Here is a 124619-nt window from a genome sequence, read left to right as displayed (position 1 = left end):
CAGCCCCGCTGCAGCTACTGAAGCCTGTGAGCCTGGAGCCTGTGCTCCACAACAAGGGAGCCACCGCAGTGAGAAGCCCAGGCACCACAACAAAGAGCAGCTCCTCACCACAACTGGATTAAGCCCATGCAAAGCAGCGAAGACCCAGGACAGCTAGAAATAAATAAAAAATGTAAAAATAACATTTCCTCACACAGTATACAGAAATAAACTAAAACTGGATTAAAGACCTAAATGTGAGACCCAAAACCATAAAACTCCCAGAAGAAAACAGGCAGAACTCTCTTTGACATAAATGATAACAATATTCTTTTGGATCTGTCTCCTAAGACAAAAAAAAAAAAAAAAAAGCAAAAATAAACAAATGGGACCTAATTAAACTTAAAAGCTTTTGTGCATCAATGGAAACCATCAACAAAATGAAAAGACAACCTACTGAATGGGAGAAAATATTTGCAAATGATATGACCAACAAGGGGTTAATATCCAAAATATTAATATGTAAACAGTTCATACAACTGTTTATACAATTTAAAAAAAGCCCATCAAAAAATGGTCAAAATTTGAACAGACATAGTCCAAAGAAGACATATAGAGGCTAACAGACATGTGGAAAGATATTCAACATCACCAACTGTTGCTGCTGCTGCTGCTGCTAAGTCGCTTCAGTCGTGTCCGACTCTGTTCAACCCATAGACGGCAGCCCACCAGGCTTCCCGTCCCTGGGAGAAATACAAATTAAAACAACAATGAGACATTAGTTCACACCTGTAAGAATGGCTATCATCAAAAAGTTTACAAATAACAAATGTTAGCTAGGATGTGGAGAAAAGGGACCCCTTGTACACTGTTGGTAGGAATGTAAATTAGTGCAGCCACTATGGAAAATAGGATGGATGTTCCTCGAAAAACTAAAAGTAGGGACTTCTCTGGTGGCCCACCTTACAATACAGGGAAAGCAGGTTTGATCCCTGGGTGGGGGACTAAGATCCCACATGACACAGGGCAATTAAGCCCACGTATTACAACTACTGACTCTGCATACCACAGGTAGAGAGAAGCCCATGTGCCACAACCAAAGATCCTGCATGCCACCACTAACACTTGATGCAGCCAAATAAATAAATATTAAGAGAAAAAAAGACAAAACTAAAGTAGAACTACCATATGATCCAACAACTCCACTCCTGAGTGTATATCTGGAAAAAAAAAATGAAAACACTAATTTGAAAAGATGGAACACTTCAGTGTTCATTGCAGCAATAGCCAAGGTATGGAATCAACCCAAGTGTCCATCAGAATGGATAAAGAAGGTGTGTTACACATATATAATGGAGTAGTACTCAGCCATAAAAAAGAATGAAATTCTGCCATTTGTAGCAATGTGGATGAACCTACAGAACATTATGCTTAGTGAAATAAGTCAGACAGAGAAAGTGATATCACTTAACATGTAGAATCTAAAAAATAAAAATAATACAAACAAATGTATTTGACAAAACAGAAACAGGCTCACAGATATAGAAAACAAACTAGTGGTTACCAGTGGGGAGACGGAAGGGAGGAGAAGCACATTAGGGGTATGGGATTAAGAGAAACAAACTACTATGAATAAAATAGATAAACCACAAAGATATATTGTACAACACAAGGAATTATAGCCATTACTGTGTAATGACCTTTGATAGAATATAATCTATAAAAATACTGAATCATTATGCTGTATACCAGAAACTAATATCATATTGTAAATAACTATACATCAATAAAAAAGATAATAAATATTTTAAAATAATAATTTTGTCTTTCCTTTTGGTCTGATAAGTATTTTACATAGGTTCATGCATATTTTGATTTTTATTCTACAGCAGGTCTGTTATTAAGATTTTCTGAGAAAGAAATCCAAAGAGCTGAAAAAGGAAGAATATTTTGTATTCTATAATACAATAAATAGGCTTTAATGGGGTTAGTTGACTCTTAAAATGGATCTATTAAGTCAAGAAAATTGCAGATTTCAGAAATGCCATAGTTAACCATTTTAGGGAAAGTGGGGGAAGGGTACCAGAGTGATCAGAGGCTTTAGCAGTAGCTGGAAAGGGAGGGAGACAGGCTGCCCAAGAAAAGAGGAAAAGCAGATGGAGTCCCTGTTGCTTCCTATAGGGGTCATTACCTTCAAACCTGTCAAGATGTCAAAGCATCAACAAGATTAAGGGGGAAAAAACCAACCATAAGGTAAAAGAGTTTTCCTCTAAAACATAGAGGTAATTTTTGATGTAGGATATGTAAAATTTCCCATGAGGTGATGCTTTTCTTACTAATGAACACTTCAACCCCCCCACCTTCGTGCCCGACCAGTGTCAGGAAATGCACAGTATCCTGCTCAAGTTTGCACCCCTAGGCCACTGCCTGACTAGTTCTATGTGCCTAAATTACAGAGGTAGGGAAACCCAGGTTGGGCAAAGTCAGAATACATAGAATTTCATTTTTGTATTTATTCAAGACACTTATTCACTGACAAGGTAACTCAAATGGAAAGGCTTCGGGCATATGCAAAAATGGAAAGTGATCTCCGCTCAGGGCAAGGAGCCTCCTGGAGAGAATTGTGCCTTATCAGTGTTGCAGACCTCCATTTGAAAAGCCAGCAGATTTCAGTCAGGGACATAAGCCCAGGACAGCAAAGCCCTGTGCAAAATGCAATGGAACATAAGTAATGCAGCCACAAGGATCAGATCAGTAAAGCTCCAGACAAGTGTGGAGACTGATTTCAAATAAGATCTTTCTTTTCAAATTATTTTTAGCACTTTAGACTTGTCCTCCAGAAAGACTGTACATGTTCCTTAAGGGAAATTACTGTAATGTGGAAAACCGGGACAGCTTGAATGTCTGTCCAAAGGAAATAAGGAAATGGCAAAATCAATCTTGACATATCCACTCTCTGGAACTTAGGCATCTACTTAAAAGAATGCGTTTGATGTCAAAATCCTGAAAGGGAAAATGGCTATTTTTTTTTTAACAAAACAAGTATCAGAACAATGTGTATATGATTCTAATTTTGCAAATTTTTTGTTTTGGGAACATTTCCATTTTGTAAAGCAAGTGTATTAGATGCAATCTTTGTGCACCTTCTCAGATTTCCTTTACTGTCTCTTTTCTTTGAAGATAAACTCAACACCTCTATTGCACCTTGACCACGACCATTGCCTTCACTGAACTCCCTGAGATGGCTGGGGTTCAATGAAACCTTGGGTCTGCATAGCTCTTGCTTCCCAGAGACTGAATCCTATTGATATCAAGTCATCACTTGAAATGCCAGACTGTTACACAGAGGAATTTTCTTCTTGAGTGGTTGCCAAGGGCTGAAAATACGGAGAGTTACCCCTAGTATGGGGGCTTCCCAGGTGGCGCTAGTGGTAAAGAGCCTGCCTACCAATGCAGGAGAACACAAGAGACACGGGTTTGATTCCTGGGTCGGGAAGATCCCCCAGAGGAGGGCATGGCAACCCACTCCATTATTCTTGCCTGGAGAATCCCACGGACAGAGGAGCCTGGTGGGCCACAGTCCATAGGGTTGCACAGAGTCAGACACAACTAAAGAAGATTAGCATGCATACATGCACAGTCCCACTGTGAGGTGAAATTCGGCCAATGGAAAGTGAGAGCCAGGAGGCATGTGAACAGAACAATGCCCTCCCCTTGCTCCTTGTAGTGGACCACTCTGAAGTGTGATTGCTTCTTGCAGCCTTCCAGACATGTCTGCTGCTCACCTGCTGTGTCTCTGCCAGGCCTGTTGTGAAATGTGGCCAGAGCATGACACATCACATCACATTGCTTTGCATCTTTCTTACCCCACTTCCGTTGTTTCCTCACCTTCACCCACTTCAGTGTGCGTTTCCAAGTAAAGTGGACACAGGTTAACCCTTGCTTCTGCCTCTCCAGGCTAGAAGGCCCAGGCCAAAACCACAAGCAAACTAGATATTAAGGCTCTATGTAAATTTGTAGTGAAGGTATCAGACTTTTAGAGAAATAACGCTTTGCTTGTAAATTCATAAGACATGTGAGAAGGAGACACTTCAGATTAAGCAGTGGTTAGCTGTTGCTGCTTACATTTTTAACATGTATTACTTTTCTATATTTATCTAAACAATAAGTTAATACCATAAAGTCATGCCATGTTAACAAGCCTAGCACATGATTCCCCCCTTTACTCCTTTGCAGGCAATATATTATTGTATTTCTCAGGCAAAATCAGTTTACAATATTCTTAAATTTTTTAACTGTGTGACAGTTGTTCACTTGTCACCTTGGGAACACAAAAGACAAGCCAAAGAAGTCCAGAAAAGAGGACCAATGCTATGATATCATGAAGGCTGTGTATGAAGCAACACTGAAGACTCCTACCCCCAAAATTCTTGGTTTGTGAGATAATAAATGTGCTCACTGTTTAAGAAACTTTAAATTGGGTATTCTGTTGGTTGCCTTAAAACCATTCTGGGGGATTGTTTATGTATGTATGCATTTGTGTGTGTATCTGACTTTACACATATAATATATATATATTACCATGAAATACATGGTGTCATAAGAGTTAATATTTGTTTTATTTACCTTCATGTCCTCAGCTCTTAACATGGTACCTACACAGTGTAGGAGGTCAACAAACATTTCTTGAATTGAACTAACAAGTCCCATTCATCTTAATCTGTTATTTGCATTTTACACATCCAGTGGGAGGCTATAAAATAAAGGGAAGGTAAGGTGCACAAAATAAAATCTGAATCACTTCTCATCCAAAAAGCTTAAGCCTATCAGTAAAGTTAACAATAACAAAAACTGCATTATTTAAATCATATCATATAGCACTGTCTAAACGATAGCAGCAAAATTTAAAATGGGTAAACAAGAACTGCTGTATAGCACTCTGTTCAGTGGAACTCCGCTCAGTGTCATGCGGCAGCCTGGATGGGAAGGGAGCTTGGGGGAGAATGGATACATGTATAGGTATGGCTGAGTCCTTTTGCTGTCCACCAGAAACCATCTCAACATTGCTAATTGGTTACATTCCAATATAAGAAAAAAGTTTAAAAATAACAATAAAGGATAGCAGCAAACCTCAGTGAGAATTAAAAGATCACACTCCTGTTTCCATGTTATTTCTAGATATAACCAATTAAAAACAGCTCGTTAAAGAATTCTGTTTTGGGGTAGGATAATCATAGTATTTGAAGAGTACAAATAGGATAAGACAACAGAATGTAACCAGGCAGCAACAAAGAGTTAAGATGGGTGGTGGAAGCAGCTGTTACCCCAGTGAGAGCTATCATTTCAGGATCCAGATCAAGGCCCTCACCTAAACCCAGTCTGTCAACCCTTGCCTCTAGTAGCTTCCGAACTGCAATAACAAAACTTAGCCAACTTTAAATTACAGACATGGGTGGGAAAAACAGTTGACACAGACAAATGATATTCATTTATGCAATTTTTATTATCCTAGTACAATGTGCCAGGAAATGTTCTAAGTGCTTGAGATTCAGTAATGAGGCAAAGAGACAAAAATCCCCACCCACATGGAGTGTATGTTCTAGAATTGGAGGGGATGGGTTGGGAGGGACAGTAACCAAAAATTTCAGAAATTCATTTTAGTCCTTAATGTCCTAGCAAGGCTAGCTCTGAAAAAACTTGTCAAAGCAGCGAGGTTCTGTTGTTTTCTTCCCCACTGTCTGGCCTGTTTTGCACCATGCTTCGTGGCTTCCACACTGCAGCCTCCTTAACTACCTACTCAGGGTGATGAGTCTGGTCAACTGAATCTCAGGAGGTCTTGAGATAGAGCCTGCTAATCTATTGCTGTTTCATTTTGTTTCTAAAATACTCTCCAGATGGTTCCGATGATCAGCCAGCCTGCTTCAGTTCTCTCTCTCCTCCTTCTAACCACCCAGCAAAATTTACCAAATTGTGTCTTTTCCCACAAATATGCTCACTGCATTCCACAGCGGTGCTATTAGCTCAAACTCACGTGTTACCTTATTTTAATAACTTCATAATACTAAGGGTCTCTGATATTTGCAGAGTGCTTTTGTATTAACAGAGCATTTTCATGTATGGTCACCCTTTGGTTCACACTGTTACCCCCAGAGATAGGCAGGGCAGGTTTTATTTCCCCCTTCTACCCTGGAGAGACTCAGAATGACTGAATTGTTTGCCCAGGGACGTTCAGCTGGGAAGAGCAGAGTTGCTCGGGAATCTCCTACCCCTTACCCCTACTGCTTTCACAGTCCTCCGTGCTGTTCTCTCCAGATGAAAATTTGAATTATTTTGATAACATTTCATCACAGCTCTAATGGTGGAAATGCTAGGCACCAGTGTGAGGTGATGGGAAAAAATTCTAAGGCACATATCTTTGCTATCTTAAATCAACTAGACAGATTTTCTGTTCTGCCTTCAGGTAGAAGTAATGCTGTCAGAATCAGTATCAAGTAACAGATATATGACTAGTTAGACTAAGTAATACAGCCCGTGTTTATTGGCAACTGCGCTTCTTTCTGTCCTTTTGAGTACTGCTTCTGGCTCCAGGAACCATCTGCCCCTCCCCCCATACCCCTCCACTCCAAGCGTCAGCATCCAGACATTGCCCTTCTTCCCTACCTCCTCCCCACATCCAATATTGCTGGAGTGACCATATACCTTATTGTATGGACCAGAGCAATTTGGAGAGAAAAAAAGGACACAACAGATTAATAATTATGTCAGGACCACTTGTGTAAAACAGGACCCTACTCATCACCTCCCAATAAAAGGAGAAAACTTAAAAAAAAAAAAAAAAAAAGACTGAATTAAAGTTTGTTCTTCTTTCTTGGTCTGCTTCTGATAAAGGTACCAGTACCTACAAATGTATCTTATGTCACACAAAAAAGAAAATATTCCTGAGAAGTTGCATGTTGTATGATGCATAGGAAAGCTAGCAAGTTAAGTGTGTGAGCATGCTCAGTCGTGTCCGACTCTTTGCAACCCCATGGCTTATAGCTTCTCTGTCCATGGGATTTCCATGGTAAGGAAACTTGTGAATTCTTTGGCAATGTAAAAACACTCCTTTCACGATGCACCTTCTCATTTCTTACATAAGATTGTAAAATTTAAATTTTCTATAATAGCTTCCTGCTAGGTAGTAATCAGTACTGTCCAGTTCATTGTAGCAGAATATTTAAATCCCACACAGATGCTGTGGAGCAGCATCATATGGATCATATCTACCAGGAGTCTGCCTTGTCAAAGCCTAGTCCTGGATCAGATCCACCCTAGCAACAAAATCCTTACTCATACAGTGTTTGTTTTGTGTTTTAATATTGTAAAGTAACATACATTCATTGTGAAAAAATTGTAATATAGACAAGTTCAAAGCAGGAAAACAAATCACCTACAGTCACCACCTCTCAAGTAATTATTATTACATTCTGGAATATTTAATTCCAAATATTTATATCTATACAACTTTTTTACTTAGTTATAATCACAGTACATATAAAATGTACCCTGCCTTTCACTCATTATTCCTTGTATTTCTGATGTCATTATAAATTACTTATAAGCATGTGTGTGTGAGTCACTCAGTCATATCTGACTCTTTTCAACCCTGTGGACTGTAGCCCACCAGATTCCTCTGTCCATGGGATTCTCCAGGCAAGAATACTGGAGTGGGTAGCCATTCCCTTCTCCAGGAGATCTTCCCGACCAAGGGAACAAACCCAGGTCTCCTGCATTGCAGGCAGATTCCTTAAGTCTGAGCCACCAGAGAAGCCCATATAATCATAACTTTACGTAAGTAGTCTGTTATGTGGAGAACATCTTGTTTCTTCCTATTCCCAGATTGTCTGGCATTTAGGTTGTTTACAACTACTTCTTCTTTCAACTAGTTTTCAACTACTTCTCCATTCAGTAAACAAAGACCATGGCATCCGGTCCCATCACTTCATGGCAAGTAGATGGGGAAACAATGGAAACAGTGACTTTATTTTCTTGGGCTCCAAACTCACTGCAGATGGTGACTGCAGCCATGAAATTAAAAGACGCTTGCTTCTTGGAAGAAAAGCAATGACCAACCTCGACAGCATATTAAAAAGCAAAGACATTACTTTGCCAACAAAGGTCCATCTAGTCAAAGCTATGGTTTTTCCAGTAGTCATGTATGGATGTGAGAGTGGGACTATAAAGAAAGCTGAGCACCGAAGAATTGATGTTTTTGAACTGTTGTGTTGGAGAAGACTCTTGAGAGTCCCTTGGACTGCAAGGAAATCAAAACCAGTCAATCCTGAAGGAAATCAACCCTGACTATTCATCGGAAGAATAGATGATGAAGCTGAAGTGCCACCTGATGCAAAGAACTGACTCATTTGAAAAGACCCTGATGCTGGGAAAGATTGAAGCCAGGAGGAGAAGGGGAAGACAGATGATCAGATAGTTGGCATCACAGACTCAATGAACATGAGTTAGAGCAAGCTCCAGGAATTGGTGATGGACAGGGAAGCCTGGCGTGCTACAGTCCATGGGGTTACAAAGAGTTGGACATGACTGAGTGATTGAACTTCATCTTATAAATAATGCCATAATGAACACTTTATACTAAAAGTTTTCTCTGTACTTCATGTAATTTCTTGAAGCTAGATTCTAGAAACTGAAATTATCTTAAAACATATGAACATATTTAAGATTTTTGTTACATATTACAAAAGCTGTCCCACAGGCTTTTATCCAGTTTACAAATTTTTATCCATATTCAACAATGATTAGGACCTTTAGCAGCACAGAATAATTTTATATGTAAAACATGATCTGTTTTTTGTTTTGTATTTTTTTTTTAATTTCTAGAGAGGCTTAGCTCTCTCTCATATCCTGGCTAACTAACTGTATATTCTATCCTATGAATTGTTCAGTTGTGTCATTTGCTCACCAGAATTTTTACTAAAATCGCAAACTAGAAATATGTATAGCATACCTTAAAAAGTTCTTTATGTTCAGACAATAAAAGTAACAAAGATCCACTAAGAATTATTATATGTATAACTGATTCACTTTGCTATATCCCTGAAACTAACCTAACATTGTAACAAAAGTATACTTCAATAAAAATTTTTTTAAAAAAAGAATTGTTACATGGATTATGGAATGAGAATAATATACAATTTTCTACAGAGAAGAATTTAAACATAAGTATTTAAGCAACAAAATTGTGAAATTCAGTGAGATGTTGATATTAATTTCCATCCTCATCAAGAATTGACACATCTCTGAGCCAAGGAGGTGGTGAAGGCACTGTTCTTAACCCTGCTCAGTGTATTGTATTCTGTATTCATAGCCTTATTAGTTTCCTGACCTCCTCTGTGCTTGAATGTTTAATCCATTAGGTCTCCTGTAGTAGAAGCTGAAGCAGGTGTTATTGTCATCTTTACAGATATGAAAACAGGGGTTCAGACAAACATGTAACTAGCTCAAGATCACACAGCTGGTAAGGAGTCAAACCCTTTCTGATTCAAAAATCTCATGTTCTTTCCATTAAAGTGCCTTTAACCTAAAGTCAGATGTTTAAAAGCATTCAGGAGAATGAGGACGCAAAGGACCCGAAAATTTTACTACAATAGCAGTTATGATGTATTAGAGATTCCTTAGCCAGGCTACAGTGAGCATCAGTAACAAAAGTACTCATTTGCTCTACATCATGGTTTTCAATTTTTATAAAAATTCCTGCCTGCTTCAGCTTCATTCTCTTAGGCACTGTTTTACATGAAAAGTAGTACAGCGCAGTGAGTCAGAGTGCAGGCTAGGAAATCCACGTCTGTGTTTTAATCCCAGCTTTGCCACTTGCCACCTTGCAGCCTGGGAACATTACTCAGATGCTCAGTGCTCTCCATTTCCTCATATGTTGAAAAACAAAAATGAAAAATAGGGAGGTGATGATAACAGTAATTGCCACACAGAGTTTTGTATACAGCACTTTAAGTCCGCCTGGCACATGGCAAATATTTGCGTAATGATAGTTGTTGCTGTCGTTACATGTATTAACTCATTTAAACTCATTATAACCCCGTGACCCATGACAACTCTACTGTGATCCCCTTTTTACTGATAAGAAAACAGAGACTTTATACAAATTATGAAAGCAAAATGTAAGGCGCTATTCAAATCTTAAAAGGATCCCTGACTGTAGGGATGAACCAGATTTGGAAACAAACAACACAATGTGTTTCCACATCAGCAAAATACAAACAGTTAAGGGAAGTAAGTTATATTTTGCATCAGAAACAAAATTAAGTAACATTAGACACTAGCATATAAAGCTTTTTTTGTCAGAATTGAGTGGGCAAGGAATATTGTAGAGTTTTAAATAGTTCTCTTTTTACCCTGAAGTTGTGGAAGAAAAAGACCATCACTAACCTTAGAGGTGGAGAAGGCACCCCACTCCAGCACTTTTGCCTGGAAAATCCCATGGATGGAGGAGCCTGGTGGGCCGCAGTCCATCGGGTCACTAAGAGTTGGACATGACTGAGCAACTTCACTTTCACTTTTCACTTTCATGCATTGGAGAAGGAAATGGCAACCCACTCCAGTGTTCTTGCCTGGAGAATCCCAGGGACAGGGAAGCCTCGTGGGCTGCCGTCTATGGGGTTGCACAGAGTCGGACATGACTGAAGCAACTTAGCAGCAGCAGCAACCTTAGAGGACTGACAGGGATGTTGACAGATGCTGACAGTCTCCTCCTTTGTGCTGTTTAAATACCACTTATCTCTGTTCTCAATAGGCTTAAATGCTTCGTTTCTGATGCCTATGACTCATACTTGTAAATAATAAATGTATGAGACGCATATTTTGTGCATCATCATACACTTTCATTTTGAATTAAAACACTTTTTTTTTTTAACAAATCAATCTTTATCCTGAGAACAATCATACACCAAAACCCTAGGGAAAGTCAATATAACGTCAATATTTTTATGAGCACTGTCCTTAAGAAATACAACATTAAGGAAAACAGTTACTCTTATCTTCTTTCTCCTACTTCCCAAATGTAGGGGAAGACCTTACCAAGGGATGGTCTCCCATTGGGTCCTAGGAACTCCAGCCTGACTCAAAGGGACAAGTAGGCAGGGACTGGAGATGGCTGCAAATATGGAGACCCTGAAGGATTTGCCAGTGAGCGGCAATCCACGTGTGAGATGCCTAGAGAAAGAGGAAATGGTAGTCAACGAGGATAAAGGGAAAATACAGACATGGGGGAAAACAAGGGGAATGGACACAGATAGACGACTAAAATGGTATGAAAGCCAGCAGACAGGTAAACTTCACCTATCTCAAAAGAAAATCAGGCTGTTGAAGAGATCCCTGGGCTGTGGATAAGATAAACGAAATAGTTTATTTCTAAGAGTACTGAACTGTAAAGTCTGAGCTGAGAGGTATAATGTATGGAGAAAATTACAAAAATAAGCCTCTTAGGTAGCCTGTTGCTTTGTGTTTACAATGTACACACTCTACTGGACTGCAAGCAATTAACTTATCTATACGTATAAACTTGACCTGGGGTTTCTCCCACTTTTCATCTGTGGAGTGGTTTAATCATTAGGACATCTATGTTTGCAGATTTGGAGAAGTGGATGTTATCATCGAAGCCTGGATGTGACTGAGTATTTCTTGTATAGTTTAGCTTCCTAGCTTCATTTCAGCCATCCTGGAGCTCCCTGAGTTTCAGATTAGTATTGAGCCTCCCTGAAAAGGGAAATAAATATTGGGTAGAAAGAAGGGAAAAAGATTCAGAGGGGTGGGGATGGAGAATGGGCCATGGAAAGGGATCAGGTTTGCTAATACACCTCAGAAAGGATGAATCTTTTCTCTGACAAGACCCTCTGAACACTGACCCCCAAAATTCCCTGGGTCTGTGCTATCTCACATTTTTGTATATATAGAATGGGCCTTCCCCAGTGGCTCAGTGGTAAAGAATCTGCCTGCAATGCAGGAGATGCAGGTTTGATCCTTGGGTCAGGGAGATCCCCTGGAGAAGGAAATGGCTACCCACTCCAGTATTCTTGCCTGGGAAATCCCATGGACAGAGGAGCCTGGTGGGCTACAGTGATGGAGTTGCAAAGAGTATGACACGACTGAGCATGTACGTATATACAGAATGTAATCACTCCTTGCCTGACGATGGCTTGTCTATATGTCTGTCTCCCCATCTAGACAGTGCATTTCTTGAAGGCAGAGATGGAGTCTTTTTTTTTTTTTTTTTCCTTCAGGAGCATGTTTATTGTGTTTGAGATGATACATCAGGTGCTCTCTGAGCTACAAAGGGTAAAAGGAAATCCTCTCGTTACAAACTGACAAAGGTAAAAGGTAAAACATTTTTCACAACAGCATGAACCACATACTCAGAAATAGATCTGGGTTTAATACAAATGACATAATTCCTAATCATCTACGGCTACTTTTATAACTTCATACAGATAATGAATTAGGCTAAAATGCACTATAATATTTGGTAGACTTCAGGACCAGTATCCTTAGTACATCACAAAATACATTTTGATATCCCAAAGAAGCAAGACCTGCAAGTAGAGATGGAGTCTTATTCACGTTTGTACTCCTAGCTCCTAGCACCAGGCTTGATGCATGACTGCTACTCAATATCTATTTGTTAAATAAAGGAATCATTTTCCCCTTTGAAACATTATTATTTATGAAACTTTTTAAAGCCTACAAAATAAGGTGGAATGCATTGTTTTGTGCTCAAAATCCCTTCAGTCTATATGGAAGTCAATGGAAATTTATGTGATCTGATTATTTATAATATCACCAAACCTCCAGAATTGGACACAGACTGGAGAGTAAACCCAGTTAAAAGAGACAGAGGGACATACAAGTACTTTGCACAGTACTTTACACAATTGTGTATTTTTAATAGCTTTTAAATTTATTTATATTAATGTATCACACACTGCAAAGTGCTTGTATGTCCCTCTGTCTCTTTTAACTGGGTTTACTCTCCAGTCTGTGTCCAATTCTGGAGGTTTGGTGACATTATAAATAATCAGATCACATAAAATTAACCCTTAAGTAGATATTCTTAGGAGAAGGCAATGGCACCCCACTCCAGTACTCTTGCCTGGAAAATCCCATGGACGGAGGAGCCTGGTAGGCTGCAGTCCATGGGGTCGCTAAGAGTTGGACACGACTGAGCGATTTCACTTTCACTTTTCAGTTTTATGCATTGGAGAAGGAAATGGCAACTCACTCCAGTATTCTTGCCTGGAGAATCCCAGGGACAGGGGAGCCTGGTGGGCTGCCGTCTATGAGGTCGCACAGAGTTGGACACGACTGAAGCAACTTAGCAGCAACAGCAGCAGCAGCAGGTATTCTTAATTTGGGGTCCATGGAGCCTTTGCAAGGCCAGGCATGGACTTTAGAGGACATGTCTATGTACCACACACACAAAATCAAAGTCAAAATTAGGTATATGAATGTGCATTTTGCAAGGGAGATGATGCATAGCTCCATTCGATTCTCAAAGGGGTCTACAATCCAAAATACACAGACTATTAATGCAAAGAGCAACTTGTAGAAATATGAAAAGAAATATGCCTAAGGATGTTCATCACAGCATTGTTTGAAAGTGAAAACTGGAAGCTATATCTAAATAGACTTCAATAACGGGGGTCAAGCACCTACATAAAACATATGTGATATGCAGCATGTATGTTACAGCCCAGTGTTCAGTAAGAGAGTTGATTACCACACAGCACATATCATGTGGTCTTGCTTATGAAAAATAATACTCATGCGTGGGGAATTCCTTGGTGGTCCAGACTTTAGGACTTGGTGCTTTCATTAAACTAAGGAACTAAGATCTCACAAGCCAAAAGTGCAGCCAAAAAATAAAAAAATGCATGTGTATCGAGACATAGAATGATTCTGGAAAACCAAACGTTAATAGATATTGTTGATTAGTAGAACTTAGGATGTTCTTGTCCTTCCTTTTTATACACTCTGAATTATTTGAATTTTTATATTGAGCACATTATCAACTTAACAATAGTAGTGTTTTCTGGAATTGGAGGGTTTATTTAGAGAAATGTAAGAGAGACAGAATCACAATAAGCAACTAATAGAAAGTCGGAAATTGTTAACCTTAACAATGGCATCAAAAAGATCACTGATCCGTGCCAAGTAGACAGCAGAGTAAGATAAATTGTAAGGTTGACACTGCGTGGCAATTACTATGTCCAAGTTTGCATGCTCTACGTTTGCGTGCTCCAATTCTATGTGACCCCATGGACTGTAATCCACCAGGCGCCTCTGTCCATGGGATTCTCCAAGCAAGACTACTGGAGTGGATTGCCATGCCCTTCTCCAGGGAATCTGTCCAAATGTAGGCAGGGTTTAAAGGAAATGACATGGTCTTAGAGGATCCTATCTTCATCTAGCTCACCATGAACTCGTTTTTCTGTGAAGACACAAGAGCTCCGTACAGGAATAAGACGTGTGCAAGATGACGTGTGCAAGAGGCAGAGGTAATTGCATATTATTATGCAATTGCTATTATCACATGTGGCTGAGCCAGTCAGTCCAGTATGTGGCACAACCAGTTCCTGGAAGATCTCAAGTTTCTCATCATCTGAGTCAGACTAGAATCTTCTTTCCTCTTTAGTGGACAAAGATATACTTTCAGCCTTATGTTTCAAATGTGAAACATTCATTTACGAGATTCAAACCCTTCTTGGAAAGACCATGTGCAGTAAGGGCTTACATTTGCCAAAAGTGAGGGCTGCCCCTTCAGTGTGTCTTCATTGAAACTCTCTGGTTTGCTGTCATAGGAATCTGCCTCAAAAGCTATGTATTTTCAAAACTTTCCTACATTTGGTGACCCCAGATTTTCACATCCTGGAGTAATGCACCATAGTAATATTTGAGATGGGTGAGAAGACTTTTCTTCTGTCAAGTAAGAAGTTATGAAAGGGGAAGCAGATAATTTTAGGAGAGAATATACATCAGGAAACTGAGTCTGGAGAATGATTCACTTAAAACTATCCATGACCCTTTACCTCCTGGAAACTCTCATATGTGCTCAGGGGTATGTGTAGCCCAGCTTGAAGGCCATTGCTTTAGTCCACCTCATGTATTCATAGGTATGGAAACTGCAGTTCAGTGCAGTGGCCAAGTCAAAACTAGAACCTAGGTCTTCCAGAACGCTGACTAAAGGGATTTGGGCTCTATGACACTGCCTTTATTGTGACCTTGGATAAATCTTTTCCCTCATCGAGGCTTATTTTTCTCATCTCTAAAATGAGAGGGATAGACTAGCTGATCTTGAGTTAGATACTTTTCCTTTTTTCCTCCCATTCTCCAAACTTCTCCACTCTGCTCTTGGTCCCAGAGCTGGATATGTTCAAACCTCATCACTGGGCTCCCTTGACTTCTAGCTTCTGGGTTGGGTGCAGCCAATGGGAGGCCCTGGCATGAGCTTGGAAGGCAGAAAGGGAGTAAGAATGGACCATTTGTTCACCCGGATTTCCTGCTTGGATACCATGGGCTGTTCGTATCCTGCCCCTGAAGGCCATAATCTTATCAGGAGTTCCTTCAAACTGTTTCCTGTATCATATTTACATATCTAATAATTTTTTAGTACTTCCTGGCCTTTGGACACCATAAGATGCTCCAGGCTAAACTTATATTTTCCTTGGAATCAATCATTTCTGCAAGAAGCCCATTAATTATTTGTCCGGTCCTAGTATACACATAGCCTCAGAATTCCTGACCCATTGTATGTGTTAGTCGTTCAGTCCTGTCTGACTCTTTGTGACTCCATGGACTGTAGCCTGCCAGGCTCCTCTGTCCATAGAATTCTCCCGACAAGAATACTGGAGTGGGTTGCCATGCCCTCCTCCCAGGGATATTCCCAACCCACAGATTGAACCTGAGCCTCTTGCATTGCAGGCAGATTCTTTACAATCTGGGCTACCGGGGAAGCCCCCTGACCCATACCACTGAGGGAAAATTTTTTACTAATTAGAGTCTAATATTTGTGCACAGTTGTGTCTTTAATCTGACATCGTATGGTTCAAAATACTGTTTTTCAAATTTAGTTAATTTTTCCCCAACTTCTTTCATATGGTCATGATATTCATTCATAATACAGTTGCATCTATTTGTTACTCTTTGTATTCTAATTTGGGCTCCCCCCCACATTCTGGTTGATTTTAATTATTTATTTGGGGAGTATTTTGGTTCTAAGCGTGAGAGCCATTCATAAAAAGAATAGCAGGTAAATGTCCCTCCCCCACCCCTGTTATCCCAGTCCCACTTCCTCACTCTTTCCACTGCACTCCTATCTCATGCCTCAGTAACCAGTCTCATTAGGTTTAATTCTTCTTATGTTTCTTTTGCACAAATGAACAAATACATGTATATTTTGTTACCTCTTCTTGTGTTTTCCATGAAAGGAGGCACACTATAGCAAATCTTTTTTTGTTGTTGTTATTTAGGTACAATTCACATAATATGAAGGGCTTCCCTGGTGGCTCAGACGGTAAAGAGTCTGCCTACAGTGCTGTAGACCTGGGTTCGATCTCTGGGTCGGGAAGATCCTCTGGAGAAGGAAGTGGTGAAATAAATCATTTCAAAGTGTGAAATTCACTGGTGTTTAGTATATTCACATGTCATAAAACCACCATCTCTCTTTTATTCCACAACATTTCCACCACCCTGAAAGGAATCCCCATACCATTGAAAAGTTACTCCTCATTTTCCCCTCCCTCTAGCCCCTGCAATGACTAATCTGTTTTCCATCACTATGGATTTACCTATTCTGAATATTTACTATAAATGGAATCACAATATGTGTGAACTTTGGTATCTGGCTTCTTTCACACAGCATAACATTCTGATGCCTGTCCACATTGTAGCATATATCAGTATTTCATCTCTTTTTATGGCTGAATAATATTCCATTGTTTAGACAAACCACATTTTCTTTATCTGTCCATCAGTTGAGGACATTTGGGCTGTTATCATCTTTTGGTTATGGTGAATAGTGATGCTGTGAATATTTATGTACAAATATTTTAATATCTATTTACTATGTCAGAATATAGGTCTAGGAGTAGAATTTCTGGATCATATGGCATTTTTAACTTTTTGAGGAAATACTAAAATATTTTCCACAGTAGCTGCATCACTTTACCTCCCCCCAGCAGCATATGAGGGTTCTAAGTTCTCCACATGCTCACCAGCATTTGTTATTGTGTGTGTTTGTTTTTAAATTATACCCACCCTAGTGGGTATAATGTGGTATCTCACTGTGGCTTTGATTTGCATTTTCCTAATGACTAATGATGTTAAGCATCTTTTCAGGTGCTTAATTTGCTATAGATATGTTGTGTTTTTTTCACCCAGTACATGCTGGAAATCACTCCATATCAATTCACAAAGATTGTTCATATTCCTTTTGCACCTGCATAGTAGATGAATTTTGTGAATTACCATAGTTTATTCAACCAGTTGCCTAAACATGGGCATTTAGGTTTTTTCTAACATTTTTCATATAAAAATAATTCTGCATTGCATAACTTGGTACATACGTATTTTCATATTACTAGAGGCATTCTTTAGAGTAGATTCTTCATACTTCATGTGGAAATGGGATTGCTGGCTCAAAAGGTAAGTTTGAATGTATTTTTGTTAGACATGAATGAAGTTAGCAAGGAACAATACTGTGTCTCTTAAATAGTTTAATGATAAATACAAGGATTGAAGCTCAAGAGGAAGAAAAAACTCAGCTAGCTGTTTATCATGAGAGAAAGGAAACTTGTATAAAAGTTACTTTTTAAAGATAATCTTGTGTGCATGCTCATTTGCTCAGTCATGTCCAACTCTGCAACCCTATGGACTGCAGCCTGCCAGGCTCCTCTGTCCATGTGATTTTCCAGTCAATCTTATCTTATAATAAGATGATTCTATGTTAACGGAAAATAGTCTTTTTAGCACACAAACATACCTCATTTTCCTAAGGTTAGGATTTACATTTTTATAGAATTCCATGAGGTCTAGTAGAAGCTGAGTCCTGAGTATGCTTTTATGCAACTCATTTTTGTGTTTTTAATTTAATTTGATTTTCACTCTGTGTGAAAAACAGGATTAGAAGAATCATGAATCATTCCAAAATTATCAGGGTATGTGGGAGTGGTAAGGAGTTAAAAGAGAAGATACACTCAATTCTCAGTTTACTTCAATTTTCAAGTCACAGAAATATTGAAATATATCGGAATGAGTTCTGAGATACCACTTTAACAGTGGATCTGAATAGCCACATCTCTCATATACTATTACTCTGCCATTGGGATTTAGTCATTAAAATTCTACTGAGGGACTTCTACAGTTTAATCTTTACCAAGAATCATACCTCCCAGTCCAGAAAGGCCTTCAAGATCAAGAACCTCAAGAGCCACAAGAATGATATCACCACCACCTAGATTATCATCAGAGAACATTTACTGTAGTCATCCTTTCATTTTAGAGTTATTAGAAGGCAATGGCACCCCACTCCAGTACTCCTGCCTGGAAAATCCCAGGGACGGAGGAGCCTGGTGGGCTGCAGTCCATGGGGTCGCTAAGAGTCGGACACAACTGAGCGACTTCACTTTCACTTTTCAGTTTTATGCATCGGAGAAGGAAATGGCAACCCACTCCAGTGTTCTTGCCTGGAGAATCCCAGGGACGGGGGAGCTTGGTGGGCTGCTGTCTCTGGGGTCGCACAGAGTCAGACACGACTGAAGTGACTTAGCAGCAGCAGCAGCAGCAGCAAGGGGTGTTCAGTGTATTTGTCACTAGCCAAGTGAGCATTCAGTCCATGCCTGGACCAAATGATGCTATGAAGTAGTCAAAAGAAGTAAAGGAATCAATTTATTGCTACCTCTACCCTTATATCTCTTTAATGTGTAGTGGTATCTTCAACTGAATCTCCTTGAGATCAGTTTAAAACAAAGAAGCTGAGAGGCACTGTTACAGATGGGTTGCCTGGAAGACACCATTGACACCCCTATTCTGTGATTAGTTGGCTAAGGATACAGAAACTCAGGAGACAGGAATGCAGAGAGGTAGCATTCCACAGTACAGAGAGAATGCAAAGTCAGTTCTCAGGGGTCTTGAATGATACCTGACTTTAGCTTTCTGGAGTACTGTAAAACCTATACCTCTGCAGGAAAAACTGTCTTTTTAAAAAATTCTATAAAAACCATGTATACGAAAAATATGGTCTAAATATTTGAATAAAAAATATATGTTCACTTATTTACTCCACAAATATTTATTGAGTGCCTACTAGATGCCAGACACTTTTCTGGGTACTGGATCTAAAGCAGTTAACAAAGAATCATGGCAACCTATGGACTGGGAGAAAATATTTGTGAACAATGCAACCTACAAGGGCTTAATTTCCAAAATATACAAACAGCTAGAACAACTGAATAACAACAAGAAAAAAAATGGGCAGAAGAACTGAACAGATATTTCTACAAAGAAGACATACAGATGGCCAACAGGAAAATGAAAAGATGCTCAACATTGCTAATTATTAAAGAAATGGACATTGAACTACAATGAGGTATCACCTCAAACCAGGCAGAACATGCGTGTGTGCTTGGTCACTCAGTCGTGTCTGACTCTGTGACCCCGTGGACTGTAGCCCGCCAGGCTCCTCTGTTCATGGGATTATCCAGGTGAGAGTACTGGAGTGGGTTGCCATTTTCTCCTCCAAGGGATCTTCCCAATGCAGGGATTGAACCTGCGTCTCTTGTGGTTCCTGCATTGGCAGGCAGATTCTTTACCACTGAGCCATGAGGGAAGGCACACTGGGCAAAATGGTCATCATTTAAAAATCAACAAATAGTAAATGCTGGAGAGGGTGTGAACAAAAAGGAACCCTCTTACGCTTCTGTGGGAATGTAAATTGGCATAGCCACTAATGAAAAACAGCATGGAGTTTCTTTAAAAAACTAAAAAATACATGCGCCCCAATGTTCAAAGCAGTGTTATTTAGAGTAGGCAAGACATGGAAGCAACCTGAATGTCCATCGACAGATGGATGGATAAAGAAGATGTGGTGTATATATATATTCAATGGAATATTACTCATCCATTAAAAAGAATGAAATAATACCATTTGAAACAACATGGATGGACCTAGAGATTATCATATTAAGTGAAGTCAGTCAGAAATAATAGGACAAATACCACATGATATCACTTAGATATGGAGTCTTTAGTATGATACAAATGAACTTATTTACAAAACAGAAACAGGCTCATAGATATAGAAAACAAACTTATAGTTACCAAAAGGGAAAAGGAGTGGGAGAAGGATAAATTAGGAGCTTGGGATTAGCAGGTAAAAACAGGTTGTATATAAAATAGACAACCATACTGTATACCACAGGGAACTATATTCAATATCCTATAATAAAACATAGTGGGAAATAAAACTGAGCCACTTGATTATACATCAGAAACTAACACAACACTGTAAATTAATTATACTTCAATTAAAACATTTTAAAAAATAGTCATGGAAACTGATCTCATGATATTTACAATTGTGAGAAAAAGTGGAATCCTGTCTAGCCTCTTTTAAAATGTATTCATTCAAAAAATATTAAAAGAAATAAGACTACTGGTGGCACTTTGTCTTCTTCAGTAAACAAAACCGAGACATTTGTGCCCTCATGAAATCTCCAGTTTAGTAGGGGTAGATAAACAATAAACACAATAAATGTATGAATTATATGGTAGAGTCAAGGGAGATAAGTGGTGTGGATAAAAGGCAAAAATCGAGCAGGGTAAGAAGGGGGATCAGGTGTGCCAAGGGGAGGGAGGTGTGCAGAGTCAGCAGGCAACTTTAAGTAGGGCAGTCAGCTCACTGAGAAGATATTTGAGCAAAGACTTGAAAGATGAGGGTGACAGTCCCTCAGATACCTGGAGAAAGACGAGCCATCCCTAAGGCTTTAAGATGGGACCTGATGTGTCCAAGGAAGGAGAGGAGGCAAGTGTGGCTGGAGAGGGTCCACAGGAGAGGTGACAGTAAGAGGAAATGAGATCAGGAGAAATGGGAGCAAACTGTGACAGACCTAGGACTATTTAAGGACAGGGTTCAAGAGGATACATGCATTGCGATGTTCACTGAAACACTGTTTATAGTAGGCAAGACATGGAAGCAACCTAAGTGTTCATTACGGGACTTCCCTGGTGGTGCAAGGGCTAAGACTCAGTGCTCCCAATGCTGGGGGCTTGAGTTCGACCCCCTCGTCGGGGAACTAGATTCCACATGCCCCCACTAAGAATTCTCATGCCTCAACTAAAAATCTGACATGCTACAATGAAGATGGAAGATCCTGCGAGCTAAAACTACAAATAAACAAATAAATATAAATAAATAAACAAATGTCCACTGACAGATGAACGGATAAAGAAGATGAGGTACGTATATACAGTGGAATGTTGTTTGTTGTTGCTGTTTTGTTGCTGGCGTATCTGAAGGTGGAATATTACTCAGTCATTAAAAAGAATGAAATGCCATTTGCAACAACATGGGTGGACCTAGAGGTTATCATACTAAGTGAAGTAAGTCTGATGGAGAAAGACACATATCATATGATATGACTTATATGTGGGAATCTAATGATGCAAATGACCTCATTTACAAAGTAGAAATAGACTCACAGACTTAGAAAATGAACTTATGGTTATGGGGGGAAGTGTTGGGGGAACAGGATAGATTGGGCATTTGGGATTGACATGTATACACTGCTATATTTAAAACAGACAACCAACAAGGAACTACTGTATACAAATAAATAATAAATTAAAAATTAAAAAAAAAAAAAAGAACTTGGGCTTTAACTCTAAGAGATGAAAGAAGCCAGGGAGGGGTTTTAGCAGAATGGCATGAGACACCTGACTTGCCTTCCACACCACCTTCTTGTCAGAGGAGACTGGAGGGAGCAGTAGAGAAGCGGGGAGACCTCCTGTTAGAATAAGCTGGGAGAAAGATGAGGGGGCTCTGATGAGGTGGGAGGAGCTGAGACAGCGATGTGAGATGAGACAGTGAGGTGACAGATTCTGAGTAGATTTGAAGGTGGAGCCAACAGGATTTGCTCATAGATTGGACTGTGATATGAGAGAAAGAGAAGAGCTGAGAACAACTCTAAGTAAGGCTTTTGACCTTTTGGAAGAAAGGAATTTTCACCAACTGAGATGAAAGGTGGCAGGAGGAGCATGTTTTAGGGGAAAGACCAGGAGTTCAGTTTGGAGCATGTTGGGCTTAAGATATTTAGGAAATTATCAAGCCTAGCTCTGGAGTTGGGTGAAAATCTGGGCTGGAGGTATAAACTTGGAAGAAGCATCATGTAAGATGTTTACTGCATATGATTAAATATGAAAATATGAAAGTGGTTCTAAAAATACAAAATTTTATGAAGCAAAAATTTGAGTTTCTCCTTCACTGTATTACTCCAAACCCATGACCCTTTTCAGTAGTAACATTATCAGGGAGCTAGTATGTAAGTGTTAAGAAACTAAAAATGTCTTCAGAATATGCAATCTGCCATTTCAGAGACCCAGAAACAATCCTTGTTCTAGGATCTACGCGCAGATTTTTTTTTCCCATTTATCTGTATCTTCCCTTTGTGCGTATGTGCTCAGTCGCCTCTGACTCTTTGCAATCCCATGAACTACAGCCCGTCAGGCTCCTCTGTCCATGGGAATTTTCAGACAAGAATACTGGAGTTGCCATTGCCTACTCCAAGGGATCATCCCAACTCAGGGATCAAACTCGCACCTCTTGCTTTAAGAGAAGCATCATTGCCAAGCGGATTCTTTACCACTGCACCACCTAGGAAGCCCTATATCTTCCCCTTGTCTACACAGTAATATAATTTCCAGAATGGCCATCTTCCAGCATTAAGGTACTGAAGTAACAGAATTTCGCAGCTGTTTGGAATAAACATTATACTTGGCTTTGCATACCTTTTCTTATGAAATTAAACTGATTTTTAATTGGCCCTATGTTGCAATTTTTTCTTTAGCCATCTGGAATGTGCCTGAGCTAAGCAGTACCATTGATTTGAGAAATATCATTGATTATAGAGTACAGGATACACTTTAAGCACTATAGTAATAATTCTCTAGACTCTAGGCTTTCATCCCTAAAATAGAACAAAGTTTCCGTACCTTCCATTAGAAAAAGGTGACCTTCAGAATGTGAACTAATGCATTTCTGTTCTGTTGAGTTGGCAATTACTCGTGTAAGGAAAGTAATGATGACTCCTCAAATAGCCAGTCTTATGAGTTTAGACCTTCATCTATAATAAAACTCAATAGTCTTTCACTGTTTCTTCCCTGGAATAAAGAGAAAAAAAGTAATTGAAAAAGAAAAACAAATCAAATCCACTTTAGTTTGATTTTTGACAGAGTTCACTCCAAGACTGTGTATCAGAAACCTCTGTACATCTGGATTGACACACGGTTTATCCCAGTCAGCTATTGGTTACACAACTATTGCATCCATCATGGTAGTCAATGAATAGGGAGAAAAAAAAAAACAAGAAAGAGTAAGGCATAAGTTCTCAAGAAACTTACAGTTCCATTAAGCCAATAAAAATTTACCTTTAGGGAAAAAATATCACTGTGAATGATTCTCAGACCAACTGAACCAGGTATTCTGCTGACAAAAACAGTAATGTCTGACTGTTCTCAATTGAAAGTTTACTCTATGAATTTTTCTTGCAACTTTAGTGCTAACTGCTATCTTTTTCTAGGGAGATCCAGCACATAACAAAGTGAATAAGTGCCAGAAGCAGTAACAGAAACTGAAGCTCAGCCAATTATATTTAATTCAATAACTTGATTTTTACAAACACATTAATTCCTACTTGTGATTTTACTTTGCAACCATTTTTTTCTGATAAAATGTTTCTATTTGCAAGATCAAATAAAACATGTCAAAATTACATGGCACCCTGCAAAGAACTGTGTCACCTGAACAAATTTGTTCTTCTTGTGCTGCTGCTACTGCTAAGTCTCTTCAGTCGTGTCTGACTCTGCGTGACCCCATAGATGGCAGCCCACCAGGCTCCCCCGGCCCTGGGATTCTCCAGGCAAGAACACTGGAGTGGGTTGCCATTTCCTTCTCCAATGCATAAAAGTGAAAAGTGAAAGTGAAGTCGCTCAGTTGTGCCGACTCTTAGCGACCCCATGGACGGCAGCCTACCAGGCTCCTCCATCCGTGGGATTTTCCAGGCAAGAGTACTGGAGTGGGGTGCCATCGCCTTCTCTTCATGTGCAAACAGGCTCAAAGGATGAAGCAAGGGTTATATCAGACTTCTCCTTCCTCCTTCTCCTCTCCCTCCCCCGAGCTCCCTCCTTTCTTTCTCCTCCAGGGGCAGTTTGCTCTGGGCTCTCTCTCACCATCCTTCCTCTGCATTCCACTCACTCACCACCCCAGGTAATGCTAGAACAACCATAATAACTTTCAGACTGATTCCCTTCCTTAGTCCCTGCCCACTCAAATCCAGCACATTCTCATCTCATAGACTCATCTTTTTGCAACATAGATTTTTGTCAAGCTCTTTTCCTGTTCAGAAATGTTTACTAATTCCTTATTCCCCATTTAATAATGTTCAAAAATCTTAGAGTCAGAATAAAAAATTACAAAATACAACCATTTCTAGCCTTTGGTTGATATCTGAATGCAAAGTTTCACATACATAAGACTATGTTCAACCCAGTGCTCAAAAGAAATTTGATAGAAGATTTTTCACATCAGTGAAAATGAATAGCTGGTTCCCTTTTAGGAAGTGGCATGGTCTATCTAAACTTGCTGGGTTTTGTTCCCTTAAGGAATAAAGGATGATTTATCTTGACATCTATGGATGAATATCAGTATTTCCATCACTTAGAAATGATCAGTTATTCTTTTTTTATGAATTGTCCTGTCACTGGAGGTTTACTGGAATTAAAGACAAATGTATTTATCAGGACTGCTGAAAACCAGAGTGGTCAGGATGGCAAAACTTGATGCTTGCTGTCAATAGAAAATATGGCTGGTATGGTTATTTCATAGAGCCCTGACATCGCCTAAGTGTCTACCACATTGTTTGCTATTTATTAGAGAATTTAAAGTGTCTTCTGCAGAAGTCTAAAAAGATTAACTTTATAACTAAATGATTACCACCCCGCTAGGGAAGCATGATAGAGTACCACTCTATTCTTATATGTTGTTTTACATTTTATTTTTAATACACACGTTAACTTTAGAATCCAGAGGGAAAAAATAGTATGCCTGTTTAAACAAGAAACTTTAAAGTTTCTTGAAAAATTCATATAGGGATTTCCCTGGCAGTCCAGTAGCTAAGACTTCACCTTCCAATGCAGGGGGTGAGAGTTCAATTCCTTGCTAGGAAGCTAAGATCCCACATGCCTCATGGCCCAAAAACCAAAGCAATGTTGTAAAAAATTCAACAAAGACTTTAAAAATGGTCCACATCAAAAAAAATTTTTTTAAGTCATATGGATAAGTTAGCTTTGCAATTTGATGTTTGCCAGATGTTTGACATTTGCTGTAGGAGTTGGTCCCGTCTAATGAATTAATTTCTGAATGGCATCTCGGTACCTGTTAGAAACAGCCACCAGACTCAGAGCTCAACAATGGCAGTTTGTTCATTCAATCCAGTCATTACTGACTAATTTGCATTTAGAATGCAAACTCAACCATTACTTGGTCATTCCTGAAAACAGCCCGATTAGAAAGATAATTTCCCCTGCTTAAAAATGAGACCAGCCAACAGTGGTCCATAGAGGAGGCCAGTTCCCCTGTTATTCAGTCATGACTGCCGGGAATTAAGTCACATTTCAGGGCCACCACATATCCAGTAAGACACCCCAGAGGGTGATTCAAAAAAAAAAATAGCTCCAATGTTTCTATTTCATAAGCACTTGAATTTAGATTTGCTCAAATTCTACGATGATCAGCCTTGAAACAACATCGGGTCTATCCAACCACTTTTCACAGCAATCCAAATATAAAATATGCGGCAGTGTAGCTGTGCTTTTAAAATGTTCACAAACTCCCCCAAATGTACTAACAGTAGTATCAGAGTGACAAGGTGATAATCAGACGACAGATACATATTCAAAATCCAGTATGCACTGGACTCCATGCTGGAGCTATGTAAAGGGATGGGGGCAAGAAATCAGACATTCACAACTCTATTTTTGCTCTAAGATACTTATAGTTTGCTAAAGAAACCAGTCGAGTGCAAATGAAACTTTAGAACACTGTAGGAAATTTTTCAATTGTATTTACTTAAAATTTTAAAATAAGCATCTTTTTTTCTACATCTTTCTCCACAAAAACACATGTTTTGTTTTGGTTTTTTACAGTCATCTTATTTAAGCTTAAGGCACGGTGTTTAGTGCACATGTTACTTTAGAAGGTTGGAAAACTCCCAAGAATTGACCCTGAAATTATTTATTTCATGATTTAAAGAATGCTGATGAATACTCTCTTTTCAAAAGGGAAGCATAGAAGCATAATCAACCTGAGAGAAGGCATTTTGAATATTTAAAACATGTTTCTAGCGGACCACAGACAGATGAAGTGAAAGGAAGTGTCGGTCACTCAGTTGTGTCCGATTCTTTGCAACCCCATGGACTGTAGCCCTTCAGGCTCCTCTGTCCATGGGATTCTCCAGGCAAGAATACAGAGTGGATAGCCATTCCCTTATTCCAAGGGATCTTCCCGACCCAGGGATCGAGCCTGAGTCTTCCGCATTGCAGGCAGTCTTCACCGTCTGGGCTACCAGGGAAGCCCTCATGGAAGGATAACACATGTAGTGAATCAGTGTGTTATCAGTTTCCATTACTGAATGCCATCATGTGTAATAATTGTCTATGCTGTTCTAAAATATACAAACACATCACTCTCAAACATACATGTGTTTTGTTTTTAATAGAAGAGTGTCCTCAATATTCCTCAAATGAGTGAAAATCCTGTTTATGTTCTTGTCTGCCCCAGTTTATGGCTTCACGAGAATTTATTCTCCTTTTAAGCACACACAGACTGTACTAATTCCCGTTTTTGGTTGGTGGAGCCTCTTCAGAGCATGTTAGGGGCAAAGGACTTTCTTCCTTGATCCCAGGATAAGGTCAGAATGAAAATAACAGTCTTAAATGACCCCAGCTCCTTCACGCCACCTCCAACTCATTCAAAGGAGTGCTTTGGGTGGCAGGTGGAGTTATAATTAGAGATTAGAAAAAAAAAAAAAAGCCACATCAGCAGCTGTTGCTCCTGTTTGTTCCTGGCTATGGCTGTCACCAGTGGGCAAATTGGCATAAATAGGCCTTCGCAAGTGGAAAGTCATTTAACCCCTGTCCTTGTCACACTCCAAGTCCTCTCAGTGGCCAGAGAACAGAAAGAAAATCTGACTGTGCATGCGTGGAGGGTGAGCTGAGACTACAGCCCCAACCCGAAGGCACCTCTGCAGGGGGAGCCTGGAGACTGTCCTTCCTGTCGGAGACGCCGGACACTCCAACCCAAACAAATAGGTTAGTGCGCAGAGTAAACCTATGCATTTTAGCTCTGACCTCTTGTCGATGTGATCTGGGTTTTTCTGACAGAGCTGTAATGGAAGGGTGACTGTTAATTGAGAGTTATTTGAGGACTCATTTAAAACTCCGGTGCCCATGATAACAAATTATGAAATTGGGCTTAATTTATTATGTTCCTCTCCCAACTTTGCTGTACTCATATTAAACAAATAGAAGAGATGAAGAAGGAACAATGGAACTGCTTTTGTAACCTGAGTCCCACAAAAAAAGTAATGGCACTTAACTTTTGCCAAAAAGTCCTGTTTTCTTTGTTAAAAATCAGTCATGTTGAAGGCTTAGGTTGGTGATTACAAAAACTACAGCTTCAGAATATAGTTTCAAATTTTCAAGTTTTTTTTGTTTTTTTTTTTAGGGAAATTAGGTAAATGGGAATTAGATTGTTTCTTTACATCTGAATAAAGACAGAAGATGTCCTTGTTGATGGTAAAATGTGTGCCATAAGGTACTATGTATGTAAGAAATCTGCTATAGGATTTATCAGTTATGTCTAGTACAGTTCTACCTAAAAATTTCATAATTTCAGTCTAAATAGCTCTGTAGAATCCTCCACATAGATCCTTTCCAAAGCAAAAGGTTTCAAAGAAATTTCATTTTCTGTGTGCTACATGTCAGAAAGCTGTAGAGCAGGATTTCCAAATAAAGACCAGCTTCAGGGCATCTTCTCAAAGCCTGAATATTTAGTGTCTTGGTGAAAAGCAATGGAATTCCAGAGAACTCACTGAAAGCTAGGATTTGGGGCCCAGTTCTCATCCTACCTACATCCATGGAACAGATCCAGGTGGAAAGAGTCCTAAATAATGGCCTCATTTTTTTCAGTTCCAAAGAGAAAGTGACCTAAGCATTTTACATGAGACTTTTCCGTGGGAAAATGCACCTTTCTTAGAATCACTGGGGCCTGATGTTTTTTCTACCTTTTGAAGTACACAGAGTGCACTCGGAGCTCCACTAAAGAGACAAATTAAAACCACCAAAAGTAACCCATCAATTAAATTCCCAAAAGGGGCTTGCTTCTCCTGATTTCTAAGAGAGCCGTAACTTCCTTCAAGGAAATTTAAAGGCGAAATAAATGCCTATTTACATACTTTAGCAAATAAAGACCCAAACTGATTTGGGTTTGACTACTGATTTTGAAAATATCAATGACAAACTGAGAGAGTAGTTTCGAAACATATGCATTACCATATGTAGAATTGGATAGCCAGTGGCAATTTACTGTATGGTGCGGGGAGTGCTCAAGTCCAGTGCTTTGTGACAACCTAGAGGGGTGGGGTGGGGTGGAGATGGGAGGGAGGTTCAAGATGGAGGGGACATATGTATACCTGTGGCTGATTCATGCTGATACAACACAAATGTTGTAAAGCAATTATCCTCTAATTTAAAATAATTAAACTTTAAAAAACAGCAAAAAAAGAAAATATCAGTAAATGTAACAGATATCAATACCTTAAATCTTCCCATGGATGCAGAAAATATATGATAGATGATATTACAATGTATTTCATATATCTTATTTAGTCATTCAAATATTTATTGAGTGATAGTCATATAATCTCTAAATAGTATTTAGACATGAAGGCAACTTAAGATGTCTAATATTACTTTTTCCAGAACTACTCTCCTCCCCTTTTCTACTAAAAGATTTATCACTGAGGTCGTGGTTGTCTCCAAATTCCAAATTGTTCAAGCTAAGAAAGGCAAATTAGTAAAGAAGACTAACTCGTTGCTGACTAGGATTTCTTTGAGATATAGATTTATGCTCTGTCTTAAACATCGCTTTTTACTTGTGTTTTGTCTTCTTGCTCTTCTAGAAAAACAAACAAACAAACAAACTATCCAAGATGACTGTCACTTACTCCAGTAAAGTAGCAAATGCAACTTTTTTTGGATTTCATAGGTTACTCCTCAAGTGGAGAGGCAGCATCTACAAACTATTGTACAGGGAATTTATTGTTTTTGCTGTACTGTACACAGCAATAAGTTTGATGTACAGGTACTTTCCTTTGCATGTGTTCTTAAATGGCCATCAAATAGCATATATGAATACAGTCTCAAAAATCCAAGTCCTTTGGTTGCCTCTGACTTTTGCATTATGTAATCTCCTCCTTTGCATGATTCTCTGTTGCCCTCTTCTCCCTGGGACTGAGTATCTTAATCCACACCTAACCATTTTTGAGATGTTAAATGGACTCTAACCCATCATGTTTAGGTGGTTCCCATTCCAGCCCCACTTGAACTGGTCGTGATGAAGTATTATTTGTGCTTCAGGAATTTTGCTCCAGGCAAAAAATGAAAGATTTATACCTAGATCCTCACTAAGTGATGATTTTTACCATTCAAAATCATTATTTTTGCCTCTCTGAATGGTATCATTCATAGTTTGAGTTTATGATTTGACTGCTTGCAGCGACTACTTACATAATTAACACTTTCATAAATAGTGTATATCAGGCAACTTTCCTTCCTTTTTCCTGGAATGACAAAATCTTATCTAAGATGGTGCCCCCAAACTTACCAATATCTCAATTAAAGAAAAAGGCTAAAAACGAATTTATTTTTGTCATGTCTTCAAAGTTGAAGGCACGTTATATTCACAAAAGATATTTATTCTTTATAACATCACAAACTTTGCCTGTCAAGATTGACAGGTAATTTGAGCAACATTACTTCCATGGAATACATTTATGACTAACAATTATAGTCTTAATAAAATTTTAGCAGTATTATAAATGGGAAGCTCCATGAGTTCTTTTAATTAACATTGATTGCACAATTTCTTCTCAGGGAGAACTTAAAACTTAAAATAGAAAAGTTAAAGGTTTTTGAGGCTGTATTTCCGCCTTTTCTGTGCTCATCAGTTTGTTCTTTCCCTTCTGCATACCATGAACAAATTTGCATGTCATTGCTCCCACCTGTATTCCTCCTTGCAGTGACAGGACCCCATGTGAAGAAGAGGGAAGTTAATTTGACTGGTTGATAATGACCAAAAGTGAACAGTTATTTTGCTATATATCAAAACTACTGTTCCCCCAAAATGTATATATTGGTATACATTTTGGCAAAATATCTTTAAAAGGGAGGTTTTATTAAAAACCTCTAATGATTTTTTTTAATAAATCCTCTAAATACAGTATTATTTTTACAATTTATTTATATGTCATCCAATCCTTCACAATATCAAATGGTGGAAGACACATGACGTTTCAGGATAATTGTCTCATTTGTTTATTTTTACTAATGTGTATTTATTGCTGCTACTGCTGCTTAGAATAGAATAGCTCTTAGAGCAGTTGCAACGTAGCCAGAGATGCTCCACTGGGCCTTAATTTTGGCTCCAATGTCTTATTTATTTCCCACAAAACTGTATGCACATATTTTTTCTAAAGACCAAAAAGTGCTTGTGTTTTTAACGATCATCATTATTTCAAGCCATTTTTCATTCCTTAAATTTTGAACGTGAAATCTTATTAAAATAGATCCTTTTACCTTGATCAAAGCTCTACCAAGAACTACAGGCTGAATCTGTTGAGAAAGTCAGACATACCTCTAGACAAATATAGACAAATAAAAAAAATGAGTTTCATTCTCATATCCACTAACAATGCTAAAGTTTTTTAATCCCATTATAAGCAAATAGTTATGCTTGTCAAAAAATCATAAGATAGAACCCGAATTCACTAGTTTGATTATCTCTCTTTGTATTTTGGGATACATTTGACAAAATACTTGCTGTAGTACCTTCTAGCTAGTAAAATTTCTATGTGTCTATTAGCTTAGTATTTTTTCCTTTGGCCAATTATTAATAGTAACAACCACTTTATTATTGACTGACATTATATACTAAGTGGTTTTATATATCATGTATTCTTTAATCCTCCTAACATCCCTGATACACAGGTATTATTATTATTATCCTCATTTACAAATGAGAAAACTGAGACTCAGAGAGAGTTAAAAATATGCTCAAAATCCAAATCTGTGAGTGGCAGATCTGGGACTCAAACATGGCTCTGTAAGGCTCTATGGTCTGTGCTCTCCACATTTAATTCTCTCTGACCAATTCAATTTGAGTCCCAGAAACCAATCTGGCTGTAACTTGTCATCAGCCTCACCTTGAGAGGCCTGTCCACCAGGTGATGCCTTGCCTGTCATCTTTTCTTGACTGTAGAATTTCTGACACCCCCTCCAAAGCTAAGGCTGCATCCTCAGGTTTGGGCACTCCAAGCCCACCCTGAATCCCACGCACATTCTTAGCACCAGCTCCCAGGTCTTCACCAGCAGTCTGATTTTGGCTCACTGTCACCTCATTATCCCTTCGCTTCCTTCCTCAAAGCTCTACTGACCCAAATAGGCCTCTGACATATGCCATAGTGGGTGTCTCCAAGGGAGTCCTGATTCATTTGGAACAGTTGCATTCACTCATTTATTCAAATTCATCTGCCTTCTTTCCGGATTTCGATCATTATTATTAACCTGCCTTGAGATATCTCTTCTGATTCTGAATCTCCCCCTTGAAATATAAATATCAATAATAGCTCTATTAAATGGATTCATGTTTAACAATACCAGAAAGCGGGTTTCTGTCAGATCTATAATATAAATTTTTATATTTTTATACTATAGAAATAAAAGCTCACCACATATAATAATAGAAATTTCACTTCTAACTGTTGAATCTGTGTTGTTGTTTTATATTTTAAATAACTCTAGGCTTTAAAATAAACAGTTATAACATCCCTTGAGGTATAACACACATAACTAAGAATGTACTGAGTAGAATATTCATGAGAAAGTAAGATCAAGATGTCAAATCCAGGGTTATTATTCAATAATTACTTAATAAGCATATTCCAATAATAAACATAATTAAGACATTCTTTTTTAAGTACATATGTTTAATAATTGGATAATGTACTCCTTTATGAAGTATTTTGCTCCAAATCCCATGCATTAATCATATAAAAATTTAAAAATATAAAACATTCAAAATAAAATGGATTACTATGTCCTACTGTCTAATGACCAATAACATTTTTGTACTAAAAAAATTAGTACTTAAAATGTTCAGCAGTTAAAAAGCTTTTGAGATACATCAGCTTAGGTATAAAAGGAAAAGCTACTGCTCCTTTAAAAAAAACTGAGATTATTTTTGCTTAATTGTTTGCAGTGAATGTCACTTGCAAAGCAGGTGCAGAAGTATAATATCATAAAGGGCTGTGCATTTTATTTTTGCTCCAGATTGTTACTTACAGGAGCCCAAAAACGTTTCTTTGAAAAATTATCAATTTACTGTGACAGATATGCTGAACAAATTCCAGTAACCTTTGTGCTTGGTAAGTATAGGTCACACGCAGCATGCAGCCACACAGCTGTCTCCGCGATGGTGATACCAGTGACTCTGCATGGGAGTGTTTCCAAGCTGAGAGGCATGCCTGAAAAGCCACTGCTTGCAATAGAACCAGAATCATCCATAAGGTTTACCTTCAAGACTGCTTTTGCTAAATTAACACCCAACAAGTTTGAGGTAATGATCTGCTCTTGGACAATTAAGCTTTCTCTTCACTAACTCTCCATTTTTTGCCATCAATATGTGAGTTCTAATATCCACTTAGTGTTATGCCATTGCCAGGCACAAATTACTTTTTTTTTTCTGGAGGGAAAAATCATAAGATATGGATAACTAAATGTTTTTACACCCTGATCTCTAAAAAAGGCTAAAATTCTGCTAAAAGCATCAGTGTCAACAACATGTCTTCGGTAAGAAATTACTTTACAGTTTCCTGTTATTCTGCAGGCTTTTATGTTACTCTAGTAGTGAATCGATGGTGGAACCAGTTTGTGAATCTGCCCTGGCCAGACAGGCTGATGTTTCTCATCTCCAGCAGTGTTCATGGAAGTGACGAGCATGGGCGCCTGCTCAGGAGGACACTGATGCGCTATGTCAATCTCACCTCCCTGCTCATTTTCCGCTCAGTGAGCACAGCTGTGTACAAAAGGTTTCCGACGATGGACCACGTGGTTGAAGCAGGTATTGTGAATTACTCTTCCTTCCATGGGGCTCCTCTCAACCTTCAAATTTCCTCTGAAAATATCTTTTATTCATTCTTTCATTCATTCAAGAAACATTTACGAAATACCTATCCTGTGCCAGAAACAGTCCTAAGAGGCAAAAAATGAATAAGCCATCGTTCTTGCCCTCAAGAAGTTTACTTAGGGGGCAGAGCAAAGGAAACAGCAAACAGTCAACCTCATATTAAGTTGCCAACAGTCATAATATAGTAATATTATCTTACAATCTATAATATGATAATTATCCTATTACATTTTCATATTTCATCATATATCATTTTTAAAGAAATATAAACCATCGTAATATTATCTTACATTGTCTAGTACTCTACAGCTTATGCACTTTCACAAACATTGTTTCATTTGGACCTCAGTAAAACCATGAGAGGTTCAGAGAGGATATGACCTGCCCTGGACCACATTGCTCATTAATGGGAGAGTCAAATTTTCAATTAAGACTCAGAACTCCTAACTTAATACTTTTCCCCAAACATAGCAGACTCTGATAGGAAATAGCAATGTGGGTTTTCATCTACGCAGACTCTGATAAGTGGCAGTAAAAGGCTGCTTCAGTGGAGGTCTGTTGTCTCTTCTGTTCCTCAGAGCAGACATAGTTTTGCACCTGGGCTCCTGGACACAGGATGGTGAGAACAAATCATATTGAAGGATGGTTCTCTTTGCAGTTAATATTTAGCAAAAGTGAAAGTGATAAGCTGTTAAATCAGCCTTCAAGGGCATAAGGATTAAATGAGATCATTGTTGGCAAGTACAGAATAAAAATGGGTTGTTGTGCTGAGTTGTCTTTGATCGATCTGAGAGTATGTTGGAATGTATAAATGAATATATAGTAAACATAGGAACCATGAGATGATTTTGCCTTTATGTTGAGTACAGTCTCAAATTAGCTTTCATTATCCAGTCTCTTTTTCTGAAATGTCCTTGAAAATACATAGAGATATGTATATATATTTTAAGAGTAGCATTTTTGCTTGTTTTTGGAGGTTTGGGAAATTTTTGTTTGGTTTTGTCTTCTCAGATGACAATATAGATAGTGACCAAGAACACAGAGTAAGAGTTCAACTCCTCTACCCTTTACCAGCTTCGTGACCTTGTCTAAGTTACTTTACCTTTCTAATGCTTCAGTTTCCTCATCTATAAAATGAGGTTATAGTGATTTTGTAAAACCTTCTGATCTCATATACCTCCTAGCTTGTTGTGAGGATTAAATAAGATAATATTTGAAGTCTCTAGAAGCTTACTTGGCACATGGTATGACACGCATTCTTGCTTTTAATAATGAAATCATCTAGTGCAAAGGCATAACACAGGCCTTTGATCATTTTAGAAGGAAGAATCATTTAATGTGACATCCCAGGTCTTCCTTATCTATGACCAGGAGGCTGTGAAAGTCAAGATGGAAATAAGGAAGGAACGTAGAGGCTGTTGTGAGGGGTACAGAGCAAGTTGTGAGAAAGTAATGAGTCACAGGGAGAAGGCAATGGCACCCCACTCCAGTACTCTTGCCTGGAAAATCCCATGGATGGAGGAGCCTGGTGGGCTGCAGTCCATGGGGTCGCGAAGAGTCGGACATGACTGAACAACTTCACTTTCACTTTTCACTTTCATGCATTGGAGAAGGAAATGGCAACCCATTCCAGTGTTCTTGCCTGGAGAATCCCAGGGACAGGGGAGCCTGGTGGGCTGGCGTCTATGGGGTCACACAGAGTCGGACACGACTGAAGCAACTTAGCAGCAGCAGCAATGAGTCACAAGGAGTCAATTACAGAGTCAGATGAAGGGTATAAATGGCCTGGCAAACATACAGGTGTATTACGATGTAAAACCAGTCAGAATTCAAAGAAAAATTAACTGCCACCCGTCCTCCAAATTTAAAAGTGGAACACTGCTTCAGAATGACCAGGTTGAAAATGCCACTTGATAGGTTAATTTTCTTACTCTAATATCTAAAGGATAGAATGAGATAAGAATTTCAACCTCTGGAAAAAGTTCTAAAACAAATGAGAAAGATTTGGCTCATTCCAAAAGGACGAGTGAGAGCTAAAGTTTACTCGGATGGATAAAGGTGTCTCTAGTCCTGACGCATCCTTGGAAAGAAGAGGGCACATTCTGCCAGGAATCGGGACTCCAGGCCCAATTCTCAGAGCAGATCTCCTCCTCTCAATGTCACCTTCATATTAACAGCAAGTGAGGAGGTGGCAGGGCAGCTGGCAATGGAGCCCCTTTTGGGACCCCAAGTCAGACATGAGCTCAACAAGGCCTGAGTTGTTCTCAGGTCTAAGGGGCAAGTAGAAATTGTGAGATGAGTGGGAGAATGATGTTTAACGATGTGAATTCATTTCTTTTAGGTGCACTGTTCATAACACCAATGCTCTCTCATTATCAAACTTATACAAATGCCTGTTTTGAATACTTGCATCCACCCTCTTCCCCTTTCCAAGACATTCAGAATACTCCAATACTTCTTTCTCTCCAACCGCCAGGACCCCAACCATTCCAAGGACATATGAAATCATTTGCTCCTTGATGTGCATTTAAACAAGTATGTCTCAAGGTATGATCTGCAGACCCATGGGCCCTTTACACCTTGAATAACTTGAGTTGTTTATTTAAAACGCAAACTCCTGGCCCCTGCCTCAGACCTAGTGAATCAGAACCATGGAAGGCCTGGGAAATCTGCATTTAAACATGCTCTGGTGCTGCTTTGTTTATACACTGGAGTTTGAGAAGTTCTGAATCTTTTCTGAGATGCTTATGTTTTAATCCTTTTTCTCACCCCTGGGGTAAAAAGCTTTGGCATTCACCAACTAATTCATTACTCAAAACAAAGCTGTAACAGTTAATAAAAGGGTGAATTCAAGGTTTCGACCATGCTAGAGGCTCCAGGATTGTAGGGTGGCTTTGGGCAGCAGTTTGCTCAGAGGCCATCATCTAGGGCAGCAGTCCCCAACCTTTTTGGCACCAGGGACTGGTTTCATGGAAGACAATTTTTCCATGGACTGATGGGGTGGGGGGGTGCTTCGAGGTGATTCAAGCTCATTACGTTTATTGTTCACTTTATTTCTATGATTATTACATTGTGATATATAATGAAATAATTATACAGCTCACCATTTTGCAGAAACTGACAGGAGGCAGAGCTTAGGCAGTAACACGAGCGATGGGGGCGCTATACAGATGAAGCTTCACTCACTCCCTTGCCGCTCAGCTCCTGCTGTGCAGTCCGGTTCCTAACAGGCCACAGGCCAGTACCAGTCCATCACTCGGAGGTTGGGGACCCCTGATCTAGGGGATCTGAAATTGACATGCCTGGACACAACAAGCATCATTCTCACTTTGGGTTTGTGGTTAGTTTGTGTGAAGAGTCTAAAGGAGGAAGAGAAGTGAGGGAGATAGGAGCGGGGCTAAAGCCTTTGCAAGTGCACTCTGGGCTCATAACTAATGCTCTCAGTGTAAAGGTCTCTCTTTTTCACTCACAAGTGTTTTCTCAAAAGGCAGGAAAAGGGGTGGTGGATCAGCACATGCCCACAGGAACACCAGGTTTACATATTATGTGGTCGGGCAAAGGTTCGAGCCACTGCCTTCCAAGCTGGGGCAGATGCTTCGGAGATAGGGTCCCTCCTGGCTGCCCCACTGCCACCCACGTGGGGGGCAGCCTCTCTGTCAGTTGGTGGAACAGACTTACCGGACCTCCTGCTCCTTTCCCTAACAGAGAGGGCTGACTCAGTCTGCACGTGGAGTTGGCTTCCAGGCTCTCCCAACTGGGCACATGTCTCCTCTTCTCTGTCTGTCCTTGGCCTGTGCCAACATTTCTGGGAAGAACAGGAAGTTCAAGCATGGCAGAAAATGCTTGGCAGACGCCCTGAGCACAGAGCCAGGGCACCTGCTCTGCCTGAGGGCAGAGAGGGCTGGTAGTAGAAACAGGGGCCCCCTAAGGAGAGGGGACAAAGCGGAGGGGGCACAAAAGCCTCAGTGGACTTCCCCACATAAAGCCACCTGTCAGGGAAGTAAATGTTCTCAAACTTAAATCAGTATTGCTAAAACTGCAGGTCCTAAGAGAACACCCCTAGCAATTCAGTAGGTCTAGGGTAGGGTCTAGGAATGAGCATATTTAACAAGCTTCTGGAGACTTCGAGGCAAGGGGTGGTCTCTGGATCACATTCTGAGAAACAGTGGACTTTAGGGCAATGGCAGTTTCCTTCCATCCCCTTTGTAGTGCTTCAGGGAGGGTCCCTGTCACAAAGATTCAGGACTAGCAGGAGAAAAAGAGGGAGAGGGTGGAGAGAATGAAGATCAGCATTTTCTTCTGAAGCATCTGGCTTCACTAGAGCTGATTGTTGAAGCAGTCTGAGCACAGGTTGGAAAAGAATTTCCAGACAGAGTATTTTAGAAGACAGAATTTATTGAGAACAAAGGACTGAGGTAGTAAGGGGCGCTGCAAAGACAGCAGGCTGCCTTCCTGACAGACCAGGAAGAGCTGACACAGGGAGAGCAGAGTGAGAAATGCTGTTAGGACAGCGCACCAGCTTGAGGGAGAGCAGACCTCTTACATGGGCTTGTGGCCAGTTTTTATGGCCTCGGGACAAAGAAAATTCCTATGGAAAGGGGTGGTCATTGGTTGAGGGTCTTTTGGGTCTCCACCTTGCCTCATATGGAGCTGGGAGCTGGCCAGTTAGGGACAGGATGGCCCATGCCAGTGGTTGCCGTGGAGCTTGGCCAATTCTGGAAATATTGCCCTAAGACCCCAGCCAGGGGCTCCACACCTGTGGACTAGGTCATTCACCTGCTGGTCCCTGAACATTCCTTGCTGTTAAGTTGGACACTCAAGTTACATTATTCCAGGAAATTAGAAGAATCATTATTCTGGGAAGTACATAAACTTTGATGTTACATTTCCCAAATCATAAATTAAAAGTTCTTTATGCTCCCATGAAAATAGAAACATAGCAATCGAATCAAAAAAACTGCTTATTATGCCAAAAGTTCCCTGCACTGGTCCATTTTCAAACATTTATTTGCCAGAGGAGCTGCAACCCAGGAGCCTCTGTTATTTTCCCTCTTGGCTACAAACCTACCCTGGAAAATTCCAGTCATTTCAATCACCTGCCCTGGAAGATGTCACTCATTCTGAGTCAAGTCAGTGGCTCAATTCCAGATCTTTGCCATTTTAAGTGATGGCCTTAATTGGGTTTATGTTATGGTGAGACTGAATCAAAACATTTTATCTGGAGTTTCGCAGTAATCAGGAGAAGAAAACATTTCCCTTCATAATTCCTTACCAGAAGCACAAAAATAGGTAAAGGGAAATGGTATACATTCCTCTAAAAGAAACAGTACTAAATCCGTTTGCTAAATCTGTCATGCGTTTGTTCATTTAACAAAGATTTATTGCGTGGATACAGTACACTGAGGCTTCCCAGGTGGCACTATTGGTAAAGAAGCCGCCTGCCAATGCAAGTAGGAGATGCAGATTCAATCCTGGGTCGGGAAGATCCCCTGGCGAAGGGCATGGAAACCCACTCCAGCATTCTTGCCTGGAGAATTCCATGGACTGAGCAGCCTGGCAGGCTACTGTCCACAGGGTCACAAAGAGTCAGCCACAACTGAAGCTTCTTAGCACGCACGCACAGACAGCGTGCCAGGCATTGTGCTGCGCACTGAAGCACAGCTGAAAGCAAGTGTGGGTATGGCCCCTGTCCTCGACTGTCAGTAAAGATTGCTACAAGTCTTTTCTTCTATGAATCATTTTCAGAAAGAAGCACAAATACATTTACAGTTAAAATTCACATCACTGTATTGCATTTAGGTTTCTCTGAAAAAGTTTCCTTCTGTGCATGGTAGCCTGTAAGAGTGGTTAAAAGACAGTAAAATTTAGGGAAAGGACACTTCTGTTTTCTCAAAGGCCTGGAATCTTAACGTGAAGTTCCTTGAGCTTCTGCTCTTATGAGAGAGAGCCTGTGGACATCCCATCAAAATTTTTAGTGACATGTATGGTTAACAGGCATAAATACAATCAAGTAAGCTCTCAATTATCAAATGACTGTTGAGATAAAAGTTCTAACTCTAGATGCACTGACTGGAAGTCCAGCCCCACACTTAGATCATTTAATCTGTGATCTTCTCCCACTAAGTAAAATAGAATAGATTTTGTGTAGTATTGACTTTCTGCCCTGTGGTCTGCTGTTCGCATTTATCTGGATGCATTCTGTGGTGCTGGGGCTCCCTGGTCTCTCTGAAATTTCCCACTGTTCTGTGCTACAGGAGACATGATCAAGGGACAGTGGTATTCACGGCTGTGCCAGTTTTTACTCTGTTGGCTGAACCTTAACAGTCTGAGTCAGTTACGCCTATAGTCTCACATGATGAGCCCAGAACAGACTGAATGTCATCTTGTGAGTGAAACTTGACTCACCTATGCACACTGGATCTACATGGGACAGAAAGAGCACACGTCCTTGAATTAACACCATGGATGGGCAGTCTTGGCTCAGTGTTTGAAGGCTCCCACAGCTCTATTTGGGCTTCCTTTGTGGCTCAGCTGGTAAAGAATTGGCCTGCAATGTGGGAGACCTGGGTGGGAAGATCCCCTGGAGAAGGGAAAGGCTACCCACTCCAGTTTTCTGGCCTGAAGAGTTCCATGGACTGTATAGTCCATGGGGTTGCAAAGAGTCAGACATGACTGAGCGACTTTCACTTTTCACAGCTCTGTTTTAGGAGTTAAATCAAGGCTCATCAATCATGTACCTCTCAAAGGATGACCATAGATCATGACATTCAGTGAATTATCAAGGGTGCTTATTTAAATTACAGCTTCTCAGACAGCCTATGAATCTGACTCTCTGGGGTTTGGGAGCCAGAAATCCACTTCTAAACAGGCTGCCCAGAAGCACTGTGTTTGACCCAGACCAAGGAAGCCAAAATGTCCAGCTTGCTGTGTGATTCTGCACTAGGTGGAGTTGTTCTCAAACTTTGTTATAAGATAGAATCACTAGGGATCTTTTACAAATACTGATGCCTGGCTCACATCCCCAGATTTTAACATTCAATAGGTATATGGTGTAACCTGGGCATTGGGAGTTTTTAAAGCTCCCTAGACCATTCTACTGTGCAGCAAAGTCTTGCACCAGAGCACATCTATTAATTCCTCCAACTTTATCTGCAAATTGTCTCAGATCAATTTACCCAGCGCAAATGGAATTCTGGGCCACCTGGACAGGCCAGGAGTTAAGAGCACTGATTTTGTGAATGGTATTTCCAGTGAGTCATGTGTAGAAGGCTACCAAATAGGATACTAATTTAGAGATAGGAATATGGCAGACTAGAGATGTTTTGCTCACATTAGGAAAATAGAGGAGTTTCTGTCTGTGTTCAGCATTGCTACCCCAGAAACTGACTTTACTCAACCATATCCTATCTCAAGCTTTTCAAATTGTGGGTTGTAACTTATTCTTGGGTTCTTAAATCATTTTAATGGCTTGGAACCAGCATTTTTATGGAATGGAATGGAACAGAGCAGAAAAATCAAGGGGCACCTCATCCAGAAAAGCCAATAATTGTTTTGGGATATCTTTCTTTCTGTGGTTCATAGAGAAAAAAAATATGTCTGAATACTGCCTTCCACAATGCCTTCACACTGTGATTGCATCTCTCTCTCAGTTGCATTTTGCCTTCTTTTGGTTTTCCCAGTTGACAGGGATTTCTGAACTTCTACCATTGAATTTAAAGAACAGCTGCAGCTGAATCTGGTGGCTTCATTCCATTCATTTGGAAAGTACAGAGAGGAAAATGAATCAGGCTCATTGCAATGCTTCCGAAGAAGTCACCTCTCTGAGAACAGCTGAGATGCTGAATGCACAAGTTACTCTTTCAGAAAGAATTGGCAAGAAACCCTGATAAAAGTTTTGAGAAGCAGAGCTCTTAGCTATTCTCTTAATAGAGCCTGATGGGCATGCTCTGCTTTAAAGGCAAAAGACATCTGCTTCAGCTGCGACCAAATCTGCAATTGCTGGAATACTGTTGATTAATGGACTTAAGTGGTCCTTTGGTTTGAAAGCAATAAAATTTTGCCTTAAAGTAGCAGATCCTCAGAAAAGGTGATGGCACTCCACTCCAGTACTCTTGCCTGGAAAATCCCATGGATGGAGGAGCCTGGTAGGCTGTAGTCCATGGGGTCACGAATAGTCGGACACGACCAAGCGACTTCACTTTCACTTTTCACTTTCATGCATTGGAGAAGGAAATGGCAATCCACTCCAGTGTTCTTGCCTGGAGAATCCCAGGGAGGGGGGAGCCTGGTGAGCTGCTGTCTATGGGGTTGCACAAGAGTTGGACACGACTGAAACAACTTAGCAGCAGCAGCAGATCCTTCTCCATCGAGCCACAATTCAAGTCACAAGAAAATACAAATGTGTGTGTGTGTGTGTGCATGCGTGCTAAGTCACTTCAGTTGTGTCCTATGGACTATAGCCTGCCAGGCTCCTCTTTTCAAGGGATTCTTCAAGCAAAAATACTGGAGTGGATTGCCATGCCCTCCTCCAGGGGATCTTCCCCACCCAGAGATGAAACCCATGTCTCTTATGTCTACCTGCATTGGCAGACGGGTTCTTTACCACTAGTGCCACCTGGGAAGCCACTGTGCGTGTGCATAATTGTATATCTATATCTATATATTTTTTAAACTCTGATTTGAAATGTTAAAAAGTGTTCTTTGGGATAAGCAATATGAAAATTGCTGAGCAGAGCTGAACTAGCCAGAAAACCAGAAGGAAAAGAGATAGCAAGAGAAATTCAAGCCAGATGCAATAGCAAGATAAAATAGCAATGTTAGGAGTGTGGATAGGGTCTGAGGAGATGTGGCAAGAAGATAGATATGTGAAGGAGACAGGGTAACGTGAGGATAAGCCAACTGATGGTATTGCCAAACTGCAGCAAATCGATACCTGTGGTAAACATAACCTTAGAGATGAGGATAATGACCACATTCTGAAAATATCATTGATCTCTGGTTAAAATGGTCTGAAGCACTGATGATGATAGCATTCCATTTAATAACAGATGCTCTCTAAATTGATTTCACTAACAATCTAGACTTTTCTTTCAAGGGACCAGTAACTCAATTTCCAAAGATAGGGTTACTTTGTATAAGACATATAACCCTGCAGGAAATAATAAAAATTATTCTGCCTGTATACTCTTGGAGGACACATTAGTGTCTGGTTCGTTTTTCACAGTACCTAGCAAAATGCTCAGTACATTTGGACTGAACATTTAAACCCCCTGCTTTCCTAACTCTACATGTCGCTTTTCAACCAATTGGTTTGCTACACGACAGGGATGGGGGGAGGGGGGTACCTAACTCTTGCTTTAGTGTTTGCATTAAATAATTCCTCACTCTGCATATTTTCTTTCTGCTAAGAAGCCAGAAAGGACTTGCCAGCACAATTTGATCCATATTCCTGAATAAAAAATAACCAGAGGTCAAATGACAGAGATTTCAGCCAAGTATACACATGCGGTCATTTTTGAAAACTGCACTATGAATCCCAAGACTGTAACTGTTAGACAATTGATATGAAATATCTGAGAATAGACTTCCAGGGAAAGGGTGAAAGGTTGCAGTAGGTCTTTAAACACAGAGCCAAGACAGGTCATCTACTGACTTATCATTAGATTTCATCATATTCTGTAAGTCTTTTAAAACAAAAACCCAAATGGATTATCTAGATCATGCAACAACTTTGAAATGCACTGAGAAACAAGACAAGAATTCTCGGGCTCATTCTTATTTTTGACCACCAGAGAGAGTTCAGTTCCCCTGGCATGGGCAGACTTTTCAAAGCTAATGTAAATAACCTGAGTATTATCTAAAACTAGTCTCTTGTTGGTAAATACTCGCCTTGTAATTGTTACTCTGTTTATTTCAAACTGAGTTAACAGAATCTTCATTCAGTGAGAAAGTGATTTTTCAAGCATCGCTATAGTTCAGAATTTCCTGCAGAGATTTGTAAACATGCAACTGCCTGGACCCAAATCATTAGATCACTCAGGAAGATTTAAAAGCATGCTTACCCCGGGACCTTACTCTAGACCAATTGAATCAACACCTCTGGGGATAAGGCAAAGGCAGTGGTATTTTCTAAAAGGCATTTGGGCTAAGACACAGGCACATGAGACTGTAAGGTGCAACACTGGGTCGGGAATCTTGCCCTAAAGGTCTCATGGACACAGGAAGGAAGGAGAGGGCGGGATGAATTGAAATGGCAGCAATGACATATGTATACTCCACGTGTATAATAGCTAGCGAGCGGAAAGCTGCTCTGCAGCACAGGGAGCTCAGCTCAGTGCGTTGTGACAACAACTTGAAACTCTGTTCAGAAGAAGACTAGTTGTGTAAGATATTGTACAAAACTAACTAGAATGCAGCCATTAAAAAGAATGATTCTGCTCACCACATCTTAACAAAAAAAATCTCCAAGATATAACTTGAAAAAAAGAAGCAAATGCAGACATGTATGGAGTATAAAGTCATTTGTGTTTTTAAAAATTTGGCCTGTGTGAAATCTGTGACACTTCTCCGGAAATATACAAAATAACCTGGTTGTAGTGATTTCCTTCAGGGAGGGAAACTGGTTGGTTGGGAAAATGAGACTTACTTTCCCCATTAATATTTCTTTAGCCTGTTAGGATTTTTGTGCCCACTGAACTACTCATTCGAATTAAAAAAAAAAAAGGTCAAGTGTAAACAGTAAGCTTTTGAAGCACATATTTATATGAACAAATCTTTACATAGTAGACATTCCATAAATGTTTGTTAATAAATAAACCTGCTACCTTATTATTCCTCTCCTATTATTCAAGTCTCTTCTTTAGGTGTGCAGGAGGTGGAGGATAAGTAAAGTTTCACATAATATGTGAAACATAATAACACTTCCTGAGTGTTATTTATGTGCAAAGTGCTATGTTAACCTCTTGGCATATGTTCCCCATCTCAGGTACTTCTACAACATCCTTGTGAAGTAGACATTATTATCTCTTTTACACATGAGGAAACTGAGGCTCAGAGAAGTCACTGAAAGCTGAAGCAAATTGTGTTATGCACACACACACGTACATACACGCATACACACACGGAGACACACAAAATCAAAGAAACACTTTTAAAGTATATGCAAAATGCTGTGGGGACTGTGAAGATAATATGCCTTTTGCCCTCCCAAAGGGTCTTAGCAGGGGAAACATTTGTGTCTAACACGACCATAACATGAGGCAAGAGAGAGCCCTGTGGTGATTTGAAGGGGAGAGACAGAAGGAATCAAGGAAGGCTTCTCAGAAGAGAACCTGGTTAATTAGGTGTTTGAAAAGAAGCATCAGGAGGAAAAGTCATGTGATTCACCTGTTGGGCAAAACACTAAGTGCTTTGTATACATTATCAACTTTTATTCTTTAAATCTGAACAATTCTAAGTATTCCTGTTCTCAATTTTACCAAACCCTAAAGAAGAGACATTCCCTTGATGTCCTAGTCCACATTTAATGTCACCTTGCTTCCTATTGGCCCTGCGATCACACATGCATGCACACACAAACGGTTATATATCGGTATATAAGGCAATGTATGTAAGCAGTCCTCACAGAGGTAAATAGTCCTTTTCTCTAATACAAGTAAAAACTACTTGAGACAGGTACCGCATTATTTTTTATTTCTTGAATATCCCCCAGTCTATGCTCACATAGTAGACGCTGAAATATTTAGGGTAAGATATTAATGCTAACGGAGAAGGCAATGGCGCCCCACTCTAGTACTCTTGCCTGGAAAATCCCATGGGCGGAGGAGCCTGGTAGGCTGCAGTCCATGGGGTCGCTAAGAGTCAGACACGACTGAGCGACTTCACTTTCACTTTTCACTTTCATGCGTTGGAGAAGGAAATAACAACCCACTCCAGTGTTCTTACCTGGAGAATCCCAGGGACAGCGGAGCCTGGTGGGCTGCCGTCTATGGGGTCGCACAGAGTTGGACATGACTGAAGCGACTTAGCAGCAGCAGCATTAATGCTAAGGGGCTTCCCTGGTGGCTTAGACAGTAAAGAACCCACCTGCGATGCAGGACACATAAGAGATGCCAGTTCAATCCCTGGGTCAGGAAGATCCCCTGGAGAAGAAAACAGCAACCCACTCCAGTATTCTTGCCTGGAGAATCCCATGGACAGAGGAGCCTGGCAGGCTACAATCTATGGGGTCACAAAGAGTAGGACACGACTGAGCAACTAAGACAAACATTACTGTTAAATCAAGTCTGTATAACCTCTCTCTTTTTACTTTGTGTAAAGGTTTTATGACAGCAGATGAAAGAAAATTATTCGACCACCTCAAATCTCCTCATCTGAAATACTGGGTTCCATTCATCTGGTTTGGAAATCTCGCAGCTAAAGCCCGGAAGGAAGGTAGAATCAGAGACAGTGTTGATCTTCAATCACTGATGACTGTAAGTATATTGCAAACGTCAGTTAAAAGATACGACTCAGACACCAACAGGGACTTGGATGTAAAAGGTTAGACCTGGACGAGTCTGCTTTGTTCAATCCTGCTTCCAAAGGAACCAGAAAGACTGGGCTAGGATTAGAACCCTCAAATGCAGGAGGAGAATATAACACAGTTTTAACTGAAGTTGATTGGAGGTGGTTGCTTAGAGGCTGTTTTAAGCAGAAGTAGGCTTTGTAATGAATGTTGAGTTTTAAGCCAACTTTTTCATCATTCATTATAAAGCCTACTTTGAACTATGGTTTTGGAGAAGACTCTTGAGAGTCCCTTGGACTGCAAGGAGATCCAATCAGTCCATCCTAAAGGAAATCAGTCCTGAATATGCATTGGAAGGACTGATGCTGAAGCTGAAACTCCAGTACTTTGGGCACCTGATGCAAAGAACTGACTCATTTGAAAAGACCCTGATGCTGGGAAAGATTGAAGGTGGGCAGAGAAGGGGACAACAGAGGATGAGATGGTTGGATGGCATCACTGAGTCAATGGACTTGAGTTTGAATAAATTCTGGGAGTTGGTGATGGACAGGGAGGCCTGGCATGCTGCAGTCCATGGGGTCGCAAAAAGTCGGACTCGACTGAGCAACTGAACTGAACTGAATTGAAGGCTTTATAACAGGCTTCCCTGGTGGCTCAGACTGTAAAGAATCTGCCTGCAATGCAGGAGATTCAGGTTCAATCCCTGGGTCAGGATGATCCCCTGGAGTAAGAAAGTGGAAACCACTCCAGTATTCTTACCTGAAGAATTCCATGGATGGAGGAGCCTAGTGGGCTTCAGTCCATGGGGTCAAAAAGAACTGGACGGAACTGAGCCACTAACACACACAGGCTTTGTAATAGGCTCTACAAGAAAATGTTCCTTGATTGATCAGCAATGTCTGCAAAGGGCTCAGAAGATTCTGGCACCCAAGAGCCATATTTGCCATCCCTAACTCCAGGATCCTGGACCCAAATCCCCAGTCAGTTCCCCCAAATTGGAATATCCCAAAGTTAATCCTCTGGAGGAGGAAATGGCAACCCACTCCAATATTTTTGCCTGGAGAATCCCATGGACAGAGGACCCTGGCGGGCTACAGTCCACCAGTTCACTAAGAGTCGGACATGACTGAAGTGACTTAGCAAAGTTAACCAGCTTTCCAGATGACCCAGGAAACAAAGCTGTGTTTTCATTAAATGAAATAATCCTGAATGCATTTGAGAAACAAATTTATAGATGGGCTAGACAGATTTGTGCCATGACAGTCTCCTGCCTTCATTAGGCTAAAAGGAGTGAATGATTTTAAAATAGCTCCTAAATTAGCATTTACTCTTTCTCAGTCTTAAATAATAACTTGTGTTCAGTAGAGAAAAAAGAAATCAATGGATTCAGTCCTTTCTGCTTTAACAGAGATAGATTTTCTATCAATAGAAGTATTCTAAAGTGTTCATTTGTTGGGGGGAAAGGCATAGATGTATTTAGGCTTTTTTCTAAGATCTTCAGTATGCATGTTTTCAAAAAAGACGAAACAAAAAATAATCTGCTCTCCACATAATTTAGAAATGATTTCTTTGAAATATTAACTACTGTATTTCCACCACCCCTTTGGGCCTATAAATATATAGTGGGAAATTATGAATTCAATAGAATAGGGGATATTTCTATACCATCCTGATTTATCTTTATATTTTTTTAAACTGTACAACTGTACTTATCACTTTTGTACATCATTGAATGATGTCAATAGCTTGTCATTTTCAAAATTTTCCTTTTGGAGTGGCCTTCAGAACCAATTTCTAGTCTTTCAAAGTCGTGATCATTATTTTATAGGTGTATTTCTAAAAGCCACAGCCATATTCTGAATCCTAGTAAATGTTATTTACCACACCTATCATCTTAGTAAATCGTGTTTTATCTATTTCTGGCTTAGGAAATGAACCGATTTCGCTCCTGGTGCAGCCTCTTATTTGGTTATGACTGGGTTGGGATTCCGCTGGTTTACACCCAGGTATCAAATCCTTGGCATGTGATTTTTTTCTTTCCATTGCCCACTTTGGCATGCTGGCTGTCTCGGGGCAGCCAGGGCTGTGCTCTCAGTAGGGTTTCTCTCTGTTTCAGGTGGTCACGCTGGCTGTCTACACCTTCTTCTTTGCCTGCCTGATTGGACGCCAGTTTTTGGATCCCACCAAAGGCTATGCGGGGCATGACTTAGATCTTTACATTCCAATCTTCACTCTCCTACAATTCTTCTTCTACGCAGGATGGCTCAAGGTAGCCAACAGTCTCCACGCCTGAGACCCTCCTACAGTCTAGGTCCTGTTCCAAACTCTGCACACTGATCCCTTACTGAATCACTCATTCATGAGTGACTCCAAGGTAGATTTAACATTTAATAGCTGAGATGTTACTATTTTTCAACTGGGAGTTCAAGTGGCAGGGATGTGGTGAGTATTGTACTGCAGAGCTCATTTATGCAAAGATGTTACTCTTTTATGGCATTGATTGTGTTAAGTCTTTGTGTGCGCTCACTAGGATTATGATAATGTAATTAAAGTATTAAGCATACCTGCATTGATATTTTATACCACAACAAGTGACTAGGCAGAGTAAAAGAAAGTAAATAAGAAGTCTTGTATCTCAGACTTAAGCATGATTATTATATTTTTATCTTGGTTCTGGGCTTCCCAGGTGGCCCAGTGATAAAGAATCAACTTGCAATGCAGGAGATGTAGGTTCAATCTCTGGGTCAGGAAGATCCCCTGGAGAAGGGAATTGTCACCCCACTCCAGTATTCTTGCCTGGAAAATCCCATGGACAGAGGAGCCTCACGGGCTACAGTCCATGGCTTGAAAAGAATCAGACATGATTGAGCGACTAAACAATCTTGGCTGTGCTCAACTCTAAATAGTTAGTTTCTATTCCCTGAAATCCCACTAGCTGCCCCACGATATTAAATGCATTCCATTTTCAAAACCAGAACTGAGACTCAAAGGAATTCATCGGAATCAAAACCAGAAACACCAAGATTAATGACAACAGGAAATTAAAAGCAGGTCAGAGCAATGAAAAGAACTAGTCCAATCATCAGCATTAAATTTTATTTGTTCCCACCACCATCTCCCTTCCACCCCAATGTATGTAACAATATCAGAAACCTGGTTCTTCCCTCTCTTTAGTATCTGACAGAAAAAGGTCAAAGATTATGCCTTTTTTAAGGTAACTGAAATCTAAGGACAGTTTGAAGATAACTTTAATAAAGTAGAATTTCAAATGTCTGACCTTCCAACAACCACGTGTCGACATGCACATCCAGGCCTTCCATGTTGTTGCAGCCTTTTCCCTGCAGACGCCTTTACTTTCATTGGTTTGAATGTTAACCAGGAAAAAAATAAATATGTTGGCATTTCAAGTTACCCTCCGAAGAGTAAAGGCATTTCCTTTACAAATGGCAAAAACATTTTTAAGCAGATGACAGTGAATGGATTATTTTTACCCGTTTAAGACGAAGAGCAAGAGAGACTAACAGCTTTCATTTCTCATTAGAGAAAAAGTACACTCTATCTTTATAAACAGAAAATCGCCACAATTGGCCCAACACTTGATCCTCAATCATTCTGGTCTTTTATTGTCCTTTTGCCTGAGTTGTGCTGAGCTTTTTATTCTTCACTTTGTGCCCATGTGAAGTGTTCAGCCAGGCTGGAAGGAACAGTCAGCAGTTCCTGCCTTCTGAAGTGCTCTCTAATATATTAACCTTCTTGGGACTTCCCTGGTGGTTCAGTGGTTAAGACTCCTGCCTACACTGCAAGGGACATGGGTTCAATCCCTGGCCAGGGAACTAAGATCCTGCATGCTGTGCAGAGTGGCCCCCCCAAAAATAAAATATTAACATTCTTTTCCTTTATAAAATATTTTTGAAGGCAAAATATGTAAAGAAAATCTTAGCTCTATTGAGAGGCGACTCTAAGAGAAGGGAGTTTTCCCATCCAGTGGATTGTATCTCAATTTCTAAACAGCTGTTTTGTCTTGACCATTCTAATATTTATTAATACTGAAGTATAGAAAATTCAACTTAACCTTATGAATAGTCTGTTACTCAGTTATTTGTTAGAAACGGAGCCTCAAAGTGAGTAAAGGCTATCATTGTGACAGGCTATCAAAATCATGGATATCATTTTGGTAGTTAAATGTAGACTGTAATATTGTATGTAGGACTGATGTCAAAAAAAGTGAAATTCTGGATGTAACAAAAGTATTTTCAGGATCCATCCAGTGGCCCATTTTATTTAAAGAAAACCCCAGGCAAAAATAGGCTTCCCAGGTTGGAATCCCTGGGTTGGGAAGATTCCCCTGGAGAAGGGCATGGCAACCTACTCCAGTATTCGTGCCTAGAGAATCCCATGGGCAGAGGAACCTGGAGGGCTAAAGTCCATAGGGTCACAAAGTATCAGACATAACTGAAGCGACTTAGCACGCATGCTCGCACCAGCCAAGAAAGGGTAGACAACCCTTTGGAACTTGCATTGACAGACTCTTTCATGGATATTGCTGTGCAGCTGACTGATCCAGGCACCAGCCCTGCCAGGCTGTCCCTTAGAACAGGGGGATATCCTTCCCTATCCAGGGTTCTCAACAATGGCCACACAATAAAATCTTTTGGGAGCTCTGCTCACTACTGATGCCTGGCTCAGCTTCACACCCATTAAATCAGAATCTCTGAGGGAAGGACCTAGCCATCAATTTTCTTTAAAAGCTTTTCAGATAATTTTGATGTTCACTCAATGTAGAGAACAGCTCTAAGTGATTAGACCTAAATCCTAAAAATATATATAGATAGATCTTTTTTACCAAGAAGTCTCAGAATCTAGGAATTCAACTAATCAATGGTGCTTTTATTTTATACACTTGTAAGTTTTTCACATTTAAGCCCAATGTAAAACCACACATATGCACACACACACAGATCCAAATAATAAAAAAATCAAAGGGTATGAATCAAAAAGAAGAACAGGTGAGTCTCATTTGGCATATAAATCTCTCATCAAGAAGGCTATTCAGGGGCTTCCCTGGCAGTCCAGTGGTTAAGACTCTGCCTTTCCACTGCAGAGCATGGAATGGGATTGATCCCTGGGTGGGAACTAGGATCCCACAGCATGCAATGTGGTCACAAAAAAAAGTTGTTTTTAAAAGAAGGCTGTTCAATTCAGGAGCATGGTAAGAACATCTAATACTGACTGACTATTAGAAGATATATGATAAAAACCTATGTAACTTCTAAGTAACTTGCAGTAAATCCTTTAAGTTAAAACTAAGTAAGAAAAAGTCCAGCTTTATGACTTACTAGCTCTCTGACTCATTCACTTAGTAGTTATGTCCAGTTACTGTGAAATTTCCTTGTAATATTTCCTTTAATTGTGATTTAAGTCTTTCTTTGCTCTTTAACCTTGCCCACAGTTACATTTTCTCTCATCACCTGGGCTTTTGTAAATTCTTTCAGAGCACAGGCTCTGCACCCCTTGAAGAGCCTAGCATATTGTCAGAATTCCTTTGATATTTGCTGGCTGATTTGTACTTGAGAATAAGTCTTTTGGCTCCTAAACATCCCATGGCTTCTCCTGGATGGGACCTGCATTGTCACCAGCTGAATAGACAGAGCCTTTGAAGAGCAGACCCATGCAGGTGCACGAGTGATGGTCTGAGAGTTCAGTCTTGCTGACTGATAAATACCTGTGTATTTATCAACCCACTCCCACTCCACTCTAGGCTTCCTACTGTGAAAGATGACAAGATCAAGAGAGTGAAACAGGAATCCTCTCCAACCTCCACTCTTAGTCTTCACAAGCATCGTGGCGGACTCATTCTATGTTCTCAATTGCAGGTAGCTGAGCAGCTTATCAACCCTTTTGGAGAAGATGATGATGATTTTGAAACTAACTGGTGCATTGACAGAAATCTGCAGGTTAGAGAAGCTTTTCTTTCCTTTACAAACATTAGTCATCTAAACAGACTCTGAACGCAGGCCTCTGAAGTTAAGAGCTTTAGCCACAAATGAAAGAGGTTTGGCTGTTCAGTATGTTGCTTCCAGGTTCTTTTGGAACCTTACAAACCTCACTGGATCTCAATTCCAGTGAAATTCCATCCTTTTTCAATAGAACTTTAAGCCAGTTTTCTTTGTAGGTTTCTTTATTAGCTTTACATAGCCTCTTCCATCTCAGTGGGCTTCCCTAGTGGCGCAGAGGGTAAAGTATCTGCCTGTAATGCAGGAGACCCAGGTTCAATCCCTGGGTAAGGAAGATCCCTTGGAGACGGAAATGGCAACCCACTCCAGTACTCTTGCCTGGAAAATCCCATGGACAGAGAAGCCTGGTAGATTATAGTCCATGGGATCACAAAGAGACAGACACGATTGAGCGACTTCACTTTCACTTTTCCATCTCAGTACAGACCAATATTTTAATACATTTTTAATCTGTTTCCAATTGCCACCTAAAAAGATTAACAGTGACATAATGTGGCAGCCATAATACAATGTGAGTTCCAAAATGCATATCATTAGATCCTACAGTCAGATGTCCAGCAGCTGGACACTGAGAATGTGGGGCCAGGCCAGCCTGTGTCTCAAAATCTCCCTTACTGGCACCAGATGGATCCCGGGGCTTTTACGCTGAAGCATTATTCCAGAGAAGTTATTCATGAAGAGGTAGCATGAGAGAACTTTTATTTTAGGCAAGATTCTCCTCCAACCATTCTCTTTCCTGAAAACCTAACTAAGAAAAGACCTTCAGCTTGTCCATTTGTTTAAAGTCCTTACTCGGCTCTTAAACAGTATCAAATATTTTACTGTTGATTCACAAGCTAGCCCCCGTACACAGAGGGAAAGGGGAGACCAAAGAAAAGGCAGACCAAGTTAGGTTGGTATGTGACAGTTTTAACAGCTAGGGAACTTACTCAAGAGGCTTGTCTTGGGTAGATACAAGGTGAATAGACCTCCATATCTACCTGCCAGAATCCTAAAATTTGATATAGAAGCCTTACTGGGGTTCAGTCATGTAGTCAGTCCAGATGGCCTCAACAACACATTGATCTCTCAAGACTGTATCCTTGAAACATCTCCCACTACGGGGACAATGGGCAGAATGTATATTCCAAGGACATGGGAGAGAAGCCCATATCCCATGACCCTGGTGCAGCTCACAGATCATGACCTCTGTATGACCCCCAACAATCACATTGTCAGCCTGTTAAGGAGGAATTGTAACGCCTACACCACTCACTGTAAAAATTGGATTCCCAGAAGTTTAATAATTTATTCAAGCATCAATTTGTTAAAGACAAGAGAAGACCATTGTGACTGCAAGCAGTATAGACTTGTTGATATATTTTTCTAAACAAACAAACAAACAAAAAGTCATGGCAAATAAGAAGTGATATCAAGTATAAATGTACTTATGGAATCAATGAAATGGTATATTGAAATCTTCAGCTTCCTATAATATCTGGGATTATGTGGTTGCTGTCAGGATACCCACTAGACAATTAGATAATTTTGAGCAAAGAATAAAAAGGTGTCTCTCCTGCCTCCAGATAAGATGTGCTCCACTGGGGTACGTGGCTTGAGGAATCTGGTCTGGGTAGCTTTATGGCCCCACTTACCCCCTCTGCCAAGTGCTCTCATGAACGACATGTACAACTCTCTGTAGCAGCTCTAGTTGTAGTAAATATAAACTGTGGACCTTTATATATTCACTCATTCACACTGTGTTCTATCCCATTCCAAACTTCATTCACCCACTGAAACTTATTCTTTCTTAATGCAATTCACATCAGAATTATTCTAACACTATACTGATGATTTTAGGTCTCTCTTTTGGCTGTGGATGAAATGCACATGAGCTTACCCAAGATGAAGAAGGATATTTACTGGGATGATTCTGCTGCTCGTCCACCATACACACTGGCAGCTGCTGACTACTGCATACCCTCATTTCTGGGGTCAACCGTCCAAATGGGGTAAGTGCATTTCTAAAACTCACCAACATTTAGAAAATAAGTAAGTCACTGTTCTGATCTTTTTATACTGTGGTCCTGAAGTTACTTTCATAAGAACTCTCAATTATTAATATCCCATAATGGTAGCCTTTTCAAATTTTCAGACATAATTAATATGTCCAAGAGTGTGAGAAATTAAAATGACTGTAGTTTCTGGTTTAAATATGGAGTGTGTGTGTGTGTATTTGAGGGTAATTTGCATTTCACCTTGCTTTTATACCACAGCAAATTTTTCTAATAGTTGTGAAACTATCTTTTTTTTCTTTTCCTTCCAACTTGAAGTAGTTATTTAATTATATTGTTATTTATTATTTAATTATGACCATCATAATGAAATGCATTTTAAAAAGTATTTATTGAGCATATACCATGTGTAGGCACTGTGCTAGACTATTTTGAGACAAATAAGCCTTAAGGTAAATTTTATCAAAAAAGTTTCCTCCAAGATTATGCTTTGATCAAACTGACTTGTTTAGTGTACAAGCCAGTCTCTGTTCAGTGGTTTGAACATAACAATCTGTCCATACGTACTGTGAGCTTTAAATAAACGGGCTGAGGCCTTCAGTAAATCATGCGCAGTTCCTGAATAATTTTATTAAATCTGATCATGTATTTGATTTTGCAGAAATGTGTGAATGTGGAGGAAGTTTAAGTATATTTGCTGAAGGCAGATGCCATGGTTTCCAAGTAACTTAAAAAGAGGAGTGTGGACAAATTTAGACAAGTAAAAAGAACCCCTCCAAAAAATTATAGAAAAAGGAAAAACTTTTACAGAATTTTTCTTATAATTTTTGGCAAAACTGTAGTTCATTTTTCCCTGAGGCCCACTCTAGGCAGATTTATGAAGTGAGATCATGTCTAAAGTTGCCACCTGTGATCCTCTTTCTCTCCCTCTCACGCAGTTCAGCCCTTCTCTTTTGCTACTGTTAAAAAGCAAAATTCAACTGGATGAATTTTTTTGAAATTCCCTCCTTAAGCTTTTTTTAAATGTATTTATTTTTAATTGGAGGAAAGTTGCTTTACAATATTGTGCTGGTTTCTGCCACACACCAACATGAATCAGCCATAGGTATCATATGTCCACTCTCTCTTTCACCTCCCTCTCCTCCCCACCCCATCCACCCCTCTGGGTTGCCACAGAGTACTACACTGAGCTCCTTGCGTTTTACAGCAATTTCCCATTAGTGATCTGTCTTACATATGATAATGCATATGTTTCCATGCTACTATCTCAGTTCATCCCATCCTCTGTGCCCACAAGTCTGTTTTCTATGTTTGCATTCAACTGAGTAAATTTTAAATGTCTTATTGCTTCATTCACCGATTCTTGAATTGGGCAGCATCCAATCTCTCAAAGACAAAGGAGCTCCACAGAACTATAAAAATGAAAGCCTTTCATAGGCAGAAGGGAGCAGGAATAAGGAAGTTACACATGGCAAAAAACTGGGCTGTTTATTGCAAGGTCACTTTCCTATAGGAGACGGCAGGGGTCTAACAGGCAGAATACCTAACCAGTGCTGATCAGGCAATTCCTGATTGACTGGCTTAAGATTCCATTTCTGGGAAAACCGAAACTGTAATTAAGTCTTGGTTTTGTGACATGGTGCTTAGCAAAGTGACTCCATTTGGGGCCTGTTATCTTGTGTTTAATGCTAATATGAGAATATTTAGCTTCAATCCAGTCCATATAATGCTTTACTCTTAGCTGAATGTTTCCTGCCTGCTGCCTGCTGCTGCTGCTAATTCGCTTCAGTCATGTCCAACTTTTTGCAACCCCATGGACTGTAAGCTGCCAGGCTCCTCTGTCCATGGGATTCTCCAGGCAAGAATACTGTTGTGGGTTGCCATGCCCTCCTCCAGGGGATCTTCCTAACCCAGGGATCAAACCCATGTCTCTTGCATCTCCAGCATTGCAAGTGGATTCTTTATCACTGAGCCACCAGGGAAGCCCTGAATGTCTCCTAGGGCTCCTAGAACCTCTGAGGCTGAAATCCCTTGAAGACTCAAAGAAAAACATGACTGAAAGTAAAATTTCAGGCGTTGTGGCAAATAACGAGACAATGAAGGAGTCAGAAAACTCGTCTTGCTGCTCTCCAAGCACAGCTTGGTAAAGGTGGCTACTCCAGGCTGGCCTTGTTTCTGCTTCTAGATGCCTGCTAAGCCTGGGCCCTCCTGTCCAGGGCCTCCTCCTGACCAAGGTACTCATCCCTACTCCAGCAGATTGCTCAGTCTCTATAAATAGTAATTCCCTGCTGTCTGCACTTCTCAGTCTTTTGTAATGTATTCTGCAGTGGTAGTTTCACAGATATCTGGCAACCTTCTCAGTTTTGAAAATTAATAGATGTTTTTCTGTCAGTTTGTTTTTAGATCACTCTATAAGCTTTAACCTTCCCCTCCTCTCCCGTCGTTGATTAATGCAAAGTATTTGAAGATCTGACTTGTAAAAGAAAGGAGACCAGCACCACTGATAGGGCTGGGGAGTCACGAGGACTCTGTTTGGACGCAAGTGCCACTTGCGTCCATTCCGGGGTGGCTCAGTGGTAAAGAATCTGCCTACCAGTGCAGGAGACACAGGTGATGTGGGTTCAATCCTGGGTCGATCCCTGGGTCAGGAAGATCCCCTGGAGAAGGAAATGGCAACCCACTCCAATATTCTTGCCTGGAGAATCCCATGGACAGAGGAGCCTAGTGGGCTACAGTCCATGGGGTCAGAAAGGGTCAGACACAATTGAGTATGATTCCATGAAATGAAGATTTTTTTTTTTTCTCAAGATTTAATCTTGATCTACATATTCATCCTAATCATCATAATTTCACATTCCTATGCAAGTGTCCATATTCTTTAGAAAGTATTAAACTATGTATTTTGGGAATGCCCTGGTGATCCAGTGGTTAGGACTCCACGATTTCACTGTCATGGGCCCAGGTTCACGCCATGGCCAGGGAACTAAGATCGCACAAGCTGTGTGGCGCAGCCAAAAAAAATTAATAATAAAACAAAAATATGTGTTCCTCGTATTTCTAAATATAGAAACATAGTATTAGGAATTTATAAGGCCTTGGAGAAAATACATAATCCAAATGATTATTGGGATGATTAAACAAGATGGTAAGCATAAAAACACTCTATAAATAACTGAAGAGCATTATAATTGTCAACTAGTACAGATCTCTTTTGTGGATGTCAAATTTTGGCACAGAAAGATTGAACAAGTCTAAACTATTTTTCATATTTAACTAAGCCTGGAAATCTGTCACAGAAAATAAAATGCTTGAAAGCAAACCAGGAGGTAAGAATGAAGCAAACAGTTACCAGTTGTAAGAGAGATCCTGTGGTTAAGTTGGCATATTCACTACTAGATAAGATGACCTACTTACCTCAGATATGCAGATGACACCACCCTTATGGCAGAAAGTGAAGAGGAACTAAAAAAGCCTCTTGATAAAAGTGAAAGAGGAAAGTGAAAAAGTTGGCTTAAAGCTCAACATTCAGAAAATGAAGATCATGGCACTGGGTCCCATGACTTTATGGCAAGTAGGTGGGGAAACAGTGGAAACAGTGGCTGACTTTATTTTGGGGGGCTCCAAAATCACTGCAGATGGTGACTGCGGCCATGAAATTAAAAGACGCTTACTCCTTGGAAGGAAAGTTATGACCAAACTAGATAGCATATTCAAAAGCAGAGACATTACTTTGCCAACAAAGGTCCATCTAGTCAAGGCTATGGTTTTTCCAGTGGTCATGTATGGATGTGAGAATTGGACTGTGAAGAAGGCTGAGCGCCGAACAATTGATGCTTTTGAACTGTGGTGTTGGAGAAGACTCTTGAGAGTCCCTTGCACTGCAAGGAGATCCAACCAGCCCATTCTGAAGGAGATCAGCCCCGGGATTTCTTTGGAAGGACTGATGCTAAAGCTGAAACTCCAGTACTTTGGCCACCTCATGCGAAGAGTTGACTCATTGGAAAAGACTCTGATGCTGGGAGGGATTGGGGGCAGGAGGAGAAGGGGACGACAGAGGATGAGATGGCTGGATGGCATCACCGACTCGATGGACGTAAGTCTGAGTGAACTCCAGGAGTTGGTGATGGACAGGGAGGCCTGGTGCTGTGATTCATGGGGTCGAAAAGAGTCAGACACGACTGAGTGACTGAACTGAACTGAACTGAACTACTAGTTACGATGGCCTATTTCAGTTCACTTAAGTTCAGTCGCTCAGTCGTGTCTGACTTTTTGCAACCCCATGAACTTTAGCATGCCAGATCTCCCTGTCCATAACCAACTCCTGGAGACCACCCAAACCCATGTCCATTGAGTCGGTGATGCCATCCAACCATCTTATCCTCTGTCGTCCCCTTCTCCTCCTGCCCTCAATCTTTCCCACCATCAGGGTCTTTTCAAATGAGTCAGCTCTTCGCATCAGGTGGCCAAAGTTTTGGAGTTTCAGCTTCAACATCAGTCCTTCCAATGAACAGCCAGGACTGATCTCCTTTAGGATGACTGATTGGATCTCCTTGCAGTCCAAGGGACTCTCAAGAGTCTTCTCCAACACCACAGTTCAAAAGCATCAATTCTTCGGCGCTCAGCTTTCTTTATAGTCCAGCTCTCACATCCATACATGACCACTGGAAAAACTATAGCCTTGACCAGATGGACCTTTGTTGGCAAAGTAATGTCTCTGCTTTTGAATATGCTATCTAGGTTGGTCATAACTTTCCTTCCAAGGAGTAAGTGTCTTTTAATTTCATGGCTGCAGTCACCATCTGCAGTGATTTTGGAGCCCCCCCAAAATAAAGTCAGCCACTGTTTCCACTGTTTCCCCACCTACTTGCCATAAAGTCATGGGACCCAGTGCCATGATCTTCATTTTCTGAATGTTGAGCTTTAAGCCAACTTTTTCACTTTCCTCTTTCACTTTCATCAAGAGGCTCTTTAGTTCTTCTTCACTTTCTGCCATAAGGTTGGTGTCATCCGCATATCTGAGGTTATTGATATTTCTCCCGGCAATCTTGATTCCAGCTTGTGCTTCCTCCAGCCCAGCATTTCTCATGATGTACTCTGCATATAAGTTAAATAAGCAGGGTGACCATATATAGCCTTGACGTACTCCTTTTCCTATTTGGAAGCAGTCTGTTGTTCCATGTCCAGTTCTAAGTGTTGCTTCCTGATCTGCATGCAGATTTCTCAAGAGGCAGGTCAGGTGGTCTTGTATTCCCATCTTTGTCAGAATTTTCCACAGTTCACTGTGATCCACACAATCAAAGGCTTTGGCATAGTCAATAAAGCAGAAATAGATATTTTTCTGGAACTCTCTTGCTTTTTCAATGATCCAGCAGATGTTGGCAATTTGATCTCTGGTTCCTCTGCCTTTTCTAAAATCAGCTTGAACATCTGGAAGTTCACGGTTCACGTATTGTTGAAGCCTTGCTTGGAGAATTTTGAGCATTACTTTACTAGCGTGTGAGATGAGTGCAATTGTGCAGTAGTTTGAACATTCTTTGGCATTGCCTTTCTTTGGGGTTGGAATGAAAACTGACCTTTTCCAGTCCTGTGGCCACTGCTGAGTTTTCCAAATTTGCTGGCATATTGAGTACAGCACTTTCACAGCATTATCTTTCAGGATTTGAAATAGCTCAACTGGGATTCCATCACCTCCACTAGCTTTGTTCCTAGTGATCCTTCTAAGGCCCACTTGACTTCACATTCCAGGATGTCTGGCTCTAGGTCAGTGATCACACCATCATGATTATCTGGGTCATGAAGATCTTTTTTGTACAGTTCTTCTGTGTATTCTTGCCACCTCTTCTTAATATCTTCTGCTTCTCTTAGGTCCATACCATTTCTGTCCTTTATCGAGCCCATCTTTGCATGAAATGTCCCCTTAGTATCTCTAATTTTCTTAATGAGATCTCTAGTCTTTCCCATTCTATTGTTTTCCTCTATTTGCCTTGATCGCTGAGGAATGCTTTCTTACCTCTCCTTGCTATTCTTTGGAACTCTGAATTCAAATGGGTATATCTGTCCTTTTCTCTTTTGCTTTTTGCGTCTCTTCTTTTCACAGCTATTTGTAAGGCCTCCTCAGGACAGCCATTTTGCTTTTTTGCATTTCTTTTTCTTGGGGATGGTCTTGATCCCTGTCTCCTATACAATGCCACAAACCTCTGTCCATAGTTCATCAGGCACTTTATCTATCAGATCTAATCTGTTTACTATTAGTTATAATGGCCTATTTACTACTAGTTACTATCGCCTATTTACTCACAGGCACAGGCAAAGCTAGGGTCTTTTAGGGGAGGTTTTTGTGAGAAGTTTAACTGGACTCCACTAGAACTAACTGTTCAAGAAAAAACTAGGCAAAAGTTACTTGGTCTTGACTTTCTTCATGAATGAGGACTCTAAAGTGGGCCTCACAATCCAGGAAAGGTCACTGCAGGAATTCAGGCTTTTGGAAGTCAGCAAGAATATTCTCTTCAATCCATTAGCGTCACTTTTTCCCATGAGTATGTTATTAGACAAGATGTTTCTGGTTGCCAATGACAGAGAACCAACTCAAGATAGCATAAGCAAAAAGGGATTTCTTGGGTCACATCCAGAAAGTGGCCTAGCTTTGGATGTGGCTGGGTGCAGAGGCTCACGTGTGTCACCAAGACCTGCATTGCCCTCTCTGTCTCTCAGTTCTACTTTTCTCTCCACTGGCTCAGGTTCCGGCCTAGCTCTCCCTTCCTGATGGCAGACAGATAAGATGGTAGCCAGCAGCTCCAGGTGTACAACCTGTCTTCTTAATAAATGCTGTGGGAAAACTACATCTCTTTTCCAGCTCTGAAAACTAGAGTACTGGATTCATTACGATTGGCTAGGTTTGGCAAACATATCTGTTTCTGAACCAATAACTGTCAACAAGAAAACACGATATTTTGATTAGCTAATGCTGTTTCATGCATCCATCTTTGACCAAAGGGTATGGTCAGCTCCAACCAACGATATGCAGCAGGTGATGCTGGCAAGAAAGATGAAGGTGCTATTACAGGAGAAGGGTGAATGGTCTGCTGGGCTGGCGAAGACAATAGGTGTCCTCTAAAATCTTAAAAGATAATTTGCTAAGCATTGAATTATTCACTCACCAAATACAACAATACCAAGTAAATCATCTGAGTGAGGTTCAGGGAAAAGGCAGTAAAAGTAAGGATTATTGTAGCACAGGCGGTTGATAATGACTGAGCCAATAAGTTTTTCTCTCGTTTGGATGAAGACTAGGTGTCGGCATGGTATGGATGCAAATATATCAATGGGCATTTAAAATCCTTTCCTGAATATTTTTTTAAATTTTCTTATTCTTTTTTTTTAAATTTTATTTTATTTTTAAACTTTACATAATTGTATTAGTTTTGCCAAATATCAAAATGAATCCGCCACAGGTATACATGTGTTCCCCATCCTGAACCCTCCTCCCTCCTCCCTCCCCATACCATCCCTCTGGGTTGTCCAAGCATCCAGTATCGTGCATCGAACCTGGACTGGCAACTCGTTTCATACATAATATTTTACATGTTTCAATGCCATTCTCCCAAATCTTCCCACCCTCTCCCTCTCCCACAGAGTCCATAAGACTGTTCTATACATCAGTGTCTCTTTTGCTGTCTCGTACACAGGGTTATTAAGATATATGTTCCCAGCATATTTAATTCAGAAATCAGATTTCCCTCATCTTTTCCTATCAATGTTTCAGGTTTGTAATCACAATTCCCACGATTCAGAAATTCCAAAATGGAGGCAATGTCTTTCAGTAACTGAATAACAATATTACTATCCAAGGGCAACCTGAGAAATTACTCCGCCTCATACATTTTTTCATATTTAGCACACTACACATTTCCACATAAAAAGGAAACTCCTTGGAGACAATTTCTTTGTTCTCTATATTCAGGAACATGTTCAAAATATTGCTCTATTTTCTACACATTTTTCAAATATACATTACTGAAATAAAGTAATTCCTCTTCTCATTTTTATCTCAAGTGCAAATTTAAATTATCATTTTCCTTGTATACATGTTCATTTATCCAAGCAAAACTTTATTTTAGGGTCTAGTATATGGTAGGTTCTATGCCAGATGTTAGGAATAGGCAAAAACAAAGACAAATTAAAAAAAAAAAAAACATGTCTTTTAAGCCCTCAAACATAATGAGACTAGTTATAAAACTATGTGGTAAATGCAGTGATAGAGAAATGTTGAGAGTTTTATGGGAACACAGTGAAGGTACTCTTCATGGGGTCTGATAAAGCAAGCCCCTTTCAGTTGGGGAATGTAGTATGCATCTCATTTTTTAAATTTTTATTGTTTAGACTGCAAGATGTGGCATGTGGGATCTTAATTCTCCATCCAGGAATCACACATGCATCCCCTATATTGGGACACAGAGCTAATCACTGAATACCAGAGAAGTCCCTAATATGCATCTTTAAGAATGAATTTTGACACTACTATATGGGCTTCCTTGGTAGCTCAGATGGTAGAGAATCTGTCTGCAAAACAAGAGACCCAACTTCAGTCCCTGGGTGGGGAAGATCCCCTGGAGAAGGGAAATGGTTACCCACTCCAGTATTCTTGCCTGGAGTATTCCATGGACAGAGAAGCCTGGCAGGCTACATGTAGTCCATGGGGCTGCAAAGAGTCAGACATGACTGAGTGACTAACGCTTTCACTATATATAAAATAGAAAACTATTAAGGACCTACTGCATAGCACAGGTAACTCTACTCAGTGCTCCGTAATGGCCTATATGGGAAAAGAATCTTAAAAAAAGAGTGGAGATATATAGATAGGTAGATATAGCTGATTCACTTTGCTGCATACCTGAAACTAACACAACACTGCAAATCAACTACAGTCTAATTTTAAAAATTAAAATAAGATTTTAAAAAAAGAATGAATTCAGAAGGATTTCCACAGTGGTCCAATGGTTAGGACTTGGTGCTTTCACTGCCAGGGCCCAGGTTTGATCCTGGTTGGGAAACTAAGATCTTGCAAGCCACAAAGCACAGTCAAAAAAAAAAAAAAGAAAGAAAATCAGCCAAAAAAAAAGAATGAAGCATATAGCATATAGACAGAAGGGGGGGATGCAGCAGAGAGTACATTCTAGATATAGGCAAAGACAGAAAGGAATGATAGTGTATTCAAAGCAAAATTTTTTTAACATTTCAGCTTTATTGCAATGGAGTTGACATATAAAATTATAATAAAGTGTACATTGTGGTGATTTGATATATGTATACATTGTGAAAGGATTCCCCCATCTCATTAATTAACAAATCCTTCACCTCACATATTTATCTCTTTTTTTTTTTTTGTAAGAATGTTTTAAGTTCTACTGTCTTCAGTTCAGTTCAGTCGCTCAGTCATGTCCGACTCTTTGCAACCCCATGAATTGCAGCACGCCAGGCCTCCCTGTCCATCACCAACACCTGGAGTTCACTCAGACTCACGTCCATCGAGTCAGTGATGCCATCCAGCCATCTCATCCTCTGTCATCCCCTTCTCCTCCTGCCCCCAATCCCTCCCAGCATCAGAGTCTTTTCCAATGAGTCAACTCTTCGCATGAGGTGGCCAAAGTACTGGAGTTTCAGCTTTAGCATCATTCCTTCCAAAGAAATCCCAGGGCTGATCTCCTTCAGAATGGACTGGTTGGATCTCCTTGCAGTCCAAGGGACTCTCAAGAGTCTTCTCCAACACCACAGTTCAAAAGCATCAACTCTTCAGCGCTCAGCCTTCTTCACAGTCCAACTCTCACATCCATACATGACCACAGGAAAAACCATAGCCTTGACTAGACGAACTTTTGTTGGCAAAGTAATGTCTCTGCTTTTGAATATGCTATCTAGGTTGGTCATAACTTTCCTTCCAAGGAGTAAGCGTCTTTTAATTTCATGGCTGCCGTCCCCATCTGCAGTGATTTTGGAGCCCAGAAAAATAAAGTCTGACACTGTTTCCACTGTTTCCCCATCTATTTCCCATGAAGTAATGGGACCGGATGCCATGATCTTCATTTTCTGAACGTTGAGCTTTAAGCCAACTTTTTCACTTTCCACTTTCACTTTCATCAAGAGGTTTTTTAGTTCCTCTTCACTTTCTGCCATAAGGGTGGTGTCATCTGCATATCTGAGGTTATTGATATTTCTCCCGGCAATCTTGATTCCACCTTGTGCTTCTTCCAGTCCAGCATTTCTCATGATGTACTCTGCATATAAATTAAATAAGCAGGGGGACAATATACAGCCTTGATGTACTCCTTTTCCTATTTGGAATCAGTCTGTTGTTCCATGTCCAGTTCTAACTGTTGCTTCCTGACCTGCCTACAAATTTCTCAAGAGGCAGATCAGGTGGTCTTGTATTCCCATCTCTTTCAGAATTTTCCACAGTTTATTGTGATCCACATAGTCAAAGGCTTTGGCATAGTCAATAAAGCAGAAATAGATGTTTTTCTGGAACTCTCTTGCTTTGTCCATGATCCAGCGGATGTTGGCAATTTGACCTCTGGTTCCTCTGCCTTTTCTAAAACCAGCTTGAACATCAGGAAGTTCACAGTTCACGTATTGCTGAAGCCTGGCTTGGAGAATTTTGAGCATTACTTTGCTAGCATGTGAGATGAGTGCAATTGTGCGGTAGTTTGAGCATTCCTTGGCATTGCCTTTCTTTGGGATTGGAATGAAAACTGACCTTTTCCAGTCCTGTGGCCACTGCTGAGTTTTCCAAATTTGCTGGCATATTGAGTACAGCACTTTCACAGCATCATCTTTCAGGATTTGGAATAGCTCAACTGGAATTCCATCACCTCCACTAGCTTTGTTCGGAGTGATGCTTTCTAAGGCCCACTTGACTTCACGTTCCAGGATGTCTGGCTCTAGGTCAGTGATCACACCATTGTGATTATCTGGGTCATGAAGATCTTTTTTGTACAGTTCTTCTGTGTATTCTTGCCATCTCTTCTTAGTATCTTCTGCTTCTGTTAGGTCCATACCATTTCTGTCCTTTATCGAGCCCATCTTTGCATGAAATGTTCCCTTGGTATCTCTAATTTTCTTGAAGAGATCTCTAGTCTTTCCCATTCTGTTGTTTTCCTCTATTTCTTTGCATTGTTTGCTGAAGAAGGCTTTCTTATCTCTTCTTGCTATTCTTTGGAACTCTGCATTCAGATGCTTATATCTTTCCTTTTCTCCTTTGCTTTTCACTTCTCTTCTTTTCACATCTATTTGTAAGGCCTCCCCAGCAGCCATTTTGCTTTTTTGCATTACTTTTCCATGGGGATGGTCTTGATCCCTGTCTCCTATACAATGTCAAGAACTTCATTTCATAGTTCATCATGCACTCTATCTATCAGATCTAGGCCCTTAAATCTATTTCTCACTTCCACTGTATAATCATAAGGGATTTGATTTAGGTCATACCTGAATGGTCTAGTGGTTTTCCCTACTTTCTTCAATTTAAGTCTGAATTTGGCAATAAGGAGTTCATGATCTGAGCCACAGTCAGCTCCTGCTCTTGTTTTTGCTGACTGTATAGAGCTTCTCCATCTTTGGCTGCAAAGAATATAATCAATCTAATTTCAGTGTTGACCATCTGGTGATGTCCATGTATAGAGTCTTCTCTTGTGTTGTTGGAAGAGGGTGTTTGCTATGACCAGTGCATTTTCTTGGCAAAACTCTATTAGTCTTTGCCCTGCTTCATTCTGTATTCCGAGGCCAAATTTGCCTGTTACTCCAGGTGTTTCTTGACTTCCTACTTTTGCATTCCAGTCCCCTATAATGAAAAGGACATCTTTTTTGGGTGTTAGTTCTAAAAGGTCTTGGAGGTCTTCATAGAACCATTCAACTTCAGCTTCTTCAGCGTTACTGGTTGGGGCATAGACTTGGATTACTGTGATATTGAATGGTTTGCCTTGGCAAATTGCAATTACACGACACAGTGCTATCAACTATATTCACCATGTTTTAATTAGATTCTCAGACCTTATTCATCTTACAGCTGAAACTTTGTACCTTTTTACCTATTTTATCCCTATTTCCCCCAACCTCCTAGCCCCTGGCAGTGATTTTTCTACTCTGTGTCTCTATTGTTGTTGTTGTTTAGTCTTAAGTTGTGTCTGACTCTTTGTGACCCCATGGACTGTAGCCCACCAGGCTTCTCTGTCCATGGGATTTTCCAGGCAAGAATACTGGAGTGGGTTCTCATTTCCTTCTCCAGAGTATCTTCCCAACCCAGGGATCAAATCTGAGTCTTCTGCATTGGCAGAGATTCTTTACTTCTGAGCCACAAGTGAAACATGTTTCTATTAGAATAACAATTTGATATGCAAAGCAGAAGAGCCAAGAAATGAATCTGGAGGGAGAGGTAAGGAAGGATCACAGAGGGTTTTAGAGTCTGAATAAAGAGTTTCAGCCCTTTTCCAAAGCTATTAAATGACATGGTCACATTCGTGTTTTAAACAAGTTGTCCTTGCAACTGGCTGAAAGATGGATGCCTAGGGATAAGACTAGAGCCAGAGAGACCAGTGAGCAGGCCATTGGTGTAGTTTAGACAGGAAAGCATAAGGGCCAAAGTAGCACAGTGCTTCACGGTATGTTGACAGTGGAGATGGCAAAAGGGACAGATTTGAGAGAGGAGTTTAAAATGATGGAGTGACTGGTAATGAACTAAGGATGATAGAGAGTAGTGAGAAAGAGCTGCTGAAAGGGAAAAATATGAGCCAGCTTCCTTTCACATGGGTTGCATTTAAGGCATCTGTGGGCAATTCACATGGAGATGTCCAAGAGGCCGGGAGCACAGAGACAAAACTAAGCAGAGGGATGCTTTTAACTGTTATCACTACATGGGTGTGTTAGAACCGAAAGAGTGGGGGAGAGCACCCAGGAACCGTGTCAAGTGAGTAGGACAGAATACAAAGGGTAGAACACTGTCACTTAAAGGGTGATCAGAATAAAGGGGTCCTTGAAAGAGAGTAGGAATCCTCACTACAGATACAGGAGAAGATCCCCGAGAACGCCCTGTCCTAGAGACCAAGGGTGGAAGTTTCAACATGAAGCCTGAAAAACACCATAGGAGTTTGCATTTTAAAGCGACTGGAGACTTAAGTGAGAGTGTGAGGCAGAAGCTAAATTACATCAGGTTGAGGGGTGATTGGGAGGCAAGGAGATCAAGATTGCCAATGTAACCCATTTTCCCAATAATTTTATAATAGAAAAACTCAAACATATACAGAAGTAGAAAACAAACTATAATAAATCTCAGGTAGCCATCACCCACCTTCAGTTATCAAGTCATGGCCAAGCTGGTTTCATACATCTTCCCACTCATCTTTACCCACTGTGAAGCAAATATAACCACAATACCACTTTCATGCCTTAAAAACAAAAGACCCAAAACTCAAAATAATTCCTTAACTCGTTAACCATACACGAACTCTTTTTTTGAGAAGTCTGGATTGTGGAGAGGAGATACACTAGAGAGTATCCAATAAGATGTAAGGTCAAGGACAGTGTCATATTTTTAAACTGTTTCATAAGATTTTAGGATGGGAACACCTTAAGCATGTTTAGAGGAAAGGGGGAATCTGCCCTCCCTATGCTACCAGCCATCCTTGGAATTACTTTCACTGTGTCTACGGAGTTGCACTTTGCTGTTACGCCCTGGTCCTGTCTGGACAGATCCAGTAATACTGCCTACGGTGCTCACTGGAGTACTGCCCGGTGTGTGTCCACTGTATGATTCAGCATCCCTTTCATCAGAGGACCCATGGAGAAGATTTATCTCAGCCGTCCATGGGGAGAAAAAAAAAAGCTTTGCCTCTTAAGGGTAACTCTTACACTATTTCTCTTACAGACTATGATCTTATCATTGGTGATGGTCTTTTCATTTTGGCTACTGAAAACCAAATCCACAGTCTACCTTTAGTCCGTCTGTGACACTTTTTGGCATGGATCTCTAGGCAGCCTGTTGGTCTCATCTTGTTAGTGTTCCTTATTCTTTGTTGTGGTTCAGTCACTAAGTCGTGTTTGACTCTTCTGTGATTCCATGGACTGCAGTCCTCCAGGCTCCTCTGTCCATGGGGTTTGCCTGGCAAGAATACTGGAGTGGGTTGCCATTTCCTTTCCCAGAGGATCTTCCCAACCAAGGGATTAAACTGCATCTTCTGCATTGGCAGGTAGACTTTTTACTACTGAGTAACCTGGGAAGACTTTTCCTTATTCTAACCCTGTCTTTAGACATTATTGCATTGTTATTATCTTTAGAAGCCACCTTAAAGCCTTTATAAGATGAAGTAAGATATAATAAAGAAACAAATCAATGTCTCTTCTAGCTCTGAAAAAGGACTGAAAAAGGACAGGTAGAGTGAAGGGAGAGGGGAGGGAAGACATGGGAGCCAGGGGAATTGACAGAGAAGGGCCAAGAGAAAACCTGGGGGGCAACAGGGGCTGGGGCTGCTCACAAGAAGGGAGGCCTCAGAGCCTGAGTTGGAGGGAAGGGCTGAGAATGGATGTTGCAAAGGGCAAGGGGAAGTGGTACCTGTGCAGCCAGTGAAGCAGGAATGTGTTCCCACCACATCCAACCATCATCATGTCTTTTTTTAATGTTTATTTTTATTTATTTATTTGGTCACCCCAGTCTTGGTTGTGGCATGGGAACTCTTAGCTGTGGCATTTGGGATCTAGTTACCTAACCAGGGATCAAACTAGGCCCCCTGCATTGGTATGGCAGAGTCTTAGCCTTGGGACCACCAGGGAAGTCCCTTATCATAACTTAATTCAAAGAAAGATGTAACTGACAAAGCTCTTCCTTCTTTGCTGAATCTGATTTGAACATTTTAAAAGATGTGTTAAAGGCTTCTGTTTTAAAACAGCATTTTAAAATTTCTAACACCAAAGCAATGCTGAAGTTCCATCTCCCAATCCTTGTGCATAGCATCCAGAATAGAAATGCTTTCATAGATATATTTGTCTTGAGCTTTTAATAAACCATATTATTTATTGCACAGCCTCTAATCTCCACTTTGTAAACCATTCTATGAAATAACTGAACAATGAAAAAGAATCTTTCCTATTTGAACTCCATTCCCATTACCATATCTAAGATGATTTCAACTGAAGCTCTTTGCTTTTTGTCATAATATAGAATGCTTTCTGATCTGCTATTTCGATTGAGGCATCGTTTCATTAACTTAACCATGGAAACACTAGTAACCAAGATTAATAAAGCACCCACAAGCAGCCAAAAGAAGAGTTTTCCATAAGATGCACATCAAGAAAACATACCCAAACCCTTAAATGAAAACATTATTAGATCTTCTTCAGGCAGTAGCAGACACTTAATGCTTGATAAACCTCACCTAACCAAATCAAAAAAGCTCCATCTAGTCAAGGCTATAGTTTTTCCAGTAGTCATGTTTGGATGTGAGAGTTGGACTATAAAGAAAGCTGAGCACCAAAGAATTGATGCTTTTGAACTGTGGTTGGAGAAGACTATTGAGAGTCTCTTGGACTGCCAGGAGATCCAACCAGTCCATCCTAAAGGAGATCAGTCCTGGGTGTTAATTGGAAGGACTGATGTAGAAGCTGAAACTCCAATACTTTGGCCACCTGATGCGAAGAGCTGACTCATTTGAAAAGACCCTGATGCTGGGAAAGATTGAGGGCGGGAGGAGAAGGGGACAACAGAGGATGAGATGATTGGATGGCATCACTGAGTCAATGGACATGAGTTCAGGTAAACTCCAGGAGTTGGTGACGGACAGGGAGGCCTGGTATGCTGCGGTTCATGGGGTCACAAAGAGTTGGACATAGTTGAGTGACTGAAATGAACCAAATGAAACCTAGAATATTCAAACTCAAGTCAACTTTGCTGAAAATAAATTTCTCTTTTAAGCAAATGAAAAATAAGATTCAGGCCCAGGCCACCACAGCTAGCTTGAGGAAGAATGCTTGTCTGCACATTTTACCATCACGAGTTCACTCCAAAATTCTTATTATTTTTTAGATACTTGGATTTATCTGTTAGCACATACTTTTAAGGCTCTGAGGAATGGAATACATGGAAATTAAAGACCTGAAGTCTCATAACTCCCTTTAATCCTGTGTTGGAAATCAAAGCAGCCAAGAGTAAAGCAGCAAAGACCCCTTAAAAGCACTGGAAAAAACCCTAACAAAATAATCATCCATAACAGCTAAAGGACCTGAAATTCTGGAGAAGAGAGGTTGCGCTGCTTAAGAAGTGAATCACTCAAGTGTGTTGTGAGGGGCGTCCACGTGGGGCTGTGCTCACAGTGTGCTGCTAACCTAAGAGCAGCTCTCAGCCTGGCAACCTTAAACCTGCTGACTGAAGTCCTTGTCAAAAATCACTGCTGTATTGGGCTTTCTGCCATGATTCAAATATGTCAAAACTTCCTCACATTGGTAGTGTTCTCAAGGAATAGGTCTGTGAAGTCAATTAAGTATCCATTTAACAAAGAGGTTGTTGTTCAGTCTCTAAGTCATGTCCAACTCTTTGCGACCCTATGGATTGCAGCACGCCAGGCTTCCCTGTCCTTCACTATCTCCCGGAGCTTGCTCAGCCTCATGTCCACTGAGTCGGTGATGCCATCCAACCATCTCATTCTCTGTCATCCCCTCAATTATCCTGCCCTCAGTCTTTCCCAGCATCAGGGTCTTTTCCAATGAGTCGTCTCTTCGCATCAGGTGGCCAAAGTATTGGAACTTCAGCTTCAGCATCAGTCTTTCTAATGAATAGTCTGAGGTGATTTCCTCTAGAATTGACTGGTTTGATATCCTTGGTGTCCAAGGGTCTCTCAAGAGTCTTCTCCAGCACCACAGTTCGAAAGCATCAGTTCTTTGGCACTCAGCCTTCTTTATGGTCCAAATCTCACATCCAGTAGACAACTACTGGAAAAACCACAGCCTTGACTATATGGACCTTTGTCAGCAAAGTGATGTCTCTGCTTTTTAATACATTGTCTAACTCCAGTCTGTTATGTCCCCTGCATTGGCAGGTGGGTTCTTTACCCCTAGCATCACCTGGGAAGCCCTAAGGAAGAGGGCTTCTTTCCACCTGGGAAGAGGAGAGGTATTCAAATTTCCATTAGAGTTCCTTCTGGGTAGGAACTGAGGACTTTAAGATTTATTCAGTTCTGTCAAATTACAACCATTTACCCAGAATTCATTCCAAAAGTTCTAAAAATGTTAGAAATAATACCATTACTTTTTTGCAATTATACATATATGTATTTAATGTGCACAAAGCATTTAGGATACTACAGTACATTTGGAAGTATTCTCAGTAATATTAGTTCAAATTTTCAAAATATGTATTCAGGCAAGCAGACTGTGTCAAAATGTGGTTAAATATACTTCTAGATGATGTTTTATTCAGTAATCCCTTCTTAGCCAACTATATTCAAATATTTTAACTTAACAAGAAAATACATAGTCTGATATATATATATATAATATATATATACACATATATACTATTACATGCGTGTGCCATAAACAACCAAAAGTATCTCAAAATCTGAATTACTAACTTCAACAAAAATGTATTCTTGGAACATTGATTTTCACTTACTGTACAAAAAAAGAAGGAGAGATGGAAATTCCCAAGGACGTGAATGTGCATTAAGTTTGTAACTGTAGAACTTGCTCAGGGATTTTTTTCATATACCGACACAGGGTCACCGCTGATGCTTAGTTTTCACTGTCTAAGTGGTATGAGAGGTACAGACAGCTCCATGTCCTTTTCTAACAAAACTCACATCGGATACAACAGTATTGAAAAGTGAGGACTGTAACTTTGGGCCACAATTTCTTTTTGCGACAGCCAGTGTAGACTGGGTCAGGAGAACCAAAGTGATAACATGAGGCTGGATATGCCTGTTATTTAACCAGAATTGCCATAATCCTTGGTCCAAACTAGCAGAGAGGCAACAGAAAGGCCTCCGGAGGATGGCCAGCTCTCTGGGCTCAGCAACCTCCCATGATGCTTCACTGCTTAAATCTCTCTCTCATCAGGGAAGGAGCAGGCAGGCAGGTTGCTTGGTGACTACAACCTCTGTCAGCCTGCCTCTGTCAACTTAGCATGAGGGTTTTTACTCATTTGATAAATCCCTGGTTAGCTTTGACAGTGATTCTGCAGTGCAGAAGGTTAAAAAGAACAGTGTGCACCTCTAATGGGTTTGAAGAGTACATTTGCTTTGCCTATGAATAAACACTCCTGCACTCGTGTCTCTACCCTGATAGATTTTCAGGCAAATTCGGCTCCCTCCAAGGCAGCTGCTTGACTTTGAGGACACTCACAATTTGAAAACAATAAATCTGACATGAGACATAGAGCCCATTGTATTAAATATCATTTTCCTAAATTTCTCATTTCAGCTCTGTTCAAATGACCTCTTACTATTTTGATTTAAATTGTCAAAATACCACTTCAAAAGTGGCCACAAAGAAAGAAAGAGAAACATCATCTTGTTTTATTGTTTGAAGTTCTATATTTACCTGATCACACTAAAGAGAAGGGGTTTGTTTTGCAAAAGGCTTGCTTTGAAAAACTACATTAAATCTTTCAAGTCATTGGGGTGGTTTTGGTCTTTCCATGTTAGACACACCCCAAGAAGTCTGGATGTCAGCTGCCATCTTCTGCAATCCTGTGCCCAGCCTTTTATTTTTTGTAGCAACAGGAAGTGACAAGTGTTCTCCTGTACCCCTGAGCAACCCAAGAACCTTTTCAAGAGGCCTTAATTATATCAGAGCCCTCAGATATTAGTTATTGGCCAGGGAAACTGTGGAGTTGGTGGTTTTGTAGGTATCCAAAAGATATTCTTTAAACCTTTATCACTTTATTTTTAATTTAATTTAATTTTTTTTTTTTTTTTTTTTTTTGGCTGCACAAGGTCTTCGTTGACACGCAGGCTTTCTCTAGTTGCAGCAAGTGGAGGCTACTCTTCATTGCAGTGTGCAAGCTTCTCATTGCGGTGGCTTCTCTTGTTGTGGAGCACAGGCTCTAGAGCGTGGGCTTCAGTACTTGTGGAGCACTTTAGTAGTTGTGGGCTTTAGTTGTTCTGCAGCATGTGGATCTTCCTGGAGCAGAGATTGAACCCATCTCCCCTGCTTTGGCAGGCAGATTCTTAACCATTGGACCACCAGGGAAGTCCTCAATAGGTATTTTCAAAACTGTTTCTTTTTAGCCCTTGAGATTAAATTAAGAATACATCCCAATTCTGACATGTAGATGTGACTTGTAGAAATAACACGTGCTCTCCCTCCTTCCAGAACCAACTAGCCTGCTGAGCTTAATACAACCTCTTCTCTCTCCCCCATGTATACTCCTCCTCCCTTTCATAAATAGCCCAATACTTGCCACAACCTGTCTCATTCTCTCTTTTTCTACACTGATAATTTATATTGTGCCATAAATGGTTTGTTTTTGTTTTTTTTTTTTGTTTTTTTTTGCGGGATTTGACAATGTCTGCAAATGGCACCCAAAACAATATTGGGAGGCAAGTGAGGGCAGTCCTGCCATCTGATTGGTTTTATCAACTTTCTCTCAAAAAACCCAGTTCCCCCTATCCTTTCATTTGCCCTGCATCTACTCAACATCCTCATCTCATCATTAAATGACTACAGTAGTCATCCCTTCCAACATGTTAATTGTTAGGTGGCAGCTTGGAGGTGTAGTAACATTTTAAAGGACGCTCTTAAAGGAGAGAAGGGAGTGACCTTCAGACAGACTCTATTATTTCTTCCAACCATATGTAGTCAGTGGTGCTTTAGAAATCATCTCTGAAAGTTTGCCAGTCATTGACAGAGTCCTTTTTATATCATCTACTCTTCAAAGCTTTTCCACATATATTATTCCTTTTGAACTTCCAAACACCCTTGTAAAACAAGTTGAGTATTGTTGTCACGCTTAGTTTCTCATACATCATGCTTAGTTTCTCAAGTATGATGCTAAGCCACAGGGAGGTTAACTGACTCTCCAAAGTTCACACAGCTAATTAGCATTAGCCTGGGCAGCAGTCATCCTGGTTCTGCAAGCTCCTGAAATAAATTATCCGCCTTACCACAGAGGTAATTCTCAAATTCCATCCTCTGGACACTAATGGCTGCATGGCACTTTTCATGAATGTCCTCCGGTCTCTAATTACCTGCCTATCTCAGTCCGAGTGAATTCCAGAACATAAGACTTAGATTTTCAGCTGACCTTCTCTAATATATAGCAATATAATAAGGGTGCTTACATTCTATGACATAATGTTTCTGCTATAATGGTTCTGGGGCATTTTAAGTGGTGTTATATTTGGGCCTCAGGACTGTACTTATCCTGTACTAAAGGTACATTTTGGAGAAGGCAATGGCACCCCACTCCAGTACTCTTGCCTGGAAAATCCTATGGACAGAGGAGCCTGGTGGGCTGCAGTCCATGGGGTCACGAAGAGTCCGACACGACTGCATGACTTCACTTTCACTTTTCACTTTCATGCATTGGAGAAGGAAATGGCAACCCACTCCAGTGTTTTTGCCTGGAGAATCCCAGGGATGGGGGAGCCTGGTGGGCTGGCGTCTATGGGGTCGCACAGAGTCGGACACGACTGAAGCGACTTAGCAGCAGCAGCAGCAAAGGTACATTTAAAAAATCAAATAAGGAGGAGAATAAAGTCTAAAAGGACTTAAAACGTGCTTGGGAATAAAGAATCTTTAATATATTCTATTTTGCATTTGTTTTTATGTCATTGGCTGCCCTGGGTTTTAGTTACAGCATGCAGACTCTTAGTTGTGGGATCTAGTTCCCTGACCAGGGATTGAAGCCAGGCCCCCTGTGCTGGAAGCACAGAGTTTGCCACAGGCAAGTCCCTATTCTGCATATTTTAATCATTAAACCATTTTGTTCTCAAACCACAGTTTCTGTTGTCATATTGGGAACCATGACTGTCAGAGAAAGGAGATGGGCCTTGGGGGTTGGCAATGAAATCTTCCATCACAAAAACATTTGGAAGAAAGGTCATTAAGCCCATTGTGCAGGGGAGTTTCACTTTGGCTCTTTGATAACATGGAGAGCAGGAGGGCTTCCTTCGTCACTCCAGCATGCAGTTCGTAAAACTGCCCCCAGATCACAGACCACCAAGTGTTCTTCCAAAGACCCACTAAGAGGTCTTTCTGACTAATGGTATGGGAAATTCCCACCTCAGGTTTCTTATCCAAAGCATTTTTGGGTGAGAACACTCAACAGTGCTGCTCTCCATGTAGCTTTTCCCACTGGGACATGACCACCAAATGACACGACTCTAGATAGGCCCTCCACTCGCAGAGACGACCCACAGCTGCCCACTGCCCCTGGGGTAAAGTCCTAATCTTTCTACTTGGTATATATGACTCTTTATAATACAGTCCAGGGCTACCAGTTTTATGCCTGACACTATTCTGTGTTTGACACAAATCCAAGTATTTCCTATTCACAAACACCTAAAGTTCCCTGCTGTCGCATTTGCTCAAGTCACTTTTTCCACCTGGAATATTCTTTCCTTTCTCTGTTTATCTGATTCCAGTGCAGTGTCAAAGACCAACTCAACAACTTACTCTAGGAACTTCCTTGGCAGTACAGTGGTTTAAAATCTGCCTTGCAATGCAGGGGATGCAGGTTCGATCCCTGGTCAGGGAACTAAAATCCCACATACACTGGGGAAACTAAGCCTGTGTGCCACTACTGAGCCTGTGTACCGCAGCAAAGAAGCCAAGTGATGCAACTAAGACCCAACACAACCAAATAAATATTTTTTTAATGTGATTTGTCCCCAATTTAGCTATTTATAAACATGTCTTCTTCCTCCTTTTAGATTATGTTATATAGAGTTTAAGGCAACAAATGTGTTTGTGGTAGATGCTCAATGCATTCAGTTAGGGATGTGGATAAATCTCATGTGTCCATACCACAGTCTCAGAGGCAGGAAGGTGCAATAGGACCTCATGGGTAATCCTGCCCAATGTCAGCGGGATAATCAGTAGAACAGCAGCAAGAACACTGACCTGTCTGGCATTTACTCTTTGCAACTGATTTGGTTTTCTCCAGTGTATGACCCAAGGCCTTAATTCTTTACCTCAGTTGAGTATATACATCCACTACATCAGTGCATAGTTAGAAAGGTTTTTCTATAAGGTTCATGAAGTTTTGAAGTAATAATCATACTAACATTTTTTCCTAGAAGATTTTGTCATTCTTACAAGGTTGTGTGGCTTGGAAATAGTTAAGGGGAAAAAAAGAAGTAGTTAAAGAAGATAGGCTTCCCTGGTGGCTCAGATGGTAAAGAATCTGCCAGCAATGCAGGAGGCCTGAGTTCAATCCTTTGCTCAGGAAGGTCCCCTGGAGAAGGGAATGGAAACCCACTCCAGAATTCTTGCCTGGGAAATCCCACGGACAGTGGAGCCTGGGGGGCTACAGTCCATGGGGTGGTAAACAGTCAGCTATGACTGTGTGACTAACATTTTCACTTTAAGGAAAACAAATCCCAAATAAAAAAGTCAAGCTCCCACATGGAGGACAGAGGCCTGTCTTATAAAGAGGCGTTGTCAGGCACACCTCGGTTCCCAGGGCATGTCCAGCATGGCAATCTTAGGGATCCACTGCTCCCATGTCCTCTGTAACTAAATGGGTTCCTGGGGTATGACTGGAGATCTGACCTAATGAAATGCACCAAGTAGTGTCACCAAGGCTGCTGAAGCATGAACCTGGCATTTCTCAAGTCAATGTAACAGAATCTGAGCTGTGCAGGCTGGAGGCTGGGCCAGAAGGCTATCTGGTAGCCAAGGGCACTGCCACGGCTTTAGAATAACAGTACAAGGTGGTAATCGGATGCCATCCCACCACATTTAGCCAGTTAATCATCTCAATCGTCCATCTTTTATTCATTAACACGGAGGAAAGACGTTGTCTTTGGCCACTCGCTTTGCCCTTTCAGGTTACACCAATATTATGCTGTTCCAATTTTTTCCTCTATGTCTCATAAAATGCACCCAGTTTTAGCATCTTGTCACTGCAGACGTCAGTGCAACACTGGAATGGGATGGCCAGGTCACTGTTGCTCCTAGCGTCAGCAGGAGCATCTGTATAAGGGCAAGTCTTTAAGCAGTTCTTCTTGGAGCTTCCTTAAGACTGCACATTCACAGAGATGTGAGACAAATAACCAGATGATCCAAGGCAGGAGCCTACCTTACTAAACAGTATCCCTTACTGTTATCTCAATCATCCATTTATTTCAGCCTTGAAGGAGAAGGTTAAAAATGGTAGGATTATTTGTGCATACATGTGTGTGTGATCAGTCGTTTACGTGCTCAGTCATGTCTGACACTTTGCAAGCCCATGGACTGTAGCCCTCCAGCCTCCTCTATCCATGGAATTCTCCAGGCCAGAATACTGGAGTGGGATGCCATTTCTTCTTCCAGGGGATCTTACAGACCCTGGGATTTGAACCTGCATCTCTTGTGCCTCCTGCATTCTGCATTGGCAGGCTGATTCTTGATCACTAGCGCCTCCAGGGAAGCCCAGGATTATTTATTTTATGTCTCAAGGTTAAAATTCAACAGAGTATTCTTCAAAATGCCTTATGATCCAGTAATCCCACTGCTGGGCATACACACTGAGGAAACCAGAAGGGAAAGAGACACGTGTACCCCAATGTTCATCGCAGCACTGTTATAATAGCCAGGACATGGAAGCAACCTAGATGCTCATCAGCAGATGAATGGATAAGAAAGCTGTGGTACATATACACAATGGAGTATTACTCAGCCATTAAAAAGAATACATTTGAATCAGTTCTAATGAGGTGGATGAAACTGGAGCCTATTATACAGAGTGAAGTAAGCCAGAAAGAAAAACACCAATACAGTATACTAACGCATATATATGGAATTTAGAAAGATGGTAACAATAACCCTGTGTACGAGACAGCAAAAGAGACACTGATGTATAGAACAGTCTTACAGACTCTGTGGGACAGGGAGAGGGTGGGAAGATTTGGGAGAATGGTATTGAAACATGTATAATATCATGTATGAAACGAGTTGCCAGTCCAGGTTCGATGCACGGTACTGGATACTTGGGGCTGGTGCACTGGGACGACCCAGAGGGAGGATATGGGGAGGGAGGAGGGAGGAGGGTTCAGGATGGGGAACACATGTATACCTGTGGCGGATTCATTTCGATATTTGGCAAAACTAATACAATATTGTAAAGTTTAAAAATAAAATAAAATTAAAAAGTAAAAATAAAAACAACCAAATCAATCAGACTTAATCACCAGTGGAGCCCAACCACGTTGCAAGTCCATACCACCTCCAGGGATGTACTCCTTCCACAAATACAGAAACACAAAGAATGGGCAAGGAATGATATCAAAGACCTCTGTACAAAGAATATATTGTACATATTATTTTATCCCTGGGCTCTACCTCAACATTTGACACCTACGTAGCAGACTTCATATAAAAGGGATTAAGAACAAAGGCTTTGGCGCTTACAGTATTTACAATTTTTTTAAGGGGACACATGTTTGAGAAAGAGGACCATTTTAACAATTATTTGTTGCTGTCATGTTGCAAATGTCTTTTTCCTTAAGTTTATTTCAAATTCCATAGTTGAAGTTTTTGATGGAAAACAAGACGCAAGGGGTTCTGTTTGTGGAAATAGAAAGGAGTGCACGTGAGGGGCAGAGTGTGTTTTCTTTGGCAGTTCCTGTGCTACCATTTTGTCTTTGTTTTTAGTGCTGGAGGGCAGCACGTTGGCAAGTAAGGCTCTAGTTAGCTTCATACTGTATTTACAGCCAGTCCAGTTCAGTTCAGTTCAGTCACTCAGTCGTGTCCGACTCTCTGCGACCCCATGAATTGCAGCACACCAGGCCTCCCTGTCCATCACCAACTCCTGGAGTTCACCCAAACTCACGTCCTTCGAGTCAGTGATGCCATCCAGCCATCAACTATGGGTTAAAATGTCTGTGATGCATACAGAATTAGCACTCAACTTCTGTTAAGAATGAAAGCTTAATGTCTAATTTCAAACATTCCCTGAATATACTTCCTCTGTCTAATCATACATTAACTGCCAGCAACTTTTATAAAGTATACACAAATGGATTATTAGGAGAAAAAACAAAGGTTTTGGAATCAGATATTCTGGGTTCAGCCCTCACTAACTGTATATAGCCTTAATGAATCTCTAGGGCCTCAGTTTCCTTACCTGCAGAACGTGAATAATAACGGCACAAGCATACTGTGATAATTGCTTGAATTAGTACATGGGATGGAGAAGGTGATGGCACCCCACTCCAGTACTCTTGCCTGGAAAATCCCATGGATGGAGGAGCCTGGTAGGCTGCAGTCCATGGGGTCGCTAAGAGTTGGACACGACTGAGCGACTTCCCTTTCACTTTTCACTTTCATGCATTGGAGAAGGAAATGGCAACCCACTCCAGTGTTCTTGCCTGGAGAATCCCAGGGGTGGGGGAGCCTGGTGGGCTGCCGTCTCTGGGGTCACACAGAGTCGGACACAACTGAAGTGACTTAGCAGCAGTACATGGGAGGTGCATGGTCAGTAAATGTTAGCTGTTGTTTGGATTGTCTTGAATTTAGCTAGGATCCATTGTTTTGGGGGTTTATATATACCCTGGGAAAACATGGCTTTCGTTCACCTGTAACAAAAGAGAAAGAACACATATTATATCTATTTTTTTAAATGTCCAAGTCTCTAGATCCGTGATTCTCCAAGTCTGGGCAGGGACCTCTGGAAAATCCCCAAGAATCAAGACCCCGAAATCCAAGGCCTTAAGGTCAAAACTATTTTCATAATAACAGTAAACTGTTATGTGCCCTTTTCACTCTTGTTTTTTTGTGAGTATACAATGGAATTTCCCAGAGGCTACATGCTATGCGATGATGTCATCACTGAGTTCATGAAATGTGCGCTTGGACATTCTTGTGCTTTTTTATAGTCCTCAGTCATCGTTTCCAACACTGAAAATAGCAGTAGCCATAACCACATAAACCAATCTCCAGGGTACTCAGTAACTTTTAAAAATGTAGAAGACCCAAAAGTTTGAGAACCTCTGCTAGATTATCTCACCTTAAAGTACCCACTCCCTCCTCCATTTCAAAATCTATAATGTGAAAATATCACACTTGGTCCTTAATTTTGAGACTCTGCTTGGCCTTTGACTCCCAAGGTCAACCCCCTGAAGCTGCCCTGCCTGCATTTTGTCCTCATGTGTTTCAGGTTGTCTGGGTCCGATCTGCCGGGTGACGAGTGGCTGTGGGATTTTGAGAAGCACGGTCATCGCCATTCGGTGATTAGAAGAGTCAAGAGGTTCCTGAGCGCTCACGAACATGCCTCAAGCCCCAGGAGGAGAAGCTACGGGAGGCAGGCCAGCGACAGCTCCATGTTCTTCCCCCCGAGCGACCTCAGCCCAACCAGGGATCTGCTGGATGTGCCTCCAAGAAGCCCTCACCGTGCCTCGGCCGCTCGGAAGCACCCCCAGTCTCCAAAGGGGAGCCCCAAGCTGCGCTCCAGCCTGGGAGAGCTGTCCACCATCCGAGAGACCAGCCTGAGTCCACAGTCCAGTGTGAGGGGCTCCCCCACCAAAATGCCGCAGGTCCCCGAGGCGTTGCTCACAGCCACGGAAGCACTAGCACCTGCGGCAGAGCACGGCCACCGTGACTCCACGGCCTCCATCCAGAGCTCCGACTTTACAGGGCTTCAGCCCAGCAGGCCTGGGCAGCAGGAGGACCCTGTGGGGTCAGTCCCGTTCTCCTTCGAGAAAGATGTGCCTCCTAGGGACCCTCGTTCCCAGACTGTTCCAGCCAAAGCTGAGAAAGACAGCCTCAAGTCTGCCTCTGAGGAGGACCCTCATCAGAAGGACAAGTCCCCCCAAAAGTGGAGGCTCCCGGACTCCAGCCGCACCTCCCTGGCAGGCCTAAGTCTGGATCCCATGAACCCTGAGCCACTTCCTTTACTGGACCCAGAAACATCCTCAGAGACCAGTGGAATCACGTTTGCGGCGGGTTCTCGAGTCTCTCCTGATGTGCTGTATTTAATAGAAAACCTGGACACCAAAGAAACAGATATTGTAGAGTTCAACAATGAGCAGACGGAGGAGTCTCCCAAGGGAAGGCCAGAACGTTCTAGGACCTGGTTCTAGCCTAGAATTTTACTTCCCCAAAAGTTCAAGCAGTAGTTCCAGAACATACCCGGGGGCTGGTCAATTTTTTTTGAAATGATCATACTGTGTAAGCTACTTAAAACTTTGAAGGGCATTACGATACTGACATTATGGGAAGATCAAACACATTCATGCTATCTACCACAAAGTGACTTTCATGGAAGTTACACAGACCACAGTGATGTACCTTAAACAAATAAGGAATCATATAAATTCATAGATTGTTGTAGATTATAAATTCATAGATTGTTATAAATTATAAATTCATAGATTGTTAAACTGTGAAAAAGGCTTTATAGATCACAGTCCGATCCCCTAGTTTTGCCAAAAGGGAGACAAATGATTCTCGCTTCCCTTTTTTCCCCCCTTTCTTCTTTTCTTCAGTTATAAAGACTGGGCGATGGATCATATGATGCCTCAAAAGCCCCTTCCTAAGGCTGATTTCTCTGTGTAAGGCTTTCTAACAATCTCACTCTGCTTTCTATAACTATCTTAATTTCCTAATTCTTAAGTTTCATCAGCATCAGAAAGCTCCATCTCCCTTCAATTTTCTTTTCAATTTTCAGGACTTTGTTTTCCTCTCATCTGCCTTGATTTCCTCATCCTTTTATCCTCTCGTCCCCCTAGTCTTTCTCCCTCTCCAGTGACTCTATTCCCTCCCCCGCTTTCAGGTTGTAACCTTTTCTCAGCCGACTCTGTTGCTTACTTCCTGCCATGATTTTCAAGGAGGTTTTGGCAAAGTTTCCGACGGAGCAATTAATAAGTGTCAGTAAATCCAGCCTGACTTCACCCAGCTTCGCAGGAAGGGGCGTGGGAACTTGCTGTGTCTCTGCCGTGGCCATCTCCTTCCACAAGCACTCTTAGGTCCTGAACACTGGAGGAGCAATGAGGCCATGAAAGCTGCATAACCAAATGCTTCAGAAGCAAATAACAAGGTTTGAAACTGTTCCACTCAGACTCTTTAAGTAAAAATCCCCATTATGTCACAACACGGGACCAGCTACTGTGTCTGGCAGGTTGTCTGGGATGAAGTAGGGTATTGGAGCTGGGAGGTTAAGGGAGTCCACGATCACAAGGGGAGGGGACGCTGACTAACTTCCTCCAAGGAGTTCTTGGTCTTATCTATTGGGGGCTCCCAACTTTGCCCAGAAGGCCATGTCTAAAGAATGCTGCTCTATTTCTGTCATATGATGAAGCTTGACTGCAAGCTTAAGAAACAAAATAATCCTAATTGCTACCACTTATTGAGTGTTCACAACAGCATGTAAAGTTCACAGATAATCCTACTAATCCTCACAGGAATCCCACAAATTGATATACTATTATCTCTATTTTTTTTTTTTTACCTTGGCTATGGCAGTTGCCATTTATTTTTTAGTTTTTTTAACTTATTTATTTTTCAATTGAATGATAATTGCTTTACAAAATTTTTGTTTTCTGTCAAACATCAACATGAATCAGCCATAGGTTCTATTTTTTTACCTATTTTAATCTACTTTTTAAAGGAGTCTTTCATTTCTTAATGTTAGTTGTTATTGTTATTCTCTTATTGAAATAATATACCTTAGACCAATGCTTATTTGCTTTCTGTTTTTTTTTTTTTTTTTTTTTTTGGACTGCATGTCATGTGGGATCTTAGTTCCTGGATCAGGGATTGACCCCCCACCCCCTGCAGTTAAAACCATGGAGTCTTAACCACTGGAACACCAGGGAAGTCCCTATCTCCATTTTAAAGATGAAAAAAACAGAGGCTTTAGAGAAATAATTGACTAAAATTACCAAACCAGGAAATGGCAGGGCTCAGATTCAAGCCCAGGTTTCTCTGACTCAGAGCCCACGTTCTGGTCCAGCATGCTTCATCCCTGTGCTACGTTGTCTGCAGGGCCCTGAATCTGCCAGGACTTTGCCCAGAATTCTGGAGAATGCCCCACGGGAGCCAGGCATAAGACTCTCCAGCCTCAGAGGCCTGTCCCCGTCCTCCCCATTGAAGTCTACCTTGACTTTTTATGTATGCACACAGGAAGGCAGTGTTCCAGCATGAAGCCTAGCCATGGTCCTCTTCATTTCTGAGGACAGAAGAAAATTAGCAGAACCCTCACCTCCCTTCCCCAGCTTCTCCCAACAAGCAATGTTATATATAGCACGTTTTGACAAGACATGGCCACCCAATGGGCCACCCCAGCTGCATGACAGCAATGACATTTACTTGAACTAACTTTTTGCGAAGGGCTAAAAGATCATAAGAAGACTCTTGAGAGTCCCTTGGACTGCAAGGAGATCCAACCAGTCCATTCTGAAGGAGATCAGCCCTGGGATTTCTTTGGAAGGAATGATGCTAAAGCTGAAACTCCAGTACTTCGGCCACCTCATACGAAGTGTTGACTCATTGGAAAAGACTCTGATGCTGGGAGGGATTGGGGGCAGGAGGAGAAGGGGACGACAGAGGATGAGATGGCTGGATGGCATCACCGACTCAATGGACGTGAGTCTGAGTGAACTCCGGCAGTTGGTGATGGACAGGGAGGCCTGGCGTGCTGTGATTCATGGGGTCACAAAGAGTCGGACATGACTGAGTGACTGAACTGAACTGAAAAGGTCATAATATTGGAACAAATGGTATCCACTGATGGTTCTCTATATTGGTCAACAGTATTACACCTAAGAAAAGTACCCGCATTCCTGAAGCATTATCTACAGACTATGAAGTCAGACCCCAATGCAACACGGGTATAACACGGGAACCCTAACCTTTCCCACACTCTTTTCTTTAAAATACTTACTTATTTGGCTGTGTCCAGTCTTAGGTGCAGCATACGGGCTTCTCTAGTTGCAGAGCATAGGCTTCTCTCTAGTTGTGGCACGTGGGCTTAGATGCCCCATGGTACGTGCAATTTTAGTTCTCCAACCACGGATGGAACCCAAGTACCTTGCTTTGAAAGACAGGTTCTTGCCACTGGACCACAAGGGATGTCCCTCTACCAATCTCTAAATGCTATTTTCTTGGATGTTTCTATTTAAATCTTCTATTCTCTTCTCTTTGGCTTTATCTATTGCTCAAATTCAAATAAGCTTCTACTTAGCTGCTTTTGAAATATAATCAATTTCTGTCCCTAAATCCAAGGTGATAAATTATATACAACTAGAATCATACATTTTGTGGAGGACTAGGAGGGTTCATTTATCTCTGCCTCCCTCCAACTTTTATACACCTTTATCCAAAGAATTATTTAACTTCCTCAGTATTTCATCAAAATTTGAGGTGGCTTCTATTTCCTCCTTGCACTGAAAACTGAATAATGGCTCGTTCAATGAGTCCATGTGGTTGAATTCAGCTATAAATTCCAGCCAACTGTTGCCTAGATCAGATGAAGAAATTCTCTATAAACTATAAGGTGAGTTTATAGAGACAGACCGAAGTGGCAAAAACAAAATAATTTCTTCTCCTGTGCCTGATTTTATTGTCCGCCTAGCCCATTTTCACCTAAATTCTGGAAACTTCCACTTGCTGGATGAATGCTCACAACAACCAGCAGCTTAGTCGTTTGGGCTTATCATTTCCAAGAACAGGCTCAGCTCTGTTCTGCATTAAATGTAATCCGCAAGCCAGTGGTGCAATGAGGCCAAGCCCTACTTATTGCATTCTCCTTCTGTTCTCCAGAAATGACAACTCTGCCCTGGTCCTGGGGTCCACAGGTCAGTAAAGATAAAGGCTCAGGAGCTTTTTCTCTGTCATCTAAGAATTTAGGGGTAACTGCCCACTCTAAAACAAAGAAGGCTGTTCTCTCCTCTCTGTAATGGTCCTATTTCTTGAGTCACGCCTCCACTACTCCAGGCATCCACTGCAGTCCAGTTCAGCTAAACTCTGGAAAATATATTTTAAATAGAATGGAGAAATATGTAATTTACCATTAGTCTAAAGAAAAAATTCACTTAACCTTCATACACCGGTCTTTTTTAGTGTTTCCCCCTCTACCTTCCTGCTTCTCCGGAGAAACTGATTCAGTCCTCAGTCATCATTCTGAGACCTTCCTATCACAAACTCTGCTCTCTGAGCATCTGCTGAGGCCAGGCAGCCATGTGGTGTGAGTGACTGAGAACCAGACACCCAGTGTGTGACTCCCCTCCCAGGGGCTTTGTGAACTCAGTGAGCCCCCTCCTTCTGTCTCTCATATTCCCATCTGTGGAATGGGTTCTTCTCTGCCCCACCTCACTGGCCATCGTGAGGAATTGAGGGAGTTTATGTGAAAGGCAGGGAGCCCCAGGCAGCACTGTGTGGGTGAGGGGCCTGACTGGGAATTGATGTCTCCATGGATCCGGCACCAACTACAGAATAAAAGACCTCAGTCATTTGCTCATCAGGATCCCCTGTTCTCCAGGATTCTAATCTCTTTCATCCAGAAAGCTTGTGGTTTCTCTTTGGGCTTCATTTTTTCCCCCCAAATGCTCCTTGATGTCTCATGCATCCTCCTTTTCTCCAGTTTTTCTCATTTCTTCAATCCCCACAATAGACCAGCCTCATCACCATGGTGACAAACTCTGCCCCTATCCCATTTTATGTATCAATTCTCTCAATCAAAATGTGGAACTAGAAAATTTCCTGGCTGTCCAGTGGTTAAGACTCTGAGTTTCCACTGCAGGTGCTGTGGGTTTGATCCCTGGTTAGGGAACTAAGATCCTACAAGCCATATAGTGCAGCCAGGAAAAACAAAGAATTAGAACATGAAGATGTTCTAATCTTAAAAAACAAACAAACAAACAAACATGGAACTAGAGAATGATCAATTGCCTTTGTCCTTTTCACTATAATTCTAGAGGATTTAACACTCTTTTTTGTTTTGCTTTCTTTGATTTTTTTATTCTCTAGTTTTGGGAGTGGCAGTTTCTTTCTAGTTGCTTCTCATTGCAGTGGTTTCTACTGTTGCAGAGAACCGGCTCGAGAGCACACAGCTCAGTAGTTGTGGCACGCAAGCTTAGTTGCCCCTTTGCATATAGAATCTTCCTGAACCAGGGATCAGACCCATCCCTGCATTGGCAGACAGATTCTTAACCACTGGACCACCAGGGAGGTCCGAGGATTTAACATCTCTGGTTTGCAGTTAGAGGACCCTCTTAGGGCATCAATCTTCCTAAACCTGGCCCTGTATCAGTTAAGAGTGAATAATAACTACAACTGTAAAAGAAATTTCTAAACGAGAGCAAAATTAAAATCTAATTCCCTTCCCTCTTCATAATCATCATCTACACGATCAACCTCAGTCATTTTCTGATGTGCTGTGCTGTGGTATCAATAGGAATACCTACAGATTTTCCTCATTTTGTCTTTCAAACAATCTCAGGTAGATCATCAATCCTTTCACATGCTTTCCATTTTTCTTGGTTCTATGAACCCTAATTTTTAGGACAGTATTTTCATGGCAATGATTATTGAGTCAAAAGAAGCCATTCAAGAATACCAAGATTGTTCTTGTGTTGCAAATCTTAGAAAACCCCAGCTGTGGCAAAAAGAAAACTGAAGCAATTACTCTGGAAAACAGGGGCACAAAAAACACATTGGCCTTAATTACTCTATTAGTTCTGTGTGGAGATTTAGTTTTTGTGTTTTGTTTTGTTTTGTTTCTGAATTAGTTCAGAAAATGGGCCCCAGTTCTCCTTTCACCATGAGTAGATTTGGCCAGATGATTACCTAGAACCATCTTTTCTGTTTGTTTCACTTTGTTTTTGGCTGTGTGGCATGCAGGATCTTAGTTCCCCAACTAGGGATCAAACCTGTGCCCCAGCACTGGAACCATGGAGCCTTAACCACTGACCACCAGGAAAGTCTCTGGAACCATTTTTTTGAACATCTAGTGGTCCCTGGTGGCTCAATGATAAAGAATATGCCTGCAATACAGCAGACATTGGTTCAGTCCCCGGATTGGGAATATTCCCTGAAGAAGGAAATGGCAACCCACTCCAATATTTTTGCCTGGGAAATCCTATGGACAGAGGAGCCTGGTGGGTTCCTGGGTTCCTGTGAACCCAGTTCACAGGGTTACAAAAGTCAGACACGACTTACTGACTGACACACAAGTTCAAGATATTTACCTAACAGAAGCAGCAAAAGGCATGTTGTATCTTGAATCCTAAAGATGGATAAGAACATTTCTAAAATAGCTTTTGAACAGAAACACTGATGTGTCCCAAGTTCTTTGCCTAGCTAATGGTTATTGACCTGAGGTGATTTTGTGCCCAGGAAATATTTGGCAATGTTTGGAGACATGTTGTGTTGTCACACTGGGGCGTGTTACTGGCATCTAGTGGGTAGAGGCCAGGGATATTGCTAAACATCCTGCAACGTACAAGACAGATGGTCACAACAACCATGGAGCCCAAAACACTCAGGTTAGGAAAGTTAGTTTAGGCCAATAGAAAGATGGGCTCCCCTAGTGGCTCAGTGATAAAGAACCCGCCTACCAGTAGGAGACACAGGTTTGTTCTAGGAATTGGAAAGATCCCCTGGAGAAGGAAATGGCAACCCACTCCAGGATTCTTGCCTGGGAAATCCCATAGACAGAGGAGTCTGGCAGACGACAGTCCATGGGGTTGCAAAAGAGTCGGACCCAACTTAGTGACTAAACAACAACAGAGAGATAAAAATGAGACAGCCACCAAGCAGATGCATGAAGAGAGATGTGCTAAAGGAAGAAATAGAACCACAAGAGAACAGATGAGCCCAGCAACTGGCTAAATTATTTTTCTGTGTATAAACTATGAATGAATGACCATTTCTCCCAGGATGCTAAACAATATGATATGTCAAATCCAGAAAAACTGGATGGAAACCCTGAGGTTCACCCTTAGAGGATTCCATGGATGGCTCTTACCAGTAAGAGTTATTTAACACCACAGCTAGCATGACTATAATTTTCTCAGAATGTATATTATATAAAGGGCGACAACAGTATATTATGCCAAATATTATTCAGGAGTTTGTGCCAATAAACTGCTAGACCATGGATTGACACCTGATCCAGCTTTGGTCTTTATATATGTTTTACTTAGGATCAAACAAATAAACCATACAGATAATCTGGCACTTTATTTTTCAGTAGAGAATAGTTACAATGGGTAGGATCAGTCTACCTCCTGCCCATGGGCCAAGCAAACTCACAGGTCTCTCTACCTTATACGTTCTCCAGCACTTCCAGGAGAATAACATCAGAGGATTAGTGAAGTTCTGAATAATGGCACCAGCTGGATGTTTATTCAAATCATTCATGAAACATTAGTGACTGCAGACTGTCAAGCATTTAGCTAAAGCTGGGAGGTGGGAGACTGGCCTCTCCATCCTCTCCCACCCATCTGTCACTCTCTTCTGCAAGTCTAGGTAAAAATCAAAATGGTCTCTGAAGTGCAGCCAGCTTAATTCTTTGTATGTCTCTTGGTTTGCTTCCTTTCCCCCAATCTTGATCCCCTTCCCAACCATTTTAATTTATTTATGTAAAGCCCTTTGTTTGCATTTGTTTTTGTTTAGTCACTAAGTCATGCCTGACTCTTTTGCGACCCTATGGACTGTAGCCCACCAGACTCCTCTGTCCTTGGGATTTCCCAGGCAGAATACTGGAGTGGATTGCCATGTCCTTCTCCAGGGGATCTTCCCAAAGCCAGGAATAGAACCCGCATCTCCTACATTACCGCTGAGTCCCCTGGGAGATTCGTTACCACTGAGCCATCTGGGAAGCCCTTTACATTCTTACAAAAGATGTGTTACTGTTTTGTGTGCAAGATTTCTTAACCTCTGTACGTACTTATACTATAGGCCTCATCCATCTCCTTGTTGATTTTGTTTGTTTTTTAACTTTCTCTTTTGTATTGGAGTTCAGCTAATTAACAATGCTGTGATGGTTTCAGGTGAATGGCAAAGGGACTCAGCCGTACCTATACATGTATCCATTCTTCCCCCAAACTCCCCTTCCATTCAGGCTACAAAAGAGTATTGACCAGAGTTTCCTGTGCTATACAGTTGGTCCTTGTTGCTTATCCATTTTAAATACAGCAGTGTGTACATGTCGATCTCAAACTTCCTAACTATCCCTTTACTTACTAAACATTTATTCCATACAATGTTTTAAGATCCTCCCAGGTTCCCTGTATAGGCTTCCCAGGTGGAACAGTGGTAAAGATTCCACCTGCCAAGGCAGGAGACGCAAGAGATGCAGGTTCAACCCCTAGACCAGGAAGATCCCCTGGAGCAGGAAATGGCAACCCACTCGGTATTCTTGCCTGGAAAATTCCATGGACATCTGGCTGGCTACAGTACATGGGGTTTCAAAGAGTCAGATGCCACACACACACACACACATTCCCTGTAACATCTAATCCATTGTTTCTAACTCCCATATGGTCTAAGATGTCTTGGAACCTACTTATCTACTCCCCAGGTTGCCTCCACTCCTCTCCACAGTAAGGACCTCAGATGTGTTCCCTTATGGCCCCGTAGGAGAGTTTCTTTGAGGTGCAAGCCCATGAACAGAGTCTATGGGTCACAGGGCCGGGATACATTTAACCTGACTACTCTCGCCAAATAGTGCTCCAGAATAGCAGCACCAGTTGACATTCCCCCTGCCCCCAAGCTGCACATTGTGTCTCCACTACCCCCTCCCTGCCACACGCTTGGCATCACCTACATTTCTAATTTTTCCAGTCTAACAAGTGTAACATGGCACGTACTTGCTGTTTAACCAGGGTTTACCCGCCAATTAAACATTATTGGTTACTACATGACATTTTTCTGATTTATTAATGACATCAAGTATCTCATCATATGCTTGTTAATTCTTTGGGGAACTCCTCTTGTGAAAAATTGCCTTTTCAAATGCTTTACCCTTTCATCTAATGGGGATTCCATATTTTTCTTGTTGGCTCTGGAGAGTCCCTTTTGTATTCTAGAATAGCAGACCCTTGATAGTTTGGGACATTAAAATAATCTCTTCCAGTTTCTTGTGTGTCCAGTAAAAGTGACCATGGTGTTGTTTGTTGAATAGATATCCTTAACTTTGATATAATCAAGTTCATTCATTTTTTTGTTTGTTTTATATTTTTGAAAGTTTTTCTACATCTGTGTCACGATACTCTCCCACCATTTTCTTCTGTCATCTTTATAATATTAGGTAGCGACCTGGTTTTATTTTTCTTCACAGGATGAGCCAATTTTTCCCCCAACACCCTCTACTAAATAACCACATATTACAAGCTCCATGTATTTCTTATAAATCAGATACACTAGTATGGAACAAAATAGCATCTGAGAGAACCGAACGATAGGGTGTTATAAATAGAAAAAAAGAAGGGTGAGCCTTAACGTCATAGAACTCAGGCTCCTCCCCACTAAATACAAGCTTTCTTCAAAATGCATTCTCCTCCTGTTATCTTTCAACTGGTGATCTTCCCTTTTTTGTGTGTGGAGTGTTTAAACTCTTCCTATTATACCCAGCTCTGCACAAAAACTCACTAAAATCGGCCATCTCTTTGATCAGACTGAGACTAAGCTGCACAGGTATAGCTTGATACATAGGGAGCCTTTGGTAAAGAAGCAGCAACGATGGTGTCACAGGGAGAGTCTGGGTCCTTCAACACTCAAAAGGAGTCAGGACGAAGCCAGAGGGGTGGAGTCCACGATCAAGCTATATTTAGGGCCCAGGATTAGCAGAGGAGGAGGCGCTGTGCCAGGAGACCAGTGTCACTTGCTCACTGCCTGAGATCTGCGCCGAGCGTTCAGGCTTCCGCACAGTCTCTCTCCCACGAGTCTCGACTCTCTGTAACAGGCTGTGCTCAGAGACTGCAGGTGTCAGTGCTCGCTGCCACCCGGCCCTGGCCTTAGGAATCAGCTGCCGTGCTTGAGACAGTTGCAGATGACTTCAGAAGAGAACTGATCCCACCTTCTCATCATTTCTCATGAAACAATGGGCAGCATCCTTGATACTAATGATAGGCTTGCTATTCATACACATGGTCAGGGACCCTACAAACTCCAAAGCGGAAAGCACTTTTCAAGGTTAGAAAACACCTTCAAACCAAAGATTAGTCACATTCTTCCCAGTAAAACTGGAGCTTGATTACTTTCACCACAAAAGATTGTGAGGATGCAGGCAAGTTCCTGAATGACACATTCACCTCTTTTCAACCTAAGTTTGCTCCTCCTGATTCCCATTCAGAGGCTATGTGCCCCTTGCTACTCTACCAAGGAAGAATGTTCAGGTTTAGCTGTGAGAAGTTAGTCTCACAGGTACAGTGGAAATGGGGAGAATGCTGACCAGTCCTCGGAGGCAGCCATGCCTTTTCCACTGGGCTGTAACCTCCATTCGCTCTCTTATTCAATCAGTGTACCCCCGTGCTTAGAGCAATGTCTGCAACAATTCGAAAAAAGTTAGATGAATGAATGATTGAAATAAAGAAAAAACTGAAGAATGAATAAACCAAGTTAGTTCTAGAGCCAAAGTTAGGAAACTTGAAAATCTCAATCAAAGGTGACCACGACCTTAGCTGTGTGAAGTCAGTCAAGTTACTGGAACCTCAGAACTTCACCTTGCTCAGCTCTGAAATAAGTGCTTAGAGTAAATGATTTAAGGTCTCTCTCAAAGGCTTGTTTCAATTGCAGTTCTGGAGATTCTATACACGGGGACGAAGGAAGAGACAGTGATGATGAATATCGAGAAAACTGACCCAAATGGCAGAAAGAAAACAAAAAGAGAAGGGGGGCAGTGGCGGGGGTGGGGGGATTAACATCTACTGGGTGCTTGGGGTGTGCCTGGTGTTTCACATACGTCATTTAAATCAACTTTCCCCAGGTACTATCACCTGTTATGTTGGGAGAAGTAGAAAAGTTAAATAACTTGTCAGTGGTTTCACAACAGTTAAAATTTCAATCTAGGGTTTCAACCCAGGGCTCTTAGGCTCGTTGCTGATTCTGCTACGCTATGTATGTGCTGTATGTGCTTAGTTGCTCAGTAGTGTCCCACTCTTTTGCGACCCCATGGGTTGTAGCCCACCAGCCTCCTCCTTGCTCTGGGGATTCTCCAGGCAAGAATGTTGAAGTGGGTTGCCATGCCCTCCTACAGGGAATCCTCCCAACCCGGGAATCGAACCCTGGTCTCCTGCATTGCAGGCAGATTCTTTACCATCTGAGCCACCACCCTATACTGCATCCAAAAAAGAAAAAAAAAAACAAAAAAAAAACAATGAAATAGGTTAGGATAGAAATGTCTGTATGCAGATGAGCAATCAATTGCCATAACCACTGGAGCAGCTCCACGATAGCTCCAGAATTTGGTGGGGAACCTTGGGAGCCACCTTTTTAGAACACCTATTATGCATCAAATGCTATGGCTGAAATGCTGTTACACATATTATCATGCGTAGTTCTTTTAATGAACTGTGAGGTATCACTATATTCATTTTACAGATAAGGAAACGGAGGGAAGTGAAATAGTATACTCATGTCATAGAGCTAATAACGGGCAGAGGAGGGACGCAAAATCAGTTTTGCACACAATCTATGAGGAAATGCATTGTCTCCGTGAAGAAGAGCCCAACCCCAGAGCCTATGTCTTTGTAAACATCTTCCCTGCAGTTAAACCTGTTCTACTCATGATCCCTGTCTTCACTAAAACAAACTTCAACTCCTGGCTGTAACCTAGGATGGTACTTTGCCACTAGTCAAAGCTTGAAACAAGTGTATGGATTCAGCACAAGACCACTCATTCCTTCTCTGCACACATGTGAGGTGTGTAGGTGTATCCTTCCAAATGCTGGAATCACATTGAATGTATTCACCTAAGTGAGCTCGGCAAAGGAAAGAGAAGCCCTGTGCACTTAGAGAACGATCTTGTGGTTTCTGGGAAGGACAGGTTGGGGGAAGGCTCAGTTAGGGGTTTGGGGATGGATATGTGAACACTGCTATATTTAAAATGGAACTCTGCTCAATGTTATGTGGCAGCCTGGATGGGAGGGGAGTTGGAGGGAGAAGGGATACATGTACATGTATGGCTGAGTCCCTTTGCTGTTTACCGGAAACTATCACAACACTGTTAATCAGCTAAATTCCGATAGAAAACAAAAAACGTTATTTTTTAAAAAGAGAGAGAAGCATTGCCTATGTGCATAAAGGTCCCCTCCCCGTCACTTCCACCCTCCCTACAGGGAACACAGACCTCAAAGTGACTGGGAGATGCCAGATGCAAAGCCCACTCAATTAGTCCCAATTCCAATGTGCTGAGAGTGATTCTGGTGCTTAAGGACACAGCACTAGAATTTCCCAAACAACTTGGCTCCTAAATCCTAGCCAACCATTTCATCTGCTGTTCAAATGAAAGACTTCCAACAATTTTTAACATCTAGACCATATGGACTTCCTGAAAAAGGTAATTAATCATATGCCTGACAGGGAACCTCCCTAAGAGATTTGCAGTAGCAGCTTTCACTCTACCAGTGTTCTCGCTCTGTGCTGATTTTAGGGCCTAAACTCGGTATAAGGTCATTGTGACTTGTTCATCACCCAAAGGTTTATACTGGAGCATCCCAGAACCATTTCCATGAAGAGAAAGTGCAACAGTAGAAGCACTTAAAAACAATTTTATTGAATCTGATTTTGTCCCTTTTTTTACATTAAGTGGAACGTGTGTGTGTGCATGTGCATTCATCCCTCAGTCGTGTCCACTCTTTGTGCCCGCATGGACTGTAGCCTGACAGGTTCCTCTGTCCATAGGATTCACCAGGCAAGAATCATGAAGTGAGTAGCCATTCCCTTCTCCCTAAAGAGAGGCTCTTCCCAGCTCAGGGATCGAACCCTGGTCTCCTGCATTACACCAGATTCTTCACCATCTGAGCCACCAGGGAAGCCCCTTAATTGAAAAATATTAACTAATAAGTTCCTTTACTTAGCAGTCTAAGACAAAGTTAGACACACAACTTTAGTCTGCAGTGGGAAAGTGGTGGTTGGTGGTCTGAATCTGATTTTCTCATATCTTGCTTAGGCAGGATTCTTCAGTTTTACAGTCCTACTATGCCCTCTGCTAGACCTGCTTCAATCAGGTGTTGCCTGTTTGGCCCCGGTGGATATCAGGAGTTCAGATTCTTTTACTTAAGCATCACCAGCTCCATGGAGACCTCAACCACTATGAGTTCCCAAATTGTGCAAAGAGGGAAAGAATAAGAAGATGCAAAGCTAATGATCTCAGAGCACGTTTCTACTTGCTGCTGGAGACTCCAGCAGCCCTATGTTGCCAATTCGTTTCTTTTCTGACCTGCATCTCTGGTTGAACTGTACAGTCTCCGTTTTCTCCTGGGCTCAACAACAGTGCAGATCATTCGAGACACGGAGACTCGTGACATTAACCTTGACAGGTCCCGCTGGCAGCAGGCCATGCAGGGCTGTCACATCCCAGATGACCCAAGAACAGCATGTCATTTCTGTGTCATTCCCACCAGAGAAACCCGAGCTTCTCCACTCGGGTTCACGTCACCACAGCTGCTGGTCACAGTCCCTGGCAGGCTGCCTGCCTGCCTATGGAGGGAGGCAGCCCAGAGCCCTCCATTTCCAGCCATCGGCCTCCAGACCCATTGGTCACTGAGGTCAGTGCTCCTTGTCACCTTGCACTGGAGCACTGAATAACAGGGGCAGCTCCACACTGAGGGAAGATAAGGGAGGTGTAAATTTTAAAAGCCGATTTCACTCTCCTAAGGGAAAGGGCAAGTCAGTAAGTGGGGGAAGAAGAAACAGCTAAGCCATAGTTGGTAAATCCTATTGGAGTGGCAGCAAGTGATGGCTGGGAAGAAGATCAAACCCACTCATTACCTAGGAAATAAAACCCCTAAAAGCCTGGAGGGACAAGAAACTGGTGAAAGACCGGAAGTCAGGAGAAGCACCGAACACAAGAGAGCCGAACACTCCTATGTGTAGTGCTTTCCCAGAAGGGTACTTTCCTCAGAAAATCCTCTCAGGGGTACTCAGAGAGCCTGTGAGAAGGGCCCTGAGAGTTTGAGAACAAAGAGTAGGAAGCCCAACATCAGATTAGAAGTTGACTTCTAGGGGCTTCCCTGGTGGCTCAGTGATAAAGAATCCACCTGCCAATGCAGGAGACATGGATTCGATGCCTGGCCTGGGACGATTCCACATGCCACAGAGCAACGAAGCCCGTGCACTACAACGGCTGAGCCTGTGCTCTAGAGCCAGGGAGCAGCGGCTACCGAGCGCGTGTGCCCAGGAGCCCGTGTGCCGCAAAAAAGCCACCACAGGGAGAAGCCCGTGCACCACTCCTAGAGAGTAACTCCCACTCCCCACAGCTAGAGAAAAGCCCGCACAGCAGCGAAGACCAGGCACAGCCCAAATAAAGAAATACAATGTTAAAAACAGAAATGAACTCTCCCACTGTCCCATCACTTCCAGGAGGCCTCTCCCCAGAACCACCAGGACTACCCCATCCATTACCCAAGGCCACCACCCACGCACAGCTTTTGCAAACTCCACCCTGTCGTTACCCCATTAGATGTGTAGTATAGTTCTAGCACAAACACAGCTCCTGAGATCCAGAGCTGTCCAGAGTTGGTAGTGACATCTAGAACCTGAAAGCTGCTGACACACACGATCCCATGCCGCAGGGCCTCTGGAATCAAAAAGATCTGACATGGATCATGTGGGCATCACGGCCACTGTGCATCCACGGCCCGGCACTGGCTGAATACCAGGCTCACACTTCTCTGATGTAGTTTTCAGCAGACAGGGTACACATCTGTTGGTCAGTGGTAAAATGTTATGTAAGGCAAATCCATAGTCTTTTGTGGTCCACATGATACCAAGAGCACAGAAAACAGAGCAAGCACTTGCTTTTACTTTACGTTCTACCCATGAAACCAAATTTCAAATGTGGTCTAATCAACCTGCATTAAGAAGAGAATATTCAGGGCAAGAAGGTTAGCTTTTGGACTCAGTTTACATGGGTTCAAGTCCCACATCCATCACTGCTTGTGAAGTTACCTAACCATTTTGTGACCTGCTTGCCTCACAGGTAAAATGGGGATAATAGTAATACTATTATTGTGAGTATTAAATGAGTTAGTACCTACAAAAGTCATAGTATTTTACCTGCCACATCAGTTCAGTTCTGTTCAGTTGCTCAGTCTTGTCCGACTCTTTGTGACCCCATGAATCGCAGCACGCCAGGCCTCCCTGTCCATCACCAACTCCCGGAGTTCACTCAGACTCACGTCCATTGAGTCAGTGATGCCATGTAGCCATCTCATCCTCTGTCATCCCCTTCTCCTCCTGCCCCCAATCCCTCCCAGCATCAGAGTCTTTTCCAGTGAGTCAACTCTTCACATGAGGTGGCCAAAGTACTGGAGTTTCAGATTCAGCAGCATTCCCTCCAAAGAAATCCCAGGGTTGATCTCCTTCAGAATGGACTGGTTGGATCTCCTTGCAGTCCAGGGGAGTCTTAAGAGTCTTCTCCAACACCACAGTTCAAAAGCATCAATTCTTCGGCGCTCAGCCTTCTTCACAGTCCAACTCTCACATCCATACATGACCACTGGAAAAACCATAGCCTTGACTAGATGGACCTGTCACATAGTAAGCACTTAATGAATGTTTGCTCTCATTATTATATCATCATGTTATTAAATAGTATTGTGATTAAAAGCCAAGGCACCCAGTTCTATTCATGCTCAGATACTTAGTAGCTGTACAACCTGGTCAAGTTACCTGATGTGCCTTAGCCTCAATGCCATCAACTGTGAAATGACATTAATGCCAGTACCTTCCTCACTGTGTTATTTTAACAATTAAATGAAATAGAGGATTTAAAGCAATTAATGCAGGGTCTGTGCAAAGTTATGGCCCAGTAATTGTGAACTATTTTTATTATTATTTAATGAAATAGGCTTGACTTCATAACAAAAGTAAGATTTGAGAGCGTTTCAACTTCTTTGGTGGTTCAGTGTTTAAGATTCCATGCTTCCAATGTAGGGGTCACAGGTTCAATCCCTGATCAGGGAACTAAGATTCCACATACTTTGAAGCAAGGCTAAAAAACAATTTTAACTAAATGAAAGATATGAGAATGTTTAATGTTTCTTCCCTGAAGTATAAAACTGACTCCTTCACAGAGTCAAAGATCTAGGTACATGATTTCTTAAATTTCCTGCCTTAAGCCCATTTGATAAAACAGCATTTAGCAAACTCCACTTGGAAAGGCCAACGCAAAAGAGAGGCCTCGGCCTGCCTCCAGATGGCAGCATTTGACATGTTGAGCTTGGGAAAGCCCCTGATCACGTCTCTAGTTCATCGCTCTAAAGCGAGGGTCACCGTGATGTTGAATCCTGTCGGAGGATCCGAGATGCACTTGAAATTGTCTCCAGCAGAGAAGGTTTGGGACATAATCAGGACTGCGGTTTCAGGGCTCCAGTCTCTTCAAACTATCTGTGTGTGTGTTGGGATGCTCAGTCATGCCCTTTGACTCTTTGTGATCCCATGGCCTGTAGCTCACCCCCACCGGGCTACTCTGTTTATGGAATTCTCCAGGCTAGAATCCTGGAATGGATAGTCATTTCCTTCTCCACTGGATCTTCCTGACCCAGGGATCAAACCCGAGTCTCCAGCATCCCCTGCACTGGCAGGTGGATTCTTTACCACTAGTGCCACCTGGGAAGCCCTTTAAACTACCTGAGTCACCTCAAATCAGCGTGTGTTTTTGGAAGGCCCAATTCATGCAAAAATAAGGGAAAAAACAACAACAACAATACCTATCCCAAGCACAATCCCCTGGCACCACGACCAGAGGACACCCCTCTAAGCTTTAGGCTGCCCTGGCTGGAGCATTGCTGGCCCTGTCAGTCCCAGCCCCGGGGATGGATTTGAACACGAGAAACTTTAGAGGGCAGTAGTCCAGGGGAGCAAAGCTCGCTAGAGGCAAAGGTCCCTGAGTCTAATGTGATAAGAAGGAAAATAAAAGAAGGAAGCATGAGGTAGGATGAGAAGAAAGGGGGAAAGGCAGAAATGCAAAGGGGTGCTCCACACAGCCTCCCAGGGCCTGCTCAGTACCCCCAGTGCCCTGGCTGGCCTGGCTCTCCTTCCATTCTGGGCAGAGGCCTGCTTGTTGTTGGTGTTCAGTCACTGAGTTCTATCCTATTCTGTGAACCCCATGAACTACAGCATGCCAGGCTCTTCTGTCCTTCACTACCTCCCAGAGTTTGCTCAAATTCATGTCCATTGAGTCAGCCATGCTATCTAACCACCTCATCCTCTGCCACCCCTTTCTCCTTTTGCCTTCAATCTTTCTCGGTATCACACCCTCGGTAATCCAAGGGCTAACATGTGATCCACCTATACATACTCATTTTTGAAACTTCTGTTAACATTTAAAATCTCTTCCAAATAGGTTGTCTACCAAAGAGAACAACCAAGAAATTGGTAGCTAAGAGTCTTATGAGCAGAGAAAGTGCAAGAAAGATGATTGTGTATCTGAGATCAAGGAGGTAATGAACGAGCCCCTTCCCCTCCTGGGCAAGCTGGTGTCTGGGGATGTTAGTCACGGGGAGGAGGCAGGTCAGGATGGGGACAGAGAGGCAAGGCTATAGCACTAGAAGCCTAGGGCCCCAGTTGAAGAGCTGGGGCTTCAGCCTCGTCATGCCTCTGGGCCCCCAAGATCCAGCTGCTTCTGTCTTTTGGAATTACTGGGACATCATGGGATGGAGAGTCTCTTCATCTGCAGGACCTCAAGGAACAGTCCTCAGAGGTTGCTGATGGTGCCCCAGCTCCAGGTGACAGTAAATGCATTCATGGTGCGTTTCTGTGCTGTCAACCTGCCTGCTCCCAGAACCTCAGGGTGGAAAGGGAACTTCGGGGTCGCCTCATGCAGTGCCTTACCTTTGATAGAATCCTTATAACACCCCTGCCAAGATTCATCTGGCCGAATCCCTCGAGTGAAGGACAATTCACCTCCACCAGGTGGCCGGCTGTGCACTGAAACACCACACTCAGGAGGCGGCCTTCTCTACCCTGGGGACAAAGCTGCCTCCTGGCAGCCAGAGCCCACTGGTTCTCAGTCTACCCCTGGATCCACAGCTAATGAGTCCATCTTTCTCCACACTCAGGACCAGCGTCAGACATTTGAAGAACGCCATTATGCTGCATCCATTTAAGGTCCCAGGGTTTCCCTGGTTGCTCAACTGGTAAAGAATCCAACTGCAATGCAGGGGACCCCGGTTCAATTCCTAAGTTGGGAAGATCCCTTGGAGAAGGGATAAGCTACCCACTCCCGTATTCTTGGGCTTCCCTGATGGCTCAGTCAGTAAAGAATCCACTTGCAATGTGGGAGACCTGGATTCAATCCCTGGGTTGGGAAGATCCCCTGGAGGAGGGTATGGCAACCCACTCCAGTATTCTTGCCTGGAGAATCCTCATGGACAGAGGAGCCTGGCAGGTTACAGTCCATGGGGTTGCAAAGAGTCAGACACAACTGAGCGACTAAGCACAAACACAATATAAGGTCCCAGCGCACGCTTGCCCACATCTTTTCTTGAGACCAAATCTTGCCAAGTGAAAGTGAAAGTTGTTCAGTCATGTCCCACTCTTTGCGACCCCATGAACTATACGGGTCATAGAATTCTCTGGACCAGAATAATGGAGTGGGTAGCCTTTCCCTTCGCCAGGGGATCTTCCCAACCCAGAGATCAAACCTAGGTCTCCCACATTGCAGGCGGATTCTTTACCAGCTGAGTCACTAGGGAAGTCCAAGAATACTGGGGAGGGGACCTATCCCTTCTCCAGCGGATCCTCCTGACCCAGGAACCGAACTGGGGTCTCATGCATTGCAGGTGGATTCTTTACCAGCTGAGCTATCAGGGAAGCCCAGTCTTGCCAAACAAAGACCCAAACTGTTGTTTACATCTCATGGCCTTGAGCCCCTTTACAACCTGCTCTCTCTCTACTCAAGATGTGTCAGTTTCACACTGGCTCTACTCAAACATGTACCCAGAAGCGAGCGCAACACTCCTCACATTTTTGTGTGCTTTGCTTTTCACCAGTGCACAGCAGAGCAGCATTGCCAGTTTCCTTGTTAGAGTCATTCGGTTTCTCTTCACATAAACCCCTGATGCGGGGATTGTGCCCTTTCTGTTCACTGCGGTACCTGCCTCCCACCCCAGAGATAAGTCCACTGTCCGGCACTGGGTGGACACTAAGGATGTGCTTGTTTAGTAAATGAATGACACTTTGAGAATACAGGCTCATTCTCTGTTTTGTTTTTGTTGTAGTAATAGTAATAGTTGTTGCTTCTTGTTAATAGTCAGAAGAAACAGTTTTATTTTGGGTTTATTAAACCCCATCCAAGTAGGCATATCAAGTAGACACTGGATACACAGACAAGTATGGAGCTTAGAGGAGAGGTGAGGGCTGGAGAGAGACTGGACAGAAAATGAAGCTGCATCACTGCATAAAGTTGCCTAGGAATTCGACTAATCCAGGATTCTACGCTCTTTCCATGTGGCTTTCCAGAGCCAGTGACCAGTAAAACAGAGAATACAGGCATGTCCTCTGTGGCCTGTACCCAACCCAAGCAGTAGAAACCTCAGGCCCGCTCACCTGCCCCTCCTCCATCCCCACCATCCCTGGGAGGTCCCTGTTCAGTACTGAACGGGGAACATCATCCCTGCTTGTCCATGGGAACTCCAGAGGAAAGATCTGAATCACAAGTGCATTCCTGGGAGTGACGTGGTCAGCTGCCACTATTGCTAGAGAGTCAGTCACTTCCAATCTAAAGCTAGTTTCTCTCCCAGAACATGGCTGGTATCTTAGAGATCAGCAAGTGAGCAAGGGGCATCCAAGTGCTTCCTTCTCACATCTACCCACCAAGAAGAGGCACACAACATTGGAATCTTCATGTCCCATGAAAGACCAGATCCCCATGGAGGACTCAAGAGCCAGGAGTGCCCTCTGGTGGTCATAATAACCCCGACGATTATGAGAAGAACACTATGAGCTAGTCAGTCAATCATTGCCTGGAGAGCACATGGACAGAGGGGCCTGGCAGGCTACAGCCAATGGGCCAAAAAGAGTCAGACACGACTAAAGTGACTTAGCACGCGCACACACACAGGATAACTAACACTTATCAGGAGCATTTACTCTGAGCTGATCATGTATGGATGTGAGAGTTGGACGGTGAAGAAAGCTGAATGCTGAAGAATTGATGCTTTTGAACTGTGGTGCTGGAGAAGACTCTTGCGAGTCCCTTGGACTGCAAGGAGATCCAACCAGTCCATCCTAAAGGAGACCAGTCCTGGGTGTTTATTGGAAGGACTGATGCTGAGGCTGAAACTGCAATACTTTGGCCATCTCATGTGAAGAGCTGACTCATTGGAAAAGACCCTGATGCTGAGAGGGATTGGGGGCAGGAGGAGAAGGGGATGACAGAGGATGAGATGGCTGGATGGCATCACCGACTCAATGGACATGAGTTTGGGTGAACTCCAGGAGTTGGAGATGGACAGGGAGGCCTGGTGTGCTGCAATTCATGGGGTTGCAAAGAGTCGGACACGACTAAGCGACTGAACTGAACTGAGACTTGTAATAAAAATTTTATCCAGATTAACCCATTCACTGCTCATCCTAGCTTTATAAAGTACTACTGTTTTACTATTTTCCCCATTTTTAAAAATGAGAAAATGATCAAAGCAATCAGATGATTTACTCAAAGTCATAAAGGGCAGAGAAGATTGACTTGTCTCCTCTTGGTCATCTATCCCCTTCTAACTCCTAAAGAAAGACATAAGGCATCCTAGAAAAAAAGGGGGAATTTAAATATATATGTTTTTCATTTAAAAAGTAAACACATTACATATTTTGGAAAAAATAGAAAGAAAAATAAATTGCCCATTATCAAAACCATGTCAGCTTTTAAAATGCTTCCTTTCTTTTTTCTCCTTTCCATCTTTTTTTTCTTAATTATAAGCAAGGTATAATATAAATTCTTCACTGAAGGATATTCTTCAAGATTTTTTTTCCTCCAAGAATTTTTGGTTCTTAGATGTGATTTTTACATTTTTTAGTCAAAGCAATAGGGATTTCCTTGTACATCCAGCAAAGATTCTGACCTAGAGCTCCCAGATAGGAGCTCTGTAATATCCCAGCCTGCCCTGGGGTGCTACCCAGAGAGCCAGGGTTGCTACGGAGACTGAGTGTAGCCTGAAACCTCAGGATAAGTCATAATGTCAACCGTCTGTGTGCACTGCCCTCAGAGCAGGTGTCCCAAAGGGAACTCTGGGGACTCACTTCTGTAGCTGGCTCACTTCTGTCAGCACAGAGGCTCTGAGCATGGAGAGCAATAGGGCAGCCATCCACAGGACCTAGGATTCTTGGGAAGTTTTCCTCTGGCCGCCATAGGGACGTGGCTCTGTGGCAGCCCTCTCCATGAATTTGTTTCACTTTTCTGCGCTGTTTTTTGAAAAGCACCTTCCCCTCACCAGAAGCCTCTGTGCCTCCATCTGGGAACAAAGAGATGCTCCTTACAAATGCAGTCCCTGTGGGCCTCTTTGCATCAGACTCCCAACTCTGTCACTTACTAGCTGTGTGACCTGGGTACTATTTTAACCTCTCAGAACAGTTTCCTCATGTGGAAAATGAAGAGAGTAATTGTTCATATTCACAGAGTTGCCAAGAGAAGTGAATAGACATTTAAGTGAGTACCGAGTACACAGAAAGAGCTCAGTATATGGTGGCTGTTGTTCTAGAAACCTTCTGCAGACAGCTAGTGAAGGGGGGCAAAGAGCAGCTGTCTATGCAGTGGGTAGCTGGAGACCACATGTAAGTATGTGTCATTCATCTGGAATGTCCAAATTCCTGATTCTCTTAGTTCTATGCAAGTGCCAGAGGAGTGGAGACACTGCCTGAGTCCTCTCCTGATCCCTCTCTCCTCCCCCTCTTTCCTGGGCCATTTCCCAAGAACACAGAAGGACTGTACCAGGGGTAATACTCAGATTATGTAAAGACCTAGACTGAAGCAATATAGTGCCAGGCAAGGGCTTCCCAGGTGGCACAGAAGTAAAAAAAATTCACCTGCCAATGCAGGAGATGAAAGAGACTCCGGTTTGATCCCTGGGTCAGGAAGATCCCTGAAGGTGGAAATGGCAACCCACTCCAGTATTCTTGCCTGGAGAATCCCATGGACAGAGGAAACTGACAGGCTACAGTCCATGGGGTTGCAGAGTCAGACACAAATGAGTGACTGAGCAAAAGGAGCTGAAACGGAGTCTTTGGAGCTTCCTATTGCACCAGGTGTTACCACCTTGCTTCCTGGATTGTGGGGAGGCGAGGGAGGGGTCCTAGGAGAGGCGCCTGGGAAGCTGGAGCAATGGAGAGAATACTCAGCAGACCCTGGGCAAGGGTTCCTTACCAACTGATATGGAAATAATCAGTTTACATTTTAACAACCAATATGGCCAAACTATCATGTACCAACTGATTTATCCCCAGGTGAAACCCCTGAAGAACATAGAGACCACAGACTGTGTTAAGCCCATCTGGGGCCCATGCCCTGTTGCAGAGTGAGTTGGGGAGAAGAACCTCATTGCCCAAGAGACTACTCAAGTGCTAAAACTCCCCAATCCAATGTCATGCCTTGCTGATGCAGTAGGAAGAAGGGACACAGAAGTTGGATGATCCTAAGTCAAACACCATTGCGAATTTCTGCAGTGGGTTACCAGTGCTGACAACCCCAGAGACTGAGCCTGTAGGAAGAACATACCAGACCTAAAACTGCAGCCCAACACCAGCCACTTAGGCCCATTCAGTCTTTCATTCCACTAATACTCGTTAAGTCTACATTAAGTGCCAGATGCTATCCTGTGGGTTGGGACTACAACAGTGAGCAAGACCCACAGCGTATCTGTACTCATGGAGCCAGACATAAAATTATAACACAGGGTAATACAATGGGGAAAAGAGAGGGTGGCTAAAGGAGCAAAGGAGTGCACCTAATCCAGAAGTCCCGCTTCAGGAAGTAATGTCTAAGCCAAGACCTGAGGATGATATGGGAGCTAGCCAGAAGAAGAGGTGGGGGAAGCATGGAAGAGCATGTGCAAAGACCAGAGATTGGCTGAACCATCAGTAGAAGAAAACAGTTGAACCAGACTTGAATATAATCATGTTGTTGTGTCAAGTTTGGGGTGTAGTTAATTCTAACATGTGGTCCTAGCTTCTTGCTTAACCAGAGAATGGCTTGGAAAGACTTGTGTGTGTGTACTTCTGCTTAGTCACTAAGTCATGTCTGATTCTTTGCAATTTCATGGACTGTAGCCTGTCAGGTTTCTCTGTCCATGGGATTCTCCAGGCAAGAATACTGGAGTGGGTAGCCCTTCTTCCTGACTCAGGGATCAAACTCTGGTTTCCTGCATTGCAGGTGGATTTTTTACCATCTGAGCTACCAGGGAAGCCCTTGGAAAGACTGCTGCTGCTACTGCTAAGTCACTTCAGTCGTGTCCAACTCTGTGTGACCCCATAGATTGCAGCCCACCAGGCTCCCCTGTCCCTGGGATTCTCCAGGCAAGAACACTGGAGTGGGTTGCCATTTCCTTCTCCAATGCATGAAAGTGAAAAGTGAAAGTGAAGTTGCTCAGTCGTCTCTGACTCTTAGCGACCCCATGGACTGCAGCCCACCAGGCTCCTCTGCCCATGGGATTTTCTAGGCAAGAGTACTGGAGTGGGGTGCCATTGCCTTCTCTGTTGGAAAGACTATACGCCCGTAAATCAAAATGTCCAAGTCAAAGGTGCAGGTTGGTAGGAACACCAAGTTAAGGGGTAGTGTCGCAAGGGGCTAAGTCCTGAACTGTGGATCACATGAACTCAGGCTCAAGTCTTAACTCTACTCCTGACCTTGGCTAAGTTAATTCACCCTCTCTAGGCAGTAATTCTCTCATTCGAAAATGCAGAATAACATTGGTATCTACTTTGTAGCCCAGTAGTAGGTAGTGTTCAAATGAAATAGTATATGAAGTTTTCAGCATGATGAATGGTATGGGGTTGATTCTCATTATTAAAAATACTTTTGTGGAATCCACTCCTAACTTAAACATTATTTTGTGCCCAATAATCCCAAGTGTTTTTTAGAAGTCCAACCTAATCCAAACATCATAGCTAATAGTTATTGAGAATTTACATAGACCTGCCCAGACCTACACTCCTTACATGGGTTACTTTAATTAATCCTCATGAAAACCCAATAATGGAGGTGCTACTGTTTTCCAGGTTTCACAAATTGGGAAACCAAAGCAGAGAAGCTTAGTAACTTGCCTCAAATCATTGAAAGATGAAAAAATCCAGAACACTGACAATACCAAATGCTGGCAAGGATGTGGAGAAACAGGAACTCTCACTCTTGGCTAGTGGGAATGCAAAATGTCATTGCCACTTTAGAAGACAGTTTGGTAGTTTTTGACAAAACTAAGCATTTTCTTCCCATATGGTCCAGCAATCATGTTCCTTGGCATTTACTCAAACCGATATCCACACAAAAACCTGCACACAGATATTTACACATAATTGCCAAACTTGAAAATAACCAGGGTATCCCTCAGTAGGTGAATTTGTAAATTGTGATATATCCAGACAATAGACTATTAGTTGGTGCTAAAGAGAAATGAGTTATCAAGCCATGAAAAGGCACGGAGGAAACTTAAAAGCATATTACTAAGTGAAAGAAGACAATCTGAAAGAACTGCACACTGCATGATTCCAACTATATGACATAAGCAGCAAAACTGTGGAGACAGTAAACAGGTCAGTGGTTGCCTATTACAAGAGAGGGAGAGGTGAACAGGCAGAACGCAGGGTTTGGGGGGCAGTGAAACTATATTCTGTAGGATACCACAACCGGAAATACACAGGGAATACATTTGTCCAAACCCAAAGAATGAGCCCAGCACCAAAAGTGAACCCCAGTTAGACAATGGACTTTAGGAGAGAATGATGTGTGAATGTGGGTTCATTGGTTGTAACAGATGTACACTGTGGTGTGAGATAGCCATAGTGTGGGAAGCAGAAGGGGGTGAGTACAGGGCTCCACAGGAACTCTCTGTACTTATTGCTCAGTTTCCCTGTTAATGTAAAACTACTCTTAAAACCCTCTTAAAAAGTGAAAGTGAAGCCGCTTGGTCGTGTCCGACTCTTTGTGACCCTGTGGACTGTGTCCATGGGATTTTCCAGGCAAGAGTACTGGAGTGGGTTGCCATTTCCTTCTTCAGGGGATCTTCCCGACCCAGGGATCGAACCCACGTCTCCTGCATTGTAGGCAGATGCTTTATCATCTGAGCTACCAGGGAAATCTAAAAAAGCCAAACAAAACACAGGCTTTACATCCAGAAAGTCTGGCTCCAGAATGCACCTCTTTAACCACCATACTATACAATTTTTTTTTTTTTCTGGAGGCTTGTGGGATCTTAGTTCTCTGACCAGGGATTGAACCTGGGCCCACGGTAGTGGAAGCACAGAGTCCTAACCACTGACCTACCAGGGAAGTCCTCCCCAGTTTCTACCAACTTTTGATAGAAATAAAAAAAAAGAAAAGAAAAAAAATACGTACATATAAAGTAAAACAAAGAGATTGCTGGGTTTTGGAATGTGCTTACAGGTCAGGTTGCCAGCCCTCCCTCATCCTTTCTAGAGGGCAGCCAAGGCTTCAAGTCTGCTGAAGCTGCCTGCTGCCTCTCGGGTAGTGTGTGATGAAGAGCACCTGACGTGGCGTGAGGACAGCCTCCCCAGGGTCCTTTGGTCTGGAAAACAGCTGTGCGTAATCTGGGGCACCAGGAGCAGAAAACTTTATCAGTTGGCCTGTCCCAAAGCCTCTGAGAAGACTATCTGCTGGTGCAGCTATGCCTCCAACTGTCCTATTTTTAGAGAAAGGCATTCTTTCCAGGGCTGTGCTTCTGACAAAGGGCCCAGGGATGGAGAGAAACAGCCCCTGAGCTGGCTCAGGGTTCAGCTCACTTCTGCATCCATTAGAATTCCCTGGAATAATCGCAACCCAACAGCTAATATTAACACTAATAACAAGAAGATAACAATATTAACCCTTCTCAAGCACCCTCTGTGTGCAAAATATTTTAAACACCTTATCATACTGACCTTGGGACAATCCCGTGTGTGTGTGTGTGTGTGTGTGTGTGTACTCCATCATTCAGTTGTGTCTGACTCTTTGCCACCCTATGAATTGTAGCCCGCCAGACTCCTCTGCCCATGGAATTTTCCAGGAAAGAATACTGGAGTGGGTTTCCATTTCCTTCTCCAGGGGATCTACCCAACCCAGGGATCGAACCCACGTCTCTTGTGTCTCCTGCACTGGCAGGTGGATTCTTTACCACTGCATGACCTGGGAAGCAATCCCCTGAAGTACATGTTATCATTCCAGTTTTGCAGGTAAGGGAACTAAGGCTCAGAGAAGTTGTTTAACTTCTGCCTAGTGAATGGCAGAGCTGACATGCAAACTCAGATTTTTCTGACTCCAAACTCAATGCATCCTCTTCCCATTTGTCATACTGGGCCCCCTAATGGTGTTGGAGTGAGTTACACACAAGGAGATTGGGTCAGGCTCTTTGCCATTGTAACTTACTGTCCCAGAATTGAAACTAAAGCAAAACAATAGGGGTTTTCTCAAGCACAGTCTGCATCCCATTTACCCCACCCTACTCTACATTTGCAGCTGAGTGATTTGAAGACCCCAAACTGATGCAGTGAGAAGTCCCTGCTGTCAAGTTTGATGGGGACCTTAGAGACCACCTGGTCCAACCCTCCTGTCTCCAGATGAGGGAAAGGAGAGAGACAGAAGTTCAACAACTTGCCCAAGCTTGCACAGCAATAGGAGAAAAGCAAACACAGATCTGCAGAGTCCAAGTCTGGAGTCCCTCCCACAGAATCCGCCCCACCCCATCAACATGACCCTAACTGACCAGGATCCAGAATGAGCCCTCCTGTCTGTCCCAGACACCTGAGATGGAGTAATACTGAACCCACACCACTGCTCCTTCCAAAAGGAAATGGGAGTGGGACATCTCTGTGTGTCCAGTGGTTAAGACTATGTGCTTTTCCTAGGTTTCCTGGGTTTGACCCCTGTTCAGGCCAAAAAAATATTTTTTGTAAACATTAAAAAAATGTTTTTAATACTAAAAATTTATTTGTTTAACTGAATAGAAGAAACTCTCCAACAAGAGAAAAACACAGCCTCTAGGGAATCCAGGTTGGTTCGTGGTCTTTCAGAAAGCCAGACATCTCCAGATTCCCAATCTACTCACATAATCTAGTCTTGTAATCACATAACTGCTCTTTTATCATTCTCTCCTATAAATAGACTTCCTGAGGAATCATCATAGATATCTACAAGCAGAAACTACAGCAACTCCAGGGTCCCTGCTTCTCCAAGATGATGTCTGCTGTACTTCACCTGGATCAAAGAAATCCTGGAAAAATAGAGACAGATGAGTGAGTTCGTGGTGTCAGTCCCACCCTGTTTCAATGCATCTCATTGCAGTTTCAACTCATCAGTGTGTGGAGGATGGTAGGTGTCAGTCAAGGAGAGACGATGTCACAGCAGAGGCTGTGCCAAGCTCCCCTTAGCTTTCCATGCCACGATAATCTAAAAGACACCAGAGTCACCAGAACCAGCTTTATCGTCCTTGTTCAGTGGTCACTTGCAATGCACCAGACTTTTTGATAGCTCATTGATTCCCAAAGTTGTGAGTTTATTCCATAAGTTCTAGAAGTTCTAAGTTACCAGTAGTTTTAACAATGTGGCTGGAGCTGACCACAAACTTGGGCAAATACTGACATTCCTTAAAGATGTGAGGTGGTATCAGCCAAGTATTGATAAGCAAGTTTGCAGTGGGAGAGGGAAAATTTGACAAGAATTAAGCTTCTTTCAGGTTGTTATTGTCATTTAATCCCCACCATGAGATTAATATCATCTCCAGTTGATAAATGTAGAAAGACTTTCAAAGAGGCTCAGCAAGGTCCCCAAGGCCAGAAAGGCAGGAAATGGTAGAACTAAACTTGCACCCCTAACTGCCAGCCCACACACACACCAGACATTCCCATGACAGGCAATGCTGGTTTCCTGCCCAACCTCTCCTTTCTTTCTTGTTGATAGGCTCCTAGGTGCATTGAGGCAGCAGTGTGCCCAGCTTCAGGTGGCCCCAGGGTTTAGTAGCGTCTACGACCCTCTGACATCACCTCCAGCAACTGGGCTGATGCTTGATGGACAGCTCAGAATTCACTTCCTCAGAAACCATCTTACACACAAGAGTCAGTAAGACAGAGATCACTGCATTTTCAGCAAACTTCTGTTCTATGGGGTAAGCCAACTCTTACATATTAACCTGGGATACCACCATTTTCCGCATAATTTCTGGAAAAATGCATTAAAAGATCTATGCACCTGCTATTCCGTACCCCCCACTCACCCAAAAAACAAAAGAGGGTTTGTGATTCCTTTTTAAGGTTCAAATTAATTCAGAGTTTACAGGTCCAAACCCAAAGCTACTTTCTTATTAACCAGCCCTTTCTTGGGCTTCCCTGGTGCCTCAGATGGTAAAGAATCTGCCTGCAATGCAGGAGACCTGGGTTCGATCCCTGGGTCGGGAGGGTCCCCTAGAAAAGGGAATGGCAACCCATTCTTGCCTGGGAGAATTCCATGGACAGAGGAGCCTGGTGGGCTACAGTCCCAAGAATCACAAAGAGTTGGACTGAGCAACTAATACTTCACTTATAGAAAGATCTAGGAATATCAAAAATACCAAAAGGGTATTCCAAAAAGTATACTTAAATATGGTGCATTTCTATCCAATCTTACTTCACTTGATTAAATTGAAAGACAATCTTCCCTATAATGAAAAAGAAATCTATTCTAGTCAAGAAGATGAAATACTGCTACTGCATGCATTTTCCAATTACAGGGCCTCATTTCCTGCAAGACTTCGGCCATTAGGGCAGCCCAGGGTTTGTTAGCCTCGGTACTGTTGCCATTTTGGGCCAGATAATTCTTTGTTGCAGGGCTGTCCTGTGCATTGGAGAATGTTTGGCAGGGTCCCTGGCCTCTATCCTACAGATGCCAGGAACACTTTCTCTCTCAGCCAGAACTATCTTCAGACATGGCCAACTGAAGGGCAAGCCCACCGCTAGTTTAAAGTCACCGGCAAAGGCTAATAAACTAGAAGGCTCTATTTACTCGAAGGGCTGCACTAAACCTTACAGAGCCAGGAAACACGCCCAGGAAGTAAGAGGGACTGAGCCTTCTAGAAGACAGAGCGTTCTGATAGCAAATCCTATCCATAAAGCAGGGAGCAGAGGGTCACTGAAACAGCACTTGGCTATAATCACAAGGAAGGTCCATTACCCAGGCCATCAAGAAACACAGCTTCAGAGAGCGTATCCCCTGGTGCTGGTTCCCAGGGATGGCGAGTGAGACAGAAGCCCCTCAGGGCCCGTCTTCCTGGCCTGGTTCCTCTCACTCACACTCGGGCTATAAAAAGGCTGCCTTCCCCACTTCTGTTCATTTCCCCCAACCCCAGCCCTCCACCCGGGAGTCGAGAGTGGCGTAGATGGAGCTCCTTCAGGGCTCGTGTTTCATTTCACTGCTCACTTCTGAAGCCTCCTTTCTTAGCACAGTTGTCTGAGCTCGGCAGTGCTGCTGAACAGATTCCAGCAGTTCAGCATTGAGTGAGGATCTAATCAGCTTCACAGAGTACTCTGGGAGACATCTCTGGAATCCAGCTTTGGAGAAGTCCACCAAGCGTGCACGTTTTGTCGTCCTAGGCTGAAATCTGAGGGGAAACCCTCATCTTCTACCCCGGCATTGCGCCTTAGGAAAGCACAAAATTGGAGTTTACCCAAAAAGTTGCCAAGCACATATGAGCTCTTGTCCAGGTTATTCCAACTCTGTGTATATCTTGTTAACTTATCTCAATAAATTCTGAGTCTTTCTCAGAGTCACTCTCTTTTACCACAATGATCACTGATGGTAGAAAAAATAAATATAAATATATATTTAGTCACTGGCAAGAATACACAGAAGAACTGTACAAAAAAGATCTTCATGACCCAGATAATCACGATGGTGTGATCACTGACCTAGAGCCAGACATCCTGGAATGTGAAGTTAAGTGGACCTTAGAAAGCCTCACTATGAACAAACCTAGTGGAGGTGATGGAATTCCAGTTGAGCTATTCCAAATCCTGAAAGATGATGCTGTGAAAGTGCTGCACTCAATATGCCAGCAAATTTGGAAAACTCAGCAGTGGCCACAGGACTGGAAAAGGTCAGTTTTCATTCCAATCCCAAAGAAAGGCAATGCCAAAGAATGCTCAAACTACCTCACAATTGCACTCATCTCACACGCTAGTAAAGTAATGCTCAAAATTCTCCAAGCCAGGCTTCAGCAATATGTGAACCGTGAACTTCCTGATGTTCAAGCTGGTTTTAGAAAAGACAGAGGAACCAGAGATCAAATTGCCAACATCCGCTAGATCATCGAAAAAGCAAGCGAGTTCCAGAAAAACATCTATTTCTGCTTTATTGACTATGCCAAAGCCTTTGACTGTGTAGATCACAATAAACTGTGGAAAATTCTGAAAGACATGGGAATACCAGACCACCTGATCTGCCTCTTGAGAAATTTGTATGCAGGTCAGGAAGCAACAGTTAGAACTGGACATGGAACAACAGAGTGGCTCCAAATAGGAAAAGGAGTTCGTCAAAGCTGTATATTGTCACCCTGTTTATTAACTTATATGTAGAGTACATCATGAGAAATGCTGGACTGGAAGAAACACAAGCTGGAATCAAGATTGCCGGGAGAAATATCAATAACCTCAGATATGCAGATGACACCACGCTTATGGCAGAAAGTGAAGAGGAACTCAAAAGCCTCTTGATGAAAGTGAAAGTGGAGAGTGAAAAAGTTGGCTTAAAGCTCAACATTCAGAAAACGAAGATCATGGCATCCGGTCCCATCACCTCATGGGAAATAGATGGGGAAACAGTGGAAACAGTGTCAGACTTTATTTTTCTGGGCTCCAAAATCTCTACAGATGGTGACTGCAGCCATGAAATCAAAAGACGCTTACTCCTTGGAAGAAAAGTTATGACCAACCTAGATAGCATATTCAAAAGCAGAGACATTACTTTGCCAACAAAGGTCTGTCTAGTCAAGGCTATGGTTTTTCCTGTGGCCACGTATGGATGTGAGAGTTGGACTGTGAAGAAGGCTGAGTGCCGAAGAATTGATGCTTTTGAACTATGGTGTTGGAGAAGACTCTTTGAGATTCCCTTGGACTGCATGAGATCCAACCAGTCCATTCTGAAGGAGATCAGCCCTGGGATTTCTTTGGAAGGAATCATGCTAAAGCTGAAACTCCAATACTTTGGTCACCTCATGCAAAGAGTTGACTCATTGGAAAAGACTCTGATGTTGGGAGGGATTGGGGGCAGCAGGAGAAGGGGACAACAGAGGATGAGATGGCTGGATGGCATCACTGACTCGATGGACGTGAGTCTGAGTAAACTCCGGGAGTTGGTGATGGACAGGGAGGCCTGGTGTGCTGCGATTCATGGGGTCGCAAAGAGTCTGACACGACTGAGCGACTGATCTGATCTGAACAGCAATTTGAGTTTACATGATCAAACAGAGTAATACTAAACTCAAATTGAATGAATGATCATTCAAATGTTCCAGGAGGGCCAGGAATTCTGTTGTTGGTTCTTTGATTATTTGTTGAGTAAATTAGTGCCCACTTTGGGGTGCTATCATTAGGGCTAAGAATTCAGCAATGAATAGGATTGGTACAAGCTCTGCCTTCAAGCAGTTCTCCTGCCAAAAAAGAGCAAGAGAACAAAGAAGTAAACAAAACAATCACAATTTGTGGTAAAAGCTAAGTGGAGAGAAACTGGGGAGCAGAAGCAGCCACACAAATAGGGTGGTCAGGGAGACCCTCTTTGTGGAAATGCCCATTAAGCTGAAACCTGAAGAAGAGGAGCTGGCCTGAAAAGATTTTCAGGGAACACACACATACACATATGCACACACATGCAAACCACAGGCACACATACACACAAATACACATGCACACATACAGAGATGCACATATGCACAACCTATACACACATACATATGCAATACAGTCATACATACATATGTATCCACATAAATACATACACATGCAGATATGCACATATACATACACATACACACATCCTTTGGGTTCAAGGGAATATTTCAGGGCTGAGTGAAAAGACTAGCACAAAGGCCCTGAGACTTGGTTGTCTATATTACTCATTGAAAAGAAGGTAAAAAGATACTATTATTCATAATAATGGTATTGATCATAACACAGGGTGATACATATATAAGAAGACACTGAACTAGTAATGGCGCTGGATGAGATAGGAAAAGAAAGATCTTCATTCCTGGGTTTAACCCTGAATGTAATCCCAGATATATAGATTTTATAACTATGGGCTTAGAAGTATTTTTTATTTTTTTATTATTTATAAAATTTCTTAGGGAAAATTGTGATTAAAATGCCAACCAGAAAAGTAATTTTATTATTGCTAATTATTCTATATCTGAAACTCTCTACCTCTACTCTCCTTTTCTCAATAAAACTATTACTTTTATACTGAAATTATATGTTTACAATACAATCATATATACAAAACTCCAGCTTTTTACAGAAGGTACTGTCTATTGCAGTACTAATGAGATAAATTAAATCTGTGCTCTTTTCTGATCTTTGGTGCCATCTTTATCATTAGGGGCTTCCCTGGCGGCTCAACTGGTAAAGAATCTTCCTGCAATGCAGGAGACCCTGGGTTGGGAAGAGCTCCTGGAGAAGGGAACAGCTACCCACTCCAGTATTCTGGCCTGGAGAATTCCATGGACTGTATAGTCCACGGGGTTGCAAAGAGTCGGACACAACTGAGTGACTTTCACTTTCACTTTAGCATTAAAAATTTTTTTTCTGTGTGCAAGTCAATGCCTCCTTCACTAGGCAGTTATCATTAGCTCATTGATTTCTGCTAGCTGAGGATGTTCCTGTTGCCAGGCACTGAGGTAGAGACAGCCAGATCCATCAGGGAGCGAGTCCCAGCACATCTCTGCCCTCATGGTGATTAAAGTCCAGTGTGTGCAGGGAAATGGGCAGTCAACAAATACTTACCCACTGAAGGGCTGGCAGCACATTATAAAATCACCAACCCACTCTGAAAGGTCAGGAAATGTCCTGTATGACGGGACAGCACAAATTACCAAGAGAAGAGAGGGGTAGGGGTGGGGTCGGGGAAAGCATTCCTAACCTAGGGGCTGCGCATGGGAAGGCCCTCACCAGGGGATGCGGGAGCAGGTGGGGAAGGGAGATGCTGGCACATTGGAGTCGGAACAGGAGGATAACCCCCATGGAGGGGCCAGAGAGACGCACAGGGGCCAGATCCTGGCTGAGGAGTCTGTGCCCAGGCAAGGCGGTGGGGAGTGGCGATACTTGGATGACCCCACAAGGACGGGCTACTGTAGTCGAGTGGGAAATTGGTGGGGCGGGGCCAGGGAGGGCCCAATAGACAAGGGGAGCAGATGAAGAACAGGGATGAATTGATCTGTGCCATTTTCTGGAAGCCTCAAGTTCTTAATCACAGAAGCAATGGAGGAGATGTGAGCACAGAGCCTTGGGGAACCTCCCAGGAGACGAGCACAGCTGGGAGCAGATGTCTCTCCCCATCTCTCACTTGCGCTCTGACACTCAGTCCCTCTTCAGACATTCTTTTTCTGACTTTCATCATCAATTTGGCTGAACTGAGCCATGAACATCCACAAGTTCTTGGAGATAAACCTGCACAAAGCCCTCTGGGGTGACTGGCGAACAGTGATTGTCACATGTTGTGTTCTAGATATTCACAGACATCTGTGGCCAGAGGTTGCAGTTCTCCCGGTGACTTCGGGAAGTGTGCTGTGGATCTGTGAAATGCCATTGAATCGGCAGGCTGTCCCTCTGCCTGTCAACATATCAACAACATATGGTGGGTCAATAATCCAACCATGGTAATAATTAATCCATAATTAATAATAATAATTAATCAATAATCCACATTGCTTCCTGAGGGACATTTTACCCACTTTAAACCTGATACAAATGCATGAAAAATGAGAGTGACATAAAGTCCCCCCCAAAACTGAGTTCCCCTAATGAGTTTATGACTAACCTCTCTATTCAAAATTTTATCCCCTCTCTTGTCTCACACCTGTTTCTGTGAGGATTGAGGGGTATCAAAAAAAGGGGATGATTGAAATCAAGCCAGACCTTCCATGTCCTATTTCTTGTTTATAGAAAAAGGTTTTAGTCTTATGGCACCCCACTCCAGTACTCTTGCCTGGAAAATCCCATGGATGGAGGAGCCTGGTGGGCTGCAGTCCATGGGGTCGCTAGGAGTAGGACACAACTGAGAGACTTCACTTTCACTTTTCACTTTCATGCATTGGAGAAGGAGATGGCAACTCACTCCAGTGTTCTTGCCTGGAGAATCCCAGGGATGGGGGAGCCTGGTGGGCTGCCGTTTCCAGGGTCGTACAGAGTTGGACATGACTGAAGTAGCAGCAGCAAAGAGCAGACACAAGCAGTTACTTGTCAGGGAAGTGAGGGAAACCAAGATTAAACAAAGACCTAGTTCCTTCTCTCCGATATACATAACAATGTGATGAGTACTTTGACTTGTTCTGCAAGAACTAACAGAGAAGGCAATGGCACCCCACTCCAGTACCCTTGCCTGGAAAATCCCATGGATGGAGGAGCCTGGTGGGCTGCAGTCCATGGGGCCGCTAAGTAGGACACGACTGAGTGACTTCACTTTCACTTTTCACTTTCATGCATTGGAGAAGGAAATGGCAACCCACTCTAGTGTTCTTGCCTGGAGAATCCCAGGGATGGAGCAGCCTGGTGGGCTGGCGTCTATGGGGTCACACAGAGTCGGACACGAATGAAGTGACTTAGCAGCAGCAGCAAGAACTAAGACCCCCCCACGCACGTGGAGGATAGTGAATACATGGTGAGCACAAACATAGAACCAGAAGATTGATGACTAAGATTCTCAAAACATCACCCTATTGCCTCACAACTAACCAACCAACCAAAGAAAGCCATGACCTCTGCAGCCCTCAACACAAACACCATCTTTAAAAACCCTTCCCTGAAAGCCATCAAGAAGTTGGGGTCTTGTGAGTATGGGCTCCATTCTCCTTGCTCGGCTCTGCAATCAGCACTTACTTTCCTTCACCACACTCTAGTGTAGGTAGACTCGCTTTGTTGTGTGGAGGGCAAGCCAACCAGAGTCCAGTTCAATAACAAGGGCAGGACAAACCTGGAAGACAGATGAAATTCACTCGAAAGGGTTAAATGGTTTCAACTCCCAGAGGCGGACAGTGGGAAGAGGAGGGGCTGCCTGTCTGCTCTGCCAGTAAGAAGGATGGTGAACCACCTGAAAAGTGGTGAACCCTGGTGCTGGAATCCAGTGGAAGAAGAGGGGAGGGTGAATGGGGCTTCTGTAGAGCAACAAGAACCACACAAGCAACTGGGATGTTCAGACCTGCCTGGTCTTCCCCATCTGGGCTGCCCCCCAGGAAGTGCCCACATGAGGTTTCCCGTCTGCTTTAGGTCTTAATTGTGCATGTTGAGAAAATGCAATCTGGAGAGAGCCCACAAGGGCTGCTGATAGCTACTGGGGTGAGAAAAATAATGGCTACAAAGAGAGCAAGAAGAAGGGAGACAAGACAGCTGGTGAGGGGGTAGGACTAGGAAAACAATGGCAGAAAGCTGGGGCAGGGCTGCTGTACCATCTCCCCATTCTCCAGCAGTCCCCTGGGATGGTACAGAGGCAGTGCTCAGGGAGAGGGCTTTTGGGGCCCCGTTCTGGGTAGGAGGAAAAGACAGGCAGAGGGAGTCTTAAGAAGAAAGAATTTACTGGGCATCACGAAAGGGATCTCTCCTCTGTCAGCTTCCTGAGTGCCTGTGATAAAGATCTAAATTGGATTTCATTCATTATTTGGGGATGTTCTATGACTTTTTTTTGATACAACACCAAGTCAAAAGGGGGTCCCAGGTTACCTTGAACTTGATTGCATACAGCAAATAGCATATGCCTATAATAACAAGTACATTACACAGTAACTCAATGAGGTGGAGCCTGAGATGATTCCAGTTTTACAGATGAGGAGCCCAAGGCACAGAAAACTTTGTCCAAAGCTTCCAAACAAACAAATAACAGAATCCAAGGACTCCTCTGGTGGTCCAGTGATTAAGACTCTGAGCTTTCAATGCAGGGGGTGCCAGTTCAATTTCTGGTGACGGAACCAAGATCCCACATGACTTGTAGGGCAAATAAAAGTAAAGAAAGGTTTTGGAAATAAATAAATAATTGCCAGAGGGCTTCCCAGGTGGCTCAGTAGTAAAGAATCTACCTGCCAGTGCAGAAGATGTGGGTTCAATCCTTGATCCAGGAAGATCCCACATGCTGGGGAGCAACTAAGCCCATGGGCCACAACTTCTGAGCCTGTGCTCCGGAGCCTGGAGCTGCAGCTACTGAGCCTGTGTGTCACAACTACAGAAGTTGCCCTCGTGCCTAGAGCCTGTGTTCTGCAACAAGAGAAGCCTCAGCAGTGAGAAGCCTGCACATCACAGCTAGAGTGTAGTACCCACTTGCTGCAACTAGAGAAAAGCCTGTGCAGCAAGGAAGACACAGCCCAGCCAAAAATAAAACAATTTTTTTTTTTTTTTTTTTTAAAGAAGACTCCACCTGCCAATGCAGGAGACACAGGTTCTATCCCTGAATTGGGAAGATCCCCTGGAGGAGGAAATGGCAACCCACTTCAGTATTCTTGCCTAGAAAATTTCATGGACAGAAGAACCTGGTGGGCTACAGTCCATGGGGTTGCAAAGAGTCAGACATGACTGAACACAGCACATGCACACACACACACACGTGCACACACACTCATGAAAAAAAAAAACAGAATCCAGCTTCAAACTGTACAAGGTCTCTTTAATGATGAAATATCTGCTTTTAATTCTAAACTCCACTCTCTACTGCCATTTCATACACTAAAATAAGACCATAGAAATCTGAATCATAAATCTAAATTACAGGTTATAGTACTATGAAAACTTTTCTTTTTTATTTTTAAGTACATAAAAGAACCAGGCTAACCAAATACTATCTAGTAGGAGTCCTGTTTTGGTAGATTGTTTTCATTTCAATAAATGTTTACTAGTAACTGATGAAAAGAGCGTTTATCCGTTTTCCTGAGTAAGTAGTATTGTTATCTGCTGATCAGCTTCACACTGAATGTTTCTGGATTCTTTTGAAGGGTTTAAGACTATAATCCTTCCATTCAAATTCTTCTAACATTACACAATTGTTTAGGAAATGAGTCATGTTCCAGCTCTGGGAAATCCACCTATATTCCATGTTAATTGTCTGCTTTAAGAAACTGCTCGTGTAGATACAGGAAGAAAAATTAATCATATAGGAAGAAATAGTCATGTAGATATAGGGAGAAAAATTAATTATACACGATCAAACAGCCATTAAAGGGTGTCTGACCACAGGCTAGTTGTGATGGGTATTTGTGATTTCTTTCAGCTGTCAGTATACAACTCTTCCCAGTGGTCACATACGGTTTTGAGAGCTGGACCGTAAGGAAGGCAAATGCCAAAGAATTGATGCCTTCAAACTGTGGTGCTGGAGAAGACTCCTGAAAGTCTCTTGGACAGCAAGAAAGTCAAACCAGTCAATCTTAAGAGAGATCAACCCTGAATATTCACTGGAAGGACTGATGCTGAAGCTGAAGCTCCAGTATTTTGGTCATCTGATGGGAACAGAGGACTCACAGGAAAAGTTCCTGTTGCTAGGAAAGATTGAGGGAGGAAGAAGAGGGCATCAGAGGATGAGATGGCTGGACAGCATCACTGATGCAATGAATATGAACTTGGACAAATTCCAGAGAATGGTGAGGGACAGGGAGGCCTGGCGTGCTGCAGTCCATGGGGTCACAGAGTTGGACACAACTGGGCGAATGAACAACAACAAACAGCATACAACTCACCTTCCTGTGTTTGGGGGAATTTCTCACCTTATGAATCTTGGTAGTGGAAAAAAGCCACTCTCCATCACAGAATCCAAAACCTCAACCCTAGCCTCCCTTAGGTTAGTGTGGGCATGTGGCCAATGAAATCTCTCCATCAGATTCAACTGCCGGTGATGCAAAGCAGCAGGGCCTATGAAAAATTCCTTCCAGGGCAGGGTAGGGAAGGGGAGGGAGGTGGCAACATTCATGTTTAGGGGTAGCACTCAGCACCAGGGCGTCAAAGGGAGAAGCAGAGTTGAGCCCAGGAGTGCCAGTTCTGCACTGAGTTAGGACATGATTCTGGCTGCAGCATCCAAGCCAGGCCCCTCAGGATATTCAGGGAGCCTGTGAGCACATCCTAACACCTTGTCGTAAATTCCTGTTCACTGAATCATCCAAAGATGGTTTCTACTGCACTGAAATTAAGAACCCCCATACTAGAACTGAAACTTGAAGTATCTGAAGATCCAACATCAGTTAGTTCTGGACCAAATTTTTGTGCAGATACCTCAGGGGAGGAGTCTGGAGTGAAAGCCAACAGGTGCATATGGTCAGACACGAGTTTGCACTTGGTTTCAGGCTTGAAAGGGATGAGCTTGCTCTGGATCACTCTTCGTGAAGGCCCAGGACCCTGGTGTGGACTTCTCAGCATCCAGCACCATGGTTCCCATGAGTTCTAACAAAGGAAATACCAGCTGCACCTCAAAACTAGTTACTGGAACACAAAGCAATTTCTGTTTTCTGTTTTCAAGAGTTGTTTGCATGTCTTTGGCAACATAGGTTGTCTTTTCTTCAAGATGTGTATATTTGTGCCCAAGAATGCATTGTCCTTTTGATTCAGGCTGTTTTTCTAGGGGCCACTTTGATCATTTCATACTGGTTTATCATGGGGGCTGAATCCGGTAGAGTGTAGTGAAGATTAGCCATATTCTTCCTACCTCTCCTTTCATGCACACCGTGTGTATTCCTATCCCAACCTCCAGACGGCATCTTGGGCAGATCCTACAGCTTTCTTGACACTTTGAGATACTGAAATGTTTAGCCAAGTCTATATCAACACTTTAATATCTCTTCCAGTTTAACACTTATTTCTGCCCATCTGTGGCCTGGCCTGTGGCTTGGGGACCACCAAAGAGAAAGGAGCTGGCATTGGAGGTAGAAGGTACATGTCTTTTCTTTCTCTCTTTTGATTCCACTGCCCCTTTTCCTCCCCCTCTCCTCCCCTCTTGACCTGCTAGGGGTTGGGCCCAGCAGGAGGGAGACGCGATTTCTTTCACTCCAGATACAGAGTTTTGTTGGTTTGGCCAAAAATTTCATTGGGGTTTTCCAGAAGATGGTACAGAAAGACCCGAGCGAATTTTTTGGCCAACCCAATAATTCTCCTTTGGCAGAAACTTGCCTTTTGTTATGGCAGATATTCAATGCTGGCCGTTTCCCAGAGGTTCTTTGAGGATGCTCCACACTGCATTCCCCTGGCACAGCAATGCACCCTTCTGCCAGCAGCTCACAGAACTCTGGGAAACACTGAGGTTTGTCAGTTTGTTAAAGAATATGACAAAGAATGAATAATCAGATGAAGACGCAAATAGGGAAAGGTTGGAAGGGTCCTGAGCACTGGATATTCTATCCTCATGGAGTTGGGGTGTGTCATCCTCCTGGTTTGGACGTTTTCACCCACCTGGAAGCCCCCTGAGCCCCCTAATACCTGGATTTTATGGACAATTTCCTCACATAGGCATGACCCATCATTAACTCCATCTCCAGCTTCTCTGCCTTCTCTGGAGGATCAAGGAGTGGGGATGAACATTCTAAGCTTCCAATCATGACTGGGTTTTTCCAGTGACCAGCCCCTATCCAGCAGCCACCCAGGACCCCACCCAGAGTTCCTCGTTAGAACAACTATGTTCCTAGTGTTCTTATCACTTAGGAATTCACAAGGGTTTTGGGAACCCTGTGTCTGGATGGGTTCAAAGACCAAATATTAGAACAAGAGGCGCTCCTTGTGGGCTCTGAGCAGCTTGCAGTGTGCAACTAGAGAGTACCACCCCCTGCCACAACCAGAGAAAACCCTGAGCAGAAACGAAGACCTAGCACGGCCAAAAATAAATACATAAATAAATAAAAGATGCTCCTTGTGGTCTTATCACACAGGAAGGGAATTTATAAGGGCTTTAGGAGCTCTGTACCAGAAAGCAGGGGTAGAAACCAATATATATATATATATATATATATATATATATATATATATATATATATATTCTGTTCTCTTACAGCTGCCTACATTTTAGGGTTGCTGTAAGAATTAAATGAGCTAATAATACTGTAACCAGCACACAAGTGTTACAGCTAAGTCTCTGAAAGCACTGCAGAAAATTAGTTGAGATTTTCTTCTGCTCTCGCCATTGTTTTTGCTTCTTGGTTTCTTTTATTCTGTTTATTTCAGCCTCCATCTTCCATGTAGAAGGCTTGTCTCGTGTGTGGCTATCCTTAGCTACCTGCTCATATTTAGGCCTGGCATTGAAGTGCTGAGTGGAAGTGTGTGAAAGGGCAGTTTGTCAGCTGGTGGGACAACTCCACTCTGAGAGAACTGGGCACTCTGTGAGATCAGGGTCTTATCTATTAGCTACTAGATTCCCTGCATCTAAACACAATAGGTGCTCAATAACTGTTATTCTTAAACCTGAGACTCAGTTTTCTCATCTGAAAATTGAGGTAAAAAATCTTAACCTGGCAGGGGTTGTGAGAAGAGATAATATATGTAAAGCACCACCATGGTGCTTAGCATTTAGTTATAAATAATAGTGGGTAGCAATCACTATTTTCCCTATCATATAAGGGCAGCAGCTTTATGACCATTTGTGGTCACCACTGACCATGCTAAATATAGAGCCAAAGCACAGTACCTGTTGAGAGGCTAGTTATTACAGGACAAGTCATCAAAGCAAGGAGAGAGCTTAAGATAATCGCTCTTAACATTCAATGTGTAGAGTCCAAGGACACCGGCTTTAGTCACGACTGAGAAGAAAGAAGGTGAGTAGTGATGCTACATCACCAAATAGCTCTGTAGAATGGCCATTCCCATGGGATGTTCCTCTATTGCTCAGTTTAGTCTGTTATAAGCAATTTAGCAGGAAAGGCATTTGTTGTTGCTGTTGTTTAGTCATGAAGTCATGTTCAACTCTTTTGCAACCCCATGGACTGTAGCTCATCAGGCTCCTCTGTCTATGGGATTTCCCAGACAAGTATATTGGAGTGGGTAGCCATTTTCTTCTCCAGCAGATCTTCCCAACCCAGGAATTGAACCCATGTCTCCTGAATTGGCAGGTGGATTCTTTATCACTGAGCCAGCCGGGAAGCCCATGGAGGAAGTTAAATGGTGTGTCAGGTCTTCCCACAAACCCTAACACTCTATAGAGAGCAAGAAGGCTCTTATAAATGGAAACAACTAATTTCTTTTGGAAATGGAAGCAATCCATTTCTTTTGGAATACAGTTTTTGGAAGTAGTAGATGTATGTAGTTTTTAAAAAATCAAACAGTACAAGAGGGTGTAAATGGAAGAGTCAGCATTCCTATCACCCCAAACCTTCAGATTCCCTAGAGGTAATCACTGTTATGTCTTACAGATACTTTTGTGCATAAGCAAGAATATATGCATATTTTTTGGCAGATGGGATGGTTAAAAAAAAAAAAACTTAAGTTCTTTTTGCCTTTATTTATCCTAAATATCTTTGCACATCAGTATATATAGATTTATAGATTGCTCTATTCATTAGGATAATGTAAGAGATAAGCCCCTAGCTCTTGATGCCCTAAGATAATTGAAAATTTCTCATTTACCTAAATCCACTGGTGGAAGTGTATGTGGGAGGCAGAGATCCAGGACACCCAGAACTTTAACGTATGAACCCCACATACTTGGTGGCTTCTAGGGTCACCCTGGGTGTTAGATGCACAAAGAGTACGGAGAAAGCCGAGGTTTGTTTTAAATAAACCAGGCCTAGAAATATATCACTTCTGGTCATTCCATTGGCCAAAATTAGCCTAACTGCCCTAGACTAGTGCTAGGAAATGTCCCAAGTGGACAACTATTTCCCACAACTTCATTCGATGGAAGGAAGCTCAAACCTTTGATGAGCCACATCAGATACAGGTGCACTGCTGGAATACATCCTCGTTTATTTAAGCTTTAGAAGGCTGGTTCTTCTCTTTCTGCTGTTTTTCTACTTGTCTTTTGTCAAAGATAAATTGTTTAAGTGTGGCAAACTATGGCAACCCACTCCAGTATTCTTACCTGGGAAATCCCATGGACAGAGGAGCCTGATGTGCTATAGTCCATAAAGTAACACAAAAGAGTCAGACACAACAGAGCAACTGGACAACAAAGAAAGAAGAATAAGAAAATGGACACTTGTGGAGTGTATACACTAGTCCAGATACACCAATGAAGAGCCTTTAAAGGATACGTATCTTTGACCCAGTGACACTTCTAAGGGCATTTCCTAAAGAAATTAGTGGATAACTGCTCACACTGTATGTACAAGGATATATATATATAATAGTGACACATTGTAAGCAACCAAGATGCCCAACAAACTTGTTTTAATAACAGTGCATCCACATAATGGAATGATTTACAGGTGTTTAAAATAATTGCATGGATACCTGCAAACATAAAAATATGTCCATATTTTATGATAAAAAATGACTCCTAAATAGTATATGAAATTTTTTAAAACAAATTGATTACTTATAGCAAGAAAGCTGGAGGACATCTGCTAAAATGTTTACAGTATTTATCTCTGGTGGGTGTGACTGGGTGTTTTTTACTTTCTTCTTTTACACCTTTATGTAATGTCCCAATGTTTTATCATTAGAAAAAACAG

General features: G+C 42.1%; 2 protein-coding genes across 22 annotated transcripts in view; both read left to right on the top strand.

Moving 5' to 3' along the window:
- The first annotated feature begins 27320 nt into the window (after nt 1-27320).
- On the top strand, nt 27321-83923 carry BEST3 (bestrophin 3). Of its 21 annotated transcripts, none has more exons than XM_044941621.2 (10): nt 27326-27621; nt 29493-29674; nt 32920-33014; nt 33476-33709; nt 46094-46248; nt 48209-48286; nt 48397-48549; nt 52154-52234; nt 54134-54285; nt 56233-56948. In XM_044941621.2, the coding sequence occupies exons 2-10, from the start codon at nt 29523-29525 to the stop codon at nt 56276-56278; spliced, it is 1146 nt and encodes a 381-aa protein (XP_044797556.1). In that variant the 5' UTR covers nt 27326-27621; nt 29493-29522; the 3' UTR covers nt 56279-56948. The 21 variants fall into 21 exon arrangements, with proteins under 21 accessions (XP_044797547.2, XP_044797556.1, XP_006058447.3 ...); XM_006058385.4 differs by lacking the exon at nt 56233-56948 and adding an exon at nt 80621-83923 and having other exon boundaries at nt 27330-27621; XM_045165448.1 differs by lacking the exon at nt 56233-56948 and adding an exon at nt 80621-83923 and having other exon boundaries at nt 27330-27621; nt 28037-29674.
- A 38731-nt stretch (nt 83924-122654) lies between these two features.
- LRRC10 (leucine rich repeat containing 10) overlaps nt 122655-124619 on the top strand; it is a 3342-nt gene continuing 1377 nt past the window's right edge. The window contains exons 1-2 of the mRNA XM_006058384.4: nt 122655-122765; nt 124611-124619. The exon at nt 124611-124619 is cut by the window's right edge and continues 1377 nt beyond it. The gene's annotated coding sequence lies outside the window, so the exon portion shown is untranslated. The remainder of the gene's footprint in view (nt 122766-124610) is intronic.

This window comes from Bubalus bubalis, chromosome 4, assembly GCF_019923935.1.
Source record: "Bubalus bubalis isolate 160015118507 breed Murrah chromosome 4, NDDB_SH_1, whole genome shotgun sequence".
Lineage (NCBI taxonomy): Eukaryota > Metazoa > Chordata > Mammalia > Artiodactyla > Bovidae > Bubalus > Bubalus bubalis.
This window is presented reverse-complemented; position numbering and strand designations above follow the sequence as displayed.

Coding starts and splice junctions, on each gene's coding strand:
- BEST3 (XM_006058385.4), top strand. CDS start 29,523: ATGACTGTCACTTACTCCAGTAAAGTAGCAAATGCAACTTTTTTTGGA. Junction 33,710..46,093: donor GGACCACGTGGTTGAAGCAG/GTATTGTGAATT, acceptor CTTTGTGTAAAG/GTTTTATGACAGCAGATGAA. Junction 48,550..52,153: donor TCTACGCAGGATGGCTCAAG/GTAGCCAACAGT, acceptor TCTCAATTGCAG/GTAGCTGAGCAGCTTATCAA.